This window comes from Fistularia commersonii, chromosome 21, assembly GCF_037954325.1.
Source record: "Fistularia commersonii isolate RoL2024-O1a breed Wild chromosome 21, RoL_Fcom_v1.0, whole genome shotgun sequence".
NCBI lineage: Eukaryota > Metazoa > Chordata > Actinopteri > Syngnathiformes > Fistulariidae > Fistularia > Fistularia commersonii.
Window position 1 is genome coordinate 1,928,979 of NC_141304.1, and position 111,430 is coordinate 2,040,408.

General features: G+C 50.3%; 11 protein-coding genes, 2 long non-coding RNA genes and 1 pseudogene across 27 annotated transcripts; 7 read left to right on the forward strand and 7 right to left on the reverse strand.

The window, feature by feature from the left end:
• Nucleotides 1–1,369: 1,369 nt before the first annotated feature.
• LOC147221975 (RNA-binding protein 15 pseudogene) lies at nucleotides 1,370–5,292 on the reverse strand (annotated as a pseudogene). The gene has a single exon (XR_015107789.1). The product of XR_015107789.1 is annotated as an RNA-binding protein 15 pseudogene (transcript).
• Nucleotides 5,293–5,722: 430 nt separating this feature from the next.
• Nucleotides 5,723–9,249, reverse strand: LOC147221976 (amphoterin-induced protein 1-like). 2 transcript variants are annotated; one of them, XM_086168220.1, is made up of 2 exons: nucleotides 8,964–9,249; nucleotides 5,723–8,713 (listed from the first exon to the last, which is right to left on the reverse strand). In XM_086168220.1, exon 2 carries the CDS (start codon nucleotides 8,669–8,671, stop codon nucleotides 7,169–7,171), a length of 1,503 nt encoding a protein of 500 aa, XP_086024346.1. In that variant the 5' UTR covers nucleotides 8,672–8,713; nucleotides 8,964–9,249; the 3' UTR covers nucleotides 5,723–7,168. The 2 variants fall into 2 exon arrangements, with proteins under 2 accessions (XP_086024346.1, XP_086024345.1); XM_086168219.1 differs by having other exon boundaries at nucleotides 5,723–8,783.
• A 6,280-nt stretch (nucleotides 9,250–15,529) lies between these two features.
• Nucleotides 15,530–17,837, forward strand: LOC147221977 (G protein-coupled receptor 61-like). The gene is made up of 2 exons (XM_086168901.1): nucleotides 15,530–15,726; nucleotides 16,228–17,837. The coding sequence occupies exon 2, from the start codon at nucleotides 16,407–16,409 to the stop codon at nucleotides 17,796–17,798; it is 1,392 nt and encodes a 463-aa protein (XP_086025027.1). The 5' UTR covers nucleotides 15,530–15,726; nucleotides 16,228–16,406; the 3' UTR covers nucleotides 17,799–17,837.
• Nucleotides 17,838–18,985: 1,148 nt separating this feature from the next.
• On the forward strand, nucleotides 18,986–21,422 carry LOC147221978 (uncharacterized). The gene is made up of 2 exons (XR_015107816.1): nucleotides 18,986–19,748; nucleotides 20,895–21,422. It is a non-coding gene; the product is annotated as an uncharacterized LOC147221978 (long non-coding RNA).
• Nucleotides 21,423–21,947: 525 nt separating this feature from the next.
• Nucleotides 21,948–41,138, forward strand: ampd2a (adenosine monophosphate deaminase 2a). 4 transcript variants are annotated; one of them, XM_086168617.1, is made up of 18 exons: nucleotides 21,948–22,070; nucleotides 29,680–29,810; nucleotides 29,893–30,023; nucleotides 31,462–31,530; nucleotides 33,777–33,888; nucleotides 33,975–34,161; nucleotides 35,017–35,158; nucleotides 35,241–35,330; nucleotides 35,415–35,544; nucleotides 35,653–35,847; nucleotides 35,929–36,060; nucleotides 36,140–36,303; nucleotides 37,053–37,179; nucleotides 37,250–37,413; nucleotides 37,513–37,633; nucleotides 38,549–38,722; nucleotides 38,801–38,911; nucleotides 39,000–41,138. In XM_086168617.1, exons 1-18 carry the CDS (start codon nucleotides 21,974–21,976, stop codon nucleotides 39,213–39,215), a joined length of 2,493 nt encoding a protein of 830 aa, XP_086024743.1. In that variant the 5' UTR covers nucleotides 21,948–21,973; the 3' UTR covers nucleotides 39,216–41,138. The 4 variants fall into 4 exon arrangements, with proteins under 4 accessions (XP_086024743.1, XP_086024744.1, XP_086024745.1 ...); XM_086168619.1 differs by lacking the exon at nucleotides 21,948–22,070 and adding an exon at nucleotides 28,268–28,554; XM_086168618.1 differs by lacking the exon at nucleotides 31,462–31,530.
• eps8l3a (EPS8 signaling adaptor L3a) lies at nucleotides 39,314–47,136 on the reverse strand. Of its 2 annotated transcripts, none has more exons than XM_086168622.1 (20): nucleotides 47,037–47,136; nucleotides 45,841–45,974; nucleotides 45,690–45,763; nucleotides 45,548–45,612; nucleotides 45,311–45,469; nucleotides 44,925–45,074; nucleotides 44,774–44,838; nucleotides 44,648–44,697; nucleotides 44,381–44,493; nucleotides 44,110–44,215; nucleotides 43,968–44,041; nucleotides 43,833–43,898; nucleotides 43,623–43,768; nucleotides 43,429–43,522; nucleotides 43,308–43,351; nucleotides 43,148–43,229; nucleotides 42,973–43,077; nucleotides 42,508–42,596; nucleotides 42,288–42,420; nucleotides 39,314–42,209 (listed from the first exon to the last, which is right to left on the reverse strand). In XM_086168622.1, the coding sequence occupies exons 2-20, from the start codon at nucleotides 45,903–45,905 to the stop codon at nucleotides 42,198–42,200; spliced, it is 1,692 nt and encodes a 563-aa protein (XP_086024748.1). In that variant the 5' UTR covers nucleotides 45,906–45,974; nucleotides 47,037–47,136; the 3' UTR covers nucleotides 39,314–42,197. The 2 variants fall into 2 exon arrangements, with proteins under 2 accessions (XP_086024748.1, XP_086024747.1); XM_086168621.1 differs by having other exon boundaries at nucleotides 44,381–44,529; nucleotides 44,600–44,697.
• Nucleotides 42,512–45,304, forward strand: LOC147221981 (uncharacterized). 4 transcript variants are annotated; one of them, XR_015107792.1, is made up of 3 exons: nucleotides 42,512–42,688; nucleotides 44,340–44,616; nucleotides 44,707–45,304. It is a non-coding gene; the product is annotated as an uncharacterized LOC147221981 (long non-coding RNA). The 4 variants fall into 4 exon arrangements; XR_015107793.1 differs by lacking the exon at nucleotides 42,512–42,688 and having other exon boundaries at nucleotides 43,120–44,469; nucleotides 44,536–44,616; XR_015107791.1 differs by lacking the exon at nucleotides 42,512–42,688 and adding an exon at nucleotides 43,120–44,105.
• A 1,104-nt stretch (nucleotides 47,137–48,240) lies between the features above and the next one.
• Nucleotides 48,241–53,681, reverse strand: irf6 (interferon regulatory factor 6). The gene is made up of 7 exons (XM_086168623.1): nucleotides 53,135–53,681; nucleotides 51,844–52,039; nucleotides 51,668–51,766; nucleotides 51,320–51,589; nucleotides 50,860–51,252; nucleotides 50,672–50,790; nucleotides 48,241–48,999 (listed from the first exon to the last, which is right to left on the reverse strand). Exons 1-7 carry the CDS (start codon nucleotides 53,306–53,308, stop codon nucleotides 48,769–48,771), a joined length of 1,482 nt encoding a protein of 493 aa, XP_086024749.1. The 5' UTR covers nucleotides 53,309–53,681; the 3' UTR covers nucleotides 48,241–48,768.
• A 2,248-nt stretch (nucleotides 53,682–55,929) lies between these two features.
• Nucleotides 55,930–58,743, reverse strand: guca1ab.2 (guanylate cyclase activator 1Ab.2). Its single transcript, XM_086168921.1, has 4 exons — nucleotides 58,121–58,743; nucleotides 57,638–57,787; nucleotides 57,230–57,320; nucleotides 55,930–56,060 (listed from the first exon to the last, which is right to left on the reverse strand). The coding sequence occupies exons 1-4, from the start codon at nucleotides 58,316–58,318 to the stop codon at nucleotides 55,930–55,932; spliced, it is 570 nt and encodes a 189-aa protein (XP_086025047.1). The 5' UTR covers nucleotides 58,319–58,743.
• A 3,070-nt stretch (nucleotides 58,744–61,813) lies between these two features.
• Nucleotides 61,814–68,062, forward strand: LOC147221984 (uncharacterized). Of its 2 annotated transcripts, none has more exons than XM_086168628.1 (5): nucleotides 61,814–62,085; nucleotides 63,399–63,490; nucleotides 64,255–64,345; nucleotides 66,078–67,734; nucleotides 67,810–68,062. In XM_086168628.1, exons 1-5 carry the CDS (start codon nucleotides 62,007–62,009, stop codon nucleotides 67,907–67,909), a joined length of 2,019 nt encoding a protein of 672 aa, XP_086024754.1. In that variant the 5' UTR covers nucleotides 61,814–62,006; the 3' UTR covers nucleotides 67,910–68,062. The 2 variants fall into 2 exon arrangements, with proteins under 2 accessions (XP_086024754.1, XP_086024755.1); XM_086168629.1 differs by having other exon boundaries at nucleotides 61,815–62,085; nucleotides 63,402–63,490.
• Nucleotides 68,063–68,121: 59 nt separating this feature from the next.
• On the reverse strand, nucleotides 68,122–70,365 carry wdr77 (WD repeat domain 77). Its single transcript, XM_086168630.1, has 10 exons — nucleotides 70,096–70,365; nucleotides 69,653–69,838; nucleotides 69,435–69,576; nucleotides 69,309–69,358; nucleotides 69,140–69,210; nucleotides 68,950–69,007; nucleotides 68,804–68,875; nucleotides 68,555–68,663; nucleotides 68,389–68,457; nucleotides 68,122–68,306 (listed from the first exon to the last, which is right to left on the reverse strand). Exons 1-10 carry the CDS (start codon nucleotides 70,202–70,204, stop codon nucleotides 68,171–68,173), a joined length of 1,002 nt encoding a protein of 333 aa, XP_086024756.1. The 5' UTR covers nucleotides 70,205–70,365; the 3' UTR covers nucleotides 68,122–68,170.
• Nucleotides 70,366–70,838: 473 nt separating this feature from the next.
• On the forward strand, nucleotides 70,839–87,161 carry LOC147221986 (protein polybromo-1-like). Of its 3 annotated transcripts, XM_086168627.1 has the most exons (30): nucleotides 70,839–71,268; nucleotides 72,119–72,271; nucleotides 72,349–72,446; nucleotides 72,516–72,663; nucleotides 73,077–73,226; nucleotides 73,314–73,436; nucleotides 73,518–73,586; nucleotides 73,674–73,772; nucleotides 73,860–73,945; nucleotides 74,012–74,097; nucleotides 74,354–74,570; nucleotides 74,644–74,785; nucleotides 74,884–74,978; nucleotides 75,052–75,331; nucleotides 75,425–75,530; nucleotides 75,992–76,631; nucleotides 76,707–76,918; nucleotides 77,012–77,197; nucleotides 78,064–78,221; nucleotides 79,294–79,545; nucleotides 79,626–79,771; nucleotides 79,914–80,071; nucleotides 80,147–80,330; nucleotides 80,433–80,634; nucleotides 81,299–81,500; nucleotides 81,568–81,720; nucleotides 81,942–82,100; nucleotides 84,947–85,002; nucleotides 86,368–86,566; nucleotides 86,652–87,152. In XM_086168627.1, the coding sequence occupies exons 2-30, from the start codon at nucleotides 72,128–72,130 to the stop codon at nucleotides 86,813–86,815; spliced, it is 4,914 nt and encodes a 1,637-aa protein (XP_086024753.1). In that variant the 5' UTR covers nucleotides 70,839–71,268; nucleotides 72,119–72,127; the 3' UTR covers nucleotides 86,816–87,152. The 3 variants fall into 3 exon arrangements, with proteins under 3 accessions (XP_086024753.1, XP_086024751.1, XP_086024752.1); XM_086168625.1 differs by lacking the exon at nucleotides 81,942–82,100 and having other exon boundaries at nucleotides 86,652–87,161; XM_086168626.1 differs by lacking the exons at nucleotides 70,839–71,268; nucleotides 72,119–72,271; nucleotides 81,942–82,100 and having other exon boundaries at nucleotides 72,333–72,446; nucleotides 81,568–81,636; nucleotides 86,652–87,161.
• Nucleotides 87,162–87,330: 169 nt separating this feature from the next.
• On the forward strand, nucleotides 87,331–95,526 carry cse1l (CSE1 chromosome segregation 1-like (yeast)). Of its 3 annotated transcripts, none has more exons than XM_086168433.1 (24): nucleotides 87,331–87,405; nucleotides 88,238–88,325; nucleotides 88,429–88,571; nucleotides 88,744–88,845; nucleotides 88,947–89,092; nucleotides 89,323–89,413; nucleotides 89,857–89,964; nucleotides 90,075–90,167; nucleotides 90,260–90,427; nucleotides 90,517–90,712; nucleotides 90,797–90,999; nucleotides 91,075–91,159; nucleotides 91,692–91,753; nucleotides 91,834–91,970; nucleotides 93,061–93,164; nucleotides 93,244–93,341; nucleotides 93,421–93,571; nucleotides 93,670–93,878; nucleotides 93,957–94,054; nucleotides 94,143–94,228; nucleotides 94,313–94,394; nucleotides 94,473–94,619; nucleotides 94,695–94,926; nucleotides 95,001–95,526. In XM_086168433.1, exons 1-24 carry the CDS (start codon nucleotides 87,331–87,333, stop codon nucleotides 95,088–95,090), a joined length of 2,994 nt encoding a protein of 997 aa, XP_086024559.1. In that variant the 3' UTR covers nucleotides 95,091–95,526. The 3 variants fall into 3 exon arrangements, with proteins under 3 accessions (XP_086024559.1, XP_086024557.1, XP_086024558.1); XM_086168431.1 differs by having other exon boundaries at nucleotides 87,354–87,455; nucleotides 88,230–88,325; nucleotides 95,001–95,524; XM_086168432.1 differs by lacking the exons at nucleotides 87,331–87,405; nucleotides 88,238–88,325 and having other exon boundaries at nucleotides 88,538–88,643; nucleotides 88,743–88,845; nucleotides 95,001–95,522.
• A 54-nt stretch (nucleotides 95,527–95,580) lies between these two features.
• Nucleotides 95,581–100,507, reverse strand: LOC147221988 (retinol dehydrogenase 10-like). The gene is made up of 5 exons (XM_086168434.1): nucleotides 100,026–100,507; nucleotides 97,097–97,195; nucleotides 96,803–96,948; nucleotides 95,858–95,989; nucleotides 95,581–95,768 (listed from the first exon to the last, which is right to left on the reverse strand). Exons 1-5 carry the CDS (start codon nucleotides 100,473–100,475, stop codon nucleotides 95,651–95,653), a joined length of 945 nt encoding a protein of 314 aa, XP_086024560.1. The 5' UTR covers nucleotides 100,476–100,507; the 3' UTR covers nucleotides 95,581–95,650.
• Between the last annotated feature and the right edge of the window lie 10,923 nt (nucleotides 100,508–111,430).

Sequence of the window (111,430 nt, forward strand, 5' to 3'; positions counted from 1 at the left end):
ATCCGTCCACGTCAAAACCATCTCAGTCCGACCTGAGAACATCTAACATGTCTGACGCACCGATTCCCGATCCTGTCCATCCTCCTCGCTCCCAGAGAGGAACCTCCACATCTTCATCTCTGCTTTCTGTCTTCTCCTCAGCATCACCAAACCGGATAACACAGCCGCTCACCTCCGTCTTCTCCGCTTTTTCTATCATCTCCCTTTCCTCCACTCGTTCCTCCACCCCGTAGCCTCGCCGTTCCGCTCTGGTTCCTCCCATCTAAACACAGACGGGACCTCCACCTCTCTGGATGTCCCCCCACCTGCTCCCTGAAGGTCACGTGAAAAATAAACAATCCCTCTGAAAGACGCCCATGAGAAAATAAGTTGATTCCCAAGCATTTTTGGACAGAGCAGACCAAACATCTGCAGGCGTTTGGAGACTCGCTCCCTTTATTCCACAGTTTCAGTGTTATATACGGTATGTTTTGGTTGTACTCACCGGGCGTCGGCGTCCCGTCTCCCATCAAGAACCGCCTGAGAACCTCACTGGAAGTCCGGCAAACTGCGATTGTCCTTCAAGGTCCTGAGCGGAGAGATTTAGCCCCGGCGAGAGGCTAAATATGGGCCGGGCCGCCTGTCAATCACTTTTCTTACGCTCCCTATCGAATATGTAAAAAGAGCTGCACGTAAGGAAGAAATAAAAAAAAAAAAAAGGTCTATTCCGTAATAAAAATCTCCAAACAATTCTCTTTGTGGCGCCTCCGAACCCAATCGTCAGTTTCGAATATTTTCATCGAGGTTTTTGCATTTCTGCGGGAATTTGACGGCGCGGTGGGGTCTGTGACTCCCGCGAGTGACCTTTGACCTTTGCCTGCAGGGTCACAACGGTTAACGGTGACCTTACAGACAAATAATACAGAAAAAAAATGGCGGACTCCTGGCGCTTCTTGCGTACCTGAGTCGGCATCCGGGCCTTTAATACGTTACCTCCATCCAGACCTTCTCGCAGCTCCGGGCGTCCTCCTCCTTTTGGGTCAAGCCGCCGTCCTCCATCTTGGCGCGGCCTGGCTGAGACGTCCGGATGCGGAGCCGCTCCGAACCGCGTGGAGTGTTCAAAAAAAACCCGCCGGGTCTTACTCGGCTCCAGTTCGGAATAGCGAAGATCTCGAAGATTACGCGCGAAACGCTGATCCTTCCTGTGGGCTGCAGGATCTCCAGAAGGGGGACAGAAAAACCCCCACGCTGGTCTTCTGGTGTGCAAACCTCCTCCTCCTCCTCCTCCCCCGAGAGGAAATTCTCCGGGCGCCAAAAGGCCCCTCAGTTTGAGAGAAAACTCCCGCAAACGGAAAAAGGGTCACAAAAGTCGTCTTCCGAGGCACTCGTGTTTCCCAGGGTTGAGTAAATTTATTGAGACAGAAATCTATGAAGTGCACTTTGGTTTTTACGTCTCAGGACCTTCTCCGCTTCCTGCCTCCAGGTATCCCGAGTTTTTACAGCACACACCTTTTTTTTTTTTTTTTTTTTTTTTTTTCCATTTGAAAACACAGAACAGGGAAAACAATCATAATGAGTCCGACGGGTCGGCCTCCTCTTCTGACGTTTTGGGGGCGCCTCCCCCCCCCCCCGCCCCGGCCTCGGGGCCTCCCGGAGGAGACGTACACCGACTCACAGGTTTACAACAGTGACAGTAAACGCATCGCCCGAAGGGGAGTGGAAAGGGAGGGGGTGGAGGTACTTCACCAAACAATTATACAGTTAAAGTGATTGTGAGTCCATTAATGGAGGGTGGGGGAGGTTGGAGAGGGTCATGTTGAAACACAAGAAGAACAAGAAGTCCTCGCTCGCGGGAGGAGCCGACTCGCAGACGAAAAAAAATAAACAAAAAACAACCAAGGGTTTTTTTTTTCTTTTCTTCAAACATAAAAGATCCAGCAGAAATGTCAAAACTTTTTTTTTTTTTTTTTTTTAAAGAGTTAAACTATTTTAAAATAAAATAAAAACTGGCTGGTTGAAACGGTTAAGTCGCAGTCCGACACGAAGGAGCCTCGCGCTCCGGATCTGATGTGGATTTTAAGTAAATTAAAATAAAGGGTGGTCCCCCCCCCTGCCCCCTCCCTGCAGTTACACCTCCGACCCTCTAGAGGGCGCTGTGACGCGTCAGCCCCAGATCTTCGCCGGGGTCGTCGGGGAATTAGACGGCGATCGTTTTTGGCGCACCGGAACGCCGGGCGGAGCGTGAACGAACGAATGGGTGAATTCTTACTCTACGAGAGAAAGCGTGGCCTGGGATCGCCGAGCTTCGGCGTAGCGCGTTAGCGTAGCCGCCTTGAGCTCACAAACGGGAACCCCTGTTTCTATCAGAGGGATGGAAAAGGCGGCGTGCGGGCGGCGCCGCCTCTGCCGCCACTTCCTTAACATTGTTTTTTTGTCGTTTTTTTTTTTTTGTTTGTTTTTTTAATACTAATCACATGACAACAGTTTGTTTTCGAACGTCGACGGGCGGCGTGTTTTTTTCTCACGACGCCCCTCTCAGGATGATCACCACCATGTGGTCGTCGTCGGACTTGGCGAAGGCTTTGGCGGAGGCGTCCAGGAACCGCTGGGAGAAGTCGCACGGCGGGAACGCCTGCAGGACCCCGCCGTGGTCCTTGTCTCGGGCCCCCCCCACCGGGAGGGTGACGATGCCCGCCGCCTCCTTCTGCTTCAGGTAGGACACCAGGTTCTTCAGGGGTCTCTCGTTGGAGCCGCCGGCGTCGGCGCCGTCGTCGGGTTTCCCCGGCGTGGCGAGGAGGACGGCGTGCCCGGCGGGGCCGGCGGCGCGGATGCGGCGGGAGACCTCGTCCAGCTTGGGCTGGTCCAGGCGCAGGCGCTGGGTGATCTTCAGCTGCGACACGGGGCCGCCGTCGGGGCCGTCCACCAGCAGGCCGGTGGCCACGCTCACGTCGCCGCCGAGCAGGTGCAGCGTCGCCGGGAAGCTGCTGTTCTTCAGCAGGAGGGCGCCCTGCCACACCCGGCTCAGCTTCTGCGCCCCCGCCGCCGCCGCTTTGGATTTGGCGCCCGGTTTCGCCGCCGACAGCGACTCGCCGGTTTCGTCCTTCCTGGCCGGGTCCTTCGACTGCCGCTTGCGGTCCTTCTCCGAGCCGGGCGCCGCCGGGCTAAGAGTCCTTCTCTTCTTCTCCCCGACGGCGCCGGCGGCGTCCTGGCCGTTCTGGCGCTCCCTGGCGGGGGAGGTCCGGCCGGAGCGGGGCTGGCGCTCCGAGTCGCTGTACTGGCCGTCCCGGCTGCTGCCCCCGGGGCTGCGCTCCAGGGAGCTGCAGTGGCGGCGCGGCGCGTAGTCGCTGCCGTCCGGCGAGCGTTCCAGCCGCCACCCGTCGTCTAAGTACCTGCGCTTGCGCCCGACGTCTCTGCTCTGCAGCTCCCACTCCTGCTCGGCCGCCCAGGCGTCGCGGGGGTGCCTCTCCAGGCGCTCCAGCGGGTCGAACGCGGCGGCGGCGCCGCGCATCCGCTCGTGGACGCCCAGCCCGGGCCACTCGGCGGGCGAGTAGAGGTCTCTGTCCCGGAAGCGCGGCGGCGGCAGCGGCGGCGAGCGCTCCCTCACCCTCAGCGGGTCGGTGAGGTGGTGGGCGAACGGCTCGGGCACCAGGTCGTAGTGGGGCAGCGGGAGGGGGAGCTGCAGGTACGGCGGCGGCTGGTAGCGGTGCTCCGTGTCGGCGAAGTCCACCCGCAGCCGGTGGTCGGGGCCGCCGAGGGGGAAGCCCCGCATGTGGGTGCACGCGGCCTGGGCGGCGTCCAGGCTCTCGTACTGGATGTAGGCCCACGCCTCGCCTTTCCGGTAGTCTATAGTCCTGATGGTGCCGAAGCGGTCGAACTCTTTGGCCAGCGCCGCGAGCGGCACCCAGGGGCCCAGGCCCCCCACCCACAGCCGGGTGGTGGGCGTGGGCTTCCCGTAGCCGATCTTAACCGGGTTGTGACCCACCAGTTTCCCGGACATGGCCAGCTTGGCGCGGTGCGCCATGTCCAGGTTCTCGAACTTGATGAAGCCGTAGGTGCTGGTCTGGCCGCGGACGGCCCGCTTGATGTCCACCTCGGTGATGGCCCCGAAGCGGTCGAAGGCCCTCCTCAGGTCGCCCTCCGTCACGCCCACGTCCAGGTTGCCCAGGAACAGCGTCCGGTTGGCCCTCTGCTCCTCCTCGGGGTTCACCAGCTCCTCGTCGCGGAAAACCGCCAGCTCCGGGAAGAAGGGGGGCCGGCCCCGGGCGTCGTACACGGAGAACTCCCGGTCCCGCTCCAGGTCCCGGAGGTGCGGCGGCTGCGGGGCGGGGAGGCGGCCCAGCGCCAGCTGCTGCAGCCGGAAGTCCCTGTAGCCGGAGCCGGCGGGGGAGAGCGCCCTCGGGGGGTGGGGGTGCCTCTGGCCCGGGGGGAACCCGTCCTTGGACACCGGGGAGCGGCTCCGGCGCCGGTTCACGTACACCGGCTCGATCTTCAGCGGCCGGTCGTGCAGCACCAGCCGGCCGCGGGCGTGCTTGGCCGCCCGGGCGTCGTCCGCCCTCCGGAAGTTGACGAACGCCACCCTCTCGTCGTTCTCCCGGCCCATTTTCACGCTCACGTCGCCGAACTTCTTGAACTCGTGGAAAAGCCCGTCCTCGATCTCCTCGTCGTCCAGCTGGGAGCCCAGCTCGCTGATGCGCAGCGCCCGGTACTCGGCCTCGGGGTTGGCCGGAGGCCGCGCTTCGCCGCGCGGGGCGGACTTGGGCGCCTCCGCGGCGGCGGCTGCGGCGGCGGTGGCCGCGGCGTCGGCGCCACCGTGCGGCTTGTTCCCGGACGCCGGGCCGTGGTCGTAACCGGCGGCGGGCCGCGCCGACGCCGGGTGCTCCTTTTTCTCGCCGTGTAAGTTCCGCCTCGACGAGGCGCCATTGCCGGTGTTGCCGCCCGCGGCCGGCGGCGCCCCGGGCTTCTTGCCGCCCGAGTGGCTTCCTCCTCGGACTCTGCCGTCCTCCGGCACCCGGGGGCGCTTCTTCACCGGCGATCGCTCTTTCCCCTTCATCTCCGAGCCGCTGGCCGCACTCCCACGACGCGATTACACGCAAAAAAACGTACTTTCTGCCGCTGGGATCGTGGAACTAGCCCGACATGAACGCTTCCCCCCCACGACGGTCTCAGGCGAGCGACGCGGGCGCCATGTTGGAATACGAGTACTGCCGTACCGGAAGTCCCGCCTTCCTGGCCGCAGAAGGAAGAGGAGCCGATTGGCTTAACGGAGCGTCACTCTCGGCGCGCTAGCCAATCGCGGACAAGGGTGCGGTCACACTGGAGGTCAGCGTCCAGCCCTGAGACGCGTGTTAACGTTTAAAAGGCGACACAATAACGTGTGATTTAGTGAAAATAAAGGCGTAAAAACATTAAATTTACACCGCTAAATGCTAAAATGTATTTAAATTAACGTGCACAGTCAGGCGTCGGCCATTTGGGGATTCGGATGTTTTCGGGCCCCTGAGAGGAAACAGGAAATTTGACATCTGAAAACAGAAATATATATATTTTAAATATCAGCCCCCGGGGGGGGGAATCAGGAAATAATAACAGTGGAATTTGAGACAGCAAAGAGCGGATGAGAAAGTCAAATGGAATTATCGCGGCGGCAGCGGCGGCGGGTCGACGAGTACGGACGAATTTCTCCCCAGCGTCATCGCGGACGGCCACTGGATGGCGAGCGACGGCGCGGAGTCTTTCGGGAGGGGCCCCGGGGAAAGGATGAGTCATCTCGCTTAGAATTCAGACTTAAAGCGCACAAGCGACCGCCCCTCACACACCGGCGGCAGAGGTCGTCTCGCACCCCTAGGATGAGACTTTCTCCGATCATAATTTGTGATTTATAACCCCATCTGGATATCTCACGGAGACGTGCCGCTCTGCATACAGTGATATCTACACACACACACACACACACACACACACATGCGCCGCCTTTATGGAGGGTAAACACGGTAACACGAGACCTCCGTTCGGACCTCTTCAATCATTCATCCGGTCGAGGAGCTGCAGGGCGGCAGATGGTCTCAGCTGATTGACTGATCCTTTTATTGCGAAGTTTACTGCGAATACGAGGTGATAGAAAGCGAGATCCCGAGCCCGATCCTGCAGGGACGCTCCCGCAAATCGGCAGTCCAAATAAGGACGAAAAAGCCTGCAACGAGGTTAACACACGGAGGAAAACACACGCGACGTTTCGCCCGACGATGACGGAGCGCAGGGAGCAAAGAACGTCAGGCGATTTTTATTTTATTTTTTTCTTCCTGAAACATTTGACGCAAACTTTTATTCTCACGGGTCGAGGGGAAGGCGACACAGAACAGAGCGAGCGCGACCGCGTGGGTTGAAATCCACATTTGTGACACAGGAAGACATCATTCGACACCAAAAGCGATTACGATCGCGGCCCGTCTTTGGTCGATCGGGTGACGATTCCGATCCGGCAGAGGCCGACGGATAAAACCGACGGTCCCTTTCGAAAGAACCGAATCCCTAAAACCCATGCATTTATTACTAAACCGCATTCGCGTGGAGACAAGACAGTAAACACGAGGGGGGACAAAGACATCCGCTGGAAATCGGCTACTTCTATATTTACATTTTTCCGCCCGTCGACGAATTCCCGTGTTTACCAGAACGCCCGACGGCGTTCTTTTCATTTCGCCGGCTGTTTCGGGGTTTGGCGTCCCGACGAGCCCCGTTTCAACCGAAGAAACGGTGAAAATAACAATAATAATGCATCGTTATGGGGTTTATCCCGCCCGACCGTTATTTTCGGATCTACCGATAAATCCGCGAGTAAAGAAGAGCGAATCGGAGCGTTTAAAATAGAGATCGGGTTGAAATTAAATTGCATAGGCGTTGCGGGATGGCTTGATAGGGATGTAAAACGCGGCACGAGACGGAGCGCTCAAATTTCCCGATCGACACAAACGCATCATTCGAACGACATCGGTAAAATATGAAGACAGCGCACCGGTAATTCGAAATTAAATTGCATAGGCGTCGCGGGATGGCTTGATAGGGATGTAAAACGCGGCACGAGACGGAACGCTCAAATTTCCCGATCGACACAAACGCATCATTCGAACGACATCGGTAAAATATGAAGACACCGGTAATTCGCGTCTTATAAATAACACGCAGAGGGCTTTCAGACCACCATGGGGGTGTCGGAGCACACGGAGCTGACGGACCGCGAGTCGGACGGCCTCCTCTTCCCGCCGCGCTCCCGCCACTCCTCGTCCTCCTCGCCGATGGGCTTCAGCCTCCCGTTCCTCTCGGGCTGGTCCTTGCCGTCCAGGAAGGCCACCAGTCTGTACGGGAAGTCCCCGGGCCCGCCTTCGGCGCCGCCCTGCCCGGCGTCGTCGCGGGCCTGCGAGACGCTAACGGCGGACGAGCGGAGGCTCCCCGTGGGGTCGCTCTTCTCCGCGCCCTGGCCCGGGCAGCAGGGGCACCGGCAGGGCGTGAAGTAGAGGTAAACCAGGACCATGACGATGCTGACCAGGCACGCCACCAGGGTGGTGTACGCCGTCTTCATGTTCTCCAGCCCGCCGCTCGCGGTGGCGTTGAAGACCACCACGGTGGCGTAGAGCGTCTCGTTGAGGGAGTCGCTCGTGGCGTAGCAGGTGTAGACCCCGGAGTCCTCCAGCCGCAGGGGCCCGATCTGGAGGCCGCCGTCGGAACGGACGGTGTAGGTCTTGTTGGCCCGAGACAGCGGGACGTCCCCCGGCAGCACCCAGCGCTTGGTGGTGTACTTCTGCCTGGTGTCGCAGGGTAGGACCAGAAACTGCGCCAGGTAGGCCTCCTCGTCCAGAACCTTGACCTCGCTGCAGTTCAGGTGCGCTTTATCCAGATCCAAAATGGCCGCCTTGGCCCTCTCGGGGCCCGGCAGCACGCAGGTGTGCTCCTCCTTGAAGTCGGCGGCGGAGCTGAGCTCCTTGAGGCGCCAGCGGGCCACCAGGTCGAAGAGCTCGCAGCTGCACGGCAGCGAGTTGTTGTGGAAGAACAACCCGTTCTGGATCCAGGCCGGTAGCGCCCGCAGCTCGGCCAGCGGCAGCGCCTTGATCCGATTGGACGACACGTCCAGCAGCGTGAGGTTCTCCAGGCGGCTCCGCTCCTTCACCAGCTCCACCGGGAGCCGCGAGATCTGGTTGTGGCTCAGGTAGAGCTTCCGCAGGCCGGCCAGCCCGGAGAAGGCGGAGCGGTCGATCTGGGAGATGCGGTTGTTGTAGAGCAGCAGCACCTCCAGCTCCTCCAGCGGCTCGAAGATGAACTCGTCCAGCTGGCAGAGGCCGTTGAAGGACAGGTCCAGGTAGCGCAGGCGGGTCACGTACGCGAACGCCTCGGACGAGAGGAACGTGACGCCGTTGTGGCCGAGCAGCAGCGTGCGCAGCCTGCCGAGCGGGACCGGCGTCCACTCGGCGCGGATTTTCCCGATGGCGTTGAAGCTCAGGTCCAGCACGGCGGTGTACTTTGGTAGCGCCAGGGGGACGGCGGTCAGGTTCCTCCTGGAGCAGCTGATGATGTCGCTGGCGCAGACGCAGGTCCTCCTGCAGTCCAGCGGGCTTCCCACCGGCTGGCCGCCCACCAGCAGAACCAGAGGTAGAAGAACGGCGAGGGCGCTCGTCCCCGCCGCGCACGGCGACCTCGCCATGGCGCCGAAGGTCGCCGTCCCGTCGTAGGAGTCCCGGTAGGCCTAGATAGCAAAGTCGAGGGTCATGGAGCTGCGGGGACGGAAATGATTTAACGTCTCCTGCGATGAATGACTTTCAAAAAAAAAAAAAAAAAAGAAGTAAATTAAAAAACAAAAAAAGTGCAAACGTCGCCGGTGACGTCACCGTGGATTAAAACACGTCTCCCTCCTCCCCCACGCATCCGTTCCTCAGTCCCTTCCGGTGTGCAGAAACGTCCTGTGCATGCGCGTGTGCGTGCGTGTGCGTGTTTACCTTTTCGCCGGGTCCTGCTGGAGAAGGAGGAGGTGTGTGTGTGTGTGTGTGTGTGTGTGTGTAGGGGTTAAAAAACAAACAAATAAAACCCGGGAAACGCAGACGGGATGACTCTGCGGGACGCTTCACGCATCCTCATCCTGCGGGCGCTGCGGTGACCGGAGCGTGTGTGCGGGGCGGACCGGTGAGGGAACATCTGACAGGCGAGAAGGGCGCAGAAACAGCAGAAAAGGAGGAGGAGAAGGAGGGGTTGGAGGAGGAGGAGGAGGGGGTCCGTCCCGGAGCTCTACCTCCACGCACGGTTAACAAAATAAAAGCATGTGGAATTGCGGCAGATGCAGAAAGTTTTTTTTTATTTTATTTTTTTTTTTTTTACACCCTTAAAAAACAAAAACTCAAGGTTAAAGTGGCGCCCTTCATCTTCTGGAATTATTATTAATATTATTATTACAATTATAAATAATAATAATAAGGGACTTCTTCCGGGATGGTTTCGCGTTTCTCCCCTTCAAGGTCACGTTTTATCTCGCGATAGCAATTAATGGCTTTTAGCGGCGACGCGCCTCCTCATCCTATTATGCAAGTCTTCATATGTGTGTGTGCGTGCGTGTGTGTGTGTGTGTGTGTGTGTGTGTGTGTGTGTGTGTGTGTGTGCGACTGCTGCTGCAGCAGCGGCTTTTAGCACCTGCAGGAAATGATGTGAATGCAGCAAATGGTTGCAGAGAAACGAGATTTACTGGTCCACTGCGTCCTGCATGTGTGTGTGTGTGTGTGTGTGTGTGTGTGTGTGTGTTTGTGTGCGCGTACCCCTGATGGTGAACTGCAAACAGGAGATGAAAAAAAATCCTAGTTTTGGTGTGTGTGTGTGTGTGTGAATGTGATCCACACGGTGTGGAAGTGGTTCCAAAGCTACATTGGTTAGCAACGATTTACCAGCAATCATGATTTAATGTCGCTAGGATTAATGAACGAATCCGCGGTTCTTTTTAACGAGTCGCTCGCCAAAGAGAATCGGATTTTGAATCATCCGAGTCACCGAGTAGGGGTGTTTACGTCAAGATACTGAGTGAGTTGTTCGTTGACTTGCCATGTGAGTTTGTTTTGTGAGCGGGGAGGGAAGCTTTTAGCGACTCCGGGATTCATTGGTTGAGTTAGCGAGTGAGTCGTAATGAATGATTTATGAATTGAATACTGTGTGAGTTGTTTGTTTTGCAACGGGGGAGTGCTTTGACCTAGTGAGCCATTCTTTCATTGAGTTCTAGAGTGAGTGATTCGTTTTGCGATTACAGAGGGCAATTCTGTTTTTGTTTGTTGAGTTACCAAGTGAGTCGTTCGTTCTGTGGGTGGGGAGGGGCAACTTTTAGCTACTGTGTGACTCGTTTGTTCAGTTATCAAGTGAGTCGTTCGTTTTTTCAGTGGGGAGGGGCAGCTTTTGGCTACTGTGTGATTCGTTTGTTGAGTTATCGAGTGAGTCATTCATTTTTTGTATGGGGAGGGCAACTTTTAGTGGTTACGTGATTCGTTTGTTGCACTATTGAGTGAGTCGTTCGTTTTTTAGTAGGGAGGGCAACTTTTGGCTACTATGTGATTTGTTTGTTGAGTTATCAAGTGAGTCGTTCGTTTTTTTAGTGGGGAGGGCAACTTTTAGTGGCTACGTGATTAGTTTGTTGAGTGAGTCATTCATTTTTTGTATGGAGAGGTCAACTTTTAGCAACTACGTGATTTGTTTGTTGAGTTATCAAGTGAGTCGTTCATTTTTGGGGTGAAGAGGGCAACTTTTAGCTCCTGCGTGATTCATTTGTTGAGCTGTGGAATGAGTCGTTCGTTTTTGTATGGGGAGGGCAGCTTTTAGCTACTGCGTGATTCGTTTGTCGAGTTATTGAGTGAGTCGTTCGTGTTTTGGGTTGAGAGGGCAGCTTTTAGCTACTGTGTGATTCGTTTGTTGAGTTATCAATTGAGTTGTTTGTTCTGTGTTCTGGGAGGGCAACTTTTAGCGAGTACGTGATTCGTTTGTTGAGTTATCAAGTGAGTCGTTCGTTTTTTGAGCGGAAAAGGCAGCTTTGAGCTCCTCCGTGATACGTTTGTTCAGTTATCGAAGTGAATCGTTCGTTTTTTGAGTGGGGAGAGCTACTCTGAATCTTTGTTCACAGCTCACAGCAGGGAGGGAAATGGGGACATGAGGTGAAACGAGAAACCAGAGCCGTTGCTCCTTCCGCAGGGCTAATCCAGCATCTAATTTGATATATTTATACAAATGCAATCGTGACATGTTGTCAAGTCCCTTATTTACAGTTAGCCAGCTAGCAGCAGCAGGGGCTTTTACTGACCCGTGAGTCAGTAAAATTCCTCTTTTGAAACGATTCACCGGTGACTCGCGAATCACTCCAACATACGGTTCTTTCTATCTCATTCTCACAGAACAAAAGACGTGAAGGTCATAAAAACGGGACTCCCGAGCAGCGGGAGCGCCCTGGGGGTGGGACTCGGTGACCGAGGCCTCTTTTCGTGCACGTTTACCCGAGGGCGTCGTACTTAACGAATTAACCACGTGCCCTCTAACGGCTCCTTCATCTCCGTGACCTGCATGCAAACACACAGAGGGATGTTTGGATTTTATCGCCGGGAAAAAACACACAACCCAACAAGTAACATCCTTTCCTTTACAAAACGTCTTGCCAATATTTGGGAAACAAAGAACGAGGAGTACGTTAGGGCCCAAATATGAAACCCCGATTTACTGATTATCTATGATTATCTTTAAACATGGCTTCGAGGGGGCGGGGCTTAACCTGGACTGGCCAGCTGTCAATCACAGGGCCTCATGTCGAGACTGTTCAACCTCTCATTAACGTTTCTGTTGTCCGGGTTTGGACGGCGGCAGGAAAATGTTGGACGGACATTCGAAACCGGATAGGTGACAGAAGCCGAGCAGCTGCGGTAATAATTACGGGTTATGACGCGAGAGCCGGAAAGCTCCGAGCTGGATGTGGAGAACGGCGGATTAAGTCACGGAGGGAAACCCTTAACTCAACGCAACGTGTTTTAAGAAGATGGAAAATGTCAACATTTGGCGACCGCTCAATCGGTCCTCCCGAAGACGACGAAACATCGCTCCACATTTCCATGCGGGGTGCTATTTGGACACGTGTGTGTGTGTGTGTGTGTGGACGTGCATTGCTGGAAAAACAGGACGCCGTGTCTGGATGAGATCATAGGTCATCTGATAGTAGCGCTTATTTAAGTCATCCATGGAGGTGGCCAGCTTCTCGCCGGACGTCTCCCGGGTCCTGAGCTCATCCACCTCCTGGACCCGTCCGGATTCCAGATATCAGATATCTAGTGTTTTGGACCGCCGGGTTCCTCGGCCTGGCGGCGTTGACGTGGGCGGCGGCTCTCGGTCTGACCGCACTCATCTCAATTATGGATGAGCGAAGAGGCGAAGGCTGCGGATCGGGTGGAGTCCGCCGGACGGATGGGACCGACCGAACAAGTCCGGGTGTCATGTGTCCGAGCAGTAGCCGCGGTGGGAAGAAGCACTCGTGCAACCATCTGGACAATTCAGGGTCTCCACTGATGCTCCTGCATGTGTTTGGAGGAACCCAGCACACACACATTGTGTAACGCAGACTCCATAAACATAGAAAGCTGGACGACAAATATCTATTTGTTGACCTGCGATCAGCCTCTGCTTGGTTCTGGTGACGCATGACGGCAGGAGATACGTTTATTAATGTGTGTGTGTGAGTGGCGAGATGATGTAATGGCAAAGCGGCCCCAGGAGACGCCTCAGTAGCCTCTGCTACACCGCCACCATCTGGCTCGGTGAAGCACACAAACCTAGAAGTGTGTGATATCTGAAAAAGAAGTGTGTGTGCGGCTCAAAAGTCGGGATTCAACCGATAAAACCGACCCGACTGAGCCGGTTCCCTTGTTTTCCCCTCCCGTCCTGCAGGTTGGGGGTTAGTTTTACGTAGTTTCCGATCCCTCGTGTGTGTGATCAACACACACGCTGTGTTTGTCTCACCTGGTCGCTAATAGCAACAGCATCCCAGCAGCCGCGTGACAGGAAGCATCTCCGTGTTTACCCGGGGGTGAAGACCGGATGCGGAGGAGAGGGTAAGATGGAGGGTCCTGATTGGCTGTTGGTCAGATGGAGGCGGGTGATTGGCTGCAGCCGCCCTTGAAGGGAGCAGCCTAAAGACTAACAGACGTTCACGATGCTGCTACTTTAAGTGTGTGTGTTGTGTCAACGCACACACACATGCATCGTTTTCCCTCCTCGAGAACTTTCACCCCAGGCGTCGCCAAGGCAACGCTCCATCCCTTTACCCGTCGCATCTTCACTTAAAAAAAAAAAGTCAGATTCCCCTCCTGCTCGAGCTGCTGGTCAGTCGTGCTTAATTTATTTTCCCATAATACTAAAAGAACCGCTTAAAGCATCAGTCGCCTAATCAATGGATATTATTGGTTTCCAATAATCGAATCAATTTTTTCGTTTGTTTCCAGTCACGTGGATGTTACGGGCAGGAGGTTAACGCGGCATCCTTTGCTATTTACCAGTACAAACGTGGAATCTCTTTTCACGGTTGCCATGGAAACCGCCGTGTTTGAGGCGGCAACGGTTGGTGCCGTCGGCCGAGCGAGAGCCACAACATACGCGCGCGAGGGACATTACAATGAAATACACTCGTTCCCCGGAGACTTACGGTAACCGTAAATCAAGCCTGCAACCCGACACACACACACACACACACACACACACAAGCATGGGTTCCCTTTACATCTCGCAGGACACGAGCGACCCTTTCCCCGTCTCTGCCGCGGGTCGCTGGATTACTTGACACAGGTCGCCATGACAACGGGCCGCGACGGCTAGCGGCTAACTCTCTCGACCCGATTCACCCACGGACGGATTCTGGTTTTCGCGCGCAACGACGGAAGAGCGGGTCGATCGAGGGTTGGGATTCGTCCGCGGGTTCCCGCTCCCCGTCTGCTGATTGGCTGACTGACAGCCGGGCCGACGGGTCCCGGCTTAAGCCCCGCCTCTTGATCCGGCACAACCCGCGCGGGTATCGAACGACGGTTGGAAAATCGGGACGTAGGTTTATCGATAAATCGTCTCGGTGACAGCGGGACGAGGGTCGAAGGTCACCGACGGGACGCCGCTTCGATCGGCGACTCGTCGGTGACATCGCCGTCACGGTGGGGCTTAACCTACTGATACGAGACGGAGCCTGCCAAATCAAAAATGCGCACGGCGAAGGAGTTGGAACATGAAATGCAAATGCTCCGTGCATAATGGCGGCGGCGGTGGCGGCGGCGGGGGAGGGAGGGCTTACAAATGCAAATTAAAACGCTAAGCAGCTCCGTGTCCGCTCCTTCAGCGGACTAGCCTGGCCCATAATAACCCAGATTTTTTTTTTTTTATTGTCTTCTACAGCAGGGAGATGGACCGTATGTGAGGAGGATCACCGTGGCAACAGGAGCCCCAGTTCGAGGAGCCGGGGTAGCGGCGGCGGCGGCGGCGGCGGCGGCGAGGCCAGAAAACGCCTCGCTGTTGAATCCTTGGGGCTGAGGACGCTTCAATCCGTGAAACGCAGACCGAATCACTGCGGAATTATACAAATAGATTAGCGTGACGGGGAGAGGAGATTCTTGTGTGTGTGTGTGTGTGTGTGTGAAAGCGCACGTGTGTGTGTGTGACAGGATATGGGATTTAACACTCGCTGACCACTTCGGGGTCGTCTGAGGAACAGAGAGAGAGTAAATGCAGTGATACCTCGACGTAGGAGTGATTTACTCGTATATCAAATTCAATTTAAAAATGAATTGAAACGCTGTTGATTCCTTCCAGACCCTCGCATTGGTTACGTGTTTTCATATCAGTCTATAAATAACGAATACTAATAAGTATTTATTATTTATTATACTTTATTAAGTGTATTTGCCTTGAAAACAGCTGGGTGGAGGAGGTTTTTCCCGAGCTTACGCTTAATGCTACAATGCTATGCTAAATGCAACTTATGCTACGCTTTGTGTGTAAACTCCATTTATGAAAAGAGTGAAGCAGATACTCTTTTTAAAACCATCAAACCGTCCCTGACTGCCAGGGCGGCCACATAGGAGTCAAACCTTCATCCCGCTCGCTGCTAACTCAGATCTGCGCTAAAGCTAAAGCTAAAGCTAAAGCTAAAGCTAAACATCCATAAGTTAAGTTTCCACCGTCATTAAAAGTTTATCCTTAATCGTCTCCCGGGTTCGCCGTGTTGGATTGGTTAGAGAAAATTGAACTAGAAGGAAACAATTGAAAACAAAACAATTTTTATCTGCTCGGGTTAAATTGCAGCTCCTCCTCGCTCTCTCTCTCACACACACACACACACACACACACGTGCGTCCAAATATCATCATCGCCACCTTCTCATTTGCACCACATTGTGCACGTTTGACGACGAGGACACTAGGACCCTGTGGAGACCCTCTGCTTCTACGTCTCCCTGCCTCCTATTCCATCTCTGCAGTCAATGTGTGTGTGTGTGTGTGTGTGTGTGTGTGTGTGTGTGTGTGACGGAGCTGGCGCCTCTCGCAGCAGCGTCTGCATCAGCACCGCCGCTCAGAACGAACCCCGGCCGCCGCGGTCCTGGGGAGAAGATGCAAAGTCTGGGGACGGGAAGAGGCGCCGGGGGAGGAACGTCGGCGGCGAAGACGGAGCGCCGACCTCCGACCGGATCCTCGCAGACCGACGGCAGACCTTCTGATCCAGGTACTCCTTCCCCCACCTCCTTCGGTTCCTCCGCCTCCTCCTCCCTTCCGACGCTCCTCAGCCCCCGAATCCAGACCAGGATGGACGGGGAGGCTCAGGACGTGGGCCGGCTCTGCGCGATGTATCCGTGATTAATGCGTAAAGGAGTAGGTGTCGGTGGGGATGACTAAACCCGGCGGCCGGCTCCGACCCGATCGGGAGTTTCTGCGCTTGGCGTGTTTTGAGGAGACGTTCGATGTTGAATTCCGCCCGTCGCCGATTCAGGTTTTTTTTTTTTTTTTCTTCCCCAGGAGGTCCGGGTTTTTTTTTAGGTTTGTTGTTTTGAAAGAGGCATGATCGGGCCTTCCGGTAGCGCAACAAGCGCCCTCACTTCTTCTCTATTCGCTGTCCGGGTCTTTGGCGTTATTTGTTTTTTCGCCGAATCTCCCTCAGGCCTGTTGGGTCACGAGAGGTTTCAGCGTCAAGTCGGCCCGATCCTCATTTTTTTCTCCTTCTCCCCAGGGTTGGCTTCCTCACATGAGGACTCGCGGTAATCCGCCCTCCGGTTGACGGCGTCTGAACGGCGGGGCGGCTTCTAACCCACTTTTCGAGCCCGCGATCGCCGGCCGCGCTTCCTGGCAGTGAAGGATGGGTGATGGGCCAGTGACTGACCCCGACTGCCGGCCTCATCCCGCCCGTCCATGGAGCCCCCGTGGAACTCCTCCCGCCTGCTTCCACAGCTCACGTCCAACGCGTCTACCTCCATGTCGGAAGGCGGCTGGGCCGCGTCCCAGTCGCTAGCCCTGCTGGCAATGCTGCTCATGGATCTGCTGGCCGTGGTGGGCAACGCGGCGGTCATGGCGGTCATCGCCAAGGCGCCGCAGCTCCACAAGTTTGCCTTCGTCTTCCACCTGTGCTTGGTGGACCTGCTGGCGGCGCTGGTGCTGATGCCGCTCGGCATCCTCTCCAGTCGGGCCTTCTTCGGGGAGGCCCTCTGTCGGAGTTACCTCTTCCTCAGCGTGTGCCTGGTCAGCGCCGCCATCCTCTCCATCTCCGCCATCAACGTGGAGCGTTACTACTACATCATACACCCCATGCGCTACGAAGTGAAGATGACGGTGGGCCTGGTGGCTTCCGTGCTGGTGGGGATTTGGGTCAAAGCCCTGGCCATGTCGGCTCTGCCGCTGCTCGCCTGGTTCCTGCAAGGCGGGAGGACCCCTCTTCTGGAGAGCGGCGGAGGCGGGGGCGGCGGCGGCGTGCCGCCTCCCCAGGCTCAGGGTCACAGGCGCTGCTCGCTGCACTGGACCGGCGGCGGCTCCAACCGCCTGGCCTTCATGGTCCTGTTCATGCTGGTGTACTTCCTTTGCCCGTTGCTGGTCATTCTGGTGGTGTACTGCAACATGTTCAAAGTGGCCCGCGTGGCGGCCATGCACCACGGCCCGCTGCCCACCTGGATGGACACGCCTCGCCGCCAGCGCTCCGAGTCGCTGAGCAGCCGCTCCACCATGGTGACCGGCTCCGGGACGGGGACGGGGAGGGAAACCCCGCCGCGGCCCTTCGGCGGGGGGAAAGCGGCGGTGGTTTTGGCGGCGGTGGGAGGGCAGTTCCTCTGCTGCTGGCTGCCCTACTTTTCCTTCCACCTCTACTCGGCGCTGGTCGCGAGCCCCCCGGCCGCGCTGGCGCCCCTGGAGGAGGTGGTCACCTGGATCGGGTACTTCTGCTTCACCTCCAACCCCTTCTTCTACGGCTGTCTCAACAGGCAGATCCGGGAGGAGCTGGGCAAGCATCTGCCCTGCCTGTTCCGACGGGCGGGCGCCGAGGCGGAGGAAAGGCTGCCCAGCCGCGAGGGCTCCATCGAGGAGAACTTCCTCCAGTTTCTCCAGGGCACCGGCTGCAACCTGGACCCTCAGAACTCTCACAGCACCTCCAGTCCCAAGGGGGAAGCCTGCTGCCCGCCGGCCCAGCCCCAGCCGGCAGAGCCGCCGCAGCAAATCCCCATCGATTTCCGCATCCCCGGGCAGATCGCGGAGGAGACCTCGGACTTTATCGAGACCGAGCAGGCGAAGAACAACCACATCCACACGGACGGCTGAGTTTTGTAACATCTTTATCGAAAAAAAAACAAAAAACAAGAGTATTCGAGATTTTACCATTCAAGTATTCAGGAGTATTTTTCAGTGATGAATGTTGTCCAACAAGTGATTCAGTGAAATTGCTTAAAAATGTTTCTTTTTTTTCTTTTATTTCCTCGATTGCACTTGGCTTCGGTTCTTTGAAAACACTCCACGTGTTCTCATGTGGGGATACCGTCGAGTTTGACTTGAGTTTTTTTTTTTTTTTTTTCAAAAAAAGGTGTTTTTGCTCAGACAAATAGTTTACTGGATTAAAAAATATATATATATATTCACGATCTACACCGCCTATCCTGCATTCAGGGTCACGGGAGCCTATCTCAGCTGTGATTGGACGAGAGGCAGGGGGAGTTCACCCTGGACCAATCACAGGGCCGCATATAGAGACGTACAACCATTCACCCTCTCGTTCACACGTCCGGACGATTTAGGGTCTGCAGTGAACCTCCTGCACGTTTTGGACTGTGAAAGAAAGCCCGTAGTTACAGGGAGAACATGGAGACTCCGCACAGGAAGTCCTCCCTGTTGGAATCCAATCAGGGACCTTCTTGTTGTGAGGTGGACCAACACGCCACCAAAACAAAAACAAAACAAACCATGAAACTTGTATGTGCCCACAATGCTGTCTTGAGTGGATATCAGGGTCAGAACCAACCCCCGAGCTCAAATTCGGGACCAATCGCCGAAACCGATTGCTTTATTATTGATTATCGTGCACTGACGTTCTGCTATCGGACAAACTGCCTTTCCGTTTCTCCTGAGTTTGTTTCGAAATTTTAAAACGGAACAGGGGCCGTGTTTATTTATTTAGATTTATTTGGGAGAAAATCACATTTTTGAACCCTTTTCTTTTCTCGTTGTCGATGTTGCAGGGATCGACCCGCTGAAATATCTCAAACTGTGAGCCCCGTTGAAGGTCGGACAGGGTTTTCGGAGGCGGCGTTTCATTTTGTTTGTATTGCCGTGATTATCACAAGAGAACGACCGTAGCGGCAAGAATGTGTTTAGAGATACGGTGAGAGACGCTATTGTAATAAAGAGTTTCTATGTTTGTAAGACATTTCTGATGCAATGTCATAATAGTGACTGGAGTGTGTGTGTGTGTGTGTGTGTGTGTGAGCATCTGTACACATCCAGGCGGATGATTTAGTGTCATCGTTTAACCTGGAGAGAACCAGGGCAACAAGTGAAAAACAACCAGAACTGGTTGATGTCTCCTCATGTGGACCCTGTGATTGACGGCCAGTGCTTTGGATAAATAGATTTTATTTAAAATACAGGTTAGGACAAACTGTTTCCATGACATTTATCATGAATACATGAGCAAAGAGCTGCATATCCGACCCTCCCAACACACACACACGGGAAGAGCTAGCACTCCCTTGAAAGGCTACTTTGAGAAAAGTGCTTGCGGAGAAGATAAAAACAAACAAAAGTTTCCAGTTCGACGTGATGGGGAGGGGGCAGGGTAGGAAAGGGAGGTCGTTCGCGGCACTTTATAGCGGCATTTCTTACCGACGTCACGTCAGAGCCGCGGTGCCTGCGGAAGAGCTAACCGTTGTTAGCTAGGCTAGGCTAGGCTCGGCAAGGCTCGGCTACGCTAGGCTCGGCTACGCTAGGCTCAGCTACGCTAGGCTAGGCTAGGCTAGGCTAGGCTAAGCTAAGCTAGCGTCCATCGCCAACGGAAGTGCTAACGTCCATCTCTAGCTTTAATACGTAAACATTAGCCTCCGACCCGACGTCATTGCGGGCAGACGTCCTTCCGCCTCACGTCATCCACTCCGCCCGTCTTTTGTTGACACCGAGCGGGACTTCCCACCCACCCCGTCCTCCGGGGCACGGCGGAGTCACTGTCCGCACCCACACGGTCCACGCACGACTCCCCCCACGCAGCGATGTCCGGCGGCGGCGGTAAGTCCACCGGCGGCGCCGGTTCGGTTCTCCACGGAGCGCTTGAAGCAATGCATATGTTGGGTGTTTCGTGTTTGGTATGTCGTTTCCTCCCTTAAAGTGCATTAAAATAAAATGTAAAACAAACTTAACTACACGTTTATATTTCCATGTCATTCCTAAATATAATTTCTGCAAGAAAGTATTTTTTTGGTGCTTGAGAGCAGTGTTAGGGACCACATTAGGAAGCAGGACACTTGTTCTCAAGCATCAAAAAATAAATACTTTCTTGCAGATATGATTTTAATTGGGAATGTCATGAAAAAATGAACTGGTAACAAAGCACTGATTTTTTTTCTTTCATTTTAGTGCATTTTAAGGGTGGAAACAACACACCAAGCACAAGTCCTGCTCCCTAACCTGGTCCCCTGCTTCCTAACCCCTCCAAAAACACCCAAGTTGTAAACCCTGCCATAGAGTTTTGCACTGAAAAAGAAAATGTTGACAGTGATCTGTTGTGTTTCTGACATCAGATGAAGGGGGCTTTGAAAGGGGCCGGCGATGTAACAAACCCACTTTGATGACTTTCTGCGCGTTAAAGCGCCCCAGCGATTGAGGAAGTATTTAAAAATGTGTTCAAAGACCTGCATGTAGTTTTATATCCGCTAAGAGCAAAACACAGCAAAGGACCATTTTACAGATGATTATGATATGAGTTTTCCTTACGCTGTGTTTTCCACGCAGTATTTGTACTTGCAGTGGAATCTCCAGTACAGCTGAAGAAGTATCTGAGACTTTTGCATGACCCTGGACTAAAGTGTCAGCGTGATGAAACAAAATTATTGAGATGCCTTAGAGGCCGCAGCATTCTGGCAAAAACCGTTTTAGATAGATACCCGAAACCTGCATCTACCTCCGCCCGGGTGTTTGACTGTTTCGTCATTGGATGGTTGTCCATGAGTCCATGCGAGAAACCAGATATTGAGACCTCCGTTAGTCCCACAGCAGGGAGGTTTGCGGTGTTGAAGCCGCAAACGGCAAGAGGATCTTCTCTTCCTTTCGGCCAATCAGCTGCCTCCATCTAACCTTCTCCTCTTCTCGCACACCAATGAACTTCATGTCCTCCATCACTCCGTCCACAAAATCTCCTCTCTGGTTCTCCTCTAGACCTCCTGCCTGGCTGCTCCGACCTCAGCATCCTTCTCCAGATCTTCACCGTCCCTCCTCTGTCCATGTCCAAACCATCTCAGTTTGACTCGCATCTCCAGAACATCTAACATGTGTTGTTCCTCTTATGGACTCCATCCACTCCACACCTTCATCTCTGCTATCTCCTGCTCTTCCTCCTGTCTCAAAATCCAGACAACATGGCTGCTCTTCACCTCCATCCTCTCCGGCGTTTTCCTTTCATTCCTCCTCCCGTTTCTTCACCTCTTCTCCCGCCCGCCGCTCTGGAATTTTAACCCGAAGAACTTAAAAACCTTCCGGTGAAGGACAAGCACGGGCAAGCTTCTGGAAAAAGAAAATTCCTCCAGCAGGAAGTTGATCTTTGTGCGACCGTGTGACCGCTTCCCGCCACTAGGTGATGCTAAAAACCCAGAGACGGAAAGATGGGCGGCTTGGAAAAGTAATTCAGGCATGGGAGTGACAACAGAAAGGCAAAATGTGACCAAAATAAATTGGATTTTAATGCAACGTCAGCAGAAAATTGTATTATTGTGTTATGTGTGTGTGCGTTTACTTAACAAACTTCACTTTTGTAACCGTGATAACATTTTTATCAAGTGCGTTGTAAGCGACATCCTGCAAATGTATCGGACCCGGATGGAATTCTCCGGGGGGTTGGAGGACTGATATCTAATGACATCATGCGTCTTCAGGGTCAAACATCTGCTCTCAGTATTTTCCGGTTTTCCAGCCTACAATTTTTAGACGATCGGAAAAAAGAGCCCCTCGGCGCTCGGCTGTAATCGATCATCGGGCCACAGCCTCTGCGATCCCGGCTACGGGAAGCAAATCCCCTGGTTGCTAGGGCAACCAAGGAGGATGGCTTTTTAGCACGAGGCTGCGCAGCATTCCTCTTGACCTGCTGCTGCTGCCGGTTTGGGGGAGGAGCCCCCTCTGCAGAGACGCTCCTCCCGGCTCGCCGTGGGTCCCCAACGCCCCCGGCGTGAGCGTCGGACCCCCTCCCTCCTCTGCCACACGCCACTTTCAGCCCCGCCAGCGGCAGGAGCGACAGCGGCGAGATGTCGGCTTCACCCTCCGTCTGCAATGGCACGGCGATGCCTAAAACCAAATCCCCGCTTCGCAAGAGGGGGAGCCTGCAGAGCAACACCAGCCCCGGTGAGTGAGCACGTTCTTCAAAAAGGAAGGGGTCGGAAAACAGACTCCACGCCCGATGTTTGTAACATCAGGCGAAGGCGGCGTAGAGATAGTGGAGGAAGTTTGGGAGTTCTAAGAGACGAAAATGGGTCAGAAGATCTCGCGCTTTATGAAGAGTAGTCACGTTCTCCGTTAAACGCCCTTGAGAAGAGGCGCGTGTCCAAACGGAAGGCGCCTCGTCTTTTGTTGCGACGACAGCTTTATCACGGCCGGCCACGGGGTCTTTATCTCACCAGGTTGCGTAGAGAGATGGTTTTATCTCGCCGCTTCACACGTCCAGACCGCGCGATTGACGCAGCGGCCGCCCTCGAGGGGGGGAGTTGTGCGTTTTGTTTAGCAAGGCGTGCGGTGACGTCGTCGAGGATCTCCAAAGTTTTTTTTTTTTTTTTTTTTATCCCGATGAAGTACGACTTCACTTCCGCCGCCGTGAAAATCGTCGTGTTATATATGATATGTTATCATGACGATAATAACAAAAAAGAAACGATGAACAGATTAAAAAGTCATTCAGTGTTTGAAGTTGAAGCCTTGGCGTAGTTTTGAGGGAGATTTTGTATTTGTGTACAAAATCAAAATAAATAGCTGAGTTACAGTAGGAACGACATCCTCCCGGTTCGCCCCGGAGGGTTTCCATCGCTAACGCTAAATCCACCCACGATTGATGGAGGGAGTCGACAGAGAACCCCCCCCCCCGCCCCCCCCGGGGTGTGTCGCTCTCGGGGCCGCAGACGTCCGCCTGCGTCCACGCCGCGCACTGCAGGGTTTGCTGAGGAAGTCTGTCTTTGCTGCAGTAATAAATAACTTAGAGGTCTCTCCATCCGCGCACCCATCTATGTCCTCCAATTAGCCGCCCGGCTGAGCAATCCCTCCCCACGCCCCTGCACTCCCTCCTGGGGTAAGAGCCACACAGCCACCACCCCTTTTTTGCACAACTTTTTTTTTTCCTCTTAAATAATCCACAGGATCTTCGTCCCGAGCGTCCCGACTGCGTCTGTCGTGATACGAATCTCTCTTACGTTGATATATTAGCCCGGCCACGTCGGTATCTTTGCCCCTCCTCCCTCCCCATCACATGAATGCGTGATGGACGCTGCATCTGGTATGATGTGCAGAAGCAGGTGAAAGGTAGCATCTGCAGAATTTATGGCCCCTTTTAGGGGCTCATTTACGTAAGCAGATGCGTTCATTTCAAACCAAACTCCTTTCATACTTCCCTTCACGGTCAAAGTTCACTTCCGTGCTGCGAGGTCCCTTTCAACAACAATAACAAAGATGGCGCCAGCATAGGAGCCGGCGATCATGTATGTTCCGCTTGGACCATGTTGTCGTCGACTTCTTCTCGCCGGTCGTACATGAACATACCGCGCAACGCCGCCCCCTTCGACTTCCGTTAGCTGACTTGCGTCTCAAACGTCCGACCGTCCGTTGGTCTTAGCATCATTTTGTCATCAGTCATTTTTTTTTATCAAAATGTTTGCTTCAGGATAATTAGCCAGTTGCTATAGATACGACTTGTGACGTAATGCCTCGAACCCCGATCGAAGTCCGGTGGCTCTTTTCCCCCCGGCGATCTGGGAGGGACCGGTCTAATTGCAGCAGGGGTCGGACTGCGATCCGATCCGCATTCCATGAAGGTTCTCTATCACCACCGATTGGTTTCATGCCGGCCCCTAATCAATCATTACCTCGCGCTCGCTTTGTACTTTCACCCGCATGACCGATCCTCGTCCGCCTCCCCATCCCTCGTCTTATCTTTTTCGCATGCGAAATCATTTCCCCCACGCCGCAAAACGTGATAAAACTGAGTTTTGTTTATTGGACATTGTTGGGAATGTTTTTTTTTCTGTATAATAGATGCGAGTTTGGCGAGTTTTGTCTCCAGAGGCGTCTTCATCCTGGTCTGGTTTGAGATCCCCTCCGTGTTCTAGCGCGCTTTCTTTTGGAAATGGTCTGGTTTGGGGGGGAAAAACAAAATCTCCCCCTTCGCAGATGTTTCTGATGCATCCGTATTTTAAGAGTGCCTTCAGGCGAAGCACGAACGGCGGTTGCGGTCGCGCCTGCAAATGACGGATCGCGTTCCCCAGCGGGCGTCGTTTGGTTGTTGGGGTACGGCTAAGCGCCCGTGCCTTTGCCGCGACCTCCCTCCCGGCGCGGCGAGGACGAAGATCAATTTTCATTTTAATCCGCGCCACTTGAACGCGAGGAGGCCAGCTGAAGTTCGACCCCCAACCCCCGGACTATTTTTATTGTTCTGTGACCTCTTGTTTACACGGACATCTTTCGGCTCACATTCCCACCACACCGCACATCCCCGTTGAAGGCTAGCAACCGCTAGCCGGTATGATCAACGTAGCTTTCCGCTTCTCATCGGTTTAACGGAGTTGGGGGTCGGGTGTCATCAGGAACTTTCGTGCCTTTCCTCAACCTCCACCTTCGACCTCAGAGGCTTTGGTGACGGCGGACGGTGACGATCACACGAGCTTAGCCGCTCCGCGTCGCTATATTTGGTATCGCGGGGCGGAAATAGGCTTGTTTCTGGTTTGTTGTTGCAGTGCACTCACATATCTGTGTTTGTGAGTCACAGGGAGGATCCATGGTTTCGTGAGCCCTCCTGATCCCCTGGACCCACACGGAGACAAATAGCGGCGGACCGCCGGGGTGTTTTAAGATGTTTACGCCGTTTTATTCTAACGAGAATTTTTTAGTGCGGGGTCAGAGACACAGGCGGCTCTTACGTTGCTTTGGGGGAAAAAGGAGTTGAATACTTTCCGCAGACTCTACCGTCATGGATAAACAACTGGCAAGACTGCAGGGCCTTTATTTAAACTGCCCAAGATTTGAAACTTCGATTGTTTATTGTCATGAGTACAGTGGGAAGGTGTTTTTGCGTACAATGAAATTCCTTTTTTTGCCGTCCACAGTGAGGCAAGACAGGTGGCAATAAATAGAAAACAAGCATACCGTTGCAGCCACGTGTAAACAGTGCAGAGGAATGTGAACAGAAGAAATGTAAACAGTGTTAACAGGATGTGCAAGTTGAAAGAAAAAGTGCAAGCAGTCTTAGAAGTCGTTGAGTCGGCAAACTCACGAGGTGCAGGCTGGATGCAGACAGGTAAATAAACAATTAAGTTAATTAAGTGCAGCACTGCTGTGTTGGATGTGAAGTGCAGAAAAGCGGCCAATCAGCTGCATCTGTTTGTCCTGAGGTAGAACATGGTTATTGACTGCTGTCAGTCGTCCGGGAGTCCAACGGCAGTTGGGTAGAACGGGTTCTTCGGCAAGACGTGCTACATTTCCTGCTCCTTTACCTCTGGATTGGAGGGTAGGCATGTGAGCAGTCCTTGTCCTGTGATGCAGATGTTCTGCGGAGAAGGCAACGGGGTTCTGGTGATCTCCTCGGCTGTCCCCACCGCTCCCCTTTTACGGTCCAAAGAAAAGGTTGGTGCCTTACAAGTTGAGGGTGAGCTTGTTGGCCACCTCCTCCCTGTAGGCCGCCTTGTCCTCGCCGGTGAGGCGTCCTATCACTTCAGCGTCGTATATGAACTCCAGGATGATGTCGTCCTCGCGTGAGGCGACACAGTCATGAGTGAACCAAGTGTAGTGGGTGGGGAGTGCCTGTGTTTACGGTGATGCTGGTCGATGTCCTACTACCCATCCTGATAGGCAGGGGTCTACCACGTAGTCTCAGAGAGTGGTGTTCAGGCTGAGAGTGGACTGCAGAGGGTGGTGACCTGTAGTCCACAAGGAGCTTGCCAGTCCACAAGGGGTCTACCGGTCAGTCTCAGAGAGCGGGGGTTCAGGCCGAGAGTGGACTGCAGAGGGTGGTGACCTGTAGTCCACAAGGAGCTTGCCAGTCCACAAGGGGTCTACCGGTCAGTCTCAGAGGGTGAGGTTCAGTCAGGGAATGGACTGCAGAGGGTCGTAACCTGTAGTCCACAAGGAGCTTGCCAGTCCACAAGGGGTCTACTGGTCAGTCTCAGAGAGTGGGGTTCAGGCCGAGAGTGGACTGCAGAGGGTGGTGACCTGTAGTCCACAAGGAGGAGTCCTTTGGGGGGCCGGTGCCCCCGTTGGGCCGGATGTTGCTCTGAATGTGGATCTTTAGGGGCTCATTTGGCATCTGCAGTGGATAGAGAGTTGCCATCACCTCTCTGGACATCGGTTTCCAAACTGTTGTGACTTCCTCAGCACGCAAAAAGAAAACAAAGTCAGGGCAGTGACCCAGAAGCAGCGGCGGCGTGGAGTCCAAAGTTTGGGAACATTTTGTATTTATTTTACCACTGAATGCAAGTCTATGCACTTCTGTGGACATTAAAAAAAAAACATTTAATTGCGATTTTTATCGACTATTGAACTGACTATTTTTAACAAACGTTGTCATGAAAAGAAAATGGATTAACTACCCGACTAGTTGGGATTGTCCTTAGTTGCAGCCCCACAACCATCACATGACTACTGTCTGCTCATGTGAGTGAAGACATCATGTGACTCACAAGGGAGTTAACATCGCATTTGTGTGTGTGTGTGTGTGTGTGTGTGCGTGCGTGTCCCACACGTGCCCTGCAACACTTCTGCATCAACAACTGAGTACTCGAGTTCATTTCAGAATCGTTCATTGGTTCGTTGTGAAAAGACAGAGATGAAATAAGCTCTAAATTACGGTTAATTTGGCGAGAATAGACCGCGGCCAGCAGAAATGGCGCTCAAGCCGTAAGCGGTGCAATTAAGGTTCCGCCGGAAGGGGGGGGGGGATCCATCATCGACCTTGGAAAGCGTGAAGGTCGTCGTCCGGCAAAGATGTAGGAGGGAACTGGAAAGTCCCCCGAAGGCCTCGGCGAGGTCGGGGCAAACAAGGGAAATGAAGAAGCGTGTCTTTTGAGGTCCAGGAAAGAAGAAAATGTGGTTTTCACGTCCCGCCGATGCGTGCGCTGAGCTTGAGTTGATTTAAAACCTTTTTTTAACCAAACGTGTTACGGGAACTGTTTGGAAAAAACACACGGATCGTAGCATAGCATTGTAGCATTTCCGGATATGACGTCGAGAGCGACACTTTAGCGGTTTTAGCGCAGAATAAAGACGAAAATAGTGATGGCTGACTCTTCCTGTTAGTTTTTTTTTTTTTTTTTTTTAACAAATCACGTTGCAGGCACATTTATACGATCATTAATGATTTTAAAGTTGAAATAAAATGCCAAAAAATTTAACTACACTTTAGCGGTTAAATACACTTTAGCACTTTAGCGGTTTAGCGGACACTTTAACGGTTTTAGCGCAGAATAAAGACGAAAATAGTGATGGATGACTCTTCCTGTTAGTATTTTTTTTTTTAACAAATCATGTTGCAGGCACATTTATACGATCATTAATGATTTTAAAGTTGAAATAAAATGCCAAAAAATTTAAATACACTTTAGCACTTTAGCGGTTTAGCGGACACTTTAGCGGTTTTAGCGCAGAATAAAGATGAAAATAGTAATGGATGACTCTTCCTGTTAGTATTTTTTTTTTTTTAACAAATCATGTTGCAGGCACATTTATACGATCATTAATGATTTTGAAGTTGAAATAAAATGGCAAAAAATGTAAATATTTAAATGTTCATTTTGTTCAATTTATATGATACCGAGTTGGCCCACGTTTTAAAATTAAATAAGAAAAGTGTCCTGTCAGCCAAAAGAATTGCCCACCCCTGGTTCGATGTAATAATAATAACGTATTATTATTGTGTTCATTGTAGGATTGTGAGAAACGTCTTCTCCTGACTTTAACTGATTTTAACTAAACAAAACTTGGGATCCGGAACGGATTAATAGCCTCTCAATTCATTTTAACTGGGAAATTTAATTTGATACACAAGCTGCCTAGCGTGCACGTGCTGTTTGTAAAACCCAAGGATGCATCAGCGCACTTTTTAAAGCCCAGACCGGCTGACTACCATCTCCCGACTGGAGCGAGAGTTGTTTTTTTCACCGTTTTCCAGCCACCTCACGTCTGGACGGGTTTACTTTAACAGTAGGTGGGAGGCGGACGGGCCGGGAGGGAGGTTGTGGTCAGAGTTTGCCGGACCTCCTCCTCCATTTTGCAGCACAAAAGGACGTTCTCCGCAGCCCCTCCTCCTGCCACGTGGTGCGTTCCCACCCAGTATTTAAACGCCTCCGACGCTCAGACGCTCTCCCAGGGAAAAAAGAGAGGGATCGAGGAAGCAGCTGAGCAGGAGAGAGAGAGAGAGAGAGAGAGAGAGAGAGAGAAAATCCAACTGGAGGGGGAGGCTGGAATGACAGAACAAGCTCTGAAAACAGAAACAGGAAAAGGGGGAAATTGTGCAACCCTGGTTATATTTAGAGCCGTTCGCCGTTCCTCGCTGCCTCCTCTTCCCCTCTGCCGGCCGGGGGAGGGCGGCTCGACCGAAGGCCACCGCCGCCAGACGGGACAGGACGGCGGACGAGAGGTACCGTGACTTCCGGTCGCCGGTTGCATTACCGGACTCGTCTCCGAAGTGTGACAGATGATGTGCCGGTGAGGCCGCGGGGGGGGGAGGAGGAGATGCTGCACGGCGGTGAATATGTAGGACGCCGTCTTCCTTCGCTTCCCCCTGCAGAAAGAGAGATGAGAGATGGGCGAACCGCTTGGATCGGAAGAGTAAAGTTATCTTAGCGAACGCAGGATAGCTTCGTCGCTAGCTAGTAAATTCCCGCGCTAGCCGCCGAAAATTACCCGACGTTCCGTCTTGTGAAATCTTGGATGCCAGCGAGGTCAGTGAGAGTGTGAGGGGTTTGTGATTGACGGGTTGAGCTCCGCCTCTCGGTTTGGCAGACGAGAGCCAACGGCAAAGGCTGGGGGGTGAAATTGCCGCCGAAGCCATAATGAGCTGTAAATGACAGGGTTTTTATTCAGAAAACAAACAGGACATATTTGAGGCGAGACTGCGGGCCGGGGCGTCTCGCCAGAGCTCGCCATAAACCTGAAGGCGACTTCCATCTTGTAGCCGACGTGGAACCTCCAGATCGGTGGACAAAGTTTGGGGGACCACGTGCCTTTCACCCGGTCGGACGGATCCCGACCCTCTTTTTGGCCTCGGACGTTAAACCGGTGTTTACGCAATGAGGTGAAGACCGTGGGCGGCCCAGAGCACAGCTTACCGGAAAAACTCTTGAGGAACTCCTCTCGTGTCGCAGTTTTCCACCCCTTCACCCAGTTTTAACCAGCTAGTTATGAGTGTGTTAACAGTAGGTGCAGATGAAGAGCACAAACACACACTTTGTCAGCCTCAGGTGTTGGCGCAAATTTCAAAAGAACCGCATATTACAGTGACACACCGCTAATGCATGTGTGTGTGTGTGTGTGTGTGTGTGTGTGTGGATGGTTTGACCCGTCTCCGCCCTCAAAGTGTCCCGTTGTTTCCTGCAGAGGTGGCCGGCCGGAGCTCGCTCGATGCTCGCCGCTGCCCCCGGTGGCCAGCGCCGGAACTGCGCCCAGTTCCGTCTGGAGATTATAATCCTGGCGTCCTGCTACGAGGAGAGGGGTTTTTCTGTAAATGATTATATAACGCCCGACTCGTCTCCGTCCCCCCCAGATCTGTGCGGCGCGTCCGGGCACAAGGCCCTCAAGACCCAGCGCTCCCTGCCGGGGACGCCCGTCTCTCACACACACTTCCCGGTCGACCTTCGCACATCCATGGACGACAAGTACAAAGAGATCGCCGAGGTGAGGCCGGACCCCTTTGCATTTTCTCAGAAGGTGGAGTTGTTTTTTTTCTTTTCTTAGCTCACGCTGTCGTCGTCCACAGGAGCTGTTGAAGCACAGCATCGCCGAGAGCGAAATGCGCAGCGCCCCTTACGAGTTCCCGGAGGATACTCCGATCCAGCAGCTGGAGGAACGGCGGCTGCGCCTGGAGCGCCAGATCAGCCAGGACATCAAGTGAGAAAACACACACACACTGCATCTGTCTCCTGTCGACTGATCCAGATGAATCTTACAGATGCAAATTTTTCTGAATCGCCTGTCTGTGTGTGTGCTGGTGCAAATATAGCGATACCTTGACTTACGAGTTTAACCCGTTCACTGACCGAAGTCAATTTCCCCGTTAATTTGAATTGAAACTATTAAAGGCTCCACGCTCACGTTTTGTGTTTTGAAATAAGAAAAATGTACTTTATATATAACAAATAATGTATAAAAATTTGTAATACACAAAAAAAAGAAGAATGTAAAAGGATAAACTGGTTTTGTTAAGCGTATTTATCTTGAAGATGGTTTTTCATTTGGTGCTCTATCCTTAACTTAGAAACTACATGCTAAATGCTACAATGTGTTGCTAAATGTAGCTTATGCCACACTTTATGTCAAAACTCCCCCATTTTGTGTTTTAAAATAAGAAAAATGTACGTTATAAGTAACAAATATAACAAATAATAATATACAAAAAAGAGAATTGTATTTACCTTGAAGATGGAGGAGGTTTTAATTTGGTGCCCGACGCTTAACTTAGCTTACCGGCTAAATGCTAAATGCTGTAATGTGATGCTAAATGTAGCTTATACCACACTTTATGTCAAAACTCCCCCATTTTGTGTTTTAAAATAAGAAAAATGTACGTTATAAGTAACAAATATAACAAATAATGGATAAAAAAATAATAATCCACAAAAAAGAGAATTATATTTACCTTGAATATGGAGGAGTGATTAATGTGAAGCCCTATTGCTTAACATAGCTTACCGGCTACACGCTAAATGCTACAATGTGTTGCTAAATGTAGCTTATGCCACGCTTTACGTCTGAACTCCCCCGTTTTGTGTTTTAAAATAAGAAAAATGTACGTTATAAGTAACAAATATAACAAATAATGGATAAAAAAATAATAATTCACAAAAAAGAGAATTGTATTTACCTTGAAGATGTAATTTGGTGCTCTGTCGCTTATCTTAGCTTACCAGCTACACGCTAAATGCTACAATGTGTTGCTAAATGTAGCTTATGCTACACTTTATGTCTAAACTGTATGAAAAATGTGTGTTATAAATAACAAATAATGTATGGATTATTATAGACGGAGCGAAGCCGCTCCTCTTTTTAACACCGTCAAACAACGTTCTGGCTAAATCCCCGTAAACATCCCCCGCCTTTACACCGACGATGTTTACATCACCGTATCTCAACGACTTGAAAACCCCCCCCCGAGCCGCGACTCGTATCATGCTAAATTCTCAAATCGATGCGCTCGTAAGTCAAGGTTCCACTGTCTTGTATTTTGGGCTCTTTTTTTTCCGTGTGGCTTAATCTCGGATGCTTATCTGCCCCCCCTTCGTCTTCCTTGCCCCGCCGGCCCCCTGCGCTGCCGCCCCCTCGCCCCAAGGCTTGAGCCAGAGATCTTGCTCCGCGCCAAACAGGACTTCATGAAAATCGACAGTGTGCCAGACCTCGAGTGAGTGAGCTTTGCTTCACCGTGCTTTGTCCGATGATTTGTCCCCCCCACCCCCGTTTGATTACGTCCCCCTGCTGGTGAATCGCCAGACGTACAGTCGCATGACGAACTCTTCAGCGGCGGCCATTTTTGTAGTTCTTTTGCCAGCACCTGTTTGGCCCCTCCACGGCGTCGACAGAGCTCCCGTTGAATATCCACTCCTTCCGTTGTCGTATTCGCACGAATTCCGAACCCTTTTTTTTTTTTTTTTTATTATTTTTTTACAATTTTATTTAGCCAGGAACAGGCTGTTTGAGATCAGCAATCTTTTTTTTTTCCAGCGATATCTCAACAAACCCACAAATAAATGCGCACATACAAAAGATTTACAGAACATTCAAGAGACATTGAAGACCAGATGAAATATCTACACAGCTATCAGGTTCTATAACAGCACTGTAATTCCTGACCTATTTAGCACACCTGAATATATGTTTTTTCTGGGTCTACAAAAACACAATGCAGCTCCCTCTGGCTTTCTCTGTACTTTTTGATTAGCATCTCAAAGCTTTGCCGCCTCTGTCTTTACCTTACGTTGTATCTCCCTGAACTCCTGTCTGTTGTCGTCAGTCCTCTCAGTATCCCACTTCTTCTTTGCTAACCGCTTTCTCTGTATACACTCCTGCACTTCCTCATTCCATCACCTTATATGCTTCCACCACTTTGTCCTCTGCTCTGCCTTTGTCCTCTTCATCTTCCTTGTCACCAGAGTCATCCTACAAACCACCATCCTTTGCTGTCTGGCTACACTCTCACCTACAACTACTTTGCAGTCACCGATCTCTTTCAGGTGACCTCGTCTATACAAGATGTAGTCTACCTGCGTGCTCCTACCTCCGCTCTTATAAGTTAACCTATGTAGCTGTTTTTTCTGGAAAAAGGTGTTCACTGCAGACATTTCCATCCTTTTTGCAAAATCTACCACCATCTGTCCCTCGGCATTCCTATCCTGGATACCAAATCTGCCCATCACTTCTTCATCCCCTCTATTGCCTTCACCGACATGTCCATTGAAGTCTGCACCACTCTCTCATTTCTGGGAATATTCTGCATCACTTCATCTAACTCATTCCAGAACTTCTCCTTCTTCTCAAGCTCACATCCCACCTGCGGGGCATAGCCGCTAACAACATTGAGCATCACACCTTCAATTTCCAGTTTCAGACTCATAAGTCTATCTGACGTTCTTTTCACCTCTAGGACGTTCCTAACAAACTCCTCCTTCAAGATAACTCCTACTCCATTTCTCTTCTTGTCAGTACCATAATAGTACAACTTAAAGCTGCTCCTAAGCTTCTAGCCTCACTACCTTTCCACCTGGTCTCCACCTGGTAGATCCACCTTCCTTCTCTGCATCATGTCGACCAACTCTCTACCAACTGGTTCTTCTAATCGATTTGCATGTTTGGTTTTGGCAAAAGTTTTACGCCGGATGCCCTTCCTGACGCAACCTTCCGAATTTATCCGGGCTTGGGACCGGCTCAGGGAGACACTGGCCCTGCCAACCTGAGGCTGCATTCATAAAAAATAGAAATAAAGTATTAATAAAAATAACTCAATAAATATATGTGCACATATATAGGCCACAGTTGTCTATGAATAAAAGTAAATGAAATATAAATAAAAATAAAGTATTAACAATGATAACTCCATAAATATAGGTGTTCATATATAGGCCGCAAGTTTCTATAAATAAATGTAAATAAAAGTAAATAAAATATGAATAAAAATTACTAAATAAATAGAGGTGTACATATATAGGCTGCATTTTTCTTTAAATGAATATAAGTAGAAGTAAATGAAAAATTCATAAAAATGTAAATAAAATATTAATAAAAATAACTAAATAAATATAGTAGCCCATATATAGGCCGCTGCAGGTGTCCACATTGTAACATGAGATATTTACCCAGAAAGTTTTTTTTTTTTTTTTTTTTTAACTTTCAATTAAATACATCGCGGTAACATCAACATATTTGTACTGGAAATGCTTTTTTCCAAACAGTGGCTGCTGTAACGCAGCGAATGAAACGATAAATAATAAATAAGACATGGTAAAGTCCATACTTTGTCCTACTCCAGCTGATGGCTATCTTGATGATTCAAATTTTTATTTATTTTTTTTTTTTTTAAATCCCGACCCCAACCCCCCAAAAACACTTCCCTCGTACCCGAAACCCCTCAACTGACGTTGTTGTGACCTCCAGGCTGTTGAAGGAGAGGAGCGTGGACACTGTCGACGACGGCTTCCCGGAGCGAGAGCTGCCCCCCGACAGGGAGTACCAGCGGGTCGCCATATCCGGCGAGGAAAAATGCGGCGTGAGGAGCCTCTTGTACCCAATTCTCTCCAAATCGGCGGCTTCCCGGAGGTTGTTTCCTGACCCTTGTCCCGTCTTCCTCCCCAGGTGCCCTTCACTGACCTGGTGGACGCCGCCAAGTGTGTAGTGAAGGCATTATTCATTCGGGAGAAGTACATACTCCAATCCTTGCAGTCCTTTTGTAAGACCACTGCTCATGCCTTGCAGGACCTCGGGCTGAGGCCGACGGACCTGGGAGTGTATGAGGAAATACCCGAGACCCCCGTTGACGATGGTATCACTCGCAGACGTCGTAGAAAGATTTAATCGGGAGGCGGGGAATAATAGATAAGATGGCGTAGGAACCTCGACTTCTGAGCGTATCCATTTACGAGTATTCCGAGATCCCGCCGCCGTCCGTCCGTGAAGTACCGTTTAAAGTCCGCTACACGGACTTGTTGTCAGTGAAATACGGTGACGGAGAACATCGTCTTGATGGATTGGTGGTTTTAGAAAGAGGAGTGGCTTCACTCCGTCCATTAATGGAGTTTAGACTTCAAGCGTGGCATAATCTTCATTTAGCAACACATGGTAGCATTTAGCGTGTAGACGGTAAGCTAGGTTAAGCGATAGAGCGCCAAATTAAAAACCCTTCCGTCTTCGAGGAAAATACAATTCTCTTCTTTTTTTTTATATATTATTTGTTATTTGTAAAGTACATTTTGCTTATTTCAAAACACAAAATGGGATAGTTTAGACATAAAGTGCAGCATAAGCTACATTTAGCAACACATTGTAGCATTCAGGGTGCACCCAGTAAGTTTAGTCGTAGAGCAAAAAAAAAAAAAATTTTTTCCTCTTAGGTAAATACACTTAATAAAACTACTTTTCTTTCTTTTATTATATATTATTTTATTTATAAAGAACATTTTTCTTATTTAAAAACAGCGGCTCTGGAACGGGTTAATAGGGAAATTTAATTTGATATCGGTCACCAATTCAGCTCCTAAGTCGAGGCTTCACTTTGAATGTCGGTTCCTTCGGTTGTGAGGATTTTCCGTTTTAAAAACCCGCCTCGTTGTGGACGGAAAAACCCCGCAGACCCTCTGACTCGCACCGTTGCCCCCCTTGGGTCGATCTGTGTCCGCAGACGCTCCGGTCCACCCGCCCGTCTCCGACACCCACCCTTACGACAACCTGGACCCCAAGAACATGCCGGCGGACGCAGGGTACGGTTGCAAGATGGTGGACGGCGTGGTGCACGTCTACACGCGGAGCAAAAACATGGACAAGTGAGTCGCCTCGAAAACCGCGGCGCCGAACCTCGCGCCATCACGCGCATGGGTTTCGACCGATGCCGTTTCCCTGCCGCAGGAGCGCAGAGCTGGACCTGCCCTACCCCGACCTGAAGGAGTACATCGCTGACATGAACGTCATGATGGCCCTGATCATCAACGGGCCGGTGTGAGTTGCTATTTCCGTCATTCTCGGCCACGATTGGTCGGACCGTGTGGTGGTTCTTCTGTGACCCCGGCGTGCCGTTCGCAGGAAGTCCTTCTGCTACCGTCGCTTGCAGTACCTGAGTTCCAAATTCCAAATGCACATCCTGCTGAATGAGATGAAGGAGCTGGCCGCTCAGAAGAAGGTCCCCCATCGGGACTTCTACAACATACGCAAGGCAAGAGTCTTTAGTTAGCTGTTAGCGGTGGCTAACGTCGCATTAGCATCGCTTGTCAAAGTCAACAAAGCTTCCAGACGGTGTCGAACGTTCTTTTCCCGACTCCAGGTGGACACGCACATCCACGCCTCGTCCTGCATGAACCAGAAGCACCTGCTGCGGTTCATCAAGCGGGCCATGAAGAAGTACCCCGAGGAGATCGTGCACATAGAGCGCGGCCACGGCCAGACCCTCAGGGACGTGTTTGACACCATGAACCTGACGGCGTTCGACCTGAGCGTGGACACGCTGGACATGCACGCGGTGAGAGAAAAAAAAAAAAAAAAACGTCAATGAAAAATATTTTGGGGAAAAAAGATTGAGCCGGTTCCTTTTTTTTTACAGGACCGGAACACGTTCCACCGCTTTGACAAGTTCAACGCCAAGTACAACCCCATCGGAGAGTCCATCCTCAGGGAGATCTTCATCAAGACAGACAACCATATCGAGGGGAAGTACTTCGCCCACATCATCAAGGTGAGGGGGAAAAAAAAAGCCGCCGGCCCTTTCGGGTGCTTGAGCCGACGCGGCGCACTGACGTCCTCGCTTCCCCCAGGAGGTGATGGCCGACCTGGAGGAGAGCAAGTACCAGAACTCGGAACTCCGTTTGTCCATCTACGGTCGGTCAAGGGACGAGTGGGACAGGCTGGCCATCTGGGCCGTCAAGCACCGGGTGTACTCCGACAACGTGCGCTGGCTCATCCAGGTGCCCCGCCTCTTGTAAGTCGTGCTACTACCTTTTCCCCAGAAAACGAAGGGGGACCCAAACATGTACTTCATGTACGCGATTGTCAGCCAAAAACCCATGTTCCAAGAGAGGGTAGTGATTTGTTCAGTTAACAAAATTGCTAGCGAGCATCTTCTTCTCTTGCAGACACGATCTAAACCTGACAAAGAGGCTAATTGATTTTTAGCTTTATAGAAATAAAACATACAATTGTTGGTGCCTTTCTAAACCCAAGACCACCTTACAAAAACTTAGATGCATTATAGGCGAGAAGCAGTTCATCTGTTGAAGTTCATCCTGCATTTTAAGGGCAACCAGTGTAGCTGCTGAAGGACCAGGGTCACGTGGGCCCCGTTATCATCTAAGTTGGAGAATTCTGCAGGAGTCGGAGTTTGTGGAGAAGATTTGGGGATGATCTGTACTGAGTGATACTCGGACAGTCTACTGAACCCAAGTGGAGGCAAGGGTGGAGGAGTTGTCAGTGTCCACAGAGAAGCTGTTAGATTCTTTGTTTTGTTGGTGTTGAGAAAAGCCGGAGGAGATCCGTGAGGCGGTCAGGGGAGGAGGACGAGTGGAAGCGTTGGTTTAGGAGGAGATGTAGAGCAGGGTGTCGTCTGCGTACGGTCAGTACGTAGATGTAGATGGTAAATAGAAGGAGCCCCAGAACTGAGCCCTGGGGAACACCAGCAGGGAGGTGGCTAACCCTGGATGCTAATCTCAAAACTGCGCGTCCTGTTTCCAGCGACGTGTACCACACCAAGAAGCAGCTGGCCAACTTCCAGGAGATGCTGGAGAACATCTTCATGCCCTTGTTTGAAGCCACCATAAACCCCGCCAGCCATCCCGAGCTGTACCGCTTCCTGGAGCACGTGAGGATCTCCCGCTCCCGCGAGTCCGCTTCGATTTCCCGCCGAAGCTAACTCCGCTCTGGTGTCGCAGGTGGTCGGGTTCGACAGCGTGGACGACGAGTCCAAGCCCGAGCAGCACATCTTCAACCTGGACAGCCCGCTGCCGGCCAACTGGACCGAGGAGGACAACCCGCCGTACTCCTACTACCTCTACTACACCTACGCCAACATGACCGTGCTGAACCACCTGCGGAGGTGCTTCACTTGGATGAGCCGCAGCGCTGTTTTTTTTTTCGTCTCATCTGCAAACAAAAATAGAAATAAAAAAGATCTCATGGTCTTTTTCCAAAACAGGAGCCGCGGCTTCCACACCTTCGTGCTTCGGCCTCACTGCGGGGAGGCGGGGCCGATCCACCACCTGGTGTCGGGCTTCATGCTGTCGCAGAACATCTCCCACGGACTGCTGCTCAGGAAGGTGAGGCACAAAACAATCGCAACTTTGTTTTATTAGCCAACAATTATAATACAGACCCCACCTTCTTTCCCCAAGATAAAGTCCTGGCTTTATGAAAGGTCAGACATCATGGTGTATCGGTAGCGTGTAGCTATACAGTGGAACCTTGACTTAAGAGTGCTTTGACTTAAGAGTTTTCTGCTCAGTTGATTATTTTAGCTTCGCGATCAGAGCTAAAATAGCACCGAGTGGGACGACATGGCTGCCGCCGTCGGCGAAGTGGCGTTTAAAGACAGCAGGACGCGCCGCCGTCGCTAGCTAGCCAAGAGAAAATCCTGGAAAACAAAAGCGAAGTGCGAGATACCGTGATGGAGAGCGTTTACAGGGATTTGGTGCAGCGGACGGCATCGGAACCGGACGGGGACGGTTTGAGGGTTTTAAGAAGAGGAGCGGCTTCATTCTGCCCATAAACGGAGTTCAGACATTAAGTTTAGCAAAGTTACATTTAGCAACTCATTGTAGCATTAAGTGTAGCTAAGGTAAGCTAAGCTAAGGAGAGTGTAACAAATGAGCGATCAGGGGGAACATCAGCGAACGAGGCGGTCGATGGTTTTAAACATAAAAAAACCTCCATAAATGGAGTTTAGACATAAAGAGTTGCATAAGTTACATGTAGCAACACATCTTAGCATTAACGTAATTTCCAGACTATTACACGCTACTTTTTTCCACACGCTTTGAACGCCGCAACTTTAACAAGGATGCGGTTAATCTATTGAATTTACGGGCTAACGAGCTTCATACCGCCAGCCTGGTCGCATCGGAGTAATGTATTTTTAATATTTTTGACCCGACGTGTTAGCGGCACACACATTTATGGCACATACTGACTTAAATAGTCTTCACAACGGTGTGTTTTTGTATACGGTCCGGCAGGCCCCGGTGCTGCAGTACCTCTACTACCTGGCCCAGATCGGCATCGCCATGTCGCCGCTGAGCAACAACAGCCTCTTCCTCAGCTACCACCGCAACCCCCTGCCCGAGTACCTGTCCAGGGGCCTGATGATCTCCCTGTCCACCGACGACCCGCTGCAGTTCCACTTCACCAAGGTCAGTCGGGAGACGGGATGGGGGAGCGCCGGTCGGCCTTTGGACCACGCCAATGACCAAACGCTCTGGAATCCCCAGGAGCCTCTGATGGAGGAGTACAGCATCGCCACGCAAGTGTGGAAGCTGAGTTCCTGCGACATGTGCGAGCTAGCTAGGAACAGCGTCCTCATGAGCGGCTTTTCGCATAAGGTAAGCCGCCCGATGGATCGCCGGCTCGCCGAGTCCCCGAGGATGACCCCCCGCGCCCAGACCCTGCGTTTTCCCCTTTGGGTTCCAGACCAAGAGCCACTGGTTGGGCCCCGGCTACTCGGAGGAGGGGTCGCTAAGCAACGACATCCGCCGCACCAACGTCCCGGACATCCGGGTGGCGTACCGCAGCGAGACCCTCGCCGAGGAGCTCCAGCTCATCACCCACGCCGTCTGCACCCAGGAGCCGGACATGGCCGACGGGCTGGACTCGGTGTCCGCGGCGCCGCTCCCCGGGCGCAAATGACGCCGCCGTCGTCCCCCCTCCCCGCCCCCGACACGACACAACACTGCACCGCCATACATAAAAAAACACAATCGCTGTTATGTAAGTACGCTCACCACGCGGGCCGCTACCCCTCCGACAGCCAGCCGTCTTTTCTCCTGTTTTAGTCCAAATTCAGGCTCATATTCCAGGAAGTTTCCGAGCCCGACTTTTTTTTTTAAAGTAACACCTGGGGGGGGGAACCCGAAGTTAACATCCCCCCCGCCCTTCACCGCGACAGCAGGAACAAGAACGGTGCATGTGACTTTTAGCCCCGCCCCCTTTTGGACCCCCCCCTCCCCACCCCTTTTGTTACTCAGCATGCAGGCGTCGACGCGCCGATACCTCACAGTGCCTTTCTTTCCTTAGCTTTCGCGGCGCCGCCACGTGCACGCCGCCCTCTCGTCCTCCTTCCCGCGTCCTTTGTTTCCGTCACCAGCAGCCCGGCTTCGCCCACAACCCCCGAAAAGCTCCCCGCCGTCTGCCCGTAGCTTCGCTTGCATGCCTGCGTTAGCAGCAGATGGCCGGAGGTCGTCGCGGTACCTTAGATATCAGGAGGGCTCGAGGAGGACAACGCTGGATCTCAACTTCCAAACTTTAGCGAAGCCGCTTCCAGACGTCGACGTGACGACAGGATCCTTTCTCTTTAGTCCTTTTTCAAGGCGGTGTCGAGTTAGGACGCGCCGCCGCCGTCACGGTATTTTTTCGTTGTTAGGACACAAGGCACTCGTGATGTATCCTGGTGGACTGGTGCCGGGGAGTGTAATCCCTTGTCCGTTTGTCTTTCAAAGGGACGGTAGAACTGGTCCAGGTCGTTGGCCAGGCGTGCGTTGTCATTGGCCGAGATTTGGAGCGGAAGTTTCTCATATGTACAATCGTTTAGCTTCCCGCAACCCCTTGCTAACTCTGTACATTGCCTGTCTGACATGACTCTGTCCCCACTCCTAAACGCTGCTTCCTTTTCCGACCGTTAGGTGTCCTTTTCTGTTAATTGACGTAATTCCACGTTGACCGTTTTCTTATCTCCAAGGACTGTAGGAAAGACACGGGTGTTAGCGCCAAAAGGTGAACGTGAAAGTGCCTTTTAAAGCTCGTCTCCCTCCATTCGGGGGCGACAAAAGGCTTCGCTTCGCCTCCCCGTGGGTTTTTCCAATCACAGAGCATGTTCTCGCTAATTTTCTCACTTGGGATGCAGTTAGCTAACATGCCGCCCAGGCCGCTAACTAACTGCTAGCTAGCTGGTATGGAAACATTCGGAGGGCGACGGACGACACGTCCAACCAACGCGTTAGCCTCACGTGTTTCGCTGTTTGCACGCGCCGCTTCTCAGGTCATGTGATTACGCCCCCCCACCCCCAATCGGGTACATGCTAGCACTTTCAGGTGCGTCTCCGTTTCGGAAGAGGCCCCTCGTCCATCGGGTGAAACCGACGTGTCCGGCGACATTCGCTAACCCACCCTATAACGTTTGACCGATTTCGCCCCCTTCCACCCACGTCTCTTGGTTTGTAGTTTTAGCGTTTATTACCTCTTTATCCGATGTGCTGGGAAGAGTGTTACAGGAAGTAAAGAGGCCCGGTTTTGTTCCCACGCTCCAGTAATTAGCCCGCATCTTCCACGCCCAACTTGATCAGGTCGTCTGAGTCCGGATATGAAGTTGCACAGTTTTTATTTTCTACTACTAACTCTTTTTCTTTATAAACCATCTGTACGAACATTCTTAACAGGCTGACTTTTTCTCGGTAAAGCACACGGCTTTATGTACCGCCATTCCTTTTCCCCTGTAGTGCCCCCTCCCGTAATATTATGGTTTCATTCAGTCTGTTCGTTTCTTATTGATTGAGCCGTACGGATGCGTGTCATTGGTTAAAAATCTAAATAAATAAAGCATGTCTATTCACTTAACCGTTGAGTCTTGGGATACAGTGACTGTTAATATGCCTCTATGAGCTATGAATGAGCGAACGGTTGTATTTATCTTAACTTTTCAGCCTCTGCAGCAGCTAAACTTTCAGTAAACATCTTCAGCCAGCACTCGAGAGACCACGTCACATTCTTCAGAGCTTTTACTGACATTCCATTTGTGATTATTTGTAAAAGAGAAGCAAAATAAACAACATCCAGTATCCGCATACATGCCAAACTGACACATTCATCCTCACTGCTACACATTAATAACCAACGTTAAATCATAATATTGGCAAACGGACATAGGCTACCTACTGCAGGCTAACTGGTGGAACAGCTAGCTTACACAAATGAAGTAACAAACTGTGCAGACACATAAGAAGGCATCATGGGAGTGAAATTGGCACTAATAATTATCAATAAACGGCCATTTAGCGATAAATAGGCTTTTCAATGCGTTCTGTCGTACAACGTACCTGCAGTTCTGCCAACCCGCCACTAGATGGCAGTGTTTCCCACAAAAATCAATACAAGAATGCCTACGCTCCCACGGAAGGCACGTTCATCAAATCAATGGCAGAAGAAGTTACTGCGGAACATCTTAAAACAAACTTACAAAAATAAAATACACCGTCAGAGCTAAGAGGAGTGACATAACACTGGAAGTGACTGAGAGAGTGGTTGTGTGTTTATGTAAGATGTGAATTAATTAAATTTCGTACGTCTCTATGACCTGTGAACGAGTGAATGAATTGTGTATTTCTACGTCGCGTGAATGGATTTTGTCCCTCCAGAGGCTCCAGCCCCACCCAGGACTGCAGGATAAGTGGTACAAATGATGAGCGCATATGAATGTTAGCTAAGAATTAGCTCGATGTGTTGGTGCGTGTTTTGTAGAGAAACCTGGTAAAATGCGTCACCTCTTATCTGTTTTTTTTCATTGTGTTTAATCATGGTTTCTCGTAAAACAGGAAGCGTCCGGTCCCAGCCGAGAGCTGCAAACATCCCCGATGATTATTCTTCTGTTGATATCAGCCGTCCACGTCGTCCAGATGGTCAATGAGCATCCTACACACCAAACAGACAGCGGGTTATCAGTGTATATGTGTGTGTGTGTGTGTGTTTGTGTGTGTTTACGTCACGCACGTCCATCCTAGACTTGACCAGCCTCAGTTGGAAGAAAACCCGTCCCCCTTCCTCCGGACACACCATCTTTAGCTCCTCGCGGCTCATCCCCAGCAGCGTGGGGCCGCTCAGCCCGCCCAGGCAGCGCACCGTGCTGCCGGTAGGGGAGTCTCCGTTAGCGAGGCGTCGTCATAGCAACCACTCTTTTTCACATTTAGGCGTTAAACGCCAGGGGACTCACATTTTTCCGAAACCCATGTGCTGGAGCCAGGCCTTGACCTCGGCGGGCTTGGACTTCCTGTTCAGCTCGACGGGGCCGCCGCTTCGCCGCTGCGGGGTTGGGAAGGATGCTAGCGGTGAGGACGAAGAGGCGTGACACGCTAACCGCACGGGGATTTATAAACCACCGCCAAATGAACACGGTGCGTTAGCATAACAAAGCTAACAACGCTAACGTTAGCTAACAACGCTTAGCTAACAACGCTAACGTTAGCTAACAACGCTAACGTTAGCTAACAACACTAACATTAGCTAGCAAGGAGCGCATCATGAAAATAATCGCAGAGCGTCATTGTCGCTTGACATCACTTCGGCAACTCCGCTAACAGGCTAACGTGAATGCGTTCTTTCTAGAAGTGTAGCGCTAATGATTGGGGACGCAACGGCGGCGCGCTAAAGCGCAAACGGCGTTTTGCTAACCGCCCACCTCCTCCGGCTGCTCCTTCCCGTGCGTCAGGTAGTTGCTGGGCACGTAGCCTTCCTCCCCTCTGCCGTTCCTCACTTTCCACCACAGCTTGGACGTGTCCAGTAGCTGCAGAGAAACACAGTTTAGCGCAACGGCGGCGGCGGCGGCGGTTGAAAACGGCGCGGCGGACGCTCACCTCCACCCGCTCCCCCTTGCGGATGCTAAGCTCTCTCTGGTTCCTGGAGAGGAAGTCGCGCGCTACGATAACGCCGCCGGAGCTGAAACACACGGCGTAGGTTTTGGGGAAAAACGGCGGCGCTTGGGAAAAACGTCAAAACCCGAACGCTCGTTCCTACCGCGCTCCGACGGGGGGCTTCGCCGCCGTCCTCATGGCGGGCACCTGCACAGACCGGAAATGATGTTTTTTTTTTTTTCCAAATGGAGATTCAAACAGGAAGTTCGAGCGTCTTTTCCTACCGAAGGGGTTTCGTCGACCTCGGGCGGCTGCCACCCGTCGAAGAACCGCGGCGTGTAGACGGGGACGTCCTCGTCCTCCTCCGGCCACTTGGTGCTGCAGAAGATGGACGACAAGGTGGACGCGGCTCGTCCAGGAGAAGCTCTTGGTTGGACCAAAAAAAAACAAAATGGCGGCGGCGCCCCTTCCCTCCCACCTGGGGATGTTCCAGGCGTCCCCCAAGGTCTGCCACAGCTGGTCCTCCTCCACCGACGCCTCCTCGCTCATGTAGCAGATGGTCTGCGGCGTCAGCAGCGGCGCCACGATGGTCGCGGGCAGACCTTCAGGGCAGTGGGACACCAGCTGGAGAGCAGAGAAGATCAGAAGATGGAGGTGGTGGTGGACCTCCAGATGTTTGGAGACCTACCAGCGTCAGGGATGAGAACAAGGAGTGGAGATGCTCGGAGCAGGCCATCTTCTCGTGAAGCTCACCCTGTTATGGAAAACACAGCTATCAGTCACACACACACACACACACACACACAGAGAAGGGGATACACACCAAGCAGTTGAAGGCCATCTTGATCTTGTGGAAGCATTCTGCAAACTCCTCAGCGGGGAGAATGCTTTCCGCCGCTGTTAAAGACAGGAAGTGAGATGTTGAGGAGAAGCGAGAAGGTCCGGCGTCCTCGGCGTGAAGGTACCTTTGCCCTTCTTGGGCTTCTTCTTCTTCTTGGAGGTTTTCGCGACCACGGCGAGGAGCTGCCCTTTGAATATTTCCACGTCGCTCAGGAGGTGGTTCAGGATGTCCTGGAGGAGAAGAGCAGATCGGGACCTTCAGAAACCTCCTCAGCCAATCACGGCTGATGGCGGGGCGAGAGGCGGGGCTTAACCGAGCTGTCAATCACAGAGACCTTCTCATTCACACCTCCAGGTTGAGGAACGTGGAGAACCAGGCGGGAGAAGGTGTCTCACCCTGCTCCTGTCCTCCTGGGTGTAGATGCTTGGAGAGAACATGGGGTTCTCCGTGACGTGGATCTCCTCCTCCCCGTCGAGTCCATCAGGTTTGGGTTCCTGCACCTCCATCTTCTCCTCCACCTCCTCCACCTCCTCCTCCTCCTCCTCTGCAGGTGCGTTCAGATCAGATGATCCAAAGGACATCATCTCCTTGAAGACATCTGACCAGCTTCTCACCGTCAAGCTCCGTCCAGGTAGGTGGTGGATCCACCGCCGGCTCCAGGGTCTCGTAGAGGTTGTCCATCTTCTGGTTTTGCGTCACCGGTCCCGCGTTCCTGCTTCAGACACAACCGGAGGTGGGATTCGGAGAAGGTTCTCAGGTGGTGCCCAGAAGCTCCTGAGGCTCCTCACCTGACTTCTCGACCTTCTCGCGCGACGGACAGCGACTGCGACAGGCCCTTCTGGACGTGGTCCGCCTGTAGATCATGGACAACGTTCAACCCTCGACCCCTCGCGGGGTTCGTGAAGGTCAGAGGTCAGATCTCCGGGGGGTTCCTCTCACCCTGAGGTCCTCGCAGTTGAACATGAAGACGCTGGTGGTTCCTCCTGGGCCGCCGCGGGCCGAGAGCAGCAGCAGGGAGCTGAAGGTGGCGACCTTCAGCATGGCCTTCACCTCCAGCACGTCTGACACCGCGATGGACTCCAGCTCTTCCTGGAACATCAGGGCCGGGTCATCCATCATCCATCATCCATCCATCCATCCATCCATCCATCTTTTCATCCATCCATCCATCCATCCATCCATCCATCTATCTATCTTCTCCCAGGTGTTCACTACAGTAAAGCACCCTTCGGAAGCAGCTGTCAGATGGAAGGTTCCTCCTCCGAAACCAGGCAGTCAGGACTCTACGCAGAAAGTGTGTGTGTGTGTGTGTGTGTGTGTGTCACCTTGGTCTCGGTGTCCCTCATGCGCAGGTTCCCCCCTTGGACCTCCAGCAGCATGTCCTGCCCCCACACCCTGCCCATCCCGTCCAGCAGCTTCAGCCTCTCCAGACAGTCTGCCGGGCCTCGCAGCTCCTTCCCGTCCAGCTCGCAGGTGAACAGGTGCTGGCGGCGGCGGCGGCGTGGGGGAGGCGTTCAGGAACGGCGTGCTACTAGCGTTAGCGTCAAACGGCGCCCGTTTACCTCCATTCTGTACTGAAGCTTGGCTAGCATCCTGTTCATGGACGCGGCGTACTCCTTCCTCCGCTCTGCCGGAACAAGATGGAGCTCTTTGGGCGCCGTCGAGGCTGAAGCGAGGAGTCGACCGGCGGGGACGCTAACTCACGGTATATGGACTTGGCGCTCAGGCCGGACGTGCTGGACATCTGCGACGAGGAGTCGTCCAGCGTGTGGTAGCCGCTGCGGGACACGGATAATCAGTAATGGAGTCGGCGGGACGGAGCGGTTCACGTGATGGATGGGAAGGCGGCGCACACTTGGACCGGACCGACGTCGCGTCGCTGAAGCTGCTGCCGACGAGGGAGGAGTAATCCCTGGACATCTTCTCGGGTGAGCGGAGCCGCCGGGTCTCGGTTCAGGGGCCGGGCGGGGAGAGCATGGCGGGCCGGACCTGCGGCGAGACAGGCGACGGCTAAATTCATTTGTAAACATCATCCCTTCACGCGTTCAGTTGGTATTCTGCCGTCGAGGGAAGCTGGAGTCAACATTCACCCTTTCATTCATATGTTAACCCTCATATTATGTTAAGGGTCAATTTGACCCGTTGGGTCAATGGGTCAAATTGACCCTTAACATAATATGAGGGTTAATGTAAATATTAAACCATTCACCCTCTCATTGAAACATCATATAGAGGCAGATGTTCACTCTCTTGTTAGCTTATCATGTAGACATTCAAATATTCGACCTTCAACATTCACCCTTTTATTCATATATTAATGTAAATATTAAACCGTTCACCCCCTCATGTGTTACTTTGACACTTTATAGTTTTATTTGTTGTTCTTATTCTCCCCCCTTTTTTTATACTGCTTATGCAATTTCCTACTATTATTTATTGATAGTAGTGAAACTCTGGCACAATTTCCTTTGGGATAAATAAAGTTGTTCTTATTGTTATTCTTATTATTGAAACATCATATAGAGGCAGATGTTCACTCTCTTATTAGCTTATCATGTAGACATTCAAATATTCGACCTTCAACATTCACCCTTTTATTCATATATTAATGTAAATATTAAACCATTCACCCTCTCATTTGTTACTTTGACACTTTATAGTTTTATTTGTAGGTCTTATTCTCCCCCCCTTTTTAATACTGCTTATACAATTTCCTGCTTTTATTGATTATTGTTTTGTTTTAATTGAAACTCTGGCACAACAATTTCCTTCGGGATATATAAAGTTGTTCTTATTCTTATTCTTATTATTGAAACATCATGTAGAGGCAGATGTTCACTCTCTTGTTAGCTTATCATGTAGACATTCAAATATTCGACGTTCAACATTCACCCTTTCATTAAGATGCCATATATAAACATGAAGCTATTTAGTCGCTTATAAATCATTCCGATTGGCGGCGCCATGTCGGAACCGTCTCAATCTGCAATCTTTTGCCTTCAGATTATTATTTCTAAAAGACAAATCCCGCGTTGGTGGCCAGTCGCTTACCTTCTCAGCTGCTCCCTCGAGTTTATAATGCTCATCCAGTCACGATGATCTTAAGACTTCCTCATAAAAAAAGGGGATGGGGGGGGCAAAGTCCAGTGTGGGTGGATATCTGCGGCGGCCCAGCTGGAGGCAAAGGTCACCTGATGGGGCGAATGTAATCTTTAAACCTCAGGTGCTTGAAGGCCCCTCGTGTCTCCTCTGGATCCTGATTATTACTTTATCGGCCGTCGAACGGCGGCGAGGCTGGAGGGTAACCCCTCGCTGGCAAACATTAACGATGTTTGCCGATTAGCAATAAAAGTCGACGTCGCCGTTAGTTTGTTTTGAAAGTGAGGTTACCGGGTTACCAGGATAATCGGCGGATGAAAAAGCTGCGAGGAAGTCGTCAGACATTTTCCCCCCTGTTCTTCGTCTCCAGTGCGGCAAACACTCCAGACACTAAATTGTCCACGGGTGCAAATGAAAGTGTGAATGGTTGGACGTCTCCATGTGATTGACAGCTGACCCGACCAGGTTGGACTCAATTTAGCTTAATTTCAGCTGGAATTGACTCCAGATCCCCTCACACACACTCTCATAACCCTCGTTTCTGCTGTGTGAAGCTCCTGTCAGGTGGTTTGTTGATGTAATACCACCTTTGGCCACGGGGTGGCGCTATAACGCACTCTTGCGTTTTTCCCGTTGTTTTAGTGTAAAGGAGGTAAACAGGTAAATTTTAAAAAAATATATGCAATGAAATGTCCCTCTAAAAAAAAAAAACATGATAAATGAATACCAAAAATGAATATCAAAAAATAATTGATGAAAATATTGGTGAGTTAATAGAGAATATCTCGTGACTGTGGGAAAATTTGCCACTAGAATTTATGAAAACAGTAAATGGTAGCATGTATTAAAAAGAGGTATCATGTTTACAAGGCTATTCTGGTTATTAAGTCAATCTTTTTAATAGTGCCCATTTGTTTGTTTTTTGCTATCGTTTATTTTTAATAGACATAAAAAAAGATTGTTTTAACAATATCACTAGATGTTTTTTCATCAAAAAATCATTTCGTTTTGAAATTTTGAAGCAAAAAATACATTGCAAGGTTACTTTTTCAAATATTATTCAGAGGACCGCAATTGGCCCGCGATTTAGGACATGCACTTCTCTAAAGAGGCTGCAGGTCAGTGTTGAGGCGACAACTCATTCACACGCAGGAGGTCGTTTTTGATTTTTTTTTTTTTTTTTTTTATTGATAAAATAAGAACAGAGATAAAAATCACAGAGGATTCTGTATCCGGTCTGTCGTAGGACATAAATACACCCGACAGCATTGGGCGTCTTTAAGTGAAACGGCTGCCTGGACAGAATATTTTTTTATATACACACACAAAAACACTAAGCAATCCTAAAACACGCTCAAAAAAGTCAAGATTATTTGTTGCAGGTACGAATAAATGCCTGAAATGACATTTAATGCTTTTATTCAGTGAGTCTGCATGGCGGACGGGGGAAAACCTAAAAAAAAAAACTCCCGGCCTCGGAAATAAACAGTAGCGATCCGACGAAGACGCCGCATGAAGACAAACAGAACAGAAAAAAATAGTCCCTTTTCTAGCGGTGCTGCTACAAAAACACATAAGGTCAAGATATATTATATATAAAAAAAAAAAAAAATGAAAGACGCCGGACAATTTTGTAACTCATTAACTGTTTGAGGCTTGCAAGGGAAGGACTTTGACCGCTCCGTCACTGCGCCTGCAGGGCCTGGGCCATGTTGAGGCCCGAGCCGGGGGGCAGCACCCAGCCGTCCTGGCCCTGGTGCGTCTGCAGGAGGCAGTACAGCTGCTTCAGGTGGGTCACGATGTTGTCCTTGATATCCGGGATGGAGATCTGCAGGCGGACGCTGCCGCTGTCGAAGGAGCGCGTGTTGTCGCCGGCGAACATCTCGCTTATCATCCGCGCAACCACCGGGATGATCTGCCGGGCCGGGAAGAAAAAAAAAAAGACGGGTGGGACGTTTAGGGGGGTTAAATTGTAGAAATCGGATTTTTGCGCAGCCATACCTTGATGCCTAGTTTCCTTCATGATTCGATTTTCTCGTAAATCAAATTAAATTTTTCTCTTCTTTTTTTTTAATTTTTCTCTTTTTTCTCGTTTTTAAAAAAATAAAAATGTACTATTTTCATTATAAATAATGTATAAAACAAACAAAAAAAAACATAATATAACAATAAATACAAATATGAGTCAAAGTAAACATATTAAATATTCAGAAAACTAACTACTGGTAAATATATATGTACATCTATAGGCTGCTTTTGTCTATAACCCACATGTGTCCATGTTGTAACATGAGAAACTTTTTTTTTACTTTTAATTTCATACATAGCGGTGACATCCATAAATACGTACTGGAAATGCTTTTTTTTTCCAAACAGTGGCTGTAATGCGACTGATGGAAAAAGAATAATAATAAATAAGCTAAAAATGTCCATCTATCCATCCATTTTCTATCCAGCTGATGCTATCTTGGTCCTCCTCCTGCACTTAAACTATTAAAATCATTTTCTCCGGTGTCGGAATTGAACAACCTCTTAATTTCACGGTCATTTTATCGGCCTGATTTGACACAGCTAAATGTTTTGGTGCCGTGAAGCTAATTTTTCTCTAGGCTAGCTAGCTAGTTAGCTAGCCCAGTATGTATTTATGGATGTTAGCACTATGTGATAAAAAGTTACAAAAAAATGTTTCTGTCGATGTCATGTTATAACATGGACACCTGCGGCTTATAGACAAAAGCAGCCCATAGATGTACATATATATATTTAGTTATTTTTCTGAATATTTAATGGATTTATTTTATTTACTTTGATTTATATTTGTATTTATTTTTTACATTCTGTTTAATTTTTTTTTGTTTTGTACATCATTTGTTATGAATAAAGCACATTTTTATTATTTCAAACAAAACTGGGCGTCTGGAATGGATTAGTCGCGTTTCCATTTATTTTAACAGGAAAATTTAATTTGATACGTTTAAAGACAGTGGGACGCACCGCCGCTAGCTAGCCAGCTATCTAGATATCTAGCTAGTTAGCTAGCCCAGTATGTATTTATGGAGGTTACCACTATGTATGTAATTAAAAGTAAAAAAAAAAATGTGTCCGTCTATCTCATGTTATAACATGGACTCCTGCGGCTTATAGACAAAAGCAGCCTATAGATGTACATAATATTTAATTTATTCTATTTACTTTGATTCATATTTGTATTTTTCTATCTATTTTTTACATTTTCTTTAATCCTTTTTTGTTTTATACAAAATTTGTTATGAATAAAGCACATTTTTATTATTTTTAAAAACACAAAACCAGGGTCTGGAGCGGATTAGTATTTTAACAGGAAAATTTAATTTGATACTTTTAAAGCTGGTGGGACGCGCCGCTGCTAGCTAGCTAGCAGCACGGACTAGCAGTCCTTGAAGTAGCTAACTAGTACGCTAGCTAGCTAGCTAGCTAACTAGTTCTTCACGGACGGCGGCTGCCATGTCGGTGTCAAACGACTCCTAAGCGGACGCGCTCGGAAGTCGAGGCTCCACCGAAGTTCGGACGGCGTGGATCAAAAAAAGGGGGCGGGGCTTAACGCTCACCTGCACCGTGATGAGCTTCCTCTCCCGCGGCCTCCCGTCGGGCCACTCCTCGCCGAAGCACAGGTTGATCTCGAACTGCGGCGGGCCGGTCGTCTGGCCGCGCTGGTGCGCGATCACGCCTGAGAAGGTCGGACGGGTTAGAAGAACCGGTAGGAGGAGAAAGGAGGACGTCGGAAAGCGACGCTTACTTCCGAGGAAGGTCTCCAGACAGAAGAGCTTGACCTTCCTCTGGCGCTCGATGAGGTTGGGCGCGGCGGCGTTGGCGGCGCACGGCCCGGACCAGTACACCTTGCACTGGCAGAGGCGCACGGCGTAGATGTCGTGGCCGCTGATCTCCAGGATCAGACCTCGATCCATCACGTCCAGGAGGCGGTTGGTGAAAACCCTCTGCTTGTCGTTAGCGATGTGCTCCGTGCTCGGGAAGCGCAGCTGCTCCAGGTTGACGGGCCCGAACAGCTCCTCCTGGTTGACCATCGGGCCCAAGTCGCCGTAGAACAACCTGCACCCCAACGGGTTGCTCACGGTGACGGTCGGACAAACCTCCTTCCCGCGGTAGAGGAACTGCACCTCCAGGTCGGTCACTAGCGGGGGAGAACGACGCGTTAGCGGCTAACCGTTGCTACGTGCTCCTCGGACAAAAACACCTACTCGGGAGGGAGTTGATCCACATCTCCGGGGAGGAGAAGAACGGATCCGGCAGGTTGGTCGGAGGCTGCATGGCCGGGTTGGGCAAGGGGGCCGGCGGCAGGTTCTCCAGCGGGGCGTGGTGCATCTCCACGTCGGACGGCTCCTGCTTGGGCCAGATCTCGCCGGGTTCCTCCTTGGGCCAGACCTCGCCGGCGGGGGGACAGCTAGCCGGCTGCAAGGAGGACTCGGATCCCATCGGGGACCACATGATGAGGGGGGACGGGCTGGTGCCTGGCGGGGGGGGGGGTTAAAGAACGGGTCAGACGACGACGGAGGTCTTCCACGACCTGCGGCGGCGAGGGAGGTCACCGTTGGACGGGTACGGCGGGAGGGATTCCGGCGTATCTGGAACGTCTTCCTCGGCGGCGTCGTCCTCGCAGGGCGTCCAGGAACCGGCGTCAGAAGAACCTGGAGACACACAGGTGGAGGTTTCCGAGGAGGGTTTCGGGGGGAAACGGCTCGGCGGCTCGGAGGAGGTCCCGTACCGGGGTTGCTGAGGGGTTGCGGGATGTCGCACACGTCGTAGATCTTCAGCGGGTTCATGGGAACCTCCTTGGTGCCGTCGTACACCAGGTTGAACTCGCGGCTCTTGTTGAGGGCGCAGCGCAGCTGGGCCTTCCACTTGGCCGGGTCCGGCTCGTCCGAGCCCTCCTGGAACTTCCCCGTCTCCACGGCCCACGCCTGAAGGGCGGCATAAGGAGGGGGAGTCACAAAGTGTGTGTGTGTGTGTGTGTGTGTGTGTGTGTGTGTCTACAATCGCTGACAAATATCAGCTCTTGATGGAAAGGCATGTTAGGAACTGGGTTTGAAAAGAATGGCAAAAGAGTCCTAGTAAACCCACACACACACACACACACACACACACACACACACTCTTTTAGTTAAGCATGTGTGTGTGTTTGTGTGTCTGCAATCGCTGACAAACATCAGTTCTTAATGGAAACCCATAGGAACTGGGTTTGAAAATAATGTGCAAACTTCTGTTTAATTCCTGTTAAACACACACAGGCTTAAAGAGGTGTGTGTGTGTGTGTGTGTGTGTTTGTGTGTGTGTTCTACACTTGCTGGCAATAATCACTCCTTCATGGAAGGACATGTTAGAAACTGGGTTTAAAAAAAAAGGTAAAATACTCCTGGTATACAAACACACACACACACACACACACACACACACACACACACACAGTTTTAAGTGCGAGTGTGTGTGTGTGTGTGTGTGTCCTAGGTTGACAATCATCAGATGAAAATATCTAATATGCTTCTTGTAAACACACACACACACACACACACACATACACATAGACACATACATACATACAGTTTTAAGTGCGTGTGTGTGTGTGTGTGTGTGTGTGTGTGTGAGTGTATGTCCTACATTGACAATCATCAGGTGAAAATATCTAATATGCTTCTTGTAAACACACACACAAAACTCTCCACCACTTTTATAATTTTTTCCTATTTTGCAAAATAAAGTTAAAAGTAATTTTGACACATGACTTTAAACAGATGGGTGTGTGTGTGTGTGTGTTTAACAATCATGAAACCACGAGAAAGACAAACACACTTAAATCTTCCTCCTGGTAAAACATACACACACACACACACATACACACACATTCTACATGGAGTCTAGACTCACAGTGCTCTACTTTTTTGCAGAGAAAAAGTGTGTGTGTGAAAGTGTGTTTGTGTGTGTGTGAGTTTAACAATCATAGAAACGGGAAACGCGCGTGCACGCCCACGGGCGCGCGCACACACACTTTTCCCCCTCACCTTGAATATGGTGTCCTCGTCCTCGTGTTGCGGCGTGTGTCTCGTTGCGTGTTTCCACGGGATCTTGAAACGCATGGCTTCGCGGTCGATCCACTCGAGACCCGCATAGCGACCGCCGTCCACCTGCGCCACGAGCCACGGCTTCAGGCGGACACGCCGCGGCGTGACGGACATCTCGGGTGGGAGTGGGAAAAAAACACAACCAACAATTTAAAAAAAAAATAAAAATAAAAAAAAAAGTTTTTTTGGGGGTCTGGTTTCCCACGAGAGCGATACTCGCCACGCAGCGCGGGCGTACCTGCGAGGCGGAAAGAAAAACACGCACACACACACACACACGCGAAACAAAACCCGGAAGTAGGGAAGTTGCGGGGGCCTCGGAGAAACCGTAGGTTTCGGAGATCCGGTCCGGTCCGTGACGTGACGTGACGCGAGGCCTCTCCCTGTGACCGGAAGTCCACGACGACCCGTTCCCGCTGCGTGTCCGGCGATGCCGTGGATGATCCACCTGGACGCGCCCCGGCGGAGGAGCACCGAAACTCAGGTATGCGCCTGACGTCACTGCCCGTGGCACACCCTCCGACACACACACACACACACACACACACACACTCACAAACACACACGCACACTAGAGAAACCTCTCCCCCACGTGACTCCTTCATCATCAATATTGTTGTTGTTTCCTAAAATTTGATTTGTTCAGAATTAGATACCGTGTGTGTGTGTTTGTATGTGTTTGTGTGTGTTTGTAAAAAAAAGGACATTTTGTATCACTATTTTATATATGTGTGTGTGTGTGTGTGTGTGTGTGTGACTTCTCTGTAAAAGTTATTAGTGTTGTGAGTCACGATTATGTTGATGTGTGTTTGTGTGTTTGTGTGTCTTTGTAAAAAAATACATTTTGAATCACTATTTTATGTATATATGTGTGTATGTGTGTGTGTGTGTGTGTGTGTGTGTGTGCCTTCTCTGTAAAAGATAAGTTATTAGTGTTGTGAATCACGATTATGTGGACGTGTGGATGTGTGTTCGTGTGTGTGTGTGTGTAAAAAAATGAATCACGATAATATATAGATATATATGTGTGTGCGTGTATTTGTGATTGTGTGTCTTTGTCAAAAAATACATTTTGAATCACTGTTTTAAATATGTGTGTGTGTGTGTGTGTGTGTGTGTGTGTGTGTGTGTGTGTGTGACTTCTCTGTAAAAACTAAATTATTAGTGTTGTGAATCACGATTATATGGATGTGTGTTAATGTGTGTGTGTCTTTGTAAAAAAAATGAATCACGACAATATATATACATGTGTGTGTGTGTGTGTGTCTTTGTAAAAAAAAGATAAATATATAAAATAAAATGATATAAAAATATAAAACGATATATATATAATTTATATGTATAAATTATATATATATATAAATACATATAAAATGAAATAATATACGTGTTAGTGTGTGTGTGTATGTGTGTGTGTGTGCATGTGTGTTTGTGACTTCCCTGTAAAGAATACATTATTAGTGTTGTGAATCACAATTTTATAGATGTGTGTTCCCGTGTGTGTGTGTGTGTGTGTGTGTGTGTGTGTGTGTGTGTGTGTGTGTGTGTGTGTGTGTGTGAGGGTGAGTGAACGTGTGGCGTGTGTTTTTGTGTGTTTTGTTAATAAAAAAAATTAAATCACGATTTTATATATATTTGTGTATGAATGTATGTGTTTGTGTGTGTGTGACTTATCTGTAAAAAATAAGTTATTAGTGTTGTGAATCACGATTTTATAGATGTGTGTTCCTGTGTGTGCATGTGTGTGTGTGTGTTTGTGTAACATTAATCATTTAGACAAAGTGACCTCAAAAAATAATTTTCTATTAAATAAAGTTTAATTCAGTTAAACACATTTTGAGGGGCAAAATTTGCGGAAATATCCAAGCCGGTGACACGGAATGTATGCGCGTGTGTTTTTGTGCGTGTGTGTGTGTGTAAAAAATAGATAGTTAAAATTAAATAAAATAATACAATACAAAGTAAAGTAAATTAAAATAATGTTAAATTAAAATCATTTTTGTCCAAGATGTTGATGTGTAGCGTGAGCAAAAAAAGATAATTTAGATAAAATAAAAAAAGAAAGAAAATTAAGTAAAATAACATCCAATTAAATTCAGTTAATTAAATCCAAGATGATGACGTGGAGTGTGTGTGTGAGTGTGCACATCCATGTGTGTGTGTAAAAAAAGATAATTCAAATAAAATAAAATAAAAAAAAAATTAAATTAAATTTAGTTGAATCCGTCAATGGTGGTGAGGTGGAGTGTGTATGTTGGAATCTGTGTGTTTGGCTTTTTTTTTTATTAGATTTTAGAAGACGTGAGCCAGGGGTCTGTGCCTGTGTGTGTGTGTGTGTCCACGCGTGTGCATGTGTGTGTGTAGGTTAGGGTGGGCTGGGGGTTCTGTTGTTGTCAGGGGCAACAACAACAACAACAACAACAACAACAACAAGATCGTCATGGAGACTCACCCAGAAACTGGATGAGTGAGTTTCAGTGCTCGCGCGCGTGTGTGTGTGTGTGTGTGTGTGTGTGAGAGAGATGGGGGGGGGGCAACACACACACTTGTTTCTTTGTTTTTACAGTTGTTTTTTTTTTAATACTGCATCCTGGCCCCCCGCTGAGCAGGAAGAAGTCTCCGGAACTAAGAGGTCCCCTGCAGGGATTGGCACTTTGGAGTCCGTGGAGTTGTGAAGATCTCCTCTGGGGAGGTAGAAGATCCTCCAGCACCCCGTGGCTCTTGGTCCAGGTCCGTCAGCTCCGGCCCGCCAGCTCGCCCTGGATCCTGCGGACGATGTGCGAGAGGTCCAGGCTCTCCGTCAGCGTCCGCAGCAGCAGGTCGTCCTTCTGGATGCCCTCCATGAACTCCTCGTAGGAGAGCTCTCCTGCGGACGGGAGGACGCCGGATCACCTTCCGCTCCGGAATCCCAGAACCTCCGATCCGTTCGTTATTATGTTTTAAATCGTTCACCCTCACATGTTAAACAGAGTTCATCCTCTCATTCCCGTGTCTTATAAACATCACCCTCTTGTTGACATAAAGATATAAAACATTCACCCTGTCATTCAAAACGTCATGGACACACTTATTATTAATTATTCACCTTCTCTCTGTGTTTAAATATATATATAAATATATATGTATATGTATTCATGTGTGTGTATATACATGCATGTGTATATATGTATGTATGTACTGTATATATACACGTGTGTGTGTGTTTACATAATTTTCATATATATACATGTGTGTGTGTCTATATATGTGTGTATATGTATACATATACACACATATACATGTATATACATATGCACAAACACGTGTATATATATATATACATGTGTGTGTGTATATATGTATATATATCTAAAAATATGTGTATATATATATATATATATATATATATATGTGTGTATATATGAATCTTGAATCTTAAATACATATATTCAAAATTCATATATGCGGAACGTGAGAAGGTGAATGTTGTCAATTGTTGTATGGTGCATATATATATGTGTGTGTGTTTGTTTATACATATGTATATATATATATATATATATATATATATATACATACATACATATGCAAGCACATGTGTATGTATGTATCAGTGAATAGATATATATATAGACACGTGTGTGAGCGCATATATATGTATATATATATATATATATATACATATATATGTGTGTTTGTGTGCATATATATATGTGTGTGTTTGTGCATGTGTGTGTGCATATATATACATATGTGTGTGCATATATTTACATATCGGTGTGTGTGTGTGCATATGCATACATATATGTGTGTGTGTGTGTGTGTGTGTATATATATATATATATATATATATGTCTGTGTTTGTGCAAATATATACATATACGTGTGTGTTTGTACACACATATATATATATATATATACATATAAATGTGTGTGTGTGTGTGTGTGTGTGTGTGTGTGTGTGTGCATATATACACGTTCTCCCATCTCCTCCCGCAGGGCGGCGGCATCAATATTTACAGTGTCACCAGGTGTTTGCGGAGGCGGCGCTCTCACCGTCTCCGTTCACGTCGATCTTGTCAAACACCATGTTGGCAAAGTCCTCGGCCGACGTCTCGCAGGGGGTTCCGTTGATGGCGCGGATGGACTTGGACAGAAGAAGAAGGGTCACGTTAGAAGCCCGCGGAGGTTCTCGGTCCAAATCTTCTCGTCGTGGCAACTGGGCTTGATTTTCTTCTAGTCCGCTTGCCACGATGAGAAGATGTGAGATGCAATACCCGATCCGACCACTAGGGGGCGCCGAAACCTTCTGCTAGCTGGAAGACGTGTGTGTGTGTGTGTGTGTGTGTGTGTGTGTTGGGGGGGTTTTATCAGATCATCTCAGGACAGGGCCAGGGATTTCCCCGTCTCCGTTACTAAGCCGTTGATTGCGCTCAAAAAAGAAAAAAGCGCGGAGGTGGTTACCTTGACGATGAGGAGCAGCTCGTCGCGGTCCATGCAGCCGCTGCCGTCGATGTCGTACAGTTTGAAGTACCATCGGAGTTTCTGCTCCACGCCGGCCTTCAGCACCAGGCTCAGGGCCGCCACGTACTCCATGAAGTCCATGAAACCGTCCTGCGAGGAAGGGATTCGGCCGGATGGACCAACAATCTTGACCTCCCCCCCCCCCTCGCATCTGCCCGATTTAGTCGGCATGGATAAGCGGCCTGAACCTGACCCCTCTGAGGATGTAGGTCAGTTGGGTAAGTGGGATAAGCCCCCTATCTAATTAGCCGTGTTTCACCTCGAGGTGGGGCAAAAACAAACTAACCCAAAACAAACGAGTCAAACGAGTGTAACACGTGTATTACACAGGTATTACAGGTGTATTACACTGTTATTACACAGATGCTACTAATATAGATGCTACATCACCCGCCGTTTGATTTGCGCTTTCCCGCCCCTTACGTCGTTCATGTCGAAGGTCTCAAACATGGTCTCCACGTAGGCGTTGGACGCCTCCGACAGGTTCCGCAGCCCGAAGAACTTCTTGAACTCGTAGAAGGTCAGGAGCCCCGACGGGCACTCCGTCATGAACTTCCTGTACCACTGGTGGCTCTCGCAGGCCTGCAGCTCCTCCAGGCTGGAGCTGCCCGTGTTCCCCATGTTTGGCCGTGTGTGTGTGTGTGTGTGTGTGTGTGTGTGTGTGCGGTCTGAGGATGTAAAAGCAGGAGGATATTCCCCCGCCGCCGCTCACGGCAGGTCTGAGGAGGGAAAAATGTTTGCACGTGGTGGGATTTGGGGCGCCGGCCAATCCCGTGAGGGCTGAGACCTTCTAATCCAGCTCAGAACCAATCAGAGACCTCAATGTCAGAAATCAATAACTCGTCAATACTTCGACCGAGTACCACCGCTGCCGGTGTGTGTGCAAAACACACCCCCTTTGAATATTTCTTTGACTACATTCCAAAGGAAATTATGCAGCGTTGCAGCGTTGATTGAACTACAAAATAAAACTACAAAAATGGAGTCTGGTGCTACGCTGGTAAGCGCAGATGCTTGAAAATTGGAAATCCAATTTCAACCCTTTGGTTTAAGTATCCGAGTACTTCGGGCACCTCATATACTCCATCTACTCAGATTCTTTACTTAAAGGGGAACAAACTAGCTATGATTAAACCCTCAATTCAGCTTCTATCTATTTTTAAAGTATTTTAAGGTGTATTTTTAGGGATCCTGGCGGGGGATCAGCCCCAGAATACTCTCCAGAAATCTGCTCAGTGCTGATTGATCCGCCAGCTTACCCTGGTTGCCCTGGAGAAAAATGACGGCGCAAAACATCTTAAAGGCCCTCCATCTGCTGCCCGACACACACACACACACACACATGCTCATGTAGTTACATTGTTATTACCGTGTTATTACACAGGTTTTTCTCCTCGCGGATTTGAAATTGCGATATCTGTGCGATTGAGATTACGACCGGCCGCAATTTTCTTTTTTTTTTTTTTTTTTTTTTTTTACAGACAGAGGTCACGCGTCCAACGCCGTTCCCCGACGCATTCCTCGGATGTCAGTCTGCCATCGGACTGAGAACACGGCGGCGGATTCCCACGGGGGATGGGGGAACCGGACCGACCGGTTCGGGTTCGTCGCCGCCGCAGACGGCAATTTTTGGGCGCAACACGCCGTTCCTTTGACAAGGGACGCCTCCCTGGCATGCACTGTAAGAAAAACAAAAACAAAAACCACACACCGAAGTATTATGCAATCCATTTGCCGAATTTATCTACTTTGCATTTTTTGCTGTTTTTATTTTCCTTTTTTTTTTTTTTTATTAATTTTTATCTGTGTTCCGTATATAATCAAACACAGAATCACACAGAATCCTATTCATCATGTGGACCCATTTATGATACGATGATGAAAAATCAATAGATACAAATGTTTATGAAGAACATGAAAAAAAGAATGATAACAATTCAAAAAATAACAATAAGATAAACTTAATTGATCCCCATTGGGGGAAATTGCTTTTTCAGCGTAACAGTTATAGTGTAGATAAATATGAGTATGAATATAATATGAATATATCATATAGAGAGACAATTAGAAGAAAATTAGACAACTATAAGAGATATCATTTTTTTATTATTATTATTGTTGTTGTTGTTAATAATAATAACATTTTTAATAATAATTATAATTTAATAATTTTGACATTGTTATTATTATTATTGTTGTTAATATAATAATAGTGATATAATAATAATAATATTAAAATAACGCTAATTTTAATAATGTTATTTATATTATAATTGGTGTTGTTGGTAATAAGAATGACATTTTTTGTAATTTTGAAAATTTTAACATTGTTATTATTATTGCTGTTGTTGTTGTTGTTAATAATAATAATAATAATAATAATGTTATTATTATTAGAATTGTTGTTGTTAATAATAATAATAATTTTAACAACTGTCATTATTGTTATTGTTGTTGTTGTTGATAATAATAATAATAATAATAATAACAATAATTTTAACAGTGTTATTCTTATTATAATTGTTGTTGTTTTTAATAAGAATAATAATTCTAATAATGATATTATTGTTGTTGTTGTTAATAATTGTAATAATAATTTTTGTTATCACTATTATTATTATAAACTTGGCTGTAATAGTATTTTTACATAGAAAAAAAAAAAAAAAAAAAAAAAACACCAAAAAACCTCATCTAAAAAGACAAGGCGTATAAAATAATCTAAACTCCTGTTTATCCCCTTTATATGGAAGTAAAAACCCAGCCCCCCCCACATCTCAGGGAGCGTTTTTCTGTCAGGATTAGGCCGGCGCTGACCTCGCCAAACGTGGGCGGAGGATGGCGTCGTCACGGCGTCGTCACGGCGTCGTCACGACGTGAGGGGGTCGGATGTGTGCAGCTCACTGGAGGCTTTAGAAGATTCTTGATCCTATTAAGAGGAGACTCTTCAACTTCATCTTTCTGACCCTTGACCCCGTTACACGGGTCACGTGACCCGAGCGCCCACCTGTGGGTAGTTGTAGTTTTATTCATGGATTGATGCTAATTATAACTCTGCAGTTTATTTTAAGAAAATAAAAGCAAGAAAACAATAATTGATATGACTTAATTATCCCAGTTGTCATAGCAACATTTTTTCAATGCACATTGAATACAAAAAAGGCAATAAGAAAAATTTAAATCCAATTGTCATGATACATTTTGTCGAGATTTGCATTAAAAAAAAGGCACGGCAATTTTAAATAGACAAATAAATCATATTTGTCGTATAAAAATAGATATAGAACAGTAATGGAGCAGCAAAAGAGTGCAAGTGCATGTATTTTAGTAAATCAACCAATACATAAATAAAGTTTTTAAAGTTGACACCGTTCTGATAGTTTTTATTGTTTTATTTTTTGTTTCTGTTCTTATCCATGTTGTTGTCGTTTTGCTTGCGTATTCTAAATCTAGTCATTTTATTTGTCATTCTGTTTATTTCTATCCATGCCGGTCATTCTTTTTATTTATTTGTGGATGTCTTTTGCTATCTTTTGATACATCTCTTTTAATTAAGAATGAGAATAAGAATAAGAATAAGAATAAGAATAAGAATAAGAATAAGAATAAGAATAAGAACAACTTTATTTATCCCAAAGGAAATTGTTCTGCCAGAGTTTCAAGTAAAACATAACAATAATAAATAATAGTAGGAAGGAGGGAGAATAAGAAATACAAATAAAACTATAAAGTGACAAAGTCAAGGCTATAAAGTGTTTTAAGGTCTTTAAAAAGTACAAAGATTTGAAGATCTGAAGATTTATATTTGTACTCATATTATTAGATACTGTCATTGTTGCGACGAAAGAATTTTGTGGATCGATAAAGTATATCTTATCTTATCCCATTGTATCTTATCTTCCTCGAGCTTATTCCATGCTTTTAATTTGAAGGACGACCCCCTCACCGGAAGTGCCGATCGATGCCATGTATCGCGCTTGACGACTGGCCAGGTGACACCGCATCTGTCTGCAAGTCCGAAACCGTGCGAAGCGAAAACAGTAGTGGGCGTGGACGGGCTTGTGCGTGCGCGTGTGCGTGTGCAGGGGTAAAGTTGCACAGGTGAGACGGGAACGAATGCACTGCGTGCTTGAAGCCGCACCTGTGGGGACACAAAGGGAAGGAGAGGAGGGTGAAAGGAGGAGGAGGCGGCGTCAGCTCCTCCCACTCACACACTCACCCACGAAAAGTTCTCGCCACCTCGACCTGCAGCTCCGCGCGTCCACCTGTCCGACATGCACCTCTAACCGGAAGGAAGCGCCCGTTTGCAACCATGAAGAAGGGCCACCGGAACCTCCTGGGTCGGAAGAACCGCTCCTTGTTCGACACCGGGGTCAAGATGAAGGACGTGGGTGAGTGGGAGTGGGAGTGGGAGTGGGAGTGGGAGAACCTGTTCTCCAAATGTCCCGTGACGGACAATCTGAGTGCTCCTTTGCATATCAGGCAGGCTGGTCACACACACACACACACACACACACACACACACACACACACACACACACACACACACACACACACACACACGCACATTCACAAGTGGGGCAAGAGACTTTTTAATTGTATTTCAATAGACTGGACCCAAAGTGTGTGTGTGTGTGTGTGTGTGTGTGTGTGTGTGTGTGTGTGTGTGTGTGTGTGTGTGTGTGTGTGTGTGTGTGTGTGTGTCTTTCATTCTCGTGACATAAATTGGAAGATGGTTTTGTAACGTGGACCTGGAGCGGACAGGTTGTGAGAAGGGACTTGACGTCAACGTTTAAAAGCCGTGCACACACACACACACACACACACACACACACACATTTTCACATTCCGAACACACCCGCAGCTTGTGTGTGTGTGTGTGTGTGTCACAGCACAGATATGCGCCACGTAATGCATCTGCGCACATTTATCAACTTATTGTCACAACATGTCCAGGCGCCGGTGCCCCCCCTCCCCGAAGGGGATATTTATGTTGCCATGACAACCGATACCACCATCGATCAAATCAGCGCACACACACACACACACACACACACACATGCACGCGTGACGGCCCGGCTCCTGTTGACCCTGCAGGAAGTGGAGCCGGCGGCTGCACCGCATGTCGGACTGGTTTTTGGAAACCGCAGTCAAATGACTGGTCGCCACGGCGACGGGTCAGCCGATCGTCACGATTACGGCAACGGGGCGTCCGACCGGGCCTTCGCACGTTTGCGCGTCGACCTACCGGATCATCTCGTCCTTCCAACGACCTTCCCCTTTGGGAGGTGAAAAGCGTTAGCGCGGCGTGCTAACCTCGCCGTCACTCTCCCCTTCATCGGCCGGCACGAGTGACACGTGGAATGCGGCGAGGAATGTCTGGCTTCTAAATCACTTTTCCATCACAGAAGAAAAGCAGAGGAGGAGAAGACGCCCCCGCGACCTTTGACCTCCACACTCTTGGGGAAAAAGGTCGCCGACCCCATTCGCTTGACCTTTGACCCCCATTGTGTTGTTTGTCCAGCAGCGGCGATGTCGGGAATCGAACCGGCAACCGAAGGCTCGCTAACTTCTACAATAATTGTGTGTGTGTGTGTGTGTGTGTGTGTGTGTGTGTGTGTGTGTGTGTGTGTGTGTGTGTGTGTGTGTGTGTGTGTGTGTGTGTGTGTGTGTGTGTGTGTGTGTGTGTGTGTGTGTGTGTCAGCAGATAACGGGGATCTAGTTCTGAGTTCTTCGGCCATCCCGGAGTCAGGGACGGCTAGCGTGCGCGCCCGACCCACCGTCAAGCACCATATTGTGAGTATGGCCGCCGACACACACACACACTCCCACACACACTCCCACACACACACCGACCTCGTCCCAGTGCAGTCTGGTTTTCCCTCCTGTGTTTACCTTAAGGTTAGGGATTAGCTAATCCTAAACCTGCCGGACGAAGACCTGCAGATAAGCCGAGCTTCGGGGTTGCCTTTTGAGTAACCGTGGGTCGGTGACCCCCGACGACCCCTGACGACCCCTGACGACCCCTGACGACCCCTGACGGGTCGCGTTTGCCCCGCTGGCATTTCTGTCGCGTGTGGACGGTTCGGTTCGTCTGATTGGTCGACGCTCCGAAACCTAACCCTGACATAAAAACACAAAACGGAAAATATTACGAAGTTGGAATGATTTCCTGTCTCGTTTCACACACACACACACACGTCACACACACACGCCCTTGTGGTAGGGTGGCGTTGGACGCCCTGAAAGTGAGTCACCATGATGACATTCGATCAAATCTCGCTTAGATTTTTAACCCTTTCGGGGTCTGTCGTGAGCTCGGGTCATTTCTTCTCCTTCTTCTGTGGCAGCTACTCGAGGCAAGATGGGGGATTTGTTGCTACTGTTGCTACTGATGCGACTGATGCTAATAATGCTAATGATGCTAATGATGCTAATGATGCTAATGATGCTGGACATGGTGTTCACTGCCTGGAACAGGCTTGGTCACCAGCTACTTCCGCGGCAGCGTGCTGATATTCTAATCTCATTCTCCCCTGCTTCCTCCCCGCCCCCGCCAGTCGTCTGATAGCTTTCAAGGGTTCGCCGTTCCAACACCTACAGTCCCTGTCCTGCCCCCGCCCGCCAACGGTCCAAAGGTCAACGGCTCAGGTGAGCTCTTATCTGACTCATGTGTGCGCTGACAGAATCACAACAGAGCTGATGACACTTTCCATGTGGAGCAGGTCTCTAGGAGCGCTGACAGCGACACGATCCCGGTGAATGCTAAGAGTTCCTAAAAAGAAATGTTCCAAGCGTATTCTTAAACAAAAAGGGGTGTCTGGAATTGAAAGATGGTTCCAGCTCGGCAATTAAGTACTCAGGACCTCATTCTGCTTTTAGAGACCCTAGGGGCCACAAATACCCCTAGAGCCCCTATGGGACACGAGTAGCCCAAGAGACCCTAGGAGACATGAGTAGCCTGAGAGCTCCTTGGGGACATGGGTAGCCTGAGAACACCCAGGGCACACAAGTAGCCTTAGAGCCTCTTCAGGACATGGGTAGCCTGAGAACATCAAGGGCACACAAGTAGCCTTAGAGCTCCTTGGGGACATGGGTAGCCTGAGAACACCCAGGGCACACAAGTAGCCTTAGAGCCTCTTCAGGACATGGGTAGCCTGAGAACATCTAGGGTACACAAGTAGCCTTAGAGCCTCTTGGGGACATGGATAGCCTGAGAACACCTGGGGCACACAAGTAGCCTTAGAGTCACTAGGGGACACAAGTAGCTTGGGGGACACTAGGGTCCAGGCTCTTTGGGTGCCTGGACTACCAGAAGCCACTGTTGCTCAGGAGCTGCTTAGGAATGGCTAGCTGGACCTAGCCCGAGGTCACTCTGCACTACCGCAGCTAATGATTTGGAATCAAAGTGTAGAGTGGCAGCTCCAGTTTGCTTAGCCTCGCCTTCACAACACCAAGATAGTACACTTCTTGCATGTACCATCATCACGAGATACATTCAAGAGTTACGTCCCTTGAATTCTGCTTTTTTTTGTCTTTGGCCTTCAAAAGAAAGACAAAGAGACACAAACAGTGGATCTTTGGGGTTCTAGGTCGGGTTTCCCTTCTCCTTTTTGCTACCCCCTTCAAGCGCCCTCAGCCAATCATCTGCCTCCATCTTCCAGTTCATCTTCTGTCCTCTTTCCTTCCATCCAGAAACTTCCTCTCTTGTATTCTAGACCTCCAACCTCAGCATCCTTCTATCCAGATCTCACCATCCCTCCTCTGACCATGTCCAAACCATCTCAGTGTGACTTCTATCTCAAGAACATCGAGTATGTGCTCTCCCGCTGATGGACTCCTTCTTGATCCTCTCCATCCTCCTCACTCCCAAAGACAAATGTCCACCTCTCCATCTCCTCCTCCTATCTACCATGGCTGCTCCACCTTTTCTTTTCATATAATTTTATCTCTTTTCTCCACCCGTTCCAACTTGCTTCCTCCACCTCTTCTCCAGCGTTGCCCTGCGGTACTTAAATCCTTCTTTACCTTCCTCCTCCTGCAGCCTCAGCGGTTCTTCTTGGCTTCTGGTCTCCGTCTTTGCAGCGGCTCACCTGCCGCCCTTCCCTTTCCACAGGAAGAAAAATGAAAGTGCTGCGAGATCTTGCAGGTGTGGCAGGTAGAAGATGCGAGGACGGTACCGATGAGGAGATACCCGAACAACAGGCTTTTCCGGGCGCCGGTACACGGGCGTGCCCAAATCTTCGCTAACGTGTTCCCTTCAGCTGTTTGTTTGACAGGCGGCGTAGCAACTCTCGCATTGAGCGAAACCCGATGGGAATGCTACATTAGCACGTTAGCTTTGATTCCCTGTTAGTAACCCCACCTTCTTCTTCTTTCCTAGTCGGCGTCCATCACAATGGATTAGTACCCTTCGCCTGGGACCTCCAGGAGGATGATGTTTTTGTTCCTCCGCCTCCTTCCGTGGCCCCGCCTCCACCCCCAGGCATGAGCATCCTTCCCCCGCCAGACTTCATGGGTGACCTAGCGTGTCCGGACCTGCCGTCTCCGCGGGCTCCGCCATTCTCCGCCCCAAAGTTCCCCCCGCCGCCGCCGCCGCCCTCCGACGACTTGGCCTCCTTGAGGCCTCCGCCGATGTCTCCGCCCAAACCTCCATCGACGTGCTCCAGCGGCGGCGAGTCGTCCCTCTCCGTCTCGCCGTCGAGCGGAGTCCCCGAGCCCCCGCTGTTTGCGCCGCCGGAGCCCCCGTCAAGCGAGAGGCAACCCAGGACCCCTAAAGTCCCCCCGCCCAAGCCCGTCAGACTGTCGTCCATCTCCACCCAGGACATGCCGTCGTGGACTCCGCCGCCGCCTCCCACCTCGCAGACGACCACGCTCTCCACCTTCAACCCCCAGAACGCGGCGAAGGTCTACAGCGTCCCGGCGGCCTCCATCCTCAGCGGCTACGAGGAGCACGACCCCAGACCCAAGCACCTCCTGCTCCTGGAGGACTCGGGTCCCGTGGTGGCCCACCAGTCCAAACCGCCTCCGGAGGACGTCCCGGACCTTCAGGAGAACTCCAAACCTCCGGAACCGGTTCAGGCGCCGCCTCCTCAGCCGAAAGGAAAGGTGGAGCCGGCGCAAGAGGTGGTGGAGAAACCCCTGGTAGCTCCACAGGAGGCGCCGGTTCCTCCACAGGAGACGCCGGCGCCTCCCCGGAGCGTTGCTGGTGCTCAGGTGGGTCCAAACACCAGCCGGCCGGTCGAGGCGGGTAAATTCAGTCCGTTGTTGGACCGTAAGCTGCGTTCTCTGAAGACCGTGGAGGCCGTCGGCGCCCGGGAGGGTCCAGCCGCCTCGCCGCTCGCCCTCCTGATGGCGGCCAAGCAGCGGGACAAGAACAAGTGGAGAACGTCACAGGAGCGCGGCGGGAAGGAGGAGCTTCCGGAGGCGACTTCCGGAGGCGGCGTCCCCGAATCCAGCTCGGAAACGTCTGAGGAGGCGCCGGTGGCCGGCAAGATGGCGGCGGCGCCTGTGGAGACGCCGGCCACGGAGTCGCCTCCAGAAAACGCCCCGCCTTCACCCGCCACGGAAAGCAAGGAGGTGATCATGCCGCTGCTCCCGCCGCCGCCCGAGTTCGACGATCCGGACGACGTCCCGGAGCCCCCTCCCGCCGTCCTCCCGCCGCCGCCCCCTCCCGCCCCCCCGCCTCCGCCCAAACCCGGCCCCGCCGTCCGAGCCAAACCCGAAGCGAAGCCCAAACCCCCGCCGACCCGGCTGTCGGCCAACCAGGTCACGCTCCTCAGCATCCTGCAGAAGAAGATGCTGGAGATGGATCACAAAATCTCCCCGACGAAAGACGGCGAACCCGCCGCCGCCGCCGCCGCCTCTGACGACTGGGGCGCCGCTCCGGCCGAGGAGGACGCCAAAGTCCCCGTCGTCCCCAGAGCCGCCCCGCAGACCAGGTCGCCTCCCATCCAGCCCGCGGCGGGTCTGGACCTCCGGGAGCTGGAGGACAAGGTGGCTCAGAAGCACCAGGAGGCGTCCAAAAGGAGAAACAGCAGGTGAGTCCTGCGGGGCGGGGACGCCGTCCGGGGGGTTCGGACCTCCTCAAACCGAAGCTCTCTCTGCCTTTCCAGCACCGGAGTCCAGTCCAAACACAAGTACGGCATGACCTTCACCATCCGACCCGGGACCAAGCAGCCCATCACCCCTTACAGCAGGGAGGACTCCCTCTGAGGGGGGGCGAGCGAGGACTGGTCCACATCTTTTATTTTTGAAGCTACTTCCATTTAGCGGTGCGGTGAGTGGCGGGCGCGGCTAATCTAGTAACCCAGCCGCTGTAACCCGGGGTGTGTTAAAGAAAAAAAAAATATAGATGTATAAATGTAATCCCCGCCGCTGGGGGTGGACGACCTTTTCTGGAGACGCTAGAAAGGGAGACGGAGGTGAGGTGTCGTCTTTATTGTTTTGCAAGGGTTTCTTTCCCGTTCGGCGCCGCTAGGAGGAGTCGGAGGCGGCGTCGGCGGTGTGGTGGAGCACCAGGTGATCCCAGCCGACGGTGGTGAGGCCGTCGGAGGCGCCGTGGCGCCAGCAGACGCCCTGGACGAAGTCCTGGTGGCGGCGATCTCGGTGTCTGCGGGAGGGAGGAAAGAGAGGACGCGGGGTTTGACTCGCTGAGCCGCCGCCGTCGGCCATCTTGAGAGGGACGCACTCACATTTCCCGGAGGTCGGCGTTCAGGACGGCCAGGGAGCAGTCGTCGCTGACGGACGCCAGCGCGGCGACGCTGCGGACAGAGGGGGATAGAATCACGGCGTCCCGTGTGTGTGTGTGTGTGGGGGGGGGGGGGACTATTTCCCGGCGTGGAGGGATTCTCCTCTTACCTGTGCGTGGAAAAGGCCAGAGCGTTCACCCTGCGGCTGTGGACGCTCTCCGCACGGGTCGCCTCCGCCGACCGGAAGTCCTTCAGGGTCACGCCGCCCAGCTCGTCGCCTGGGTTCGGACAGAGAATCCCATTTTAACCCGCTTTTTGTTTTTGTCGGAGGAAGCGAGTGCGCCGCCTTGTGGCCGCGCGAGTTTAAAGTTGTCTTAGCGCGCACGCTAGCAGAACTTGTTCGTTAGCGGTCCTTTACCTATTGCGACGGTGCTCCTGTGGTGCGGGTGCCACGCCACCGTGGTCGCCGAACACGAAGACGCCTCCAAAGCTGGAAACAAAGGAGACGTGACGGAGCGGCGGGCGGAGGACGACCGGCCGGCGACGGGGGCGGACGCTTCTCACCGATTCTGGAGGCGGGTTTGTTCGGCTTCCTGCGGTCCCACAGCAGCACCCGGCCGTCCTGCAACGACAACAACGCAGCCCGGATCAGCCTCCTTTACTCCCGGCGGAGCTTCGATGGCGCCAAAAATAACGGAAAAGCGAAAGCGCCGCTTCCTTTGTTTGGTGTTCACATCAATGAGGATGGTCTTACTTGAGCGCAGGAGATGAAGAGGGACTCGTCCGTCGGGCTGCAGGCGACGCAGTTGACGGGCTCGGTGTGCGCTGATGGACAAACACATAATCGGAGCTTTTTGTTACCATTCTGCATTGAAAATAACTGTATTTTAAAAGTGTGTTTTTGTCATTTATGGGTTTTTCACCGTTGTACGTGGTGACCGTCTTCTCCTGGCCGAGATCCCAGACGATCACTCTGCGCGGCGGGAAGAACCGGAATCAGATCGTGTTTCTTTTAAGCTGGAAATATGCGACCGTGCACGAAAACCAACCTGCAGTCCAGGCTCCCGGTGACGGCGCTGCCGGCCCCGGCCGCCGGGCTCACCGTGCAGACGATGTGGTCGTGTTCGTGCCTGGTGAAGCGGTTCACCAGGAGCCGCTCGTCCTCCGCCAGCTCCCACAGCTCCAGCGCGCCTGCACGGCCGACGGGAACGCGGTTAAAGCCGGCGTCTCTGCAGCAGCGCCGCTGGGGAGGAAGAGGACCGCGTACCTGAATCTGACGCCACCGCCACCGCCGTTTCAGACACCCACTTGGCGTCCACCACCCCGGCCTCCGTCTGCACGCCTGCTTTGCAGAAGCCCTCGCTTGGGGCCTGCTCGGGGTTGCTGTAAAGCCACACGGATCCCTGCCAGCTCCTCCCGGTGAGGCTGGAAGCTCCTAGCAGCAGCAGGCCATCTGGAAGGAAGAGATGGGAAAGAAATTGGACGGATCCTGCTAAGGGTCAATCCCCAAAACAAATGGGTGTGCATTCCACCCCTTGCTTTTTATGATATCTTAGGACAAAATAGAATGAACAGGCGATAAACAAATCCCTTCCTTTGCTGAATATGCGTTAGAAAACACACACACTGTCATCATGAGGCAGTAAAGTAACAAACCCGCCAACTGGAAGCTAGCCGCGTAGCATGAAGCTAACCCGGCTTGCAACTCACCTGCCCGGTACTGCACCGAGCACAGGTGCTTCTCCATGCACGCAGGGGCGTTGGGGGGGATGTTCCACCGGTTTTCCTTGATCATGCTTGTGTCCACCGCACTTTTCATCCAGGCAATTCGTGGGATGGAAGGTCCACCGGACGGAGGTAACGCTGCCGGTGAGTAACGGGGGGGGGGGCAACTCCGGCGTAGCTTTCGATGCTAACTAGCCGGCTAGCTAGCTAAGGGTGCCGGCTCAGACACGAACACACCACGGGGCTAAAAAAAAAAAAGGGAACGGTGGCGTCTATATCCTGGAAATCGCAACGTTTAGCAACCTAAAGAAAATTAAATCCGATTCCCATGGACGACTTTCTGTTGTGTGTCACAGACACACAAGGCGACACATGAGACTTCCACTTCCTGGTGTTCTTCTTCGGTGGAGCTGCGACAGCTGGACGTGCCACTAGCGCCACCTAGCGGCCGGTTCTGGTAATTGCAGCACGAATTTATTCTGCAGCAGTTGATAAAACACTAGATTGAAAGATAGATCGAAATGTTTTTAGTCATATATACTGGAAACGTGTTTTATTTCCAGTCTATAAACTCGTATTTTGCTATCCACAGTGAAGCCAGATAGGTGGCAAGACTGAAAAACAATGACTGAAGTATATTACTGCAACGAGATGTAAACTGTGTCTCCAATATAATAGATATATAGATTGCGATTGCCAACATGACGCTCCTAAAAGTGAGTATTAAACACGTCGTAATAAGACCAGGGTGGAATAACTTCTGTAGCCACAGAGAATTTTTTCAGTTGGTTCATTCTTGGCTACAGTTAAACATGGCTGGCTTTGTGGGAGAAATGGAGCCCACGAATAAAAAGTGAATGCAAATAAAGCTGGTTTCAGCACTTTTAGGGGCGCACCATTCAAAACGCGTGTCTTTTAAATAACACGCATACACCGTTTTTCCAAACTGCTATCCAAGAACAATGAAATTATTCCAAGTGACTCACAAGGGGCGGGTTCGAATTATACGTGCTTTTATTTTGAAGGATCGCAGACCGGAAGTAGCGCCTTGGCAACGGCTAACTTCACAGTCTTGTCCCCCGAATTCAAAATCGATAAGTGATTGGCTGCCGCGATGGTGGTCAACGTTTTGCGGTTCGAGTAACGTAATCAGAGAAGGTAAGAACCCCGCGGTGTGTCCGGTCCCGCAAACCGAAAATATCGTGCGTCAAAAAAAAAAAAAAAAAAAAAAAAAAAAAATTTAAATAAATAAATTAAATAAAAAAATAAAAAGTTCCCGTCGATGCACAAAACGTTTTATGACGTTAATCGTCTCCACGGCGACGCCTTTGTGTCTCGCCCCCCCCCCCCCCCTCCCGGTGAGGATGATGGACGGGTAGCCGCTCCGCGAGAACCGAGGCTAACGGTAGCGGCGTTTACACCGGAACCGGCGCGGAGGCTCGACGCCCCGGGGGCGGCTGCAGCTGCAGCGGCGGCGGCGGCGGCGGCGGCGGCGGCGGAGGTCCATGCTAATGGTTAGCTCGCTGCGGCGCGCGGCCAGGTGAGCGGCGCGTGCACGCACCGGACCTCTGCAGGTGTCGACGGCGCTTCCGGTCGGTGGCCCTTCCACGGAGGGTGCGTCCGCGGCGGGGTTCCGGTTCTGCCCCGGGTCTTCCAGGGTCCAAGCAGGCATGGGAACCATCGACCCCCCCCCCCCCCTCCAGACCCTAATCAATATCATAATCAATACCTGATCAGGATACCTGATCCCACCCCGCCGGTGCTCCCAGTGCTGCAGGTGACCCCTGAAAACAGATCCATACTTTCGATTATTGATCAATACAAGGGGTTGGACGTGTCCGGAGGAAGGAAAATAATTCAACTCCCGTGATTGGCTGTTAGACACGCTAATTAGCTTTTAGGTAACGGCTTAACCGGCGGAGCTTCCAATCCGGAGGTTGCCGGTTCGATTCCGGGAGGTTTTCTACTCGCGTGACATCCGAACGTCTCCGCTCCGTTTGTCCTCCAGGCGGCGTCCATGGCGCTGAAGAGAAGACGGGCGACGTCCCCCTCCAGCAGCGTGAGCGGGGGGGACTTTGACGACGGCCAGCCTCCGGCGCCGCCGCCCCCGCCGGCCGCTAGGAAGAGGAGACGAACCTCCAACATCCCCACAGTGGACCCCGTAAGAGAAAACGGGAGTGGCGCCTGGGTACAGATCTATCGGCTCTTCTTTTTGTTCTCTGTTTTTTATTTCCGCAGATCGCCGTTTGCCATGAGCTGTACAACACCGTCCGAGACTACAAGGACGACCAGGGCAGGATGCTGTGCGAGCTCTTCATCAGAGCGCCGAAACGAAGGTGAGGAGCTCCCCCGTAAGGCCCTCGCGCTCTGAAACCCAATCCCATGTTCCGCCGTTCCTCCTGAAGGAACCAACCGGACTACTACCACGTGGTGTCCCAGCCCATGGACATGATGAAGATCCAGCAGAAGCTGAAGATGGAGGAGTATGATGACGTGGAGCAGCTCACCGGCGACTTCCAGCTCCTTTTCAGCAACGCAAAGACATACTACAAGGTAAACCTTGTTGTACGGATACTCAAAGGGTACCTGTCTACAAGGGTACTACTAGGTAAACCTTGTTGTACGGGTACTCCAAGGGTACCGGTCTACAAGGGTACTACAAGGTAAGCCTTGTTGTATGGGTACCCGTCTACAAGGGTACTACAAAGTAAACCTTGTATGGGTACTCGAAGGGCACCCGTACTACAAGGTTTACTTTGTAGTACCCTTGTAGACGGGTACCCTTCAAGTACCCATATGGGTACATATGGGTACCCCCATATGGGTACCCTATGTGTAGCCCTGTAGTACCCGCACTACAAGGATACTACAAGGTTAACCGTGGGTAAACCACAAGGTAAACCTTGTAGTGACCGCGGTGGCAGGAAATGGCAAACTTGAGTATTGTTCCGTTGTCGCCCCGACAGCCCGACAGCCCCGAGCACCGGGCAGCCTGCAAGCTTTGGGACCTCTACCAGAGGACCAGGAACGAGTTTGTGCAGCGCGGGGAGTACGAGGAGGACGATGAGGATGGGTACGAGGCGCCGGAGCACCCCGGAGGGTCCACCGAGGATGAGGTGATGCTTAGCTCCGACGCTAAATCAGTTTTCGTTTGCTAGCTGCGCGATGTATTTGAGCGCAGGGATTTTCTCCACGTGCTGCAGAGCGTTGCTGGTGGCGGCTCCCTGAGGGAGGTCCTCGAGCAGCTTCTGGACACCGTGGTGACGTACACGGAGCCCGGTGGGCGGCTGGTCAGCGAGCTGTTCCAGAGGCTCCCCTCCAAGATGGTGAGGGCGGTGGTGGTGGCCACTCATGGAACCTTGTCTCTTTGCTCTGATTGGCTACTATCTGTTTTTTTTTTTTTTTAGCAATACCCAGATTACTATGCCATCATCAAGGAGCCTATCGACCTGAAGATCATCGCTCAGAAGATACAGGTAGCAACTTCTCTATTTTCTTAAAGTATGGCTGCCGCTGTTGGTTCTCCGGACGGGCTCACGTCCGGCCCCTGTGTCCGGCTCCAGATGGGCCACTACAGGAGTGTCGGCGCCATGGCAAAGGACGTGGACCTGCTGGTGAAGAACGCCAAGACGTACAACGAGCCCGGCTCGCAGGTGTTCAAGGTGGGTCCGACGTTGGGGAACATGCCGTCGCTGGGCCGCGTTTGACCCGCCAACCTGAGACCAACCTCTGCTCCCACCTTCCACCAGGATGCCAACAGCATCAAGAAGATCTTTGCGCAGAAGAAGTCGGAGATGGAGCACGGAGAGCCCATCAAGTCCAGCATCCGCATCAGGTGAGCCGGGAGCGTCAGGGGGGCGGCCGGGCAACGGCAGCTAACCTCTGGCCACCTTTCTTACAGAAACAAAAGGTCCGCCCAGGGAGACCGCCTCTCAGCCATCACCATGGCACTGCAGTATGAAAGTGACGAAGACGGCATCCTCTCCGGTACGCCTTGGACCCTGAATCCGGGAAAGTTAGACACAGAGCTCAGCACTAGCGTTCAGAGTTCAGCATTAGCATTTGACGCCTGTAGTTAACCCATTACTGAACAGCGCCAGGGGAGCAGCTTGGGTTCAGTGCCTTGCTCAACAACACTTCGACAGGCTAGGGAATCGAACCAGGAACGTTCGGTTCCAAAGACCTCCGGTCTAACCCTCTGCGCCAGTGGACCCATGTTGTCTTTGCCCCCTCCTCCCCAAAGGGTCGGTCCACTACGACGAGGTGGAATCTGAGGCGGAGAGCCTGACGTCCAACATGGAGATGAGCAACCCCATCTTCCAACTGTACGAGGCGGTCCGCGGGGCCCGCAACGGCCAGGGTCAGCTGATCTCGGAGCCCTTCCTGCAGCTGCCGCCCAGGAAGGACTACCCCGACTACTACCAGCAGATCGGACAGCCCATCTGCCTCCTGCACATCAAGTACGGCGCACGTGGAGTACGGTATGACGTTACGATTCCAGACACCTCACGCCCGTGTTCCTTTCCCTCACAGGAACAAGATGAAGACCAACGAGTACGAGAACGTGGAACACGTGGACGCCGACCTGACGCTGATGCTGGAGAACGCCAAGCGCTACAACGTCCCGCACTCCTCCATTTACAAGCGCGCGCTCAAACTGCAGCACATCCAGCAGGCGAGTGGCCGAGGAGTTTCCAGGAGGAGCTTCCAGGCGCCGGGTTCCCCGCACCATTCTCCTAGTTGAACTCTTCCCCCCCCTACTCCTCCTTGCAGATGAAGAAGAAGGAGCTCCTGCAGAGGGATGATGACGACGGGGACAGCATGCTCTCCTGCGCTGCCTCGGACACTGGCGTTACCAAGAGGAAGAGGTGGGTGCCGCCATCCCCGCTCCGCCCTTGCGGACCGACCTCCAGGTCACCACCGTCTCCTTTTGGTCTCCAGTCACAAGAAGAACACCAAGAAGAACCGGATGAAGGCTCTCCTGGCCGCCGTGACTGAGGCACGAGAACCAGGTACTGGCCGCCGCCTGTGCGACCTCTTCATGGTGAAGCCCTCCAAGAAGGACTACCCGGACTACTACAAGGTGATCCTGGAGCCCATGGACCTGAGGACCATCGAGCACAACATCCGCTCCGACAAGTATCTGACCGAAGACGCCATGGTGGAGGACATGAAGCTGATGTTCCGCAATGCCCGGCACTACAACGAAGAAGGCTCCAGGGTAGGCCGGCCGGCATCCACGCGTCCAATCAGAGAGCTAGAATGTGAGATGTTCCAGCATGGCGTTTGGGTGAACGCCGTTATCGTGTCGCAGGTCTACAACGACGCCGACATTCTGGAGAAGCTCGTGAAGGACCGGCGGCGGGACCTCGGGCCGGCGACGGACGACGATGACGTGATGGCCTCCAAACTGAAAATAAGTGAGCGCCTTGGTTTATTGGAGTATCCCAATAGAGTGGCACCTTGGCTTCCGAGGGCATCAACTTCAGAGTTTTCCAAGATCCGATGCGTTGGAAGAGTCGCTCGAGGGCGATTTGATGGTTTTAAAAAGAGGAGCGGCTTCACTCTGTCCATAAATGGAGTTTATACATTAAGTGTAGCATTTAGCATAGCATTGTAGCATATAGCGAGTAAGCTAAGTTAAGCGATAGAGGAACAAATGAAAAACTCCACTATCTTTAAGATAAGTGCACTTAATAAAACTAGTTTATTTGTTTACATTCTCTTTTAGCATGTATTGTTATTGTTCTTTATAAAAGTACATTTTTCATTTCCACGGGGAAATTTGATATACAAGCAAATCTGTGCGTTGCTGTACGCAGTGAAATACTTGAACGTAGTAGGGATGTGGAACTCTGAGAGAGATGTCGTGCTCCCGCAGGGAAGAGCAGCATCACCCTGAAGAAGTCCAAGTACCTGACGCCGCTGCAGCAGAAGCTGAACGAGCTCTACGAGTCCGTCAAGAACTATACCGACAAGCGCGGCCGCCGCCTGAGCACCATCTTCCTGCGGCTGCCGTCCCGCGCCGAGCTGCCCGATTACTACCTGGCCATCAAGAAGCCGGTGGACATGGAGAAGATCAAGAGCCACATGTTGGCGAACAAGTACCAGGACGTGGACGCGCTGGTGGAGGACCTGGTGCTGATGTTCAACAACGCCTGCACGTACAACGAGCCCGAGTCGCTGATCTATCGCGACGCCTTGGTCCTGCACCGGGTGCTGCTGGAGACCAGGCACGACCTGGAGGGCGGCGAGGACGCCTACATGCCCGACGTGCCGCGCCTCATCCAGGAGCTCATCCGCAGCCTCTTCGTCTCCGTTCTGGGCCACCAGGACGACGAGGGACGCTGCTACAGCGACTCGCTGGCCGAGATCCCGGCGCTGGATCCCGGCGGCCCGGAGAAGCCGCCGCTCAATTTCGACATCGTCAGGAAGAACGTGGACCGCGGGTGCTACAAGAGGCTGGATGTGTTTCAGGACCACATGTTCGAAGTTCTGGAGAAAGCCAGGCGCTTGAACAGGTGAGGTCCCGCTGAGCCTCTCTGGGTCCAACCTCTTTTTTTGTTCTTGCGTCTGATCCGTTCCTCCGGCTGCAGGACCGACTCTGAGATCTTCGAGGACGCCGTGGAGCTGCAGCAGTTCTTCATCCGCATCAGAGACGAGCTGTGTAAGAACGGGGAGATCCTGATGTCCCCTGCGCTGAGTTATACCTCTAAGCATCTCCACGGCGATGTGGAAAAGGAGAAGAAGGAGAAGCTCCCCAAAGAGTTTGAGGAGGACAAGATCAAGAGGGAGGAGGAGAAGAGGGGTAATCCTTTTCTTCACGTTCACCCCTCCTACAGAAGTTTCCCATGTGTTTTTTTTTTTTGTTTGTTTTTGTGAGCTCGCTGTGATCTTCCAGAGGCCGAGAAGCGCGAGGAGTCCACTGGGGCGTCTTTGCAGTCGGGCACTCAGCGCACCTACAGCCAGGACTGCAGCTTCAAGGACAGCATGTACCGCGTGGGCGACTACGTATACGTGGAACCCGCGGAACCCAACCTCCAGCCCCACATCATCTACATTGAGCGCCTTTGGCAGGATGATACCGGTGAGTCCCTCAGCACCTCTGGGTAGGGGCCAAAACATGTATGCTCAGGTTCTTGCTTTCACCTGTAGGCCAAAACATGTATGCTCAGGTTCTTGCCTTTACCTGTATGCCAAAACATGTATGCTCAGGTTCTTGCCTTTACCTGTAGGCCAAAACATGTATGCTCAGGTTCCTTATGTAAACAGGTGCCTCCCCAATGCATCCACTAGTGGGCAGTGCAGAGTTCAGAATCCACACCCAAGGGACCGTACTGAAGGGACTTTTTGCAATTCCTCCAACCTTTTCAAGAATGAATCCGTGCATTCGGGAAGCAGAGGACCCAGGGTCAATGGCCCTCAGCTCCTTGAACCATCTTAGCTCCTAGCTAAAGCAGGGTGTTTTTACCATTCTATTTCCTGGCTCCTCTCATGAAGGTGATTGGTAGAACTCACAAGTCCCACCAGTCGTGGTCACCAATCAGCTGTTTCTTGGCGAGAAATAGTCCGACGAAGAGGCCCAAGCTACGCAACGGAAGGGTTCGCAGAGCTCGCAGAGGAACATCAACACTTTTTCCCAAAATAAGTGTGGAGTTAGCTAACAGCTAGTGGGGTTCTTCACATGGTGAAGCAGCACAAGGGGAAGACAACAACACTCCAACCATCTGATAGTGGGGCATTAAATACCTAGCGGCATGTGGACCTGATGCCATGTTGTCTCCTTCCTCTGTTCCCTTCGCTGGTCGTACTCGAGCATACCGCGCAACACTGCGGTACGCATGACTTCCAGAGGTACCTATCTGTTTGCGCAGGAAATGAACCCAAAGGCTCCGCCCTTATCTGGATTTAACGTTGAGTTGGTTTTTTTTTTTTGTTTTGGTGTAAATGCAGGTGAAAAGTGGCTGTACGGCTGCTGGTTTTACAGGCCCAACGAAACGTTCCACCTCGCCACGCGGAAGTTCCTGGAGAAGGAGGTGTTCAAGAGCGACTACTACAACAAGGCTCCCATCAGCAAGATCTTGGGCAAATGTGTGGTCATGTTTGTAAAGGTAAACGCTGCCTTGTGAGGGTCAGGTCATCAGGCCATTTTTGAGCAGTGGCTGCTCAAAAAATTATATTTGTTATATATGTTGACTAAACAAAGATAAAAGAAAGATAAGTACTAAACAAAAGATTTTCTATAAAAATAGAAAGTGCCATAATCAGTGATTCCTGATCACTGCTCACTGATTCAGTAGTGTTTCTGGTGAAGCAGTTCAAATGAATCATCCGATTCAGTAGTGCTTATGGTAAAGGAGTTCAAATGAATCATCTGATTCAGTAGTGTTCACGGTAAAGGAGTTTGAATGAATCATCTGATTCAGTAGTGTTCACGGTGAAGCAGTTCAAATGAATCATCTGATTCGGTAGTGCTTATGGTAAAGGAGTTCAAATGAATCATCTGATTCAGTAGTGTTTACGGTAAAGGAGTTTGAATGAATCATCTGATTCAGTAGTGTTTCTGGTGAAGCAGTTCAAATGAATCATCCGATTCAGTAGCGCTTATGGTAAAGGAGTTCAAATGAATCATCTGATTCAGTAGTGTTCACGGTAAAGGAGTTTGAATGAATCATCTGATTCAGTAGTGTTCACGGTGAAGCAGTTCAAATGAATCATCTGATTCGGTAGTGTTTTCCGTGAGTCCGCCAAGTTGAATTAGTGAAGCAGTTCAAAAGAATCATCTGATTCAGTCGTGTTTCTCGTCAGTCGCCCGGGTTGAGTCAGCAAAGCAGTTCAAATGAATCATCTGATTCGGTAGTGTTTGCGGTTGGTCCGTCGAGTCAGTGAACCAACTCAGATATATCATCTGATTCAGTAGTGTAGAGTCAGCGAAACACTAAAAAAAAGATCTGATTTGTTAGTGTTTCCGGTAAGTCTGTCTACTTGAGTCAGTGAAGTGGTTCAAAGGAATCATTTGAGCTGCGCATGTTTTTAGGGGAGTCTGCTGCATCATCTTTGCAGCCTCCAACCTTAAAACTCATAGGATCCAGATTAATGGAGACCTCTGACTCGTGAATCATGATTCAGTATGAAGATTCGAATCATTAACCTGGGTGATTCAGGAACCGCCTCTCTTTCCAGGACTACTTTAAGCTCCACCCAGAGGGCTTCAGAGCGGAGGATGTCTTCGTGTGCGAGTCTCGCTACTCCGCCAAGTCCAAGTCCTTCAAGAAGATCAAGTTGTGGACCATGCCCTTGAGCTCGGTGCGGTTTGTCCCCCGCGAGGTGCCGCTGCCCGTGGTCCGCGTGGCGTCCATGTTCGCCCCCAAACCGGAGGACAAACCCCAAGAGGCTGCGGATGAAACCAAACTGACAGACGCCATTGTAGATAAAGTAAAGTTCTTTTTTTTTTTTTACGTTCTCTCCGCAAAGCGAACGCCACCGGCCGTGAGACGTGGGCTTTGTGTCCGCAGGAGAGGGAGGACGTCCCCATGGACGTGGCCAATGGGGAGCCGGGGGGCCAGTACTACGAGCAGCTCTGCTACAACAACCTGTGGCTCAAAGTGGGCGACTGCGTGTACATCGGCTCCCACGGGCTAGTGCGCCATCGAGTGGGCAGGTGGAGTACATGCATGAAGTAGCCTGGTCTCGTTACGGTGCACGTGTTCGTAGCGTAGCTTAGCATAGCTTAGCGTAGCTCGTAGAGATGTGAGTCGGCCGCCTGGTTTTAAAAAAAAAAACAACCAAAAAAACCCGGACAGGATCGAGAGAATGTGGATGCGGGACGGGGCCGGCTACTTCTTCGGCCCCATCTTCATCCGCCCGGAGGAGACGGAGCACGAACCCACCAAGATGTTCTACAAGAAGGAGGTGTTCCTCAGCAACCTGGAGGAGACCTGCCCCATGACCTGCATCATAGGTACCATCTTGAAGATAGAAGCGGTTTATTTTTCCACGGATGACGGAAAAGCACGTCTTCTCGCTTCCTCCTCAGGGAAGTGTGTGGTGTCCTCCTTCAAGGACTACCTGTCCTGCCGGCCCACGGAGGTGCCCGAGGAGAACGTCCTGCTCTGCGAGAGCCGCTACATCGAGAGCGAGAAGCAGATGAAGAAGTTCAAGGGCCTCAAGCGCTTCTCCCCCTCCGGGAAGGTGGTGGAGGACGAGCTCTACTACTTCAGGTCGGAGTCCTCGCCGAGGAAAACCCAAATGCGCAACGAGGTCGTGGAGGTCAGGTGGTTTTGTGAGGCCGACGTTTTCCCTGCTCTCCTTGCCCTCCGCAGGAAGCTCATCGTCCCCCAAAAGGAGCCGTCGCCTCTGCTGGACAGGAAGATCGAGGAGCTGGAGGCCAAGTTTGCCGATATGACGGACGAGGAGCTGGAGGATCTCGGGGAGGACGACGGAGAGCTGGCGGATCAGTCTCTTCCCCAGATCCAGTCGTCCATGTGCGGCGACATGGACATCATGCCTTACACCCCGCCGCAGGTCAGCGCCGCAGCAGGAAGCCTCCGGAGAGGAACGTGCAGAAAAATAGTTTTGTGGCTCCTGCCACGGGACCGGACTTTGTTGTCCCAGTCGAATGTGTAGATGAAAAAGTTCTGGCCCCGATGCAAAGGATCAGGCTCATTTTATACCTTTCGGCCAAAAGGGTCGGAGGGAGTCCTGACGATGGCTTCCCCGACCCCCCCCCGGTTTTACGCTCTCTAGGAGTGCGGGCATCTGGGGTGCGGGGCCTCGTAAAACTGCGTTTTGATAAACTTCCTCCGACCCCTGGTTTACGCTCTCTTGGAATATGAGCACCCGGGTTGTGTAAAACCGTGCTTTGATCGAAGTCGCGGTTCGGAAGAAGTCCCGATAACTTCCTCCGACCCCTGGCTCCAGTCGATTATCCCCGGGGGGTGTCATTGGAACGGCAGGGTAGCGCATTCCTTCACCTTACATGATGGGGTCTCGCAGTTACATTTTACAGTCTTTGCAATTGATAGTGGAATAATGGTGTAAGGTTGGAGACTCTGTAATTTGACATATTTGAGCGTCCTCACGTCACACAAGGACCACAATCAAAATAAGTAAAATATTCAAAATATATATTCAAAATATTCTAACAATAGCTTCCGGCTGAGACGCTCTCTCGTGTTTACGCTCGCAGTCGACGGCCAAATCCATCAAGGGCCTCTCCAAGAAGGAGGGCTCCAAGAGGAAGATCAACATGAGCGGCTACATCCTGTTCAGCAGCGAGATGCGCGCCGTCATCAAAGCCCAGCACCCCGACTTCTCCTTCGGGGAGCTGAGCCGCCTCGTCGGCACCGAGTGGAGGAACCTGGAGGGCTCCAGGAAGGCGGAGTACGAAGGTGAGGACGTCCGCAGCCGCTCGCTCGCGTCAGATGTTTGACTCCCACTCCCTCTTGTCCATCGCAGAGCGAGCAGCTAAAGTGGCCGAGCAGCAGGAGCGCGACAGGGCCCAGCATCAGATGTCCCCGAGAGCAGGTACCCCAGTAGGGGCGCTGATGGGGGTGGTGCCGCCCCCGACCCCCATGGGGATGCTAAATCCCGGCATGACGCCTGTGTCAGGTAACCCCTCATAGACGCAGACGGATCCCCGGTCTGCTCCGCCAAGCCGGAGTGAGAAGCTCAACTGCTAGCCGCGCTCTCATTCGTGGGCCTCTTTCATTATACGTCTTGTTTCCCTTTCGCCGCCGTGCACGTGTTTTCCCATCCCGATCACGTCGCTGAATGCGCATGCCGGGACGCGCACGACTGACTCACGCATGTCGCTGTTCTGTGTCACCGAGAAGGTATGAGCGGTGCATGTCGGTCGGCCCTGTGGAGCCTTGTGGACGGCATGGTTAGTATGACCGCCGTCCCACCGCCGCCTCGCACAGGGGCCGCTAGCTGCCCCCAGCATCTCCCGCCACTAATGCCTGGGTTCCCCGGAATGCAACACTTTTTCGGTAAGAGCGCTGCCATAGCCACCCCACCTGCCATGCAGTTGCTTCCTGCTAACCGGAGGGGCTACCTGTACCAATAGGCCGGGACCTTAAGTCGGTGGAGGGTCACGCAGAGGGTCCATGTCCACCTCACTCACGATTGTTACCGCAGTGCAGCCGTACCTTGACTTACGAGTGTAATCCGTTCAACGACCGAGCGATTAACGCCGTTCTAGCCCCGTGGTATTTTAAAAATACCGTATTTTTCCGCACGAAAAGGCGCACTTCAAATCCTTGCATTTCCTCAAAAATCATCTTATAATCCGGTGCCTTATGCATGAATTCTTGTCGCTCTGCGCTCAGAAATCGATCAAAACGTTTCAATGTGACTCTGGTTAGCGACCAAGCCGCGCCGCTTGATTGATTCCCGGACTGTTCCCACCTGACACGGAGATGTTGCGTTGGTTGAAGATGGGTTGTAACGTCAGACAGTGTTAGATAGCTAAGTATGAAGTGCTGGGATACAGTATACCCTTGTTTTTCGCAGGGGTTCTTCTTCTTTCGGCGTTTCCCCTTCAGGTGTCGCCACAGCGAGTCAACTTTCTCCATCTAACCCTTTTCTCTGGATCCTCATCTCTCACACCAACTACCTTCATATCTTCTCTCACTACGTCCATAAATCTTCTCTTTGGTCTTCCTCGAGATCTCCTGCCTGGCAGCTCCAATTCCAGCATCCGTCTACCAATATATTCTCTCTCCCTCCTCTGTCCATGACCCAACCATCTCAGTCTGGCTTCTCTGACCTTCTCTCCAAAACATCTAACATGTGCTGTTCCTCTGATAGCCTCATTCCTGATCCTCTCCATCCTGGTCACTCCCAAAGAGAACCTCAACATCTTCATCTCTGCAACCTCTAGTTCTGCCTGCTGTCTTTTGGTCATTGGAACAGTTTCTAGTCCAAACATCATCGCTGGTCTCACCACTGTCTTGTACACCTTTCCTTTTATTCTGGCTGAAAGTCTTCTATCACGTAGAACCCCTGACGCTTTTCTCCACCCATTCCAACCTGCTTGGACCCGTCTCTTGTTTTTCGCGGGGGTTACGTTCCAAAAAGAACCCGTGATAGGCGAAATCCGTGAAGTAGAAACCTTTATTTATTTTTTTTTTACAATTATTATACAATTAAATACTCTATTATACATTGAAAAGAAAGAACAAACCATTTTACAGGCACAATCATTTGTTTCACAAATAAAAGCACTGTACTTTAGACACGTTTTTTTCAACAAATTGCGGACAGTTGCAACCCTTTTTGCATCCTTATTAAAACTTATCGCTGCTGTCGTCCTTATGTTTTTTTCTTCCTTCTTTATGGAACGAATGGAAGATTCATTAATTCCGTAATGCCGACCTACAGCCGCATAGCTTTTACCTTCCCTTAGCATGTCCAGAAGTTTAACTTTATCTGCCATAGATAGCATCTACCTGCCGCAGGTGCTTTTGTCGGTCCAGAGCGTTTTGTCAACATTATGGATTTTAGAGAAACTCGAAATCGCGAGAGAATTTGCACGTACGTCATGTAAATTTGGCAAGCTGTTTTACGTAGGTGTACATATTAAACTGCAACATTATTGACGCACAGGTAGAGAAGAAGCGGAGTGACTTTTTAGCCAATCAGAATGCGGAACACAATGCACGATGCAAATCCGTGAAGTAGCGAAACCGTTAAAAGTAAACCGTGTTATAGCGAGGGATCACTGTACAACATTGTTCCAACCTCACGCTAGCTTCAGGTGTCCGCTAGCATCACGAGCATCCATAAACCAATCAGAGAACGATGCGTCGTATGCTTAACTCCGCTACTTTTTGTGATACCGCTACGTGCTACGCTTCAACACAATATTACTGAGAACCCCCAAAAATGGCAGCTGTTAAGAGACATGCAAGCAGAATTCAGACTCATCGCTATCAGTCACGCAGTAGATGATGGGAATAGATGATGGGAATAGAGCAGCAGCCAAAGAATTCAACGTGAAGGAAGCAAGCAGATGAACTGCACCGAGTAAAGGAGAACAAACAGTTTCCGAGGCAACAAAGTGAGACGGCCACAGTTAGAGGACGAAATTGAACAGAGCGATATTGAATGAGTTGAATAAAGTTCAACTAAACTGACTATTTTATTTGGCTTTATATACCGTATGTTTTATCATGCGCCTTATAATGAGGTGCGCCTTATGGTCCGCAAAATATAACATAATAAAACACGGTGATAAAACATAATAAAAGAAAGGAAGTTTTTCATTTGGCTCTCTATCTTTAGCTTACTGGCTACACAATGTGTTGCTAAATGTAACTCCATCTTTGGACTGAAGGCAGGCGCTCCTCTTTGTAAAACCATCAAACCGTCCCCAACAGGCTTTGAACGACTCTTCCGACGCCTCGTCCGTCCACGTTTCACCCCACAGACAACGTATCTCACCTACAACGACTTCGCCGTCTCTTCGCGGACGAGTCCACGTTGTACCGCGATTTTCTTTTGGCTAGCTAGCGCTGGGTGGCGCGTACCGTTGTCTTTGAACGCCACCTCACAGACAGCGACGGCCCCGTCGCTGTCAAACGCTCATCCCTCTCGCTCCTAACTAAGATCTGAGCTCTGGTCACAAAGCGACGACACCGGTAAAATCACAAGTCGATGCACTCGTAAGTCAAGGTTCCACTGTATTTTACCAATTGGCATTCCTGAGAGTTGAAACATACCTGAAAAAGCACTGCAGGATTTCTAGAATCAGGTTTTAACGTGCAAATTGTGACGCAAACTCGTCTTCTCCCGTCTCTAATTTGCGCTGTTTTGATCCGGAACATCCCCGCAGGACTCAACGGGCCGGGCGGCGGCGGAGCCGGGGCCGGCAACGTTCACGGATCCCAGGTAACCTCGGTAGTCGGACGGGGAGCCAATTCTTTTCCCGTCATTGTCAGATTTTGGTTTCCCGAAGTCTTACCGGACTTCTGGACCACCGTTCTTTGAGATGACCTACAGAAACCCTCTGGAGCGAGCACATGGAGCAAAGAAACCTCGGGCAGATCCTAGCGAACTGTGGGGACAGATAGCTAATGATCTGCTAATAGCTGATATGATACAATAATAGCTGTAATATTCATAAAGTAAATAACAATGGCGAGACGCTGTGGAGACCAAGGGAGAAGATGAGAGGTTAACATCATGCTCTGATGAAGGGACACGGGTGAAGATAGGATTGGAAGAAAGAGGTGCATCGTGGGAAATCCCTCAGCGGCGTTAGCCTATGGCAATATCACTAGGCGCTAGCTTGTTGCTAACTGTAAGCTTTCCTTAAAGAGAAAGATTTTAAGCCATTCATTAGACTCATCAGCATGGGAGCTACTTATAAAATGTCCAAGTTAAAATGATCTACTATAAAAATGCAAATCATACATTTATTTATGAATATATTGAGAATTCTTTATATACACAATGTACACCGCTCAAAAAAATAAAGGGAACACTAAAATAACACATCCTGGATCTGAGTGAATGAAATATGCTTTTTTAAATACTTTGTTTTTTACATAGTTGAATGTGCTGACAACAAAATCACACCCAAATGATCAATGGAAATCAAATGTATTAATCCATGGAGGTCTGGATTTAGAGTCACACTCTAATAAATTAAAGTGGAAAAACACTACAGGCTGATCCAACATCGATGCAATGTCCTTAAAAACAAGTCAAAATGAATCAGTGTTGCTTCCCAAGTGGACAGTTTGATCGATTTGGAGTTACGTTGTGTTGTTTTAGTGTTTCCTTTATTTTTTAGAGCAGTATATGTTGGTTAGCTTGCATAACTGCATGAACCCATATTGCACAATACAAGTCCCGCTCCTTGTGGAAGTGGTAAGTTTTTGGATATTTACTTGGTCCACCTCCCAAATTCATTTTAATACCCTTTCTTAAGTTTGTAAGAAATAAATTGGAGGATCACTCGCTAGTTTGCTAGAGTTCTGCAGCACTTGTATGCACGGTGACCCATGTGTCAGAAAAGGTCAGATTGGCTTCCCCGTACGTCAACTAAGTGACAAATTTCATCGTGAAGATAGAGAATAGGGTGACGCCTATATTTTTTTAATACCACGCCTGCTACCCACACAACCTTTGGACATTCTAATGATCGCGAAACTTTATCATGATCATAAAAAGAAGGTTGCAATGTATCCACGGTGAGTCTGATGCTACTTGATATATGTCAGAAAATGTGGTTTATCGTGCTATGTGTAGATGGGGCAGCAAGTGCCCCCTCCGTACCCCGGCCAAAGCCAGATGGGACAACCGGCCCTCCAGCAGCCGTCCACCCCTGTGTTTGTGTCTCCTCCGGCGAAGTCCCAGCGGCTGCTGCACTCCGAGGCGTACCTCCGCTACATCGAGGGCTTGAATGCCGAATCCGCCAGCGTCAGCAAATGGGACCAAGCGCTTTCAGGTGTGTGTTTTTGCACGTCCCGACATTGTTCAGGGCTCGTAGGTCCCCGCAGAGTTTTCAAGTGTGTTTGTCGTTGCGCGTTCAGTTCAGAAGCAAGACGTGCGTCTGACGAAAGAGCAAGAGAGCAGGCTGCCGTCCCACTGGCTGAAGAGCAAAGGGGCCCACAAGACCATGGCCGACGCTCTGTGGCGACTTCGCGACCTGATGCTGCGAGACACGCTCAACATCCGTCACACACACGGCTTGTAAACATGCTAAATCTCTGAGCCTCTGATCCCCCGGCCTGTGAGACAGGAGGGGGTTCACGCTCGCTAAAAACGCGATAACTTTGTGTTGTTATGAGGAAAAGAAAAGTTTGTATTCACATGAGCTGCTTTCTGTTGTGAAGCCGTTTTTTTTTTTTCCATTTGACATTTTAGATATGCTGTTCTAAGTGTATTATTGTTATAAACTGTCATTCCGTGACGAATGCATTCATGCTTTCACATTTTACATGTGAAACATTTAATTTGTATGTGTTTCTTTACCAAGTGAAAGTCGTCGTATGTCCATGTTTGAGATGCCTCACTCAGAGGATGAAATTAAAAAAAAAACTTGGATAATGTGTCACGTGTCAAACTGCGCATTTTTATTCTTTAATTATTTAAGAGTTTGTTTAAATGAGCTTTTAAATCTTTTATTTATAAAGATTTTGATTTAAACGGATGCTACTCTGCGACCGTGGTGGAAGGGGCGTGGCTTCAGAGCCCGTTTGACATGTGCGCATGCGCACTACACGGACCGCGCAGTTCCTTTCGCTCAAGACGTTTGAAAGCTGGCACGGCCAACGCGACTGTGCGGTGCTACTGGCGTCCCTCCATCCCATCCCCGGCCGAAAGTCACCGTTACGGTGAGACATCCGCGTCGCCTCGTCGGGTGGCGTTGCCGACAAACGGACAGCCAACCCTGCTCCGTATCTCGGGTGAAAGCGCGAAGTGTCCGGGGGAAAATAGCTTTTAACTTGTTAGCATCTAACATTAGCAAGTTAGCGCTAACACTAGCGGGATGCAGCGGGTCGGCTAATGGATCGGGCTACTCGCTGGAAGCGGGCTATAGCTTTCCAAGCCGTTTGTTGTTGCTAAATGACCGGTTCGCCTGGGCGTACTCTTACCCATGACACGAGTTGAATTTGGAGGCGAACCAAGCACCATGTGCTTGGCACTTTAAATTTGGAGTGGCAGAATAACAGGCGACTCTGTAGCCGGCTAGCTTAGACGTGAAACTTGAACTGGTCTGGAATCAGCGGGGCAAAACGAGTGAGTGCCAGCTTCGAGTCAATGAGGATCCCGTTGAAGTTAGCCAGCAGGGTAGCTGCGTTAGCAGCTAGCAGGCTAACACCGACGGCTGGAAGCAATACTGCTTGAAATTCTAGTAAATATTGATATGGAGAGGGAAAAGTGCGCGGTTTGTGTCAGGGACTGATAGTTATCGTAATAGAATGTTGTGTTTTTAAGTTGGAATCATGACAATGTAGCCGAACAGCCGTATTTGTCATTTGCCTAATTTTGTTGGCAGCAATGAACCACCACATCCCGGTTTAATCCTCAGTGATGTAAGCTTTGCTGCCCGTCGTCTTTTTTTTTAAATCCCGTCATTCATTCACCAGTGGTTTCCTCATCCACAGTTGAAAAGAGCATGGAACTGAATGATGCTAACCTACAAACCCTCACAGAGTTCCTCAGGAAAACACTGGACCCGGACCCATCTGTCAGACGTCCGGGTAACCCTGAACTTCTTGCACGTCTTGACCCTCAGAATTGTGTGTGTGTGTCTGCTAACCATGTCGTCGTTTTTCCTTTTCTGTTTCGTTCTGTTTCTCTCAGCTGAAAAGTTCCTAGAATCTGTGGAGGGAAATGAGAACTACCCCATACTGCTCCTCACGCTGCTGGAAAAGTCTCAGGACAATGTCATCCGCGTCTGCGCTGCCGTCACATTCAAAAACTACATCAAAAGAAACTGGCGCATAGTGAGTCACACCGGTTGCTATAACGACCGCAATGTCGCTGACACCGCTAACATGTGGCGAGTTTATCAGCGGGGAAAGTATGCGTTTGGTTGAAAACTGACCTTTTTTACAGGTCAATCACGCGCACGGGGTTCAGTAACCCATTTTTTTTTTTTTTTTTGTCCTGCCTCAGGTTGAAGATGAACCAAACAAAATTTCAGATCAAGACAGGAGAGCAATCAAGGCAAACATTGTGAATCTAATGCTGAGCAGTCCGGAGCAGATCCAAAAGCAGGTAGGGTACACGTCACCCCCCGCAGCTGTGGATTTGATCTTCTTCCCCCGATTTGAAATGCAAAAACTCACAACCCGGCCGATTTGCGTGCGTCTCTGCAGTTGAGCGATGCCATCAGCATCATCGGGAGAGAGGACTTCCCTCAAAAGTGGCCCGACCTCCTAACCGAAATGGTCACCCGCTTCAGAAGCGGAGACTTCCACATCATCAACGGAGTGCTCCGGACTGCACACTCGCTCTTCAAAAGGTAGCGCTCGCTTTGCCGAAGGAGGACCTCGTCGTGCAGATGTTTTCCTCCTCTACCCCTCCTCTCGCTGTGATGCTCCCATCTTAGCTTCTGATCGTATGACCTCGCCTGTTGCTCTCTGCGCTATCTATGCTTACGGCGTTTGCCTCGGAAAAACATTCGAGGAAGTTGATTCATCCAGATCCTTTGCTGACTTTCCACCTTTTGTCTTTTTTTTTCCCCACTCCGAGGTATCGCCACGAGTTCAAGTCAAATGAGCTTTGGTCAGAGATTAAGCTTGTCCTGGACACGTTCGCGCTCCCACTGACAGAGCTCTTCAAGGTTTGTCATGGCTCATTGCTACGACAGACTTCTCCGAATACACGCCGTCCACAAGACGACGTTCCTCTTTATTAGTAGACCTAGTTTAGGGTTGGCAGTGTTTTGAACAATAGTCGTATTTTGTGTGGCAGGACCGTGCAAAAGATGATTTGAACCCTGCTGAGGTGACAGGAGGTCACGCTTGAAATGCAAAGGGAAACCGTGGCTGCTAGCATATTAGCTCATTTTAGCAGCACATTTATTCATCTGTATCTAAAATGCTCATTTCAACATGAAGTGATCTCACTGCCGCCGCAGTCAATTACAAATATTCAAGAGAACATAGGGGATGTTAATACAGATGCGTTTAAAAAATAAATAAATAAAAAGATTTATGCGCTTAGCAGCGTTAACGTTTTCTGTCAATCATGAACATGAAGTCTCCTTCTGTGTCTCCTCTGCAGGCCACAATCGAGCTGTGCCAGACCCACGCCACCGACGTCAACGCCCTGAAGGTCCTCTTCTCCTCCCTCACGCTGATCTCCAAGCTTTTCTACAGTCTCAACTTCCAGGTCAGCCCGGCTCGCTCTGTGGCGATGGACCGTTGTTTTTACTTCTGCTCCCCGATGCTAAGCTAGTGTCTGTTTAGTTGAGCTCAGATGGTGTGACATGTTCTCCGCAGGACCTTCCGGAGTTCTTCGAAGACAACATGGAGACCTGGATGACCAACTTCCACGGCCTGCTCACGTTGGACAACAAGCTTTTACAAACAGACGTAGGCATTTCATTTTACTTCTCCTCCGTCGTGCAGAACTATTGGTTCGGCCACGATTCTTCTCAGCGCTTGCCTGTGCGCCCACCTCCCAGGACGAGGAAGAGGCCGGCCTCCTGGAGCTGCTGAAGTCTCAGATATGCGACAACGCCGCTCTTTACGCCCAGAAGTACGACGAGGAGTTCCAGACCTACCTGCCTCGGTTCGTCACCGCCATCTGGAACCTTCTAGTTTCTACAGGCCAAGAAGTCAAATATGACCTGGTAAGAATGTCCGCCTCTGACCGCGTTCACTCTCAGCCCACGCCGGATTCCCGTCCCATCGGCGTTTGCCGTCCCCGTCTCTCCCGTAGCTCGTTAGCAACGCCATCCAGTTTCTAGCGTCGGTCTGCGAGCGGCCGCACTACAAGAACCTCTTTGAGGATCAGAACACGCTCACCAGCATTTGCGAGAAGGTCATCGTGCCCAACATGGAGTTCAGAAGCGCGGATGAGGAGGCCTTCGAAGATAACGCCGAGGAATACATCCGGAGGGACCTGGAGGGATCCGGTAAAGATTTGTTTATCTTTGGAATGCTGACTTTTATGAAGGCGGCGGAGACGGGTGGGTGATCTGACCGCGTTCCCTCCCCAGACATCGATACCCGCCGTCGGGCCGCCTGCGATTTAGTGAGAGGACTGTGCAAGTTCTTCGAGGGCCCCGTCACAGCCATCTTCTCCGGCTACGTCAACTCCATGCTGGTGGAGTACGCCAAGAGCCCGGCGGAGAACTGGAAGCACAAAGATGCCGCCATCTACTTGGTCACGTCGCTGGCGTCCAAAGCACAAACACAGAAGGTGTTGTTTTTCTACATGTTTTCTTGAACTGCGGTTGGTCTTCTCGCTCCTGACTCTTGGATCTTCTCCCACCAGCACGGGATAACTCAGGCCAACGAGCTGGTGAATCTGAGCGAGTTCTTTGTCAACCATATTCTTCCGGACTTAAAATCACCAAACGGTAAGTACTCTTCTGCGGTATCCTGCGTAGCCCTGCGAGGAAACGTCCAGGAGGTGCAGGAACCTTGGACAGATCCCTCGCTGGGGGACAAGGAGGGACAGCTAGAAAGTGTGATGGAGACAGAGAGGAAAAGAAGGTTGCGAGGGAAGGAACTGTTCCTGCTAACAGCCACATGCTAATAGCTGATATGATAGGTTTGATATTCATAAAAATAACAACGGTGGAGGCCTGCAGGAGGTCAAGCCATGCTTTCTGAGAACCTGCCGCATGAGATTCCAGGGACTCAAGAGATATGAGGTTACTGCCACGCACTGATAGAGAAGTGCATCATGGGATGCACTTCCAGGCTAGCCCCGCAGCAGCGCTAACTACTAGCGTCTCCAAAACGAGTGTGTGTCTCCGTCCACCACCTGGATGTGGCTGTGCAGATAGCTCCAGGATGGCTCCTCGGCAGAATCCTGCCGTCTTTAGAAGAATCTGAGCGCGTGTCAGTTCTCTCCGGACCTCACGTTCATACTGTGTTTGTTTGCAGTTAACGAGTTTCCGGTGTTGAAGGCGGACGCCATCAAGTACGTCATGATCTTCAGGAGCCAGGTGCGAGCTCTTCTTCCCCGCGTCCCGGGCTGACTTTCCCCCGACGTGGCGCCTTAACGTTCCTGGTTTCCTCTCTCCAGCTCCCCAAGGAGCAGCTGCTGCAGGCCGTCCCGCTGCTGATCACCCACCTGCAGGCCGAGAGCACGGTGGAGCAGACGTACGCGGCCCACGCCCTGGAGAGGCTCTTCACCATGAGAGGACCAAACAACAAGACGCTGTGAGTGAGGTTCTCCGTGAGCTGGACATCAACGGTCTGGCGAAGCGTGGCGATAGACCCGGGGTGCAGTTCCTGACGCCGCAGAGTCTTTTTCTGTCTGGTTAGCTCAGCAGAGGAGACCACGCCCCGCCAGAGGACTAAAACCCCGCAATGTCGTTCAGAAGATGGAACAGTCGCGTCCCGGAACATGCGGGCTTTTATTTTTAGGAATCCCGGAGGACTCGCTGTCAGCCGGGGGGGCGTTTGGAGGACCCGCTGTGGTCAGGAGGTAGTCGGTGTTCCACGCGCTCGGGGCTCTACGTCGCGTAGATAGACCTTTTTATGGAGTCGAGGAAAAACATAGATGTCAGGTCTTTTTAAAGAAGCATTCGGTAACTTTTTTTTTTTTATCGACGTGGAATTCAGGGGGTTCAACTTGAGGGTTGAACCACGCCACCTTCATATGCGCATTCACCAAAACCGTATTTATCGGAAAAATAATATTTTTTATCGATGCACAAAATGAACCGCGCATCAACATCGCCGTGTTCAAAGAACAAAACCAGCAAGATACGATTTTCACACAAAAACATAACTAATGAATACTTGCTGCAAATCAGTGTGACTTCTGCCGTTGCCTTTGAGAGACCAGTTTCACCTTGACGGGTGATGTTCTCGTGCCATTTTCGCAGCAAAGTCTGTTCTTTCTTCGTTTTTATGTCCGGCATCCTCGAAAAGGATCACTCGCTAAGAAAGTAACAAACGGTATGATAATCTCCAGGGCTTTCTGAGCAACAACAGGGTACGCTACCGTTTGTTGACCCGTAACGCTGAGAGCGTTGCTGTTCTGAAGAGTTGCTGTCGAACCTGGATTTGCTGAGTTTTAATGATTTTGTCGAGAACGGGCGGAGTAGCCTTTTCGTCGAATCTGCCTCGCGTGGAGCTTTCTGTCTGCGTCGGGGTCACGGTCCGAAAACGTGCAGTGGAGACCCTACGTGAACGGGACGGTCTTCAAACATCCTGACCTTCTCGCCCCGAGGGTGTGTTTCGTTAAGTGCCAGGAAGCAGAGGTTAAAGTGTGCGTCGCGCTCACGTCCGCCCCGTGTCTCAGTTTCACCCCCGTAGAAATGGCGCCCTTCACCGAGCAGCTGCTCAACAACCTGTTCAAGGCCCTGGCGCTGCCCGGCTCCTCGGAGAACGAGTACATCATGAAAGGTGACTTTGCCGCGGGGAAGAAACTCCGTCACGGTGAGAGCGTTCCCTTCACCGGCCTCCTTTCCTCTCCTTCTCGCAGCCATCATGCGCAGCTTCTCCCTGCTGCAGGAGGCCATCGTCCCCTACATCCCCACTCTGATTGGCCAGCTCACCCACAAGCTGCTCGCCGTCAGCAAGGTAACCGTCACCCCTCCCGGCCGCCGCCGGCGTGTCCGCGGGACTCCCCGCTCACGAGTCCTCCTCCGATCCTCCTCAGAACCCCAGCAAGCCCCACTTCAACCACTACCTGTTCGAGTCGCTGTGCCTGTCGGTGCGGATCACCTGCAAGGCCAACCCGGCCACGGTGGGCAGCTTCGAGGAGGCCCTCTTCCCCGTCTTCACCGAAATTCTCCAGAATGACGTCCAGGGTGCGTGGGGCCGACACGCTCCGCCGCCGCCGCCGCCGCCGGAGCCCCGACACGCCGGCCGCTCGCGCTCACCGCCCCCCCCCTCTCTCGTGTCACAGAGTTCCTGCCGTACGTATTCCAGGTGATGTCGCTCCTCCTGGAGATCCACGCCAACTCCATCCCCTCGTCCTACATGGCGCTGTTCCCCCACCTGCTGCAGCCCGTGCTGTGGGAGCGGACGGGGAACATCCCGCCGCTGGTCCGCCTGCTGCAGGCGTACCTGGAGAAGGGCGGGGGCACCATCGCCGGCTCCGCCGCGGATAAGATCGTAAGCGCCGGCGCGCCACCGAGGGACCTCCTCCTCTTCAGTCCCTTTCACCCACGGGTCTCCTCTGCCTCCTTTCAGCCCGGCCTCCTCGGCGTTTTCCAGAAGCTCATCGCCTCCAAGGCCAACGACCACCAGGGCTTCTACCTGCTCAACAGCATCGTGGAGCACATGCCCCCGTGAGCTTTGCCGTATTTTCACCTTCCTTCCTTCCTTCCTTCCTCACGTCTTGGACTATTTGATCTATTGTTGTTTTGTTCTCCAAAGCGACTCCATCACGCAGTACAGGAAGCAGATCTTCATCCTGCTCTTCCAGAGGCTTCAGAGCTCCAAAACCACAAAGTTCATCAAGAGTGCGTACGGCGGTGACACTCCCTCTGTCTCCTCCTGACGTTCAAAGCGCGCGCCTCACCGGATTTTCCGTGTTCTGCCGGCAGGTTTCCTGGTCTTCATCAACCTTTACTGTGTCAAGTACGGCGCCATCGCGCTCCAGGAGATCTTCGACAGCATCCAGCCGAAGTAGGTCCTTCGAGGCCTCCCCGCCTTTCCCGGAAACCCGAGAGCGGGAGAGTCCGTTCACGCCGCTTGTGCTCGCAGGATGTTCGGGATGGTGTTGGAGAAGATCGTCATCCCGGAGGTGCAGAAGGTCTCCGGGGCGGTGGAGAAGAAAATCTGCGCCGTGGGAATCACCAAGGTCCTCACCGAGTGCCCGGCCATGATGGACACGGAGTACACCAAGCTCTGGTAAGATGGAGGCGCGCGGAAACACGGCGGTCGCGTGGGTCGGACGCGGTTACGGGACGTCTGGTGTCCGTCCAGGACGCCGCTGCTGCAGGCCCTCATCGGCCTCTTCGAGCTGCCGGAGGACGACAGCATCCCGGACGACGAGCACTTCATCGACATCGAGGACACGCCGGGCTACCAGACGGCCTTCTCCCAGCTGGCCTTCGCCGGGAAGAAGGAGCACGACCCCATCGGGGACGCCGTGGGCAACCCCAAAATCCTGCTGGCCCAGTCGCTCCACAAGCTCTCCACCGCCTGTCCGGGCCGGGTAGGTCGCGGGGACGCGGCGCTCCTGACGTACCTCGAGGTCGGGCGGAGGTCTTGACATGTTTGTCCCGGCAGGTTCCTTCCATGCTGAGCACCAGCCTGAACGCAGAGGCGCTCCAGTACCTGCAGGGGTATCTACAAGCCGCCAACGTGCAGCTGGTTTGAGCCGGCGAACCCCCTCCGACAGACTCTGCCTCAGCCGGAATCAAATCTCCACACATTTTGGTTTGATTTGACGTGTCGACGGATTTGCCAGAGAAGCTGATATGATTCTTAGCGGATTTCAACCCCCCCGCCCCCGAGTTCTGCCGGAAAGGTTTGTTTTGGTTTTTTTTTTAAGGTTTTTTAAAGACCGATAAGGCGACAGGACTGGACCCCACCAGTAAAAACAGATCGGACAGTTGTGACACGACGACAACTTCGACAGAACACGGGAAGAAAACACCCCCCCCGTTTTTTTTTTTGTTTGTTTTCTATGTCCGAACTTCTCGCGGCTCCCATGTAACTCCCCAGTATCTCCGCTGCATGTTCCTTCCTTCCCCCCGTACGTTTGATCATGTCTAGTCTGTCTCTGCACTGTTTGCTAATGTGAATAATAAAAGAGGAGGCACCGGGACGGAGGTTCAGGCTGGATGTTATTGAGGTTCTTCAGCAAAGCCGAACAAGGTTCTTTACATCACGGGAGCTTAAAAACGACGAGGCGGGACTTTGGTTTTGGGGGATTCTCAGGAACCGACGTGGCCGTTGAGCGTCTTCTCCTCGACGTTCTTGATGAACGGCAGCATGCACTTGTCGCCCCCCATGAAGCGATACGTGGCCACGTTGGCCTCCCACGGCAGCAGCCTGGGGAGACCAAAGGGCGAGGATGCACTTTTTTAAAAAAACGCGAGCGTGAAGAAAACAAAAACAGAAAACGTTTGGAATTTACTCACGCCCGCGCCAGGAAGGGGATGTACATGAGACGGGGGATGCAGATCATCTGCTGCTCGGACAGGATGGCGTTCATGGACTGCTGCACGGTGTAGAGCGGCTCCAGGGGCGGGATCAGGCTACGCAGCTCCTTCCTGTTTCGGAGGGCGAAGGTGTTAAAATGGCGCCGAGGCAGACCTGAGCGTTTTTAAAGTCAACGCGGAGCAAAAAAAACGTCTAGAAAACTGCATTTTTCTTTTTTTTATTTTTTTTTTATGTTAAGATGCACGTCAGCCCGCGCCAAAAAAATAAGTATTTACAGAAACCAAAAGTAAAGCATTGTATTTTGAATCGAGATGCAAAGACTTGTCTGGTGAAGGTAGTACGATATTTTGATCGCACAACCAGCAAGGTTATTTTTATAAAGCAATGCAGCTTTCAAGGCAACTTACTCCGTATCCAAGAAAAAGTGTTTATTGGATTTTGCAGTAGTGATATGCTATCATATAACACGGGAAAAAAAAGCACTTTTTGTATAAAGTTGATCAATTTCACATCATTAGCATACCGCTAACACCTTTTTAGTGTTTGTGAAGGTCAACATGTTATAGCAGGGGTGTTACACTCATTTTCAGCATAATTGTTGCCCTCAAAGGGCCACATGTAGCGGTATAAGTGGAACTACGCGTTTGACTTATTTATTTTAAGACAATCAGACCCTTTGAGACGTTCATACGGGCCACGTAAAATGATACGGCGGGCCACATTTGGCCCGCGGGCCTTGAGTTTGACACTTGTGCGTTAGACCCTCTGAGAACAGGTTAATTTTATTATTCTGCTAACCAGCGGCAGCTAATCAGGATAGGTAATTTAATGCTTTTTAAAATGGGGCGTAATTAATCTTGAGCATAAATTGAAGTTCGGCCCTCCGTTCAGGTAAATATGAATCGCTGGGGGAGGAACCCGACCTGATCTCGCAGCCCGCAAACATCCCCGTGTCCACGATGTACGGGCACACCAGCGTGGTCTTGATGCCGTCCAGGTTCTCGGCCAGAAGCTCGTGGGTCAGGGACTCGTGGAAACCCACCGCCCCGAACTTACTGGCGCAGTAATCCTGGAGAAGAGGGAAGACGATGGCATCTATCTCCACATCTTTAAAGAAAATCTAAATTAAATGGACTTTTTTTGGTTGAAAAATTAAATATTATCTTTCCATTCCTGCAGAAACCTCCGAGCCGGAGGGGTTTTTTAAACAAACCGACCTCCACGCACGCCGTGCTGAAGAGGCCCAGGGCGCTGGCGACCGTGACGATGTGTCCGTGGTTCTTCGCCTTCATCTGCGGCAGGAAGGCCTTCGTCATCTGTCGAGGCGGGACATGTTAGCCGCGGGGGTTTCAGGACGTCTATCTCCAGGTTCTCGGTCGCCTAAAGATTCGAAAATGTGTGTCCGGTCGAAGTAAAAGTCTTCATCAACAGAAGCACCTCAGAGTTTGGATCCATTGTTTAGTTACCGCGTCTGCAGAGTGAAGTCTGTTACTTCTTTCGAAGCTGCGTTCCTCCCGAAGGCCAGCGAGGGCGAGAAGCACCGAGGCTGGACTTCAGGTCATTTGCCTCTATAGTGTCAGTTTGTCGGCTTGAGAAAAAACCTGAACTGAGATTTCTATATCTGGTACTATAAGGAATACTATCAGGTAGTGTAAGGAGTACTATCGGGAGGAGGATAAAAAAAAAAAGTACAAACTATGATGAAATATAATATGTATATAAAGAATCTAAAAATATATATTTACTAATATACATATGCACATTATTTTTAATATTATATATTTAATATATTTTACAAATATATATATATATATATTTACACACATATATCTAGATAAATCGAGATAAAAATCGGAATACAATTAGAATAAATTATATATATTATTTTACTAATCACAATTCACATGTAATATTTTTGGATAAAATAAATATCTATTTAAATACATACATAATAATGTATGTCATTTTTAATTTATTTTCGGGATAAAATGTATTTGTAAATAAATGCTTATGTTTATTGTATCAATAAAATAAATAATACATGTATATGAAGATATATATATATATATATACATATTTGAGGTGAAAAATATAGAAATTCAAGGAAATGCATAAATTAGAATAAATACATTAAATACATAACTTATTTGAATTTATATATCTATATTATTTATCATACATGTATTTATCAATTCTATTCAGAAAATTTGAGGTAGAAAAAGTACTCTATATATATATATTTATATACATAAACAAATATTTATCTACATAGATATATTTTCAATTATAAATGCATTCTATATATGCATTCCTTCTAACCCTAACCCTGAATCCTTATCCTAACCCAAGACCTAACTCTAACCCTAAAACTAACCCTAGACCTGACCTGAACACTAATCCTAACCCGAGACCAAACCCAAACCTAACCCTAACCATATGACTATCCCTTGGCCGAAACCAAACCGTTACCTAATACTAACCCCTAAGGCTTATACAAACCCTAACACTAAGACTAACCTAAACCCTAATCCTAACTCTAACACTGAGACTAACCCTTGGTTGAAGAGGAACCCTGATCCTAACCCTAGACCAAACCTGAAGCCTAATCCTTACCCTAGACAAAACCCGAACACTGAAACTAACCCTTGGCCTAACACCAACCCTAATCCTAACCCTAACCCAAAGACTAATCCTAGGCCTAACCCAAACCCTAACAATAAAACTAATCTGAACCCTAATCCTAACCCGAGATGAAAACCAAAGCCTAACCCTAACCCTAACCCTTGGCCTAACCCAGACCCTGAGCCGAACCCTAACCTAAAGACCAACCCTAGGCCTAGCCAGAACTCTAACACTAAGACTAACCTAATCTAACCCCTAATCCTAACCCTAGACCTAACCCTAAAACTAATCCTAACCCAAAGACTAACCCTAGGCCTCATCCTAACACTAACCCTCGGCAATTGTACTAACCTAGACAATCCTTCTCCTCTACCTAACCCTGTTCTCTGTCCTCTCACACGAACCAACTTCATGTTCTATGTTATTTCATACTAACATAATGATATTTTAATACCACATGAAAATAATAATAATAATATTATTATTATGACTACTATTATACACTACTCAAAAAAAGGGAACAGTAAAATAACACATTCTAGATCTGAATGAATGAAATATTCAGATGAAATACTTTATTCTTTACACAGTTGAACGTGCCGACAACAAATCGATCAATGGAAATCAAATGCATGAACCCACGGAGGTCTGGATTTGGAGTCACACTCAAAATGAAAGTGTAAAAACACACTCCAGGCTGCAACACTGATGAAATGTCCTTAAGTCAAAATGAATCCGTGTTGCTTCTGAAGTGGACACTTTGTGTGATTGACTTGGCTTTACATTGTGTTGTTTAAATGTTCCCTTTATTTTTTGGACCAGTATAGTTTAGAAAACAATATGTTAGTATTATTGATATTAGTGTTACTATTTTAGTATTGTTTCTTCCACTATTATAACTATTACTCTTATTATTATTAATATTACTACCGTAAAATTATAACTATTTATAATTAATAAAATAATATGATTATTATGTTATTATGTACATTATTATAATACAGTGACAACAGCAATTCTGTACTGACAATCATAATAACAATCATAATCTTCTCAAAAAATAATAATAGTAACGCAAACAAAAATAATTAATTAGAACTACATATATAATATTGTATGCATCAAATTAATGATATTATTAAGTAATATGATAAGACCATATTTATGATTATATTATTATAAAACGCCTTATTGATGATATTGGTGTCAGATTATTGACCACTTGCTGAAGATCACCGGACCGGTCAGCTGACCGGGACGCGCGTTAACTCCACAGATTCCGGCGTGCTCATGACGTCAGACACCCTCGACCAATGAGCGGCGGGGAAGCCGGGCGTTATGACGTCACACTAATCGGTCGCGTGGGCTTCGATTCTTCCTGTTGACACTTTAAGAGGACTCACATGCTGTCCGAAGCGCGTGGGTGGGCGTGCTAATCCCACCCGCGTTCACGCACCGGCGCGCAAACGCTAACAGATATTACGCAAGGAAGTGGCGTGCGTGCGTGTGCGTGTAGTGCGTTACCCAAAAAAGCGCGTGGCAGTTGACGAGCAGCGTCCGCTCGAGCAGCTCGTCGGGACATTCCAGCAGGCGCCTTCCCGCCACGACACCCGCGTTGTTCACCACGATGGTGACGTCACCGGCCTCCGCACGGACGCGCGCGGCCGCCGCGTAGATGCTCTCGCGCCGCGCCACATCCACCGTGTAGGCGTGCACCTGGGCGCCGCGCGCGCGTGCCTCACGCGCCGTGCGCTCGTTCGCCTCGGCGTCGCAGTCCCAAAGCACGAGGCGCGCGCCCTCGCCGGCGAACTCGAGCGCGAAAAGACGCCCGAGCGCGCCGCCCGCGCCCGTGATCAGGCACAGCTCGTCGCGCACGCTCTTCAGCCGCGGGCGCAGCAGCGTGCGCGCCACGGCGCTCGCGATGCACAGGCCCAGCTCCACCAGTGTCAGCAGCAAGTCCACGAGCACGAGCATGGCGAGCACCGGGAAACTCACCGGACACCGGAAACCGGACACCGGCGGCGGGGAACGCTTTATGTAACCGCAGCACCCGCGCGCGCCGCGGATTATGGGCCCGCGAGCCGCGGTCAGCCAATGAGAGCGCAGAGACGCGCACTTTCATAAACTTCATAAACAGGCGGATTAGGAACCCCCCCCCCCACACACACACATACACGCACACACACGCACGCACACACACTTATCACCGCTTGATCCGTGCACGATCACCTGTCACTCTCTTGTGTACTTGTGACGTGTAGTCGAGTGATGCACTTTTAGGCGTGTGCGCGTGTGGATTAAACATCCACACACACACACACACACTCAGTCACGCACTGATCACCTGTGCGCTCGCACAATCGAGGTAGAACTGTTTTGCGTGCGTGTGCATGTGCGTGTCCACGCCCCTCCATCGTGGAAAAAACAACCACTTTAAAGATCACGCAGCCTGTAATTCCCATCGACACACACTGAGTGAAAGGTCATAATGAACACACACGCGTGCGCGCGCACACACACACACACACACACACACACACACACACAGGGATTTTGTCAGCACGCTACTATTGGAATAACAGCAGGTGACTGAATTCTTCTTGAATTATATAAACCCGTTTTTCCATAAATTCCACAAACACCCAAACACACACACACACACACACACACACACACACATACACACACACGCACATATATATACATATACATATACATACATACACAAACACCTATTTTCACCTCTTTTCCTCACTCTCTGGACTGTTGACCCCAAGTACCTGAAATCCTCCAGCTTCTTGATCTCCACTCCTTGTAGCCTCACTGTTTCACCCATATATTCTGTCTTGCTGCAACTAACTTTGATTCCTCTCCTTTCCAGAGCATACCTCCACCTCTCTAGATTTTCCTCTACCTGTTCCCTGCTCTCACTGCAGATCACGATGTCATCTGCAAACATCATGGTCCATGGAGAGTCCTGTCTAACCTCATCTGTCAGCCTGTCCATCACCACAGCAAACAAGAAGGGACTTAAAACTTAACCCCTTATGGAGTCCCACCTCCACCTTGAACTCCTCTTTTACCCCTATGGCACACCGCACCCCTGTCTCACAGCGAGCATACATGTCCTGCACCCGTCTTACATTCTTCTCTGTTGTCCTTCCAGCGCACCACTGTCTCACAGCAAGCATACATGTCCTGCACCAGTCTAACATACTTCTCTGCCACTTCAGACTTCCTCACACAATACCAGAGCTCCTCTATAAGCACCCTGTCATATGCTTTATCTAGTTCTACAAAAACACAATGCAGCTCCCTCTGGCCTTCTCTGTGCTTCTCTATTAGCATTCTCAACGCAAATACTGCATCTGTAGTACTCTTTCTAGGCATGAAGCCATACTGCTGTTCACAAATGCTGACTTCTGCTCTCAGTATAGTTTCCACTACACTTTCCCATAACTTCATTGTATGGCTCATCAACTTTATCCCTCTATAGTTGCCGCAATTCTGCCCATCCCCTTTATTCTTAAAATAGGCACCATTACACTTCATCTCCATTCTTCAGGCATCTTCTCACTCTCTAAGATCCAGTTGAATAATCGAGTCAGAAAATCTACAGCTGCCTCTCCTAGACACTTCCACACCTCCACAGGTATATCATCAGGACCAATTGCCTTTCCACTCTTCATTCTCTTCAATGCCTTCCTCACTTCACTTTTACCAATCCTTGCTACTTTGTGGTCTATAATAGTCCCTTGCCTCTCTTCCATTTTCCACATTCATCAGCTCTTCAAAGTACTCTTTCCATCGTCCCATCACTGTTCTAGCATCTGCCAATAGATATCCCTGTCTATCCTTAATCACCCAGACCTGTTGTACATCCTTTCCATCTTTATCGCTCTGTTTCGCCAACCTGTATAAATCGTTCTTTACATTACGTTCCAGTCATTTGGGAGACGCTTTTATCCAAAGCAACTTACATAAATACATTTATTTACAAACAGATTTATATATACATACACACATATATATACACATATATACCCACACACACAAGGACATATATATGCATACATAGAGACGTATAAGGTCTTATACAAATACACATATCCATAATATATATATACACACACATATATACATATATACGTACACACACACACATATATACAACATATATATACACATATATGTACATAAACATAGATATATACACACACACAGCATTACATATATATACACAAATATAAATATATATACCAAAACAGATACGCATATACATAGTTGCACATACACACCCAAACACACACACATATACAGGTATTTGTATTTACAGGAACACATTTATATATACATATACATATATAAACATACATACACTTAAACATATATACACGTACATAAATACTTATATGCATAAGCACAATTATGAACACATAAATATATATGCATACACATACAGATAGATATATATACCTACACACACATATATGTAAACACACATATACATACATACAAAAATACCCATATTTGTACCAATACATACATTCATACATACACACACATACACACACACACACACACACATACACACACACACACACACACACACACACACACACATATATATATATATATATGTATATATACACACAAAAAAATATACATATACATATATATACCGACAAACACATATTTATGTATAAACATACATATACACATACATTCATACGTATATATGTATGGGTATATATGTGTATATATATGAACGTGGGTTGTATGTGGAAATATGTATATAGGTGCATATATATGAATGTATGCTTATATATGGATATGTGTATATTTTGGATGTATGCATGTGTATATATGTGTATATATTTGTCGTGTACATATATGTATATCTGTATGTATGTATGAACAGTAGCATGTAAGTATGTGTATATATATGTGTTTATATATGTTTAAATATGTATGTATGTATAAATAAATGTGTTTGTATGTATGACGTAACGACATAAATGTATGTATATATGTATGTGTATATATGTCTTTATATATGCATGTATATACGTAAGTATGTGTCACGATCTCATACTTACATATACATATATATGTAGCCGAGAGGATTGTGGTTGCTGAACAATCCTGACCTCATGGATCCCCACGACCCCTGTCACGACCGGACCTAGCCGCGGTGCCTGGACTTCCCTTTGCACAACAACTCTGACCTTGCGAGACCCCCTGGTGGACCACCGGACCCCGAGTGTAGTCCGGGACCCCCTAGTGGACCACCGGACCCCGACCCTGCGAGAACCCCGTTACGACCAGACCCAGCCGGCCGTATGAGTGTATAAATGTGTATAAGTGTACGTTTCTATGTATATATATGAATACATTTATGTGTAAATGTATATACATATGTAAGTTTGTGTATATTCGTGTATATGTGTAAGTATGTATATGAATATGTGTATACGTATGCATGTATTTTGTATGTTTATTTATGTGTATATATGCACATAAGTATGCTTATGTATTTGTATGTTTACGCATGTATGCAATAATAAATAAATGTGCTCTATTTATGTAGGGAAGTTGATATATGTATGCATGTATATATATATATATGTTTATATGTATGTGTCACGACTCATCGGATCCCCAGGCAGGTGGCACAGCAATCAAGGCAGTTATCCCCTGCACCTGGTGAACACGCCTCACCAGGAAACAATCCCACTAATTAGGCAAGAGTATATAAGGTGGACCCAAAGTTGCAGACATTGTCTGATCTCGTTGCTATGAGAAGTCTGCGTAGTCTTTTCCCTGATGTGTGTACGACCTCCCGGTCTATCCACTTATTAAACCACCTGCGATTCTACGAACCTGTGTCTGTCCTCTTGGGAACCAACCGTAACAGAAGATCAGACCTGGTATGGAGCCCACTAGCTCTTCCACGCCTCATCAGGTCATCCAGGCTGCCCCGATGGCTAGCCCGGCCACCTACTCCGGTGCACCAGAAAGTTGTAAGGGCTTTCTGTTCCAATGCTCGCTGATGTTTGAGATGCAGCCCGCTCGGTTCCCCACGGAGAAGTCCAAGATCGCCTACGTCATCTCCCTCCTGTCGGGTAAGGCACTCCAGTGGGCGGAAGCGATCTGGAATACCCCAGGCACTGTGACGGCGACAGCGCAGAACTTCATGGAGCACTTCCTAGAAGCCTTCAGCCTGCCCGAGGGGGATTCCTCCCTCCAGGCTCGACTTTTCAACCTCCGCCAGGGGAAGGGGTCCATCGTGGAGTACGCCCTACAGTTCCGGACGCTAGCAGCCGCCAGTGGATGGAATGAGCCGGCCCTTCTGGCCAAGTTTCGACAAGGCCTGAACACCTCCCTGCGCCTCCACCTGGCGGCGTACGATGACGGCATGGGGTTGGAGAGGTTCATCCAGCTAGCCATCCAGGTATCGCACCGGAGAGAGGCCTGTTTCTCTGTCCCGGGAAGGTCTGCCACAGGGCCGTCCCGGAACCAGCCGGAGCAAGCTGGAGAGGCCATGGAGGTGGATGCCCTCCAATTATCAACCACAGAGAGACGCAGACGCATAGCCAACCGCCTCTGCCTCTACTGTGGAGATAAGGATCACCGGATATCACACTGCCCCACGAGACCTCCAACACCCCAGGTAGGCGCTGTGCTTTCTCCTAACGTCTACTTGACACCATTGACTATCCCAGCCCAGCTTTGTGTGTCTGACTCTACCCACCTGGTGCACGCCCTCCTGGACTCCGGCTCGGCAGGGAACTTCATCTCCGGTGCACTCTGCCGACGGCTACAAATTCCCCGGCTCCCGTGTTCCCCCTCCTTCACCGTGCGATCAGTGATGGGGAAAACCCCTATCTTCCAGGCAAGTCAACACACAAACCTCCTCCCTTCAGCTTAGCATTGGGGTTCTGCATGTGGAGAACATTTCGTTTCATGTCCTGGAGGAATCCCAGATAGATCTGGTGTTAGGCAGACCTTGGTTGAGGGCGCATGAGCCTACGGTTTCCTGGGCCACTGGGGAAATCCTGCGCTGGGGTGAGACTTGCAAGGAGCACTGTTTTCCCCAGCTCCCTCCAAGGAGAGTGCATCTCTATGCCACATCAGTAGAAAGCCCCAAGCAAGACCACCGGGCCCAGATCCCATCCCAGTATGCGGGTTTTCAGGACGTCTTCAGCTCCCAACGAGCCGCTGCGCTGCCTCCCCATCGTCCCTGGGACTGTGCGATCGATCTACTTCCAGGCCAACCGCTACCGAACGGAAAGATCTACCCTCTCTCTCTCCCTGAACAGGCGGCCATGGAGACCTATATAGAGGAATCCCTGCACCAGGGCTATATCCGACCGTCGAAATCCCCTGCGGCCTCGCCATTCTTCTTCATCGCAAAGAAGGATGGAGGGTTGAGGCCCTGTGTGGACTACCGGATCCTGAACCAAGCCACTGTAAAATTCCGTTATCCTCTACCCTTGGTGCCAGCGGCTTTGGAGTCCCTCCGGGGGTCCAAAATATTCACCAAACTGGACCTCCGGAGCGCCTATAACCTGGTGCGCATTCGAAGAGGGGATGAGTGGAAAACTGCCTTCGTAACCCCCTCTGGTCACTGGGAGTACAGGGTCATGCCATATGGCCTAGCCAATGCCCCTTCCGTGTTCCAAGGCTTCATGAACGAGATTTTCAGAGACTTCCTCCAAAAATTTGTGGTCGTCTATATAGATGACATCCTGATCCACTCTCCTGATCTGTCCAGTCACATTCGCCATGTCACCCAGGTCCTCACCAGGCTTCGCGAACACCAACTGTTCCTCAAGGCAGAGAAATGCCTGTTCCACCAGACCACCGTCCAGTTCCTCGGCTACCACCTCCATCCACAGGGAGTGAGTATGGATGAAGAAAAGGTCAGTGCCGTCCACTCTTGGCCTCAACCCCAGACAATCAAGCAACTACAGAGGTTTCTGGGGTTCGCTAACTTCTACCGACGGTTCATAGAGAACTTCAGCCAACTGGCTACGCCCCTCACCTCCCTGTTACGCGGCAAACCAAAACGCCTGCATTGGAACCCAACCGCCACACGAGCCTTCCTGGAGCTCAAGAAGGCCTTCACGTCCGCCCCTCTGCTGCACCACCCGGACCCAGATCTTCCCTTCACAGTGGAGGTTGATGCTTCAACCACGGGGGTGGGAGCCGTCCTGTCCCAACCCCATGGAAAGCCAGCCCGACTCCAGCCCTGTGCTTTCTTTTCAAAGAGGATGAGTTCAGCAGAGAGCAATTATGATATCGGCAATAGAGAGCTCCTGGCCATCAAGCTGGCATTGGAAGAGTGGCGCCACTGGCTTGAGGGCGCAAAATACCCATTCACGGTGCTAACCGACCACAAGAACTTGCAGTACCTGCGCCAAGCCAAGAGGTTAAACCCCCGCCAAGCAAGATGGGCCCTCTTCTTCACCCGATTTCAGTTCCACATCCGATATCGCCCTGGCACTCAATGGGCGAGCCGACGCTCTGTCACGGATTCACTCTCCAGAAAACGCCCCAGAAGAACCGGAGAAAATCCTGCGTGACGGTGTGCTAGTAAACCCCATCCGGTGGAGCCTGGATGAAGAAATCCGGGAAGCATCAGTGTCCGACCCCGCACCACCCAACACTCCGGCCAATCGTACCTACGTACCACAAACCATCCGGGAATCTCTCCTCACCTCTGCACACTCTGCACCAGGTACCGGGCATCCAGGAATGAGTGCGACTCAGAACATACTCCGAGACAAATATTGGTGGCCAGGAATGTCTAAAGACGTCCGAAGATATGTCAGCCAATGCCCCGACTGTGCCCGGGCGAAAACGCCTCGTCACCTACCAGCAGGGAAACTGGAACCCTTACCCATCCCAAATAGACCCTGGTCCCATCTCGGCATTGATTATGCCACTGACCTTGCCCCCCTCCAAGGGATACACGAGCATCCTAGTGGTAGTGGATCGATTTTCTAAGGCATGCAAGTTGATCCCCATGAGGGGAGTCCCTACAGCATCAGAGACTGCAGAAGCCCTCTTCAACCAGGTCTTCCGGAACTTTGGACTGCCGGAGGACATCGTCTCTGATCGGGGACCCCAATTCATATCCAGGTTTTGGAGAGCCTTCCTTCGCCTGCTGGGGGTGACAGTGAGCTTGTCGTCTGGTTACCATCCCCAGACCAATGGACAAACAGAACGCAAGATCCAAGAGGTATGCCGCTACCTCCGAACGTACTGCCAGCAACACCCTGCAAATTGGAGTCAATTCCTTCCCTGGGCAGAATATGCTCGAAATTCCCTCCAGCAACCGACCACCGGGTTAACGCCATTCCAGTGCATGCTTGGCTACCAACCACCCATGTTTCCCTGGACAGGAGGATCCTCAGAAGGCCCAGCAGTCAATCAATGGTTCAGAGAGAGTGAGAGGGTGTGGGCCAGGGCCCACCGGCATTTGCAAGGGGCTCTACGCCGCCGCCGCCGCTGTGCAAATGCTCACCGAGCCCAGGTCCCTGCCTATGTCGTGGGACAGAAAGTGTGGCTCTCGACACGGGACCTTCGCATGAAACACCCCTGCAAAAAACTCAGGCCAAAGTATATCGGGCCCTTCAGGATCTCCCACCAGATCAATCCGGTGACTTTTCGCCTTCAACTCCCGCCTGAATATAAAATTCACCCAGTATTTCATGTATCTCTGTTAAAACCGTGCTATTCCTCTGACTCTTCAGACGCTGCAGGCCCTGGGGTTGCTGTGCCGCCTCCGCCACCTCCCCTCCTTGACGAGGGACCCATCTACGCAGTACACCAGATACTCCAATCTCGACGCCGCCGGGGTCAACTGGAGTACCTGGTCGACTGGGAGGGGTACGGGCCAGAGGAACGCTCCTGGGTCCACCGCAAGGACATCCTGGACCCAGGGCTGTGGGAGGAGTTCCATAGCACCCATCCAGATCAACCGGCTCCGCGTCCCCGTGGCCGTCCCCGTCGCCGTGCGCCCTCGTCCAAGGAGGAGGAGGCTGGAGGGGGGGGGGGTACTGTCACGACTCATCGGATCCCCAGGCAGGTGGCACAGCAATCAAGGCAGTTATCCCCTGCACCTGGTGAACACGCCTCACCAGGAAACAATCCCACTAATTAGGCAAGAGTATATAAGGTGGACCCAAAGTTGCAGACAGTGTCTGATCTCGTTGCTATGAGAAGTCTGCGTAGTCTTTTCCCTGATGTGTGTACGACCTCCCGGTCTATCCACTTATTAAAGCACCTGCGATTCTACGAACCTGTGTCTGTCCTCTTGGGAACCAACCGTAACAGTATGTAAATAGGTGCATATGTGTATGTAGGTAAATATGTATATATGTATGTATTTTCAATATGTGTACTTAATATACATATATTCAATACATTCATTTAATGCAGCCTCAGGGCGGCACTGGCCCGTGTCTCTCCAAGCCTGCCTTGGGGGGACACGGAGCAGTGTCTCCCTGTGCCGGTCCCAAGCCCGGATAAATGCAGAGGGTTGCGTCAGGAAGGGCATCCGGCGTAAAACTTTTGCCAAAACCAAATCTGCGAGACAACCAAAACTATACCATATCGGATCGGTCGCGGACCGGGTTAACAACGACCGCCATTGGTACTGATGACCTACAGGGTACTAATGGAAATTGGGCTACTGTGGGTCCAAGAACAAGAAGAGGAGGAGTGCGTGTTCGGAAGCAGAGAGAGAGGAGGAAAGGAAAGAGCCTGGGACTGAGAGTAGGGACTTTGAATGTTGGGACTATGACCGGAAAAGGAAGAGAGTTGGTGGACATGATGCAGAGAAGGAAGGTGGATATACTGTGTGTCCAGGAGACCAGGTGGAAAGGTAGTAAGGCTAGAAGATTAGGAGCAGGCTTTAAGTTGTACTATTATGGTACTGACAAGAAGAGAAATGGAGTAGGAGTTATCTTTAAGGAGGAGTTTGTTAGGAACATCCTAGAGGTGAAAAGAATGTCAGATAGACTTATGAGTCTGAAACTGGAAATCGAAGGTGTGATGCTCAATGTTGTTAGTGGCTATGCCCCGCAGGTGGGATGTGAATCTGAGGAGAAGGAGAAGTTCTGGAATGAGTTAGATGAAGTGATGCAGAATATTCCCAGAAATGAGAGAGTGGTCATTGGTGCAGACTTCAATGGACATGTCGGTGAAGGCAATAGAGGGGATGAAGAAGTGATGGGCAGATTTGGTATCCAGGATAGGAATGCAGAGGGACAGATGGTGGTAGATTTTGCAAAAAGGATGGAAATGGCTGTAGTGAACACCTTTTTCCAGAAAAAACAGGAACATAGGGTAACTTATAAGAGCGGAGGTAGGAGCACGCAGGTAGACTACATCTTGTATAGACGAGGTAACCTGAAAGAGATCAGTGACTGCAAAGTAGTTGTAGGTGAGAGTGTAGCCAGACAGCATAGGATGGTGGTTTGTAGGATGACTCTGGTGACAAGGAAGATGAAGAGGACAAAGGCAGCGCAGAGGACAAAATGGTGGAAGCTGAAAAGGGAGGAGTGTTGCATGGTTTTCAGGGAGGAGTTGAGAAAGGGTCTGAGTGGTCAGGGAGAGCTTCCAGATGATTGGACAACAACAGCTAGTGTTATCAGGGAGACAGGTAGAAGAGTACTTGGTGTGTCATCTGGGAGGAAAGTAGATAAGGAGACTTGGTGGTGGAATGAGGAAGTGCAGGAGTGTATACAGAGAAAGCGGTTAGCGAAGAAGAAGTGGGATACTGAGAGGACTGAAGAGAACAGACAGGAGTTCAGGGAGGTGCGGCGAAAGGTAAAGATAGAGGTAGCAAAGGCAAAACAAAGGGCTTATGATGACTTGTATGTTCGGTTGGATAGTAAGGAGGGTGAGAATGATCTATACAGGTTGGCGAAACAGAGAGATAAAGATGGAAAGGATGTACAGCAGGTCCGGGTGATAAAGGACAGAGAGGGAAATGTATTGACAGATGCTAGAAGAGTGATGGGAAGATGGAAAGAGTACTTTGAAGAACTGATGAATGTGGAAAATGAAAGAGAGGCAAGGGTAGAAGAGGTGACTATTGTAGACCACAAAGTAGCAAAAATTAGTAAAAGTGAAGTGAGGAAGGCATTGAAGAGGATGAAGAGTGGAAAAGCAGTTGGTCCTGATGATATACCGTTGGAGGTGTGGAAGTGTCTAGGAGAGGCAGCCGTAGATTTTCTGACTCGATTATTCAACAGGATCTTAGAGAGTGAGAAGATGCCTGAAGAATGGAGACAAAGTGTGATGGTGCCTATTTTTAAGAATAAAGGGGATGTGCAGAATTGTGGCAACTACAGAGGGATAAAGTTGATGAGCCATACAATGAAGTTATGGGAAAGAGTAGTGGAAACTAGACTGAGAGCAGAAGTCAGCATTTGTGAACAGCAGTATGGCTTCATGCCTAGGAAGAGTACTACAGATGCAGTATTTGCGTTGAGAATGCTAATAGAAAAGTACAGAGAAGGCCAGAGGGAGTTACATTGCGTTTTTGTAGACCTAGAAAAAGCATATGACAGGGTGCCAAGAGAGGAGCTCTGGTATTGTATGAGGAAGTCTGGAGTGGCAGAGAAGTATGTTAGACTGGTGCAGGACATGTATGCTAGCTGTGAGACAGTGGTACGGTGTGCTGTAGGGGTAACTGAGAAGTTCAAGGTGGAGGTGGGACTCCATCAGGGATCAGCTCTGAGCCCCTTCTTGTTCGCAATGGTGATGGACAGGCTGACAGATGAGGTTAGACAGGAATCCCCATGGACCATGATGTTTGCGGATGACATTGTGATCTGTAGTGAGAGCAGACAACAGGTAGAGGAAAATCTAGAGAGGTGGAGGTATGCTCTGGAAAGGAGAGGAATGAAAGT

What these genes read in the sequence shown, in the direction of transcription:
- LOC147221976 (XM_086168220.1), bottom strand. Translation starts at nt 8,671, where the DNA reads ATGGCGAGGTCGCCGTGCGCGGCGGGGACGAGCGCCCTCGCCGTTCTT.
- LOC147221977 (XM_086168901.1), top strand. Translation starts at nt 16,407, where the DNA reads ATGGAGCCCCCGTGGAACTCCTCCCGCCTGCTTCCACAGCTCACGTCC.
- ampd2a (XM_086168617.1), top strand. Translation starts at nt 21,974, where the DNA reads ATGTCGGCTTCACCCTCCGTCTGCAATGGCACGGCGATGCCTAAAACC. An exon ending in ACTTCGCCCACATCATCAAG is followed by an intron (nt 36,061 to 36,139) that starts GTGAGGGGGAAA and finishes CGCTTCCCCCAG; the next exon opens with GAGGTGATGGCCGACCTGGA. An exon ending in ATCCAGGTGCCCCGCCTCTT is followed by an intron (nt 36,304 to 37,052) that starts GTAAGTCGTGCT and finishes TCCTGTTTCCAG; the next exon opens with CGACGTGTACCACACCAAGA.
- eps8l3a (XM_086168621.1), bottom strand. Translation starts at nt 45,905, where the DNA reads ATGTCCAGGGATTACTCCTCCCTCGTCGGCAGCAGCTTCAGCGACGCG. An exon ending in TCAACTGCGAGGACCTCAGG is followed by an intron (nt 44,839 to 44,924) that starts GTGAGAGGAACC and finishes CATGATCTACAG; the next exon opens with GCGGACCACGTCCAGAAGGG. An exon ending in CGAGAAGGTCGAGAAGTCAG is followed by an intron (nt 44,698 to 44,773) that starts GTGAGGAGCCTC and finishes TGTCTGAAGCAG; the next exon opens with GAACGCGGGACCGGTGACGC.
- irf6 (XM_086168623.1), bottom strand. Translation starts at nt 53,308, where the DNA reads ATGTCCGTCACGCCGCGGCGTGTCCGCCTGAAGCCGTGGCTCGTGGCG. An exon ending in CCCGCCGTACCCGTCCAACG is followed by an intron (nt 51,590 to 51,667) that starts GTGACCTCCCTC and finishes CCCCCCCGCCAG; the next exon opens with GCACCAGCCCGTCCCCCCTC. An exon ending in GGAAGCTCATCACGGTGCAG is followed by an intron (nt 49,000 to 50,671) that starts GTGAGCGTTAAG and finishes CCGGCCCGGCAG; the next exon opens with ATCATCCCGGTGGTTGCGCG.
- guca1ab.2 (XM_086168921.1), bottom strand. Translation starts at nt 58,318, where the DNA reads ATGGGGAACACGGGCAGCTCCAGCCTGGAGGAGCTGCAGGCCTGCGAG. An exon ending in AGACCTTCGACATGAACGAC is followed by an intron (nt 57,788 to 58,120) that starts GTAAGGGGCGGG and finishes CCTTCCTCGCAG; the next exon opens with GACGGTTTCATGGACTTCAT. An exon ending in GATCGACGTGAACGGAGACG is followed by an intron (nt 56,061 to 57,229) that starts GTGAGAGCGCCG and finishes TCCCGTCCGCAG; the next exon opens with GAGAGCTCTCCTACGAGGAG.
- LOC147221984 (XM_086168628.1), top strand. Translation starts at nt 62,007, where the DNA reads ATGAAGAAGGGCCACCGGAACCTCCTGGGTCGGAAGAACCGCTCCTTG. An exon ending in CCACCGTCAAGCACCATATT is followed by an intron (nt 63,491 to 64,254) that starts GTGAGTATGGCC and finishes CGCCCCCGCCAG; the next exon opens with TCGTCTGATAGCTTTCAAGG. An exon ending in TCCAAAAGGAGAAACAGCAG is followed by an intron (nt 67,735 to 67,809) that starts GTGAGTCCTGCG and finishes CTGCCTTTCCAG; the next exon opens with CACCGGAGTCCAGTCCAAAC.
- wdr77 (XM_086168630.1), bottom strand. Translation starts at nt 70,204, where the DNA reads ATGAAAAGTGCGGTGGACACAAGCATGATCAAGGAAAACCGGTGGAAC. An exon ending in GGCGGTGGCGTCAGATTCAG is followed by an intron (nt 69,577 to 69,652) that starts GTACGCGGTCCT and finishes TCGGCCGTGCAG; the next exon opens with GCGCGCTGGAGCTGTGGGAG. An exon ending in GACGGTCACCACGTACAACG is followed by an intron (nt 69,211 to 69,308) that starts GTGAAAAACCCA and finishes TTTGTCCATCAG; the next exon opens with CGCACACCGAGCCCGTCAAC.
- LOC147221986 (XM_086168627.1), top strand. Translation starts at nt 72,128, where the DNA reads ATGGCGCTGAAGAGAAGACGGGCGACGTCCCCCTCCAGCAGCGTGAGC. An exon ending in CCTTTGGCAGGATGATACCG is followed by an intron (nt 77,198 to 78,063) that starts GTGAGTCCCTCA and finishes GTGTAAATGCAG; the next exon opens with GTGAAAAGTGGCTGTACGGC. An exon ending in GTGCGCCATCGAGTGGGCAG is followed by an intron (nt 79,772 to 79,913) that starts GTGGAGTACATG and finishes AAACCCGGACAG; the next exon opens with GATCGAGAGAATGTGGATGC.
- cse1l (XM_086168433.1), top strand. Translation starts at nt 87,331, where the DNA reads ATGCGCACTACACGGACCGCGCAGTTCCTTTCGCTCAAGACGTTTGAA. An exon ending in ATCGTGGAGCACATGCCCCC is followed by an intron (nt 94,055 to 94,142) that starts GTGAGCTTTGCC and finishes TGTTCTCCAAAG; the next exon opens with CGACTCCATCACGCAGTACA. An exon ending in ACGGAGTACACCAAGCTCTG is followed by an intron (nt 94,620 to 94,694) that starts GTAAGATGGAGG and finishes GTGTCCGTCCAG; the next exon opens with GACGCCGCTGCTGCAGGCCC.
- LOC147221988 (XM_086168434.1), bottom strand. Translation starts at nt 100,475, where the DNA reads ATGCTCGTGCTCGTGGACTTGCTGCTGACACTGGTGGAGCTGGGCCTG. An exon ending in TTTGCGGGCTGCGAGATCAG is followed by an intron (nt 95,990 to 96,802) that starts GTCGGGTTCCTC and finishes CCTCCGAAACAG; the next exon opens with GAAGGAGCTGCGTAGCCTGA. An exon ending in ATCCCCTTCCTGGCGCGGGC is followed by an intron (nt 95,769 to 95,857) that starts GTGAGTAAATTC and finishes TGGTCTCCCCAG; the next exon opens with GCTGCTGCCGTGGGAGGCCA.